Below are 124,919 nucleotides of genomic sequence, written 5' to 3'. Positions count from 1 at the left end.
AAAAGAACTTTTCTCCTTTCCAGTTTGTGACTCATGCACTCTGGGACTTTACTTTCTTAAACAGCAGATGATATGTATGCAGAGGACCAGTCAGCATAATTGGCTTACAGGACTGTGGAAAAGCACCACCCACTACAGACTGGGGAGGTACTTGGAGACATCTCCATGTGATTGTGGAGTGGCAAAATGGCCATGCTAGTTTCTTTTTTCAAAAGAAAGGAATAAGTTATCTATTCTGCAGGAATTGTGGAATATGGGCAAAATCTGCTTTAAAAGTAGCAGTTCGAACAATTGCATCCCCAGAAGGATTGGCTGGCAATTCAAAAGAGAAAATGGAAATGATCAAAACACAGATTGCCATGTAGAATGTAATTGATTTATAGACACATTTGATAGAAATACTTTCTCCCAAACTCCAAAAAAAGTACATTTTAGTCATTTTATGGCTATGGACAAATTAACAGGCATTCTGCCAACAGTTCTATACTTCTAAAGAAGCTATTTTTCTTCAGTTGGCACAGACACCTTACTCCCTATGACTTCTCAATTCCTTATCTTCCCCCACCCTTGGCAATGTGCCCAGTGATATTTCTCCACAAATATGTCACTCCTAGAAAGGGTAGATACATACATAGAGATTAGAAATCAACACAGGAGTCTATATGTTTACAGTTGCAGAATGGTTTTGTTGTAGATGTGCTATGGCTAGACTTCTACATCTCTATGTAGAATTATGTAGCCACAAAGAATTAACATTGCTGTGCCATTTGGAGGTATACAATGCGTAGTTTAATAATAATTGTAAAAAGAAATCCCTCTACTGCTGATGAATAGTTTAAAACCTCTCTAATCCATATGTAAAATTTTAGACAATTACACTTTATAATTTACACCTTGGTCTCTCACTCTGTGTATTGATCTGGACAAATCCAAACTTGTTTGGCCTAATTGCCTAGTCTATACCAGAAAACTACACTGAAATCCGGAAATGACCTTGAAATAATTTCAAGCCATTCTGTATAAAACAACACCCTTCTCTTTGTTTTAGGGATCCAGCCCAAGTTTAGCAGAAGGTATATTTTCCGAACGTTATGCTGGGGCTTCTACCATGAAACCAGAGGACCTAATCTAATTCAGACTCCTACTTCTTGCCATTGTTCTTCTATAGTATGTAGAAAAGTTCCTGCGTCATTAGCTGTAACCAACAACAACTTACATAAATGTTCATCACACAAGGACTGACATTTGCGTTAATTGCATATCTTGACTATGGCTAAATCTGATTTCTCCATGTTAAGGAATTTCTTGATTAAGTAAACTAGCTGTGTGTTGTTCTGATCTAGAGAAATATTAGCTAATCCTATTAAATTGTGAAAAATGATCAGGTTACTGGGGTAGTTTCTGGTGATATACCGATATTTATTTATTTATTTATTTTTGTGCCTTCAAGTAGTCTTGACTCCTAGCAACTATCTGGACAAGGCCATTTAAGTTTCTGGGCAAACTTTTTCAGAAGTGGCTTACGATTGCCTCCTTCCTTGGGTGGAGAGAGAGTGCCTGGTTCAAGGTCACTTCTCTGGCTTTGTGCCCAAGACGAGACTAGAACTTGTGGTCGCCTGGATTCTAGCCCAGGAATCTCAATCATTATACCAATCTAGTTCTCTTATATGAAGCCATATAATCTATGTTAGTCTTTCAAATGAAACATGCCCTAAACATGTATTATAGGAGCTAGCAGCTACAATGAGCTATCAGTTCAACATTTCTCTTACTGATATTCCTTGCATCAGCAGAAGGACGAGGGGAGCTTCCAACACATATGATCTCCATCTCAATTAAAATATGGCATAGGACAAGGTAAACAGACAAAACTGGTGAATTAAGCACTGGTGTGAGAAGAAAATCAATCCTAACTATGCAGAGACAGAAAATCTAAGCCCTTCCAGTTTTAGCTGAATTGCATTTCCCACTCTCTCTCATCATTGGGCATCCAGCTCTGAATTAATGAGTAAAGAGATGAGTAATTAATAAATAGCAGAGGGACTGTCATAGCTGTGATAGCTGAAAGGTCTTTCAATAATTTGGCCAGAGCAAAATGTTCACCATCTTGAAATATTAAAGTGTTTTACTTTATTACTGAGATTAAAGAACTTGACTATCGAAGATAAGTTTAAGTGGAAAAATAAGATGGGGTATTCACAGAGGTTTTGCCAAAGAAAGAAGGGGGAGGATTATTTATTCCCACATTTACCCATTCAGTTTTTGGCTATTGCAGTCAAGAAATATTTAAGCTCTCTGTGTCTGGACTCAGAGGCAAAGAATGAAGACTTTGCTATATGTGCAGGACAAAGTCCATCTCGGTAGCTCTTTAACTAGCGGTCTATTAATTAGACAATGAAATTAAGAATTAACTACTTGGCTATGTTCCAAAGAATATTTGCCGCTGTGTGATGGAGAAAGAGATCTTTTGCAGAGAAGAGGCACCAGCACTGCATCAAGTTAAGAATCCAAGAAAAGACTTCTCCAACCATTTTAGCTCTCCCATTCAGTTTGTGGAAATTTTCTTTGCCATCATTATCCATCCATTTCTCCATCCATCCATTTATAAATCATGCATTCAGCTGCAGCCAACAATTAAAATAATATTAGTTTATATCAGGATGGATAACATTGTAATCCGAACATTGCAAGTAACCGGTTTGGTTCCAGGATTGTTTTTCTGTTTGAAGTATTGCTGGGATCTTCTTTCTTATATAACCAGAAGATCAACTGGTTCTGTCATGTACTTTAGAATGTTTTACATTTGCAGAGCATTCTATGTAGTATTATCAATACCATTTCAGTCAGAATCTCCTAGGAAGTGAATCTTTTTATTCCTGTTCTTCACTAATTGGAGATAACAGCTACTGCTATAGCCATCACCAAGCTGATGTTGAGACTGCAGTGCCCATAATTTGCAACCCATACTGTCTGGGAATGCATCTTGTAGGTACTAGTTTGAAAAAGGCAGTGCATATTTTATTTTGTTTTTTCATAGAACAAATCATAGCTCAAGGGGACTGATTCTTGGTTTATATCAGGAAGTGGTGTAATAGAAATTGATGTGTCTTCAAACCTACACGGCTGTTGTTAAGTTTTTGAAAACTCTGATAAATCTAATCAGCAGAGATTAGATTTCATAATTGTGCCTACTAGCTCTTCCCCTTAGCAGTGTAAGTAAATGAAATGAGTTGTTTCAAGGTAATTAAGTTACTGTTGGCCTTGACAATCCATGAGCTTGATCACATAGTCCAGAATGAGCTACTTCACCTGAATCTTAGAGTGCTTTAGGTTTTCAGTAGGTAGAACCAGCACCTAATCTGAGTGGGGCCATTCAGACATTATGAAACGTGTGAATAGTATAAAGAAGAGAAACAAATGTTATTGCATCTGTACTGAAACTTAAAGCTGCTAAAATTATTATTTATTTACTTATTACACATACCCAATTAATTTTCAGCAATTCCCACTCAATAGCTACTTGCAGTTGAATAGTATTCTTCTAGAAGGACCACAGAAAAAAGCCTTTGGAAACAAGCTATTCTAGAAGAAAGTAATTATGACTAAGAAATCTCAAAATGAGGGGATCTGAAACATGTCCCTTTGGTCAGAACATATTAGATGATTTGATTCTACTTGGAGTAAAAGAACAACAAGGATCCAAGCCATACATACTGATACCTTGAATTGGATCTGGAACAGAAGTGGGTTTCAGCAGGTTCTGACCAGTTTTGGAGAACCGGCAGCGGAAATTTTTAGTAGTTCGGAGAACCGGTAGTAAAAATTCTGACTGTTCCAGCCCCCATCTATTCCCTGCCTCCCAAGTCCCAGCTGATTGGGAGGAAATGGGGATTTTGCAGTAACCTTCCCCTGGATTGGAGTAGGATTGGAGATTTTACAGTATCCTTCCCCTGCCACGCCCACCAAGCCATGCCACGCCTACAGAACCGGTAGTAAAAAAATTTGAAACCCACCACTGATCTGGAACCCTACTGGCAGCCATTGCAGCATCCCCAGGATTGGTGCTATTCTAGTAATTTAGTTTATCCTGGTCCATGCAGGACTCTGCATTTTGGTTGGGTCAGATACAGCTTCTGAATTACCTTTAAGGGCAGCTTTATGGAGAGTGAATACCCATTTTTGTGACATTAGCAGTGCTTCCATGCTAATATTATTTGCAGGATATTATTTTGTAAAAGTATAAAACTTAGGTTACAGAAATAATAACTGTCTTAACAGGAATTCTATTCCATCTTTGCTTATGAGATTTTGGAGTTGTGCAAAGGGATAGATTTTATTGAAATCCCAGTTGATTTTTCATGAGTTGACTTTGCAGTTTTGCAGTTATTAGTTTCAAGAAAGAGTGGCAAGGAATGCCAACAGAGATTTGATCTTCCGATCCTGCATTCTCAAAGACATTATACCTTTTTGTAAAGAGTATTTATTTATCTAAACAAAGTAAAAGTGTCTGCATTTTAGGACAATGTGTACAGCTGCGAATATCCATGCAAATGTGCAATTAAAATATAATAACATCCACAAATAATAATAACAAAATGCAACAAATGATTAACAAATTGTTTGGTTGAATAACAAAGTACAAAAAGCAATTAAACAAAATAAAAGCAACAGTTGTCCACTTGCCTGGGCAAATATTAGAATATTTAATCTGCAGCTGTAAAGACAGGAGGAAATTTCACATGTTTAAGGTGCCAGTTTAGGCCCATTAATCTTCATGTAGTTAATCAGTTGGTTTTTAAGTATTTATATGTCCATCCACCATCTCTGGGGAGTGTAAAGAAGTCATCAAATTCAAAGAAAGCAAAACATACTATTAAAAATCAGCTAAGATAAGAAAATAGCGATCAGATCAAGGTATCATAATGTATTTTACATCGTCTATCTGTCTGTCTGTCTGTCTGTCTGTCTGTCTGTCTCCCTTTTTTATGCTTTCTCTGAGTCTCTTCCCCATTTCTTGACATTTATTGTTTCAATGGCTGGCTCAACTTATTAGGAAAAAAGAATCCAGTGATGAGATGATTTCTAATTATCCTGCTTTGTAATGTGGAAGAGTTGAAGGGGGTATCTCCCGGGAAGCAGAAATAATCCAGTGCTTTAGAATTATGAAAACAATCAAACATGAACTATTTCATGTTTGCACATTCCTCTGTAGCATTGCTGGTTCCGACTGATCTGCTGCCACCAAACAAAGTATAACAAATATTCAAAACCAAGTATGACTCCAACTATACTAAGATTAAAATAATTAAAATATATATAATTATTGTAATAAGTACAGTACTAAATATAATATAATAAACAGTCGATATCTTTTGACCACATACTGGTTTCTTTTTCCTCCAATCTCTCAACAGGTATATACAGCATGCATTTCTATATATGACATTTTCACTTATTCTTGTTCACCAGTCCAAGACTTTTATCGTTTTTCTCTTGACTTACCTTAAGAAAACAAAAACCTAGGAAATTCAACATCTAACCTAAACATTTTCTGTTGTTTTTGTGGAGATCTTGCATTCCAATTATTAACCACACCTTCTATGGCACAGTCTCCCATTGTGTCTGATGGTGCCTTAGTGTGTATCGGATTGCAGATTCAGTAATGTTGAGATGCAGGGAAAATGTTTTAGGTGTTTCAGGAAGAAGAACTGTAGAAAAATGCTGAGGAACCAGATGGGTCAGAAAAAAATGAAACAAAAAGAGAGACTGTTGCTTATATCTTACATACAGTATGTGGACAGCTCTGTATAAATATGATTTCTCATGGGAGAATAAATTACATACTGGCATATGAGTGGTCCCACGTCCTTTTTGGGCAGTGGGAACATCTGGACTATTAAGAACATGTCAAGTGTGCTTGTCAGATGAAAACTAGTAATGGGATGATTTCCTTGTCACATACGACTGCTCTGATTGGTGTAAAATTCAGTTCATAAATATATAAAAGAAGAGAACGAGTTAGTGTAGTGGTTAAGTCGCCAGGCTAGAAACCAAGAGATGGTGAATTCCAATCTCAACTTAGACACAAGGCCAGCTGGGTGATTTTGGGCCAGTCCCTCTGCTCAACCCAAGGAGGCAATGCCAAATCACTTCACATAATCTTGCCATAAAAATGGAAGGACACATCCAGACACTTGCCCGGATTTGAAGAGAGACAGAGAGAGACTCCATGAATTGAGTTATGCAGCTTCTCCATGAATTTGTTGATCATCACACCATTGTGAGAAAGAAAGAAAGAAAAACTTCATTCTTTTCCAGGCTGATGGCTAATTTTACATCTCTCTGCTGCAACTCCTTAATCATTTTGGTTACTATATTCTTCCCTTTGTTCAGCATTTGAGATACCATGAGCAGAACTGCCTACTGAATTCAAAACATAGTTACACCATTTTATTCAATAAGGACATTATGATTCGCCTAATGTCAATAGGAAGATATCATATATGATATGAATAAATTAATCAGTGAGAAGAGAATGTGCTTTGTTTCCTGCCCAATTAAAGATAAGCATAGATTTGCGCTACAGGGATCAAAGTATAATTTGTGTTAACTTTAGCAATCAATCAGAACTGCATATACTAGCAATTATCGTTATTAATAAAGATATGAACTGCTCAGATTCAGATAGAGGAAAAGGGAGTTGCCAGAAGGGGGAAAGAAACTGCAGAGAGAAAGAGAGAGAATATTAAATTTTAACCATTCTTTCAATATAGACTTTAGAAAATCAACAAAGTAAGTCAGCAACCTTCACTATTTCTCTTGGTTTCATTGCAAATGGCTGCTCTAAAGTTTTTCCTTTTTTGTTTGGTATCAATCTTCAATCAAAAGACCTCTGTTTCTGCTTCCCAGAGGTACGTATTTATCTTTTAGTGAAAAAGATAGGAAATGTTTTCAGAAAATAAGGACGTAGGCCCAAATGGATGTAGAGATCAGATCTTTATACTGCCAAATGATTATGTGGAGAAGAGAAGACCCATAATGAGAAACTTGTAGCATAGATAAATTACATATCAATTTAATGCCAATATATGTCACAGTGAGACTAAACTAAAACCGGAGCACAACTGTCTATTAACAAGTCAATTTAGAGTAAAGTTTTTAAAAATTGCCACCTAAAATTAGGAAACGACTCTCTTCCTCCTGATTGAAACAGAATATATATTTTATAAAAACAATACTATATCCTTTTCTTTGATTTCTTCTGTCAAGTTGACTTACTTGAGAGAAGCATAACAATTAGGTTTCTGCTAACTTTTTAATGATTTAATGATCAATGATTTCTTAACATTTAGGTCCCAAATTTTCGATAAATCATTGGAAGGGGCTTTCCAGAAGAAAATAAACTTTAATAGGTTAATAATAAACTTTAGAACACAACAGTTATTAATAAGTTAATCAAAAACTTTATATAGCAATAGGATATATTCTCTTCAATAGATAAAATAGATAAACATAGCCATCAAACTGGAATCCTTAAATTCATTTTATATGTGGATTAACATGTGAATTTATTATATGCACTATTTTTCTTTGGATGTTAAATCTCATTTTTGCTCAAAACTGTTGCGAATGGATTCCATACAAGTGAATGCTTTACTCTCTCTAGTCCTTGTATTTTATATGTTTATTCAGGGATGCAGCCAGAGGTGAAATGCTCCCGGTTCAGACCGGATTGCCCGATCCAGTAGCGATGGAGGCGGGTGGTTTGGAGAACCAGTAGCAAAAATCCCTGCCCCCCCCCATGCCCAGCTGAGTCTCACAATCATCAGAGGCTGTTTTTTTTTACTTTTAAAAGCATTTTTTCTACAACCTCTTCAGCGGAAAAAATGCTTTTAAAAGTAAAAAAAAAAGCCTCTGATGATTGTCAAAGGCTTTTAAAAGAAAAAAAAACCCTTTTTTTCTTTTAAATGCCTCTGACGATCCAAGCTGAGTTGCCTGATCGGCAGAGGCTTTTTAAAAAAAGAAAAATAGGGTTTTTTTTCTTTTAAATGCCTCTGACGATCCAAGCTGAGTTTTTTAAAAAGCCTTTCGCCGAAGAGGTTGTAGAAAAAATGGTTTTAAAAGTTAAAACAAAAAAAAATTGGTCATGCCCATCCAGTCACATTACCCACCACCATCACGTCACGCCCACAGAACCGGTAGTAACAAATTTTACATTTCACCACTGGATGCAGCCTTAATCTTATCACTTAGGTGCTCTTCCTGCCTAAATCTGGCTGATCCATTACCCAAGAACAGACTGCATGGTTGTTCCCAGAGAGATCATGTGAATCAACTAATATTGAGAATGACATAATCACAGTTTTAGAATCAGCTCATTGTTTTGAAACTTTGATAATCATTTCATCACTGAAGGCTCCAGTTTCAGGGATGAATGGCAACCCATCAGCTGAGAAAGAGGTTGTTCCTCCCTTATGTTTCCACAGCACCATCACCTGCTGGATTTGATCATGTCAGGTTCCAACTTCCTCATGTGGTTGGTTTGGGGCAATGGGGAAATTCCCTTTGCCCAGAACAACATGACTGAAGCCAAAAATTCAAAACTTGCACAATGGCAGGTGTCTGGTGGAGTGGAAAGATTGGGAGGGAGGGAATTTCACTCTGCTGATAGATCTATGCATAGATGATTTAAATTTGAAAAACATGCAACAAACAGATTATATCCAAAAATGTAACAATATAATCACACCCTCAGAAGTCTTCAGTTCCATTTTCTGATGAAGCTATAATGAGAAGTGCACCAGATGATTTCTCACAGTTGGAATATGATCAGGAAGGGGTATTACTTAGCTCTGAGGTTCAGTGGCAATATTTGTTCCATCAGCAGAACAATTTCAGTTATAGAAGTTTCCATTATCTTTACAAAGTTATCCAACTGCCTCGAGTGAAATTCAAGCCCAATATCTCACTAACCTTATTGAGGACTTAGGTTTTGAGTCTACATGCATTAGCGTAATAAAACCAATAAAAATATTTTAAAATTAAAATTAACATAACACACTGAATCTCTACATTTTTATAGATGTTAAATTAACTATATACCTGTTATAGGCTTTGGGAAGCATGTCATCTCAACTCCAAGTAAAATAGGATGCAAATGATTAAATGTCTTTCAATCAATTTATCACTAAGTACTTTGCCCAATTTTAAGGTTTAAACAGTCTTGACCACCCTGGTGGTGATTTAAGTGAGGTCTAGGAAAAGGGGGATTTCCATTTGGTTCTTCTGATTTCTTGGTGGCCTTCAGTGCTTCTAACCATAATCAGGAGAGATTATTCTCATCCTTCTCATCTGAAGAACCAGACGTCCATGTGAACTTGCAGCAAAAGAGGAGAGAGAGGCCATGAACCACAGCTCACTCCAACCTCTGCTTTATACTTCATCTGAAGCCTAGAAGGACTCACCAAACAACCTCATCCATTGCTAGCCAAAACCTTGTCCCAGATCAACTGGTTTCACCACCCATCATACTTCTGTTGACAGAAAATTGCTTTCAGACAGGCAAGCAGAGATTTGTTATAACAAGCACAAAGCTAAATCAATACCCAGCATTTTGGTTTGTTGACCTGAAGCTCAAGCCTATTAGCTAGAGTTATCAAACAAGCTGATTTCCTTGGCAAGTCCTCTTGTGTTCTATTCAACAGAGAAGAAAATTACTCCCAGATAGCTAAGAGTCAAGCAGTGGTGGTCCATACAACATTCATACAACATAGCCACCAGGAGGAGAGACCATATAAATAATTGCTCTGTGAGTGAGATAGATGGTCTCTAAACTTGTATATTACCCAAAAAAAAATTAAAATAGAGGCGTTACTAGCTCTATGGTTCCAGTAAGCAGAATTGGGGATTAGGTGCTTCCAGGAAAGAAGGGCAGAGACCATCCTTTAACAAATATGGTTTCAGGAACCAAGTTTCATGTGGTTTCCGATTTCATAAAAGTCATGTTTTTTTAGCTCGTACTAACTCTTGATTTCACAATGAAGTGATTTATAAGTGATAGGGACTTTTCATTTTAATTAAAATGGATATAGGAAATAAAACAGATGTAATGACCTAATTGCAGTGTCACAATGATGGAAAAACAAAAACAAATGTGCAGTTCCCTCATTCACGTGTCCAAATTTTTCCAAAGCAAAATCAACGGGGAAACCAGATTCACTTAACCGTGTTACTATTTTATCAACTATGCTGATTCACTTAATAAATGTAGCAAGAAAGGTCGTAAAATGGGGCAAAACTCACTTAATAAATGCCTCACTTAACAACATAAATTTTGGGCTCAGTTGATGTCATAAGTCGTGGACTACTTGTATATCTAATCATAACTCTCTTCAAAGTCACATTTGGATAAGCCAACATGGATTAATGTGGCTTGTAGGGCAGTATATTTAGCTGCAACTTCAGGATTATGTGGTTCCTTCAGACATTTCATTTGATCATAGTGAGTTTCCAGTTTGGTAGGCTTCTACATCTATGTAGGGTTGCTGACATTAAGGCAAAGACATGCAGAAGCTCAAATCATCACATACACTATATATTATGAGAAATGCACAATATTTTTCCAGTTCCACCCAGACTCCATTCCAGCAGATCAGTTGGACTTCCCCAGTCAATGTGGGCTATTCCAAAACATGCTAGATGGGCCAAAGCTCCTGGAATGGCTCCTTGCAACATTATTTGGAGTCTATAGCACTAGCAATAGCATTTAGACTTATATACAACTTCACAATGTTTTACAGCCTTCTCTAAGTGGTGTACAGAGTCAGCCTATTGCCCCCAACAATCTGGGTTCTCATTTTACCAACCTCAGAAGGATGGAAGGCTGAGTCAACCTTGAGCCGGAGAGGATAGAACTCCTAGCTGTGGGCAGAATTAGCCTGCAATACTGAATTCTAACCACTGCGCCATCATGGCTCTTTTATATATTCATGGCTGCTCATGAACATGGCTGTTCAGAATGGGAAACTCATAATTTCGGTCCATGGTTCCTGCAGCTCAGATCTTTGCATTCTCATTCTTTCTCTTTCAGTGATCAGGTTTTGTGGGCTTTTCCAAAATCTGACAGAGAAGCAGACATTCTACGGAATCTGACCACTGCTTTTGAGGTAATAGCTTTTGGCAAATCTTGAATATAGTGCAGAAAAGCTGGGTTTTCACATTGCATTAAACTGTAATGGGTTGAATTTGCTTTTGGCTTAATGTGATGTGAAATGAGCCATGTTGGTTAATAAACAGTTTAGCACAAACTCAGCCAATTGTGATTGATTAATGATCAACAGCTTAAGGTGATATATATAAACCTAGTCAGAATATAGTACTCATTTACGACCATTTTTGGTAGTATTTTGAATGGAGTTTAAGAAAAAAAAATGGACACAGAAGGGAGAAAAGGTGAAACAAAGGAGCGAAAGTAGAATAACTGCAGGAAAAGAAAATTTATATATGTATATATTAATCCATTCCTCAATATATTTATAAAAATATATTGGCGGACAGATTAATCTAATAAAATGCATAGTAAATAAAGAGGATGTAGAAATTGCTTGGAACAAAATGAAGAGTTATACATCCACTGGACTAGGCAGCTACATGAAATCTGAATCATCACCACAAAGAAATGTGTGGATTTACACTAATGGTCTTTATGAGAAAGTATGCTTGATGGAATATTGATATGAAAGAGGGTGACGAAAAGCACATAGAAAAATAATTGCTGCAAAAAGGATTCAAAAATACATACGATGCATACTGAGGAAAAAGAGATTAACAGAATATTGTGAAGGATCGCAAGGAACTGACATTTTGTTTTGGAAATGGGCAAAGAAGACACACACCCCCCAAAAAGAAAGAAAAGAAAAGAAAATGCTAGAGATATATTGAAGAGTAGGATTGAAATGAATGCTACAACTGTTAATGTCCAAGAAAATAATATTATGAAATAATGCTGTGAGAAAGTTGAAAAGCAAGAAGGCTATAGATCTATAGAGAGAAGGTGGATGAATGTTAAAATAGGGAGCTGGTTTGCTTATGATTAAAAGGTGAAACTGGCTTTGCAACATGCTTTACCTGTGTCAGTTTTTCTCTAACAATCAGAGCAGTGAGTAGCCTCCTTTCTTCAGTAAGTTGACACTTGCAGAAATGCAGCTACTTAAATAGGTTTATGGAAGGTACCACCACGTCATACATGCTCAGAAGATAGAAGAACACAGGAATCAAACCCTATATATGTGTACCTCAGCCCTAAGAGTTAATCCTAGTCTTTTTTTTTCTCCAGTTGTTTTGAACCAATGAATTCTAAGCCATATGTTTCCCAGCCTCTAAGATTAGCATCTCTTCCATCTTTACACAATAGTTCTGGCCTATCCTTACTTGTCAGGTTGCCATCCTCAGCCCTTACCAAGAGTACATGTGAAGATTGCATCTCTGTCTGGCAACTGGAAGAATGTTTTTATTGTTCCCCTACACAAAGGTGAAGGTAGCAAGAGTACATGCAAAAACTGGGGGGGTGGGAGGTGGGGGGGCGAGTGTGGGAATTAATGAGTTAGGTGTGCCAGCAAAATTCAGGAAGAGCCCTGCAGTTTTGTGCCAGTGGATCACTGAAAAGTATTTGAATGTGAGAAAGATAGATTACATTTATTGATAGAAAAAAGTGTATAATAAAACGAACAAGCTAGAATTGTGGAAGATTTTGCAAAAGAGGGGAGTTGAAAGCTATTCCTAGACTGATGTAGAATTGAAGTAAAAACACAGATTAGGATTAGCAGGGAGTAAATAAAGATTTGTGATATCCCCTTAGTTAATGTATTTATAGGAATATGCATGTACAGAATACTTAACATGCTGGCAATGGGAACATAATTATTGCATCATGCAATTTATATTAGATAGATAGTATCATGCAATGAGAATTAATATGTAAATCGAAGTAGCAAAACCAAGGTAGATAGGACAGAAAATTACTAGTTTTCTACCTTACTAGTTTTGAGTTTAGTTCCCGAACAAGTAGAAAGGAAACCCCCAACTACTTCTCTCAAAATATTTTGCATAAAAAGAGCAGAAAGTAAAAGCTGCAAGATAAAACGGATTGCCACGAGAAAGTATAACAAGTAATTACCCCATTCTGTTTGTCGTTCTCTTTCATTTCAAAACAGATTGTGCTTTGGCAACCTGCTTCCCCTGAAAACATTGTAAGGAATAAGGAGGTACATTTTTACGTCAATGTTTCTGATGTAGATCATGTGAAAGCGGAGCTTAACCGATCTGCCATTTTATTCAGGTATGATATTTTCTGCCCTGTTCTCCATGCCTGCGAGTAGGATACTATCAAGCCATGTTTTTTTTTTTAAATCAAAGATGAGGAACCGTTTTGCTCTTTCTTTTCAGAGTTTCTCTGCAAGATGTTCAGAAAATTATTGACCTACAAACTGTCAATGACACTGTTACCCCCCGCAGTTCTATTTCATTCTATCAGCAATATCATTCTCTAAAAGTGGTAAGACTTGGTGTAACTGGTCCCTTTATTCCTAAAACTGTGGTAGGTTCTCAGGGAGTTACTAACCAAGGATTTCATAGTGAAATAGTCATAAGATTGTTTAGGTCAACTAACAAACATCTTCCCTGGATGCCATGAGCCAATAATTGCTCTATGCAATTGACCAAATTGAATTGGAAGACTTGCTATTTCTCAAGAGGTCATCTGATTGGCTGCAACTTGGACCTGCAACTTGGGAGTTTTCCTGAATTCATGGAAGGAGAGTATGATGATAAGGAGGAACCTTCACCCATATTTGGCTGGTTTACCAAGTGGGGTCCTACTGGAGCGCATACCTTCATCACCATTACCTTAGACCACTTTTTAAGAATTGGATTTGGTTTGAAGATTAGTGTGCTTGGAAACTGCAATTGGTGTAAATTGCAGTTAAGAGGAAAATGTGACCCCACCACCACCCAGCCTAAAATTATAATGGTATCTTCCTTGGAGGTTTTTGGGAAGACTGTTAAGGTTGAGGTTTTTTCCATAAGGCCTTTAAAGTAATTCATTATGGTTTGCTAGAGAAAGATCCAATTACTGTCATTTTGTCCCTTATTTTTATGCCAGAGAGACAAGTCCAAAGTTATGCTTCTTTTCATACACTATATAATTTAATTCTCTAAAAGTGGTAAGACTTGATGTAATTGGTCCCCGAGTTTTATGACCCATATCTTGTACCACTAATGTAATGCTTTTAATCAGCTCAAAACCCTTTTTGACAACAATAAAAAAATTCGGGTTTAAAATACGCAAAAGATGGCTTCCAGGCCTGACAATATCCATGATTTATCTTCTTCAAATCATTACATTAAGCCTGTAAAGTAAGCTAACTTGATATTGTTGTAACTATATTGCAGAAACAGAGTTAGGTCACACCAATTGCTTTTTCCTGCCTCTTCCATTATTCTTTTAATTGTTGGAACACACAAATTGCTTAAATGGCTGTTCTGACCTTCAGAAATATTTATTGTATCCCAACTTTGTGGAACCTGGTATAGTCTGTGCTCAATATACAATCACCCTGGAAAAAATTAGGAAAGACACGAATAGTAGTTGGGATCCTATTGATGTCATCTGGAATTAACTGATGGAATAATAGAAGGAAGTTGTTGCTTCAAAAATTTTAAATGCCCTATCTCTGGTGAAAGAGCCATTTTATCTTTTAGATATATACATGGATGGATGAAATAGTTGCAAGACATCCTGATGTCATCCAAAAGATACATATTGGATCTTCTTTTGATAAACGTCCGCTTTATGTTTTGAAGGTATGTTTGGCCAAACCTCACAATTTCTTCAGAGGGTGAAATGCTATCTGGAACAGGGAACTAGGCAAAGGTGGAACCGTGGCAGTTTGGGAACCCCTCTGGCAGGGGTGAAATCCAGCAGGTTCTGACAGGTTCTGGAGAACCAGTAGCAGAAATTTTGAGCAGTTCAGAGAACCAGCAAATACCACCTCTGGCTGGCCTCAGAGTGGGGTGGAAATGGAGATATTGCAATATCCTTCCCCCAGGAGTGAGATGGGAATGGAGATTTTGCAGTATCCTTCCCCTGTCATGCCCACCAAGCCACACCACGCCCACCAAGCCACACCCACAGAACCAATAGTAAAAAAAATTGGATTTCACCACTGCCCTCTGGACATGTCAAGTGGGTACGCCTAGTTACAACCAAAACGACTTGAGAAAATGGAGTTAAGAGAGCTGAAAACTGCCCTACTATTTTCTTTCCACTGGATTTTGATTTTATTTTCAGGAGAGAGACAATTTTAATTTTTTTTGCTTGTTGCACTGATATCAAAACTTTAAAGTGACATGTTATTTTGGAAATTATTTTATAAGTAATGTTGATTTAGGATAATCAGTGGGATCAAGTAGCCATATGTCTTCTTGAGAACCTATGCCATTAAATTCCTTTTTATTAGCTTTCGAGTAGAAGCAGAACTCCCAAAAATGCCATCTGGATTGATTGTGGAATCCATGCAAGAGAATGGGTTTCGCCAGCTTGTTGTCTCTGGTTTATAGGACATGTAAGTTGATGGTGTTTTTTTTTAAGTATTTACTAACTTGCACATACATTACATACCCACCAAAATATAAAAGGAAAAGGGTGGTGCTTTTCAGAATTTGATAAATAAACATGAGTTCTGGTTCCCAAGGAGCTTGGAGTCTTTTATTTATTTTAAAGAGAAGATAGAAGCAGAGCAGAGACAAAAATAAAGGGAGATTCTGTTAATGAAAGTAAAAACTTACAATAAAATAAATTATTTCATCTGGATGTGCTTGTTGTTTGGATGCGCTACCACGTAAGGCTGACATCAACCTTGCACACCTGAAAGTACACTTCTCCCGTCACCTTACAGCCCAAGAAACTAGGGAGGGTCTCTTCTGAGATAGTTGACATGTCCTCTTTCCTGCTGTGGGCTACATTTTCTCTTATCTGATCATCCCTCTGGCTGCAGCTCTTCCTCGTTTCCAAAGGTCATTCCCACATATCATTACAGAGGACAAAAAAGTCAGTAGGTCAACCGTGATTGTGTTCATGTAACACCCTGATCCATAAACTAGCCAACCATTTAAGCCTAGTGTGTGACAAGAGATCAGGTCATGCAATTTATGATACTATGCAAATTCAGGTAATGGGTTAATTCCACGCATTATGCTTTTGCATAAATTGGCTTAGAAGGATAAAGTAGGGAACAGATTAAAAGTATACAAAACCAGTTCAATGTCTATTGAATTGGTCTGTCCCTGGTAGAATTCCTCATTCTTCATGGGATCCTACAGGACATAGGATAAAGCATTAACCCAAGAAGTGAGAAGCAATGGTGATAACTAGTAAGCAATTAGAGCTACTCATCTTTAAACTGCAACACAGAGTGACTCTGAGGCACAGTGGGAAATTTTTTATGGCGATTACATAATTCAGAGCCTTATATTAAAAGGTTGCTTTTTTTAAAAGAAGGCATGCCTTCTCCTCCTTCAGGTGTGGTGTGCTCAGTGGTTAAGATGCTGGGCTTGTTGGCCGAAAAGCCAGCAGCCCAGCCACATAACAGAATGAGTTCCCGTCCTCGCCCCAGTTCCTGCCAACTTAGCAGTTCAAAAGAATGCAAATACAAATAGATAAATAGGTACCACTACAGTGGAAAGATAACAGTGCTCCGTAACGTCATGCTGGCCATATGACCATGGAAATGTCTTCAGAGAGCCCTGGCTCAATGGCCTTGAAACATAGATGAGCATCGCCTTCTATAGTTGACAACTAGCGGAGTAAAATCTGCAGGGACTCCTTCTCCTTCTTCAGTCTACTGCGCTCTGCTTGTGTTGCCTTTATCATCCATTGACTTAGTATGGTGGGAGTTGTAATACAACATAACTGACTAGCACTATGTTGCGAAGATGGGCACAAGAAATCTGTCCTCAGTTCTGAAAACAGGACAAAAAGTGATAGGAGTAGGGATAAGTTATCCTTCTATTTCTTCTCACCTATAAATTCTTTCCAGTCCTATGTATGCTGCCTTGAGCTCTTAGAGGAAAAGGGGAAAGAGAATTCCAACAAGTGCAGGAGAAATTTCTCTATAATTATTTAGTGGGATCAGACACATGCTGTTGGTGAAGCACAATTGTTTACCAGAGGTAGCAAAATGAGTACTAAAAATGAGTAGGTTGCAACCCTAGAATTATGCCTTAATAATTGACTGAATATAGCAAACTACTCAGCAGTTTCCATTAAATCTTATATTTGCATCCACTTCTAGGTTACACAATTTCTAAATAGGGATGTAATAATGGCAAGACTCCTACAGAACCTTGATTTCTATGTCATGCCAGTAATGAATGTGGATGGTTATGAGTATACATGGAGTACTGTAAGTATAAAATTTTTATAGATATATGAAATTTGGTCTGGAAAGTTTGAAAGTCCAAATAATCTACATTGAGATGACTTGTTACAATGTTGCATTACCTTATGCATCATAAAACAGTATTCAAATCAATAAGCTTTGTGCTGTAGGATTGCCTCTTTTTTTTAATGTTACTAGAGGAAGAATGAAAATTTCCTGCTAGATCACACAAAAAATAGTGTCTAATTTCAATTTTTACAGAATAATTCATTCTTTGACCCTATTTTCTGTGAATTAGATCTTGGTTCTAAATTAGATGCTGGTTCTAATTACCATGTTTCCCCAAAAATAAGACCCTGTCTTATATTTTTTTGAAACCCGAAATAAGTGCTTGGCCTTATTTTCGGGGAGGTCTTATTATTTTGGGGAACGTGGAGCAAGATGGGGCTCCTTTTGCCATCTTACCTGATTTCCAGCTCTGTGTTTAAATATTTTTGGGGAGGGCTTATTTTCAGGGGGAGGTTTATTTTAGCGCATGCATTCAAAAGCCAGATTGGGTTTATTATCAGGGGATGTTTTATTTTCAGGGAAACAGGGTAGATGCTCACTATATTTATTTATTAAATGTAATTACTTTGTAAGTACTATATACTTATTGAAGGAATACTTTTATAAATTTATTTTCCTGTGATAATCTTGTGCCAGATGCAGGAACAATTTATTTGGTGTAAGTTTCAAACTTAGCAATGAGTTTCACATTTAGATTTCTTTTTTTTTCTTTTTTTTAATTGGTTTTTATTGTGAAAATATAGAAATACAATTCTGCATTTTTCGGTTCCGTGGTGTTAAATTATTTACATATTATTTACATAGTATTGTATCTTTGCTTGTATATGGTTTGGGTATTATTACAGGTAATTATATACAGTTAATTAGATACAGTTATATACATATTGTTTACTTGTTATTTACGTAGATTACAACCTTAGTTCAGTAATGTACATGGTAATAGTTAACTCTTTATGATCATTATTAATTAACCTTAATACTTCTCAAATTTCACTTTTTGTTTCTTTTCTCTATCCACTCGTACCACAATTCCCACACATTATAATACTCCGTGTTCTCTCTTTCGTTAAGTTCTAATGTTAGCTTGTTCATTTCAGCGCACTCTAATATTTTCCTGATTACTTGTTCTTTGGGTGGTGGTTTTTTCTCCTTCCAATACTGAGCGTAGGTTATTCTTGCCGCTGTCGTTATATGTGTAATTAGGTACTTCTTCTTTTTTTCGTATTCTGTTTTCAGGATTCCCAGGAGAAAGATCTTTAGTTCAAAATCAATATTTTCTTTTATTATTTCCATAAGTCATTTCCAGATCATTTTCCAAAATTTTTTCACTTGGGGGCAGGTCCAGCAGCAATGATAGTAGGTGCCTTGGTGATGGCCACATTTCCAACAATTGGGACTCATGTTGGGATATATTTTAGCTATCCTGGCCGGGGCTAGGTACCACCTGTACAGCATCTTATATTGATTTTCCTTATAGGTCACTGCCCTGGTCATCTTAAGGTTGCTATTCCAGATTATGTCCCATTCATTTAAATTTATACTCTGTCCGATGTTTTTGGCCCATGCTATCATCTGTTCCTTAACCACCTCTTCCATCATATCGTATTCCAACAAGTAGTTGTATAATTTCACTAATATTTTGTTGTCTGTTCCCATCCATATCTTATCGAATCCGTTAGTACCTATCTCAATGCCAAACTCCTCCTTGTCCTTTTTATACCGGGACTTTATTTGTGCATACGGCCACCAATCAATGTGGATGCCCTGTTCTTCCAGTTCTTCATTTGTTTTAAGGTTTCCTCCCCCATCTAATATCTCTTTATATTTGACCATTTTCCCCAATTCCAATAAGTTAGGATATATCATGGCCTCCATTGTGGAGAGCCATCTCGGGACTTTTGTATATTGTTTCCGTCTTATTTCACCCCATGTCTGTATTAGTGTATCCCTTATTTTATGGCTATGAAAATATGTCCTTGCTCTTTTCCCCATGTCCCAGAGGAAGGCATGCCAGCCCCTCTGTAGATCATGCCCTTCCAAAATCAGGAGTCTTTTATTTTCCAGAGTTGCCCACTCCTTCAACCAGACCAAATTCGCTGCTTGTGGTACATTTCCCATACTGGGAGTCCGAACCCACCTCTATCCTTTTTGTCTTGCAAATTTCTTATCGCAATCCTAGGTTTTTTCCCGCCCCAAATAAATTTTCTTATGATAGAATTAAGTTCTGAGAAGAATTTTTTGTCCAATTTAATAGGGGCAGTTTGGAACAGGTATAGCAACTTTGGTAATACGCTCATTTTTATTGCTGCAATCCTGCCTAAAAATGATACCTGGAGCTTTCCCCACTTTTCTAGGTCCTGTTTAACATTTCTAATTAAGGGCACGTAATTGTCTTCCTTAAGGGCCGAACACCTTGCCGATATCCACACCCCCAGATATTTTACCTTCTTTGCTATTTGGAGCCCCATTGCTTCTTCAAGTGCTTTCTTTCGTTCCTCAGTCATATTTTTGGTTAGCAGTTTGGTTTTGGTTTTATTTAAGGCCGGCTACCTCTCCATATTTACCCAATTCTTCCAGTATTTTAACGCCTGTTTCTAATGGCTCCTCCATAATAAGGGCCACATCGTCAGCAAATGCCCGAGTCTTTTACGTCTCCTTTCTAATTGTCAATCCCTTGATTCCATTATTGTCTCTAATCCTTTTTAATAGAACTTCTAGGGCTAATATATACAAAAGTGGTGACAAGGGACACTCTTGTCTCACCCCCTTTCTAATTTGGAAAGTTTTTGTCAATTCTCCATTAAGTAAAATGTTGGCTCTTTGTTTTTCATATATTGTGGTTATTGTGTTTTCGAAATTTGGACCAAAATTCATCTTTTTAATCTGTTGTATCATAAAGTCCCAATTCAAATAGATGCCTTCTGGGCATCTAAAAAGACCAATGCTATTTCTTTATTCGGGTGTGCCTCATAATATTCCAGTATGTCTATTACTATCCTTGTATTGTTTCTTATCTGTCTCCCAGGAAGGAATCCATTTTGGTTGCTATGTATCAAATTATTCAAGATTATCTTTAACCTTCCTGCTATAACACTCATATAGATCTTATAATCCATATTGAGAAGTGAGATAGGTCTATAATTTTTTATCAATTTTTGATCTGCACCTTCTTTTTGGAGGAGTGTAATGTATGCCTCCCGCCATGATTCCGGTATTTTGGATTTTGTCAGGGCTTCATTGTAGATTTCTAGCAATTTTGGTAGAAGAATTTCCTCTAAATCTGGGTTTTTGTATAATTCTCCTGGGAATCCATCTGGGCCAGGTGATTTGTTCTTTTTAAGTTTCGATATCACCATCTTTAACGCCGTCATTGTAATTTCTTTGTTAAGCATTTCTCTCTCGTCCTCCCCTATTAATGGGAGTGTTTCTTCCGATAGGTATTTATCCACTTTTTCTTTTGGAATTCCTTCCTCTTCATATAGAGTAGCGTAGTACTCTTGAATAATCTCTAATTTGTCTTCTTGTTTATTCACAATATGTCCCTCTGAATCTTCCGGCTGATATATAATCCCTTTCTTTTTCTCTTTTTTTAATTTATAGGAGAGCCACCTGCCCGGTTTGTTTGCATTTTCAAAATAGTATTGTTTGGTCTGTTTTATCTTATACGCCAATTCCTCCTGATCTAGAATGTTTAATTTATGTCGTAGGATCATCCAATTTTCTTTAGCTGCCTCATTGCCTGGGTTTTGCTCCACTATCTTCTCCGCTTTTCCTAATTCGTCCAACAGTTCCTTCTGTAACTTTCTTTTTTCTTTGCTTTTGTGTGACCCATAAGATATTGTCAGGCCTCTCAGGTACGCCTTCATTGCATCCCATATTATTCCTTGGGCAGTTGGTTCCTTTTCATTCTCCTCAAAAAAGGATTTTAGTTCTCCCTTTACTTTCGCAATATTTTGCTTATCTCTCAGGAATTGTAAATTTAGTCTCCATCTCTTATTTCCTCTTTTATAAAGGTTTTTCCATCTAATTTCTAGCGGATTGTGGTCTGCCCAGACATTTGGTATGATTTCTGCTGACATAATTTCCATCCCTATGTTCCTGTTTACCCACATCATGTCAATTCTTGACCATGATTTTTCTGGGTTAGAATAGAACGTATATTGTTTTTTATTTGGGTGCAGTGTTCGCCAGATGTCTACTAAATTAAATTCCTCTGCTAGATCAAAGAAGGTTTTTGGTAGGTTTTTCCTTTTTCTTTTTTTGTCTGTCTTTTTTTTTTTTTTACACATTTAGTTTTCTTTCATTGGGGCTCAACAAAATTCTGCACCTTGTGAAAGCAGGGAAAATCTAGGAATTCATCCTGACCCACAGAATAGTACCATGAACAACAGGAGCCTTGCTTGACAGTGTACTGTACATCCATAGAGAAAAATAACACAAGATAATTCTACTTTTCAATATGTTGCTTGATACTCACTTGGATCCGCAAGATGGGTTTAGAAATATCTTGAGTATTTAGTTCAAGCTATCTTTGCTTTACACCAGATAACCTTGAGCTATACATTCTGGTTTGGTTCAGAAGCCTGGTAAACTCTAATGCAGCTAGTTCTTAGCTGAGCCATGGTGGCACAGTGGTTAGAGTGCAATATTGCAGGCTACTTCTGCTGCCTGCCGGCTGCCTGCAATTTAGCAGTTCAAATCTCACCAGGCTCAAGGTTGACTCAGCCTTCCATCCTTCCGAGGTGGGTAAAATGAGGACCCAGATTGTTGGGGGCAATAGGCTGACTCTGTAAACTGCTTAGAGAGGGCTCTAAAGCACTGTGAAGTGGTATATAAGTCTAAGTGCTATTGCTATTTCTATTAGCACATGGTGAGTCTTACCACATGGTTACAATTTTCTCTAAGTCTAAACCCTTATACCAATGTTTAACACAATGTGTGAATCTAGAATCTCGGTTTCACCTCACTCACAGATTGTTGCAGGGAGGAAAAAAGTGAAAAGTAGCTCTCATTAGGGAAAATTGATGGGGTACATGGAGAAGGAAATGTTGATCCCCAGTTCTCCTTGGCCTAATTACTGTAAAGTGAAATAGACATGTTCACCAAGGTTTAACTTTAACCAGAAAGATGCTTCTGCTCAACAAGCATGGATTTCTTAGAGTCATCTGTTTTTCAAGGTTGGGATTGCCAACAGCCCTTGGAGCATTGGTGGCCTTAGTTCTAGATTCCAGACTTCATGCTCTTTCAAGCGCTTCCTCTTTTGGTCTGCACTGTGTATTGCTTTGGCTACAATGCCCACCATCAAAACAAATAGTGTAGCATTTTAGACTCATTTAAGCATACATTTACTTGCATCCGTGGATCAACCTTAAAATGTACAATAATACATTTACTGCCTGCTCAGAAAACACTGTTGATAACAAGGGGTTCTTTGGGAAGCCTTGTTTTCGAAGGTGAAATGATGTGCTATGAGATTTCTTTTAGGTTACAAATTATGCATTGGTGACGTTAACATTAACATATTTACATAGATACGGATGTATATGTGTGTTATCTACAGAATCGAATGTGGAGAAAAAGCCGCTCAAAGCATGGCAACAACAAGTGCATTGGGACAGATATGAATCGCAATTTTGATGCAGGCTGGTGTGGTAAGATGATGTTTGTTTGGACATACACACAGTCACTATGAATATTTATTGCAGTAATAAAGTATAAACTGACTTACATATACTTGGGGAAAACAAGTTTCATACTCCACTTGATATATAAAATGCTCTCCAAACCTATCCTATGTTAAACACCACTGAATTCAATTTTATTTTTCAATACAAGGGCATAGAATTACTCAGATTCCCCAAGATTGTGTTGGACTACATATACCATCATCAGTCCATGCTGGTGAGGGTTAGGGGTACCATTTGACTGGAAAAGGCTGAACTAGATCTTAATAGCTTGGGAAAATGTACAAGAAAACAAAATGTGGGTCCATATATTCCATCAGAAAAGCATCCAGATTCATCCAGTAATGAAGGTTTTCTGATGCTTTCAGTTAGTTGCAACCTGGAGGAGGCAAACAGTACCCTGTTCTCATCCTCAAATGAAATTGTCTTTTTTCTTAAGTGAGGGGTCCTTGGTGCTCTCTGAGCTTGCTTGTTTTCTTGAAGACGTTTCATTACCCAAACAAGGTAACATCATCAGTGCTAGTAAGGAGTGTGGTTGGTGTCAATTTATATTCTAGTGATTTGCTTGTCTTTTTCTTAAGTGAAGCTAAGCAGCAAAATGTCACACATAAAACAACCATAGTATACAAAGAGAGGGCAACTACTTCCCTGTGTGGTTTTTTTTTTGGGGGGGGGAAATACTAAAGCTCTATTCGTGCCCTTCCATGTTTGTCCTCAACTTGTACTGTAATTTTTAAGGAGCCAGAAAGGAAATTGCTTAAATTCAGAGAATTTTTTTAAAATATGACTCAAATTAAGTTTTGCACATTTTGCCAGTAACCCCAACTCATGTGAATTAAAGGCCCACACGCCTCAACGTGAAAATGGTGAATGCTCTGATAATACAGGATTATCAGTAGCAGACTGAGACCTATTTGCAACCACCACCTATAAGGACTTCATTCAGTTTCAAGCTCTAGTATAAATAAATTTTAAAAATTGTTTTCCATTTGTTGCCACTGGGTCCTATAATTTTAAGCTAATTAAAGCTTTTATTTTTTTCCTAAATAAAGGAAAAGGTGCATCTAGAGACGACTGTGAAGAGACTTACTGTGGACCTTACCCCGAGTCTGAACCAGAAGTAAAAGCTGTGGCTGATTTTCTCAGAAAACGGAAGGATCGTATTAAAGCATACCTAACAATGCACTCTTACTCCCAGATGGTTCTGTTTCCATATTCATATACTAGAAATCAATCTAAAGATCATGATGAGCTGGTAAGAATCCCTCTCTTTAAGTCTGAGCTCAGGAGGGCTTTTGCGATCATTTTTTTGGACTTGGGTTTTTTCTTCCTTAAAGAGTACAAAGGACACTTTATTAAGAAAAAGTGGCTAGATGATGAGTGCCTGCCCATAATGTCAACAAGAAGTTGTAGCAGGCCATATTGTTGTGTTATAAAAGCAAATAGCGATGGCGGTTTGGTTTTCATGCTTCTTCCTCCACCACTTATTTCATTTGAATGCAGCAAGCCATTATTTACAAAACAATCAAACCATGATCTAAAAATACATCATGCTTTGTATAAAATACTTTGCTACATTCAGCTGAAATGGAAAATTGCCATAAACTACAATCAAAAGTTTCTAATTTCTTCCTGTGTGATCATTCTCTTAACAAGCAACTATCTATTCCCACATCCGAACTGAATCCATAACACAGCGACCTTATTTTTGGCTTTTATCTATTTACTGAGAAAACAGACTTTTGGATCAGTATCCATCTATCCGCTATATTTATCATTTTGAAGGATGCTTCAAGTCTGAGAGGAATATAGAATATTCAGAACAAGTGTATAAAAATACACAGATTCTTGTAAGAGATAATTCATAGAGCATTTGCACCTTTCGTATCTAAGTACAGGGGAATTACATTGAAGGTTATAACACAATAGCTGCTAGGCACAGAAGCAAGTTTATATGATGGATGGATGTCAATTGGGACCAAACAAGAATATGTGTGTTGAGTATTTCTCCTAAAATGAATGTTTGTAAGCCAGGCTTTCTCCAAACGCCAAACCAAGGAATCTATCCCACTAGAATGAATCAAGAACTGAAATCATGGTTTGTCACATGTTTAGGTATAGCAGAAATAGTACATTAAAACAGATATTTTAATACACTATATTAAAGTAGTATAATGCAGAAAGAAGTATGTTATTCATCATGAAGTATTGCTTTTTAATTACTACAATTAATGAAAAAAATCAGGAATTAAAATGCCAATTGCATTAGATTGAATGCCCACAAAAACAATTTTGGAGCCAGAGAGAGTATGTAAGTAAATAAATAAATCAATTTTTATTTTTGTAAAGAAAAGTGAATGATCAAATGGCCAACCCCTCAGACTGAGGATCGCTATAGTGAGCAATTAATTGCTCTCGGCAATAATGGTGTCTTTCAAGGATTCAGAACTTTGTTATTAGCGTCTACACATTGAGATTGTCTGACTTTACTAACAAAAGGATTTTGCTTGTCCTGTGCTCTTCAAGAGTTTTCACTGTGTAACTCAAAACTAAAAGACTGCTGCATTTAGAGCAGCGTTATCTCAAACATGAGGTATGGACTTCAGCTCCCAGAATTCCCTAGCCAACATTTTTGGGAGCTGAACTCATTTGTGGCAGTTGAAGCCCACATATCTTAAAAGTTTCCAAGTTTGAAATTGGAGTGCAATGTTTTCTCCATAGTTGCTGCCCTACAAGGACAATGTTCTTCTTTTGCTCTTCTCCTCCTGTAATCTCACAATCTGTTGCAGAGGCTCAATTTTGGGAAACCCAAAAGCTTGTCCATCAACAGCATCTGTTCTACTACTGGACAATGATAACAACATTCAAAATTAAATTTATTTCTAGTCACATTTTATGCTGTTTTTGCTAAATGAAAGTCAATGTTGCCTTGCACATTTTAGATTCCCCCCCTCCCCCCACAGAAAACAATGTCAGCCATAATATACTGGTAACAAAAGGGATTTCAGACTAGGAACCAAAGCAAACAGACACAATAGAACTTGTGAAAAGGACACAAAAGGGTAAAATTCGAAAGCATGCAATCACTGGAAATAGGGAGATTAATAAAAAGCCATGGGCACACAATAGCCTAGTTTTTACATCATGGTAAACCACAGATAGGATTTTAATCTCAAGCACACCAGGTCTGGGACTGACATCTCTTCTGCTTACTTGCAGCTTTAGCTTTTTTTTGTTTTCTGTAAAAATGTACATCTTTTAATTTTGTTACAATCTTGTGAAGAATTCAAAATCTCTGGGCCATCCTTGGGAAACTTAGTTTTAAAGACAGCGCATGGACATCCAGAACAAGATAAAAGTCTTTTTTTGGACAGCTCTCTTTTTGCGATCAGACTTAAAACATATGTTCTCCATGATGATTTAATTAACCAGTTGTCTTCTTTTCAGCAACTGGTGGCAAACCAAGTGACTGGTGCTATTAAAAACACATACCACAACCGCTATGTGGCAGGCTCTGGTGCACAGACAATCTGTAAGTACCGTGAGAACACGAAGTACCTCTGTTTATCAACAGGCCTTTGCTGAGCTTGGGTCCTTAATACTTCTGGTTTCCCTCATAGATTTAGCCCCAGGCGGTTCGGATGACTGGGCTTACGACCAAGGTATTAAGTATTCTTTCACTTTTGAGCTTCGGGACACAGGAAGATATGGATTCTTACTTCCTCAGCATCTCATTAAGCCGACCTGCTACGAAGCAATTACCGGAATCAAAACTATAGCTTCACATGTGATTGAAAATGTGTAAAACATGCATTACACAGAGTCCACTTAATTCACGTTGTTTTGCTATTTTAATTTCAAATAAGACTTATTTTCCATGTTATTTTCCTATGATTAATAGTGTGGGTAATGAGGCTGTTCAAACATGATTCTGAAGAATGGCTTTCCAACTCACATGAACACAGCATTGCTCAACTGCTGTTAAAAGCAGCTGCAATCTTTTCCCCCATATGAACCTGAAGAAAGGTGCTACTGCTTTAAAAGGTCAATTGGAACTTTTAAGATAGCTGCATGGGGGTGGGGAATTACTAAGCTGGAAGTCTAAAAAAATATTGTGGCTGCTTTAATGAGTAGCAAAGTAGTGCTGTCCTTATGCAAGGATCAAAACCTTTCTTTTAGATCATTTCAGAACTATGACAGCTCTATTAAAAATAATTGATTTCCATGTATTGTCTGTAAGTACATTCAAAGCAGTAGTGAAATCCATTTTTTTTTTTACTACCGGTTCTGTGGGCGTGGCTTGGTGGGCATGGCAGGGGAAGGATACTGCAAAATCTCCATTCCCACCCCACTCCAAAGGAAGGATACTGCAAAATCCCCATTCCCTCCCCACCCCTGGGGGAAGGATATTACAAAATCTCCATTCCCACCCCACTCTGGGGCTAGCCAGAGGTGGCATTTGCCGGTTCTCCAAACTGCTCAAAATTTCTGCTACTGTTTCTCCAGAACCTGCCAGAACCTGCTGGATTTCACCCCGATTCAAAGGCAAATGGACAGATTTTAGGCCTTTTTCTAGAAAGAACGAACTCAGCCTTGTGTTGTTAACAGTACACTATGTGAAAATGTCATAGAACTTGTCAGCAGAGGATCAAACATGCATGAAAATGAGTTGTAGTTGTACTGATCCCCAATTTAGGAGGAATATAAAATATTTTCCTTCATAATTTGGCAACTGTGTGGTGCTGAGGCTATCAATGCTTCAGCCAGCAACATTAAGCAATTTTAACAAGTACCAATAAACAAAACCATCTTAATAGCACAAATAGATCACACCTGTAACTGGATCTTTTGTCCATTACAGACAATGAGAATATTTACATCATTCTTCTTCTTTATAAGCCTCCTGTCTTGTTTAAGAACAGGCTAAATTACACCACCTATGTGCAAGAGATAATTATATTCTAACATTGCACATGGTAGAACAAATCTTAAGAAAGACCCAAGGGGGAAATTTCTTCCCCAAATTATCCAATGGCACAGAACACTGATAAACTGAAAGAAAAGGACCAATAATGGAGTGGGATATTTAGAGAAAGAAAACAAAGGAAGAGGCAGAAATAAAACAACTTCAAACGGGTCTGAAGCTCTGGTCACAGTCTGAAGACTATCTGTAGATGGTCTTGGGTGAAGCCAAACTAAAATGCAAACTGAAGAAACATCTCATCCAAAACTAAATTTGCCAATTGGTCTCTGTTTTTTTGGAATGTAGGTGCCTCTTACTGGCTGATCATAGAAAAAAAGCATCCTTGGTTGGAGAGACAATTCCAGTCAGCAAAACAAGCAGCTAAATAACAAAGTCAGTATGTTCAAACAAACAAAAAGAATATTTATATACAGCACTATTAGCATCTGCACTTTTAGATTATGACCTAATATATTTCAAGGACATTTAGTGAGAATGTCTAGATAAATGGAACCTTTTTCAAAAACATATTAACCACAAACTAAATTAAACATCAAGGATCAATTTCAGAAGTAGCCCCATCTGAGACCTGACCTGGAGGAAGAACTGGAAAAAATAATCCCACTTTTCCCTCTAGCATCTGAGGAATTCCACTGAGCATGAGTCTGGATTTATCTCATCTTCATAATTAAAAAAAATAATTGATTTCATGTAGATAACATGCATTCTGTTTTCATGATTCTTTTTGGATGGTAAAGATTATCAGCTTACTCATCTTACTGAGTAGTAATCTTACAAAGGAAAATGTTATGGAAAAGAGAAAAAAGAAATGGAAAAAAAATCAGAACTGTTTTCTTCTTAAAAATTTAATAGATGATAAAACAGCTATCCAAAAATGGACGTTTTTACACACTTAAACACAAGTGACTTTTTAAATAAAATCCATGGTTAAAACTCTGTTGTAAAACATGCAGCAAAAACAGACAAAGTGGTCTTCGTTTTTTGTACTAAATACTTTCCCTGTCATTCTGTCTCAGAAACCACACCCGTACTCTTTTGAGTATTTTCATTCTTGTGGCAACATCATACTTAAAGGAAATAAGACTGAAAACATCAATATTATCAAACAGTGAAACAAAACAACCGTAGGGCCAGGAGATTCTGGCTCAGGACAGGCACATTTCTGGAACATATGGTTGTGAAAGTTTAGTGTCCTCTGTCTTATCTGGTCCAGACCCTTGCTGTACAGTCTTGCGTTTAAACAATCGTAGGCTTAGCCGTAGCAACTCATTGTCCACCACTGGAGGATTTGTGTAGGTTTGTTTTGTTGTGCCCTGTTGGACAGGATATGACTTATATTAGCAATGACAGCATGATAAGTATTCTAATGTATGATTACTAGCATTTCAGCAGCAGCATATTTTATTCTGTAAAAATATATACACCATTGAGATAATTGGAGGCACAGCACCAAAAGTTCTAGATCAGCGGTCCCCAATCTTTACAGCTTGGTGGTCCGGCTTGGGGGGGGGGTAGGGAGAGGGGAATCGGGCTGCACAAGCAGCAGGCCGGCACACACGTGTGTTCAACTTGCACGAGTGGCAGGCTGGCACACACATACGTGCCCAGAGCTCAACTTGCGCAATTTGCCTGCATGTGTATGTACGCCGGCCCCACCACTTGTGCAAGATGATATAGGCACCCACAGCTCACATGGCCCAGTTATGAATAGGCCGCGGCCTGTGGGTTGGGGACCCCTGTTCTACATGAAAGATGTCCAAAACAATCATAAGCCTTCTGCAGACAGATAAGACGAGGAAGACGTCAAAGCAGGAAACTCCAAATTTTAAGAATCAGGTACCTTTTTTGTAAGATTAAATGTAAATCCATTTTTCAAAATAAATATTCTGCCCCAGAATTCTGGGAGAACACAGTCATGCTTTTGGGAGATGGACGGCCATATAAATATGACACATAAAAATGAATGAATGAATGAATGAATGAATGAATTTCATTTATTGGATTTATATACCGCCCTACTCCCGAAGGACTCAGGGCAGTGAACAGCCACAGAATAAAACACATAAATACAAAATTAAAAACAGAATAAAACCGAATTAAACAATTTGGCCGAGACAAATTTAAAACACCCAATAATTTTAAAAACAAATTAAAATTTACCTTTTAAAGGGGAAAGATTTAGATGTAGAATGAATTCATTTTGAAGATTACGCTTGCTAGAATATTAAAAAGCATTTCTGAATATCATGGATTTCACAGAAAGACTCTGAATATTATTTCAGTGGAACAATAGCTGCTCAACAAAGTGATAATCCCATTTTTAGAATTTTCATTAAATTCATGTTGCTTTCACAAAGAGGAGGAAAAAAGGCTTTAAAAATAAATGAGCAAAATATGTTGCAGCTATGTAACTGGATGACTACATGGACAATGATTTCCGCATCAAAGTTTACTATATGTTAAAATAGGTTTCAGGTACTCGCCTTTTCATTTTTCACAAGCTGCTTGCGGATTGCAGAATCCCTCCGAAAGCAAAGAGCTTTACAGCAAGGACCCAGGTTGCACAGCAGTCCGGCTCGCTCTTCTTTTCGCAGTAGGGCAGCCATATTCAAAGCCCCAAATTCATGCTCGAAAAGGCTCTCTGCATCTACAAAGAGGCAATATAACAATGAGATCTAAAGTCTTCTAAAATGGGGATTCAGATCTCCAATATCAACAAAGACACTGTCTTTAGAGAATAATGTGAAGTCCCTACTTCCCCTCCCAATATACAGTTCCCCGAGTCTAGCCCACCCCACTTCCCTTAGAACAGTGTTCACCAACTGGTGGTCCGTGGACTACTGATGGTCCATGAGAAAATTCTGGTGGTCCGCAGAAATTATTTGCATTTTTTATATTGCACTAAATACTATTTATCTTTTTTAAAAAATCATATTAGTCATCCGCGAGATTTAAAATTATGAATTTAGTGGTCCCTGAGGTCTGAACGGTTGGTGACCCCTGCCTTAGAACACCTCCCTTCTCTGTGGCAGGAAGAGGAACAGATTACATGATCTCCCTCTCTGGAGAAAGGGAGATTTTATGCACACAAAGACAGAGCAAAATTGTTTCAACAGAAAACTCAATAAAGTCTTTACAAACCTGCAGGCATTATCCTGGTGAGCATGTTGCTCTGATTTATAAACGGACCCTGCACAATTAGGAGTAGTCTTTTCAGAATGACACATGCTCAAAAACAAAAATAAATAAGGGCTTCCAGTTTGGTGTCGCGGGGATGCAGTCAGGGAAATGGCACCCTGACTGGCTAACCGCTACTGACAGGTCTGCGGACCTACCCTCTCCTGAAGGGAAAGGGGAAAAGAGAGGGATCCCTTGGGCGGCCGAGAGGAACGGGCAAGTTCCTCGGAGGCCGGAGGCAACCCTCTAAGCCAGCGGGGTACGGCAGCCATGGCGGCTGCCTCGAGACTGCGACAGATCTGACAAGCAAAGTGCAGGAGGAAGGAAGAAAGGACGAAATGCTTCGGAGCCGGGTGAATGACACCAGCCCAGGCGAGAACAACGCGTTAAAGAGGATATTAATAAATAAGACCCCCAGCCTTACTTAGCGGCTGAAGATCTGAGGGGCTTGAAGATTTTGGGGGAAAGAAGTTTTAAACCCTTTAAGAATCTTATTTCATCACTGATTGATTGGAGGGAATTGCTTATTAACAGAGCTGGATATTTGAACTTTCTTGTTAAAACTGAAATGAACTTGAAAAGAGAAAAGCAAAATTAAGGATTTGCCACCTTTAAAAGACAGACAAAGAGATCAAACGGATTGCTACATAAATGTTTCAAAATGGCGTTTGAAGCTGTGACTAAGTGAAAGTGTTTATTGCGGTAACTTGTTCTTCTCTGAAAAGAACCATTTGACTTGTTACATATTGTGGATTGCCTTGAAAAGAACTATGGCTTTTTGAACTTTGGAGATTCCTATTCTGTCGTTAGATGGCTACATAAAGAAAGAAGAAATACAATGTTTAATAAACTTTTAATTAACTAGCGCAGCAATAAAAGACTTGGCGCAGGACCAGAAGTGGAGAAGTTGATGTTTTACTGGAAACAGACTTTATAATAGAATTAAAAAGGATATGCAGAGTTTTAAGCATAGAAATACTGACTTTAAATTGAAACGCATATGGACAGATAAGGAAAAGAAGAAGCAAAATAGATAAATTGGATAGCAATGTTTGAATGTTTAATTATTTAAATGGTAGAATTATTTAGTAGAAGTTGGAGTTAATGGAGGAGAATATGCTGAGAAATCAGCCAAATAATGAAATGCTGGAAATCAGCCAAATAATAGGTTGAGTTAAGGAGGAGAATGCTGTTAATCAGCCAAAACAAAACATGCTGGAAATCAGCCAAAACAATGGAAAATGCTGGTAATCAGCCAAACAAAAGGGGAAGTTGAGGAGGATAATATGCTGAAAACTCAACCAAAATATGCTATGCTGGAAATCAGCCAAATAAATAGGTAGAGTAATGGAGAAGAATGAGGAGAATATATTGAAGAATAATTATTAATAAGGGGTGGGAAAAAATGTTGGGTGATAATTAAAATGAAATGGTAAATTTTGAGATCTCTGTGTAAAAGTTTAATATGATAGGATAGATTGGATTTAGAAAACGAGAAAAATAGAAAGAAATTTTGATTAATAAATTGAAATGAAAATTGAGTTGTATACATTTGGAAATTAAGATTTGTGGTGATAAAATTGTAAGGTAAATATACAGACTAATAGAAAAGATTGTTTTTGTGCTTAATGTTGATGTCAAAAGGAGCAAGGGATAAAAAATTTAGATAAAGCGGTATTGAATTTTGATTTATAATTGAATTTACAATTGAATATATAAAGGAGCTTTGCCTTAGTAGGAGATTAGTATGTATGATGAGATAATAGAAAAATTTATTAAGATGTTGGAATTTATGTTAAAAGTGTTTGTTTCTCATTTGTTAAATTACTGTACCCATTTGTGATCAGACCAAGACTTTGTTCTTGAAAAAAATTTCTTTTTTATGTTTATGTTGGAAAAAATAAAAAAAAAATTATATAAAAAAAACAAAAACAAAAATTAATATGAACTTTTAAGGTTTTCTAACTTCTCTTCATGATCTGCTAGGAATAAACTAATTACCTTTAGGTTTCTCCAAAGATCTCTGGCAAGTTTCTTTTATCTTTGTGAAGAGCTGAGGGCCAGCCAGTTGTTTGGAAATGCCAACTCTTAACATAACAGCAGCTGGAGTAAATTTTAAAAGAGCAGCTCCAGGCTCCCGGGGCTCTTTTGGCTGTTTTGGCATCAGACTAGACCAATCAACATCAATGACATCCACCGGATCTGCAAATGCATACAAAAAAAACCAAAAACAAAACTGAAGATAATTTTCATTTATTATTTCAGCCCTTTTCTTAAATAAACAGCAGAAAACCTGAGTGTACAATAACTAAAGCAAACAAGTAAAACCTAAGAGACAAAAAATTGTAGAATAAGACAAATGCAAATGTTTACTCTTAAATAACGTTATCTCTTAAAGATACCAAAGTACCTATTAGGCTGGCACAAAGATTGTTGCAACCATTTCCTGGCTGCAAGCAGGGAAGATCAGTTGTAAATCTCACTCTGAGGCAATCACTATCCCGCTCAAAGAAAAAACAAAACTGGATTTAATTGGCTTAAGACACTTGTTCCCTGTTTAGGATACGACTGTTTTTCTCTTCTTTCAAATCTGCTTCCTGGGAAAGATCCAGGGAAGAAAATAGACTCTGACCTGTTTCCAACTGTTGCAGTGGCAAAAGAAAAGTAACCTTATGGAAGAAATGAGAGGTGCTCCTTAATCCACAACAGACAGCCTTCTTCAATTAAGAAAAGACCGTCATTTTTTAAGGAGAACCCCCAGGGACTGAATCACCGAACCAGGCCTGTTCTGTCTCTGTTCATCTAAAAAGGCAAGATGCGCCGATTCATGTGTCATAGACTAATCCAAACAAAATTGATTGGGGAATCTGGACAACTTTGCACCACCTTTGGCCTGCCTCTTATGTACTTGGCTATGGCACTGATATTTCTTAAACCACATATTTCTTAAACCATAGTTTCCCACACTCCTCTTTCTATGACCAGCTGAATTGGAACACCTCTATTAACCTTTTCAAGCCAATATGATCTGTTTTCTTTGTGCATAGGTTGTGCAGGCTTCAGGTTCTGAAGTCAGAAACAGTAATTTGGGAAAAATAATTTGGCTTTCTAGTACACATACGACTGATGTAAAAGATTTTTGCTAAGCTTACCTGGCATCTTCTCCTCATCTTGCTGATCATCTCTTTTTTCAGCATCACCTGCCAAAATTTCATCCAATTCATCATCACTGATTGGCTCATATTCTCCAGCACCAGATTCCATTGACTGCATATCATCTATTTTTGTTTCATCATCTCCACCTGCAAAAAGACAGAAATGTTGCAACATGCACTTATTCTGTCAGTCTCCACAGATCCAACAGGAATGGCACGTTAAATGAGATGATGCAGAAGACCTAATTAGGTTTGCTTGTTGTTCGTGTCTGGAGCCAGATCAGAGAAACTGCACCCTGGGTTTAATCTTTTTTCATTCATTTCCTTTCTACGCAGTATATAATCCCATTAAAACTGCAATTATCTGGAGAAGGGTGGATGGGAGGTAGGTATGCGTATGACCTGTTTCTGTCTCCCCCCCCCCCCCCCCCCCGGTCTCTCTTCCACCATCATCAGAGTTTTCAGAAAGCAAAAAGATAATTTGTACTGGGAAAAGTTGTGAAAGTAAACTTCATTTGGAGTCTACCAGTAACTATGCTGCTCAAAAACTATATGAGGAAACCTGAAATTCAGAACGTTCAAATAAGAATATTTATTAAATGATGCCATTTACACGTTTGTTTAAAAGCAGAAAAACTGCCAGCGTTTCTATTTTCAGAATGACTTACCTTCCACATTTTCCACTTTCTCTGCTTCAATTCCATCTTCAAATCCTTGCAAAGAACTTAGGTCTTTATCTTGCCTTTCCTTCTCCTGGGAAGAAGAATCCAGAGAGGTGGCCTCAAAAGCCTGATGATCTTTACTTGCTTTTGTCTCAATGTGCTTGGATATTTCTGCTTGAGAGGAAGTGCTGACACCTCTTTCTCTTTCCAGATTTTCAGAGAGTGGGCGTTCTTTTTCACGGTCCAGATCTCTTCGTTTTTCTCGTTGTCTGTCTCGTTCCCGAATCCTGTCCCGGTCTCTGCTCCTCAACCAATCAGATTTAGCTGCATCTCGGTCCCAATCTCTCTGCCTCCCGTCTCGTCTCTCTCTTTCCCGTTCACGATCATGCTCATGTCGGTCTCTATCCTGCACTCTTTCTCTGCTGTCAAAGGACCCAGATCTGGAGTGACCTTGTCGATCAGATTCAGGAGAACTTCGCCTTGAACTGTGACTCCTTGAATCTTGTCGATCTAGAACCACAATCAATTACATCAGAACAGACTATCAGATTTTCATTTAGAAAAAAACTCAAAACTCAGAAGAAAGGTTTACACTATACCAAATTGCACAACCTCAGATTAATAGAGCATGGCTTACTGACCTGAAAACAAACTCTTTGCCTTTCCCTATTTTATTTATCTCTTCTAAAGGAAAATTTCTAACTTGCAGGAAATCTGCCAGGGACATGATACCACTGGTAGAAAGAGCTGAGGCCAACATTATCAATGCCTAGTTCTCTCTTCCTGTTTCACCTTCCTCATGCATCCATTCCACATTCATGTTTCCTCTCTCATCTGAGTCACACTCATCCCCAAAATAAAATTCGGAAAGAATTAAAAGTGATCCCAATATAGCTTTTCAAGAGCCCAATAACCCATACAAAGAGCCAAGGAAGCAAAGCATATTGGAAAAATTAACTTTTCCTTTCTTTTCCAACTCCCTCACTTAAAATAGATCCATTAGGATTACCGATTAGAGCAGCGGTCACCAACTGGTGGTCCATGAGAAAATTTTGGTGGTCCACAGAAAAATTATTTGCATTTTTCATACTACGCTAAATCAGGGGTCCTCAAACTACGGCCCCTGGGATAGATACATGCAATGAACGTTTGTGTTGCTGCAGAGAGCTCCCCCTTTGGGGTCTTTTTGTGTGGGTCAGAGGGGGACAGAAATTCTAACTTGGGGTCTGCTTCAGCCTCCTTGTGCGGGGCTTTGGGCAAAGGCTGGAGGGAAGTGCTGCTAGGGGCGAAGAGTCAGAGGACCTTCTTCCAATGGGACTGTATCATGGCCTGGAACTGGCTGACCATCTCAGCCCGCTGAGCCTCCAGGTGCCTGTACGTGGCCTTGCACTCCCGCAGGTCTTTCCTCTGCTTGGAAAACCTACGCTCATAGTCCTCAGTGAGATGCTTCTGCTGAGCCTCCTTCTCGGTCGGATCCAATTTGAACTGAGCTTTTTGCCAACTCTTTCTCGTGGTGGCTGCTTAGCTCCAACAAATGCTTCCTGTTGGGGCCTAAGGAGCCCAGGCAGGGAGTGGAGGAGTGGCTGGGAGGGGAGGGGTGAATAGAGGCTGGCAAGGTGCCCTCCGACATGAGTGACAGCGAGTTGACCATGCCCACCCAGTCACATGCCCACCTAGCTACGGCCACCCAGCCGGTCATTAGGCAGATCATATTAGTGGTCCGTGGGATTTAAAATTATGAATTTAGTGGTCCCTGAGGTCCAAAAGGTTGGTGACCCCTGGATTAGAGGGCTTTGTTTTTTGTTTTGCAAACTACTAGCAACACATGAACTTCTAAAAAATCTAATTTAGGATATGAAGAAGGAAAGGCAGGCTGAAGGTTGCCAAGCTCTGCTTGAATGACATTATCCCCGAACAAGTTATTACTAACCCCTTTATAAAGCAATTTTATAAGGTTAGCTATTGCACACTGGCAACAAATCCCTCCTCATAGGAACTCCTTGAGCCTCTGTCCTACCCCTATTCCAAACTCTGGGCCTCCGAAGGACTGAGTTTCAGGACAGCCCAGGGATGCAGCCCAGGAGCAAAGAAAGCCACACAACAGAAATTACCAGATGAGGTGCTACGGCTGGCAACCCCTCGTTTCAGCTGATCGATTCTGGACTTCCGCTCTCCTGCGATTTCAAGGCATCTCTGGTCTCTGTCGCTTGAACTGCTGTGTAAGATCTTCTTAACTGCAGCCTGGTCATCTCCGCTGCGATGTGCAGAATCATTAGAGGGTGATCGGAGTCTACTTGAAGTACGGCTCCTGTTGCTACAGAGGCTGCTGCTACGCTTCTGCTCTGCAGGGCGGAGGTGAGGGGTTTCTTCCACCCCATGAGAAACCTCCATGGTTTCGCCTCGTGTACGGTGGCTAGTTCTATGGGGCTCCTCAGAAGTCCTTTCTAGAACCGTTTCCCCACGCTCTGGAACGTCTTCATCTGACCAGTCACTAAACGTTGTGTCCTCCCTCTTGGGAGCAACTTCCACTACTGCAGTTTTCTCGGGTGGTGCTTCCACCACTTCTTCTTTTGTGGTTACAGGTGGTGTCCTGGGGCCTTTTTTCTTCTTCTGATGGGGGCCACTGTCTTCCTCAGAAGCCTCAGAATCTCCCTTGGATCTCTTGCGCTTCTTTTCAGCATTTTTCTTTTTCTGACCTTTCTTGGGAGAAAACACTGGAGTTTTCTCTACTGGCGGTTCACTGATATAGCGCTCTAACCCACCACCATCTTCTTCTTTCTTCTTCTTTGCTGTTTTTTTCTGTATTTTAGCTTTCTTCTTGTCTTCGTGCATGTGATCTACTGCCTCGTGCTCTTCAGAATCCCGTTTGCTTACATTATCTTGGATTCTGGTCCTTGTACTCTCATTTCCCTCTCGCTGCTCTCGCTGTTTGTCCCCAGAAGCTCCCCGTTCTTTGTAATCGCTTTCTTCATAATGTCTCAGGCTTTCCTTCCGCTCTGGCTTTCTGTCGCTCTCTTTCCAACGGCTCTGCTTCTCTTCTGAAAGGTGTGAAGGACTAAGTGAACGTGATTCTTGAGGACGTACAACCTGACTCAATAAACGCCGTTTTTCATCTATAAAAAAGAAAATGTGTCATGACACATCATTTTGGAACAAATCTTTATATCTAGGAATACTCTTTAATTTACAGCAAAGAAGAAAAAAATCCAGCTATACTTTTTGTTACGAGAAGAGGAAATTATTCTTAAGATTGAAAGCTTGACATGAAAGTTACTTATAGGAAAATTAGCACGTATACACATTCTTCTACTCCTAAAAATACATCCCTCCTTTCCAAAATCAAATGAATTTAAAAAATAATCGGTTTTAAAGTCAGGCCGTTAAACACTACTGATTCATAGATTTTCTAGAATACACTTTGGCCTTCTTAACAATGGCAGTATCAACAAATTACTCTATTCCACTTCATAATTAAAAGGGACATACAAAGAGTAAACAAAGAGTGACCTGGATATTTTTTTTTCCCACTGGATTTACAAAAGAGAGTTATTAAAGTTTTGAAACTGTTCTGAGAAAGGACAAAAAAGAAGTGAAACCAAGTTCTACAACATTATATGAATGAACTAAAGATTGTTGGAACTAAAAGGAAGGAAGTAGCCATCCCGGCATCCCTGCAAACATGTAATCGCAATTTGGCCACTCGGCAAGCAGCTCACAATTATGATGTGGTCATGTGATCTCCATTTACGAACTTCACTGCCAACTTCGAACAAGCAAAGTCAATGGGGAAGCGTGCAGGAGATTGTAAACGGTGATCATTTGACTTTGGGAACTGTGAACATGTAGAATTCACCTAATCATGGTAATGGCAATTGGGATTGCCATTGTAAATCAAAGCAGACACGTGACACTGTACCTTATAACTGTGTTGCTTAGTGATGGGAGTTCCTGGTCCCAATTACCACTGGTGAAGACTACCTATAAATACTTCTATATACAGGAGTTTAACTGTACAATTTAGCTTAACTTCCTCAGCTGTAGATGCACACTATCACATGATGTTCTAGGTACCAAAAATAATGGACCAACAAATTCATAAATAAATGGATGGTCAAAATCTTGCCAAATCTCAAGTGAGAACAAAAAAAGCATTAGAAAAGGCTGCAGTCTCACAAGTTTTGAAGGTTGGCGGACCCTATCTTAGAACAGAGCGGGTGTTGTGTTCATAGAAACTGTGTGGCCAACTCCTGCTAGTAAGTACATGCTTTCACTCACTCTGATCTTCTCCACTATTGTAAGCATCACTATCAGGTGAATGTTCACGGCGGCGTTTAGGAGATTTCCGAGGGCTGGGGCTACTTTCATTTCTGTGACGTTTTCTGCATTCCCCAAAAAGACAACGTTAGTCATTAAATTCTAGGTACGTACGTTCTAACAAATCTCATTCATCTTCTACCGTAAATACAAACACGACTGTTACACATCAACTTTTAAAATTTATATTGAATGTCAAGAATCCTTTCAAAAAAAAAAAAAACACATTTACAAGAAGACATATGAACTGTCAGTGTTTGTTTGGATAATGTTGGGTATAACTGTTCATTCCATTTACTCTCTCACGCGGCATAATTATTTATTTTCTTTTTTTAAAAAATAAACTCACTTTGATTTCCTCTCTTCACGACTATCTCTTGTGTTCCTTTCTTCACGGACATCTTCTCTCTTGTCTCTCCGTTCTTCTCTTCCTCTCTCTTTGTCATCCCACTCTCTCTGTCGTTCCCTTTCTTTGTCTCTTTCTCGGCCCCGCTCTCTTTCCCTTTCCCTTTCTCGTTCTCTTTCCCGTTCTCTTTCCCGCTCCCTTTCCCGTTCTCGATCCCGTTCTCTGTCATGATCTCTATCCCGGTCCCGTTCTCTGTCCTTCTCTCTTTCTCTCTCACGTTCTCGCTCACGGGCCCGATCACGTTCTGCTTCTCTCTCTCTTTCCCTCTCCCTTTCTCGCTCCCTAGGTCTTTCATCCCTCCTATCTTCATTCCTGTCTATTCTTCGTTCTTCCAGTCTTTCATCACGATCAATATCATCATTTCTTCCCTGGTGTCGTATGGGTGAGCTTTGCCTCTGATCTGTAATAAGAAACAAGTTTTAATTCCAATTTATAATCATCTAATTTATTTTCCCATATTTGGGCACACTAATGCTTTAATGTTAAATCACTGCAACAGTTGTGACATAATTAATTCTGAAGGTATTATTTAGATTGAGTATCCATAATGATAAAAATCTCTGGAGATGGAAGGTTGAAGGGGGAAATGACAACCTCCACTGTAGAGCAAAAAAGACCCCGAATTTAATATTTCTTTGGGAAATTTGCTCAGTAAACAGTACTGTGCTAAATGAGCTAGCTAATTACTAGTGCTTGTAATTAAAGTTCATGGAGTCAGTGTAACTTTCACAGCTACATTCATCTTTAATGTTATTCTAACATTATGCCCTTTTAGTAAGAATCCATTAATAAGTTAATGGTTAAAAAAAACACTCCTGAAGAGTATTTACCTCTTTCTCTATTGTCACGCTTATCCCTTTCTCCGTGTCGTCTTTCAAAAGAAGAATCTCTTGCATGTTCACGGCTTTCATAGCGATCCCTGTCAGGGTAACTGCTCCGTGATTCCCAGGTGTCATGGTAGCTACTACTAGAATTATGACTATCAACTTGAGAGCCTCTTGTTCCTCGATTGCCTATTGAAAATAAGGCACACAGAAAACATGAAAAAATCTGTTGCCAGAGATTAGCTACTACAGATAGATTAAACGAATTGTATTTCATAAAAGGATTTGTAAATTGTGCACCAGAACTGCCAATGTGCATTCAGGCAAGTTAAAATGTAATTCCTGATCTAGGATGATAATTTGTGTAATATATTTGCCATAAAAAAGTTAAATATAAGGAAGTTTTGCTTAAAAGCCCTGTCCTTTTCAATTAATATACATTTCAAACGACAGAACTCCATATGCAGAAATCTAAGCAATTTAAGAGCGGTGAACTTTCAACTCCTCAATTGAGCCCAGATCAACTCTGTGGTGAATTAAAAGGAATTCAGATTCAGAAAACTAATGCTGAGGGGGGAAATCAGACTCTAAACAAAATCCAGTACTTTGAAAAGGAAATCCTTGTTTGACCATAACAGAAAGGTTTAAAATCATTGTGCAAACAATCCTTCTGAAGCAAAAGCTAATCTTTAGACTAATTTTCAACAGTTTTGCTTTAGCAAAGGAGTCTGCATTCATACAATCTCCTAAACAGTCGTTTCAAAAACTAATTCATTTCATATCAGTGAATTAAAGGAAAGAATCTCCTCAATAGCAATGTAAGACTAAAATTAACTAATATTCTTTTAAGATAACTAGGGCAATGTTTTTTTCTTACTAAAAGGAGAAATCCAGATAATTATTGCCATCTGTTCTACATTATTTAATAATTTTTAAGAAATACGCTCAGGATCATTGTACTATTGATAATGGTGACTAAATTTGGTGAAGTCATAAAAAGAAATGAGCTGTAGTGTAATTAATTTCTACCCTCTTGATTAAACAGATGTTTATGTAAACGAATAGTGTAACATTCCTATTATTTCATGTATTATATACCCTTGTCTGTTAATTCAGGACCTCTCCCTCTGCTTCTTCCAGATGTTCTGGATTCATTTCTTGTTTCATTTCTTGAGTCCGTCCGACTTTCAGCACGAGAATTATCTTCCCTGCCATGGGCTCTTGTGTAGCTACGCGATTCCTCCAAATACTGCTCCTCTTTCTTATGTTCTCGACACTCTCTGTCTCTGTAATCATGTGAGTCACGTGTAGAACGTAAGTCCCTCTGATCCCGGCTTTCTTTATTGTCTCTACTGAAATCCCTGGCATCACGTGAATCCCGAGCGTCCCGAGATTCTCTTGGATCTCTGCGTTCTCTGTTATCTCTGGTTTCCCTTCGATCCCGTCCGTCCCGGGATTCTCGATCATCTCTGTGATCTCTGGGGGTACTTTGCTCTTGGTCATAGTCCCGTTCATCCCTGTTGTCTCTTTCTCTTCCCCTTTTTCCTCTTGTTTCTGGAAGTAAAATAAATACAAATGTAAATATACAATCAACTTAATAGTAAAGGTAGTCCTCGATTTACAACTGTTCATTTAGTGACCGTTCAAAGTTACAACGGCACTGAAAAAAGGGACTTATCATTTTTCACACTTAGGACTATTGCAGCATCCCCATGGTCATGTGATTTACATTCAGATGCTTCACAGCTGGTTCATATTTATGACAGTTGCAGTGTCCTGGAGTCATGTAATCATCTTCTGGCAAACTTCTGGCAAGCAAAGTCAATGGGGAAGCCAGATTCAGTTAACAACTGGGTTACTAATTTAACAACTGCTGTGATTCACTTAACAAATGTGGCAAGAAAAGCCATAAAATGGGGCAAAACTCACTTAACAAATTTCTCACTATTCTGGGCTCAATTATGGTCATTAAGTTGAGGACTACCTGTATTAAAAAGCAGGGGGGAAACATGGAAAAGAAAACATTTCAAAGGAATTTTTGTGGTGAGTAACACATATTTATGTTTGACGCTGATTAAGCATAATTCTTATTCTACCATTGCTAGTCTTAAGACCTTTCTAATTCCTAATCCAAAAAGTCCTACTTCCCCACTTTGAAAGTCTGCATAATATTTTGTTTAACATCCACATTCAGAGAAAAAATAGGGAAATGGTTCTGATAAATACTTTTGAAAGCAGATGCTCCATGAGTCTAGTAGCATCTTTTCAAGCTAACAAATTTTATTAAAAGGCACAAACAAACAAGAAGAGAGCACAAGAAGAGAAGGCCCTGATGTTGGGAAAGACTGAAGGCAAAAGGAGAAGGGGATGGCAGAGGATGAGATGGGTAGATGGTGTCATTGATGCAGTGGGCGTGAGTTTGGGCAGACTCTGGGAGACAGTAGAGGACAAGAGGGCCTGCAGGGCATGCTATGGTCCAAGGCAGGGGTCTGCAACCTTAAACACTCAAAGAGCCATTTGGGCCCATTTCCCACAGAAAAGAAAACACCAGGAGCCACAAAAACCCTCCCGTGCCTGGCTATTTCTTGAGCGGCCACAAAACTAGCATATGTAGTTGAATTAAACATTCTGTTTTCTTCTGAAACTTTTCTTTTCTTCGATTTATCCATGGCTGGCCTATCAGGGTTTGAAAAGCTCAATAAATCGCGTGTCGGTGGGTGTCGCACATTGGCGGTTGTGACACATATTTTGAGTGACAGGGAGCCGCAGCAGACGGGTGAAAGAACCACATGCAGCTCCAGAGCCACAGGTTGCTGATCCCTGGTCCAAGGGATTGTGAAGAGTTGGACAAGACTTAGCGACTGAGTCAAAGAATGGTTCCATTAAATAGGGACTATCTGTATTCATACAGTCTTTATGGTTATTCATACCATCTCTTCTTTCATGGCGACGATCATGTGACTGTGAAATCCGCTCGTGATCATGCCGGCTTCTCTCTCTAACTGGTGAACGATGCCTGGAAGATGCCTGCTTTTGCTGTGGGGAAGGCGATGCTCGGTGAGGATAAGGAGAAGACGACCGACCTACGGGTGGGGAAGTTGTCCTTTTGTAAGAGGGTGAAGGGGTTCTTTTGTGACGTGGTGACAGAGAACGTCTTTGAATAGAAGAACCCGACTGAGATGAAGAAGAATGATGCATCGACGATACAGGAGAATGATGCTGAGTTGGTGGTGAAGCAGACCTGCAAACACAGAACTGTTTACACATCTCCCTGCTACATACATTTTGAGCACTATTTACACAAACCTTTATAATGATCTCTTGCTAAAATTGCATTCAGATTGGTTCCAAAAGTAGAGCAGAAGTTCCACAGCCAAACTGATTCCTGCCTGTACACAATTTTCCTTGCTAGGCATTTGTTTTCATTAATACCTAAACAGTATGTTTGGCTTTGGGGGACTAAAAATATGCAGTATTCAAATCATTTTAAAATATCCACATACTGTATACCAAACAACAGAATGTTCTCTGGCAAATTCTGTTAGACTATAGGTCAATTGTCATCTTCTTACCTATAGCATTTCTCAAAGCTCATGATTCTCATGAGTCTGCATGCAGAACATCCTACAGCTTTACTTCTTCTATTACCAGTATGGGATGATTATTTCTAACCTGCCTTAGGCAACCGTGAAGGGCTTGCATCCCAACCATGAAAGAGGCCACCATCCAAAATAGGTAGGGGCATCCCTGGAAACCTGAAAAATTCTCTATAATAAACACCAAGGAAAATCCAATGTTCTATTTCTCCCACACATACACTCTGTCTCCCACACAGGAATTAGGCTTTAGAATAAAAATTGAGGAAGAATCCATTTTTAAAGAGGCTCATTGGAGCGGATAAGAGAATGGTTATCTCTTCTTCCCCAGCATTGATTTCCCTTCAAAAATATTCTCCCAAAAACAAGAATTTTAAATACCCCCTCTTTTTTTTTAATGTTAATGGAAGTTGTTGCAAAAACTCCCTACAATGGGAAAGATTCTTCAATGGGAGCTGGTGCATGCAGGTGAAGACTATCCCTTCCTTACCCAGCAATAACCCCCAAATATAAAAAAAAACTTTGAAATAGCTATTATCAATGATAATACAAGGCCATATTAAAACCTGAAGAGTAAAAAAAAAACAGTTGCTGAAATGAAACAAGCATGTTTCTTTAGGGGGGGGGTTAGGACAGTATCAAGTCTCAGAATATCAAATGGGGCGGGGGGGATGAGTATTAGTTTGGGGACTTTAGGACAGAGGTTACCCATGCTTGGGTAACCTCTGGTGTGCTATGATTAAATTGTGCTTGTTTTCAGTCCTTCCTGGTGTTCAAAATATGTTTTATTACATTTTACCTTTCAAGTGCAGAGAGTAAGCAATTACACTGCAAACTGCAAGCAGACCCTTCAACCACTTGGGACACACAATAAGAACAAGAGAATCAAAGCCAGCTGGGTGACCTTGGGCTAATCACTCTCATCCCAACCCATCTCACAGGGTTTTTGTTATGGGGAAAATAAGAGGAGAAAGGAATATTACAGTATCTATGTTTTCCACCTTGAGTTCTTTATAAAAAATAATAAAGGTGGGATAAAAATAATAAAATTTAGCTTTCACACTGCAACAAACTCTCATGAATAAATGAAGTCTAAACTACATGGACATAAAATAACAATACACAGACACAAAGATTTTTTTTTAAAATCCTACCTGCGAGGGGGTGAAAAAGAATGTTTATGGCTGCTGGATTTAGCTGGCGCCCAAGATGTCTGCTTTCTTCTTGTGGCAGGAGAATACTCTCGTGAAGAAGAATTGCTACCAGAATGGTCTTCTGGACTAGGTGAACGTCTCTGTCTGTGGGAACTTTCTGAGGGATCCCTGAGAAATAGTCATACAGCCAACATATACAACACTGCCATTAACAACAGGATGGATACTGTTATTTATAGCTTGAGGCAGCGTATCTCCATTTAAAGGAGAAACATACCCCTTCCTAGAAAATATACTATAAATGCCAGTTTGGCATAACTTTTTCTCCAAAGCACCAGAAGGCAGGGCAAGAAGTAATGCAAGGTTGTTAAAGAGAGATCCAACTTAGATATTTTTTTTCTGATAGTGAAAACAATTAATCACTAAAATAGTTTGCACATTGGAGTTGTTGATGCAACATCACTGGAGGTTTTCAAAAACAGATTGGACAACCATTGGACCAGAAAAATGTAAGGTTTCCTTCTGTGACAGGGGGTTGGATAGAAGACCTCTGAGGTCCCTTCCAGCCCTATGATTCTATGTTCTATGATTAAGGTGGTGGCCTAGAAACCAGGAGAAGGTAAATTCTAGCTCCACCTTAGGCATGAAAGCTGATGGATGAGAGTCACTCTCTCTCAACTCAACCCACCTTGTTGTTATGGGGAAAATAGGAGGAGGAAGGAATATTGGTATGTTTGTTGCACTAAGTTACTTATAAATAATAAAGGAGGAATAAAAAAATATTTAAAAAATTGTCAGGGATTTGAAGATGGAAATAACTGGTTGCTATCTATTTCCACAAATTAAAAAAATAAATGAATGACAAGCCACCCAAGGTTTGGTGCCAGTAAGACATTTGCATGTCAGGAGTCACACCAGGGGTGAAATGCTCCTGGTTCGGACCGGATCGCCTGATCCGGTAGCGATGGCAGCGGGTGGTTCCGAGAACCGGTAGCAAAAATCCCTGCGGCCCCCCCCCATGCCCAGCTGAGCCACAAGATCATCAGAGGCTGTTTTTTTTTTACTTTTAAAAGCATTTTTTCTACAACCTCTTCGGCCGAAAAAATGCTTTTAAAAGTAAAAAAAAAAAAAAAAAAGCCTCTGATGATCGTGCAGCTCAGCAGGGATCGTCAGAGGCTTTTCAAAGCATTTTTTTTCTGCAACCTCTTAAGGTTGTAGAAAAAATGCTTTTAAAAGTATAAAAAAAAAGTTGGCCACGCCCACCCAGTCACTTACTTCCCCCCCCACCAAGCCACACCCACAGAACCGGTAGTAACAAATTTTAGATTTCACCCCTGAGTCACACTCTACTCTCTCTAAGTGACATCCTTTAACACAATCATCCAAGGCATATTTCCATTAAGGAAATGATTTTCTTTCCCATTCATTTTCTCACACACAAAACTCACTTGTCTCACATTTGTTTTGGAAGATGGAGGGATTCCTTGAAACACATTTTGGGAATGCATGGGGAATGACAGAGAGAAAGAAGATCACAAAATTGGGTTGAGCGAGACCATGGCTGCTTTCTTGAATGTTATATTTTGCTCTAGCCTTTTAGGAGTAACCTGAAGATGTTCTGAACAAAATGATAATAATATCAAAAAACTAAACAAACTGTATTTACCTTTGCTTCTCTTTTTTTTTCTTTATTATGTCTCTCAAAATCACGTCCCCTTTCCTTTATCTCCTTTGGCTTTTCTTCTACCCTCTCTTTAGCTTTATATTTTTCCTTATGTTTTTTCCCTTGGGTGGAGTCTTCTTGTACTGGAGGTGGTGGGCTAGGCGTGCGAGGACCTTTCTTTTTATTGTGGTTATTTTTTGAATTTCTAAAAACCAATGCACAAGCCAGTATTTTAAAAATTTAATCAGCTTGTATTATAACAATATTACCTGAGTGCCGATGTGATATGTTCTGACATCTAAAATACAAAAGTGATCTAGCAGCTGAGCACACAAACATTGCATTAAATGTTCACCTGAGGTCTCCCATAGTCATTCAAATAAATAATTGCGGTTCTTGATGGGGTTGACATGGATAAATCTTCTGCGTGTGCCTCTACCTAAGAGCTGGTTGCATAGGCCTACCTGCTACACAAACTTCCATTTGGCAAAAGTGTACACACATAAAGAATGAAATCCAATCATTCAGGAGAAAAGAAATTTACTTTCCTGCCTACATCCTCAGAACTTGCTCCAGAGTTATTTGCCAGAGATCTGAAGGGAACTGCACTGAGGGAAAACGGAGGAGAAATCCTTGTCATATAAAAGGTCTTCACCTAAAAACCAGGTGTCAACTCTGAAGTGAAGCTGGCTGAAGCCATCTTTTGCTGCCTCATAGTTGCCACGAACTCTGAAGGGGGGAAGGGAGGGGAAAGTAGAAAGACTGGCTAACAGTCAAAACAAAAAGTTTTCTTGTGGGAACCAAGGTCATCCCAACAGATGAGCTTGTCATGTTGAAGGAGGAGAGGAGTGACCAAGCAGCCTGCCAGCTTTCATTGGACAATGTGACCGATGACATCTGGGGAGGAGAACATTTGCCCTTTTAATTAGGCTAAGAACTGCAGGAACTTTTAGAGTTGGTTTTCACTAGCTGTGCCAATATGATGTATCCAATAAACATGTTCTTTGAGGAATCTACCTGCCTCAGAGTTCTGCTTTTAGTGGATGTGTTACTCAGAACACTGATACCAGGTCTAGAATCAATGCCAGGCATTTAGCATTTTACAAGTTTCGTAGAAGTCTCCCTCACAAAAATCCTATTCTATATAAAACCATAGTTTGCCAATATTGCTGGTCACCTCCATGTTGGGAATACCCCCACGGGGCGATAGGACTGCTTGGTAAACAAAAGCACAAACCCACAACAACTATCAAGGTAAGAGATAACCATGTTGTTATAAAATATGCCAATCTACTTACCTCTGTTGCTCCAGGAGTGGGGAAGATACTGCTGAAACCTTCTTCTCCCTCTTAGTGGCAGTGGAGGAAGATTTAGGGCTTGTCCTTAATTTTGGAGATTTACTTGATTTTCTTGGTGAAGGTGAGGATGATAATTTTGATCTAACTGCCTCCGGAGAAATCTTAAAAAGAAACAATTAGTATTTTATAAAATCTAGTAATGACCTTGCCACAAATAAGAACCAAATATCAATGAAATTGATCCATACCAGAAAGCAATTCCTTTATCTAATATTTATTATACACATGCATGCATAGCCTCTAAGAACCACTGAAGGACAAAAATTTGGTAAGTTTTAAATTTCATTATTTATTTGGCAAAAAACCAAGATGATATATAGGCATTCATCAGACATTTTAAAATGTAATCTAAAATATCAATACATGACATCAGTTTTCCATGCTGATAAGAGTCATGTAACAGTTCAGATTCAGAACTACAATGAGGTATGTATATGTCTGTATAGTATCGATATGGTATTATCAATCATTCTCTTGCACACACACCTGTGTGCATATATCTGACTAACCTGTGTGCATATATCTGACTAACGGGGGCTGCCTTTGGGGTGCACCCGGAGGCTCCAACTGGTCCAAAATGCGGTCGCGCGAGTAGTTACGGGTGCGTCCCGCTACTCTCATATAACACCACTATTGCGCAAGCTGCACTGGTTGCCGGTGGTCCTCCGGATCCGCTTCAAGGTGCTGGTACTCACCTATAAAGCCCTTCATGGCATGGGCCCGGGGTATTTGCAGGATCACCTCCTACCGGCCTCCCACCGCCCAGTGCACTCACATAGGGCTGCCCTCCTCCGGGTCCCCTTGGCCAACAGTGTCGGCTGGCGGTCCCCAGGATGAGGGCGTTCTCTGTGGTCGCACCGACCCTCTGGAATGGGTTGCCCACCGGGCTCCGGACGGCCCCTGACCTCCACACCGACCTAAAGACATGGCTCTTTCAGCAACTTCCCTGATCTGCCGTGGATTTTAACTTGGAGATTTGGGGATTTTAATTGGTTTTTAATATTATTTAATTTTTATCTATTGTCAGGTTGTTTTATTGTTGTGAGCTGCCCCGCTCCTACGGGAGAAGGGTGGCATATAAATCTGACAAATAATAAATAAATAAATAAATAAATAAATAAATAAATAAATAAATAAATAAATGGAATTACTATCCTGAAGATTTGTTAATTTGTTCAATAATGTCTACTCGTTTAGTTATTTATGACTATCCAGTGATTCTTTTCAAGATACAAACCTCTTTTTTAATTACTATTTCTTCTCTTTTGTCCATGTTTTCTTCTTCTAGCTTCATTAACTCTCTCTGGATCTTCTGGCGCTTCATTTCCAAAGACAATTCATGGTCATAATCATAATTAACATCTCCGTTATCAGAATCTTAAGTTATGAAAAAGAAGGCAAGAAGGATGAAGGGAACAAAAACAGTTAGTAAACTCTTTCTTTATACAAATACACACTAAAAATAATAATAATAATAATTCAATATATACCACCATTATGATTTCCCATTTCATTTAAGAGTGATTCCAATTACGCAGTGAACATGATTTTTGAATGTTATTCAGCAGTGGCAGTAGTATAAGCAGATTCAAAAGAGAATATTGTTTACTCCATTTAATTCTTGAAACAATCTGCATTCTCATAGTCTAGCCATAAACTGTATTAAATGCAAATCTAAATTTTCTTCCCAAAGGGAGAAGAGATGAAAAATATTTATAACAGGAAGAGAGTGCCTTTGCTATTGCTTCTGTATTATCAAACTGGCTCTTTTAGCACTAAAGACACCGTTAGAGTATTAATCAGAATCAGTAACCTCTGCAATTAAATCCCTCATTGTTGTCCTCTTCTTCATATGTGAATACAGTCTCCTCCCAGATCCTTCTTTTGTCTTCTTTTCTGCTGTTTTTGCCTCCCGAGTTAGGTAGCAACAGAAGAGGGTTTCCTCTTCTAGAAATTTGCATACTAATGACATCTCAAGCAAGGCAGAACTTGTTTGAGATGTCTCAAACAAGGAGTGCATCCTCATGGCTTCAAAGATTGTTATTAAGTAATCTGTAAATCGACGGTACAATGCAAAGAGGTAATCCTCATTTACCGACCATTCGTTCAGCAAAGTTATGATGGTACTGAAAGAATAACTTTACAGTCCACTTAAAATCATTTACAACCATCACAACAGTCCCTCAGTCAGGTTATTGCAATTACAGTTAGTATGTGTTGTCCTGTGCCTGAACTGCATTCCCCCCACCCGCTTCCAAACACACACACTGCAGAGTAGATAGACTGTAGGGAAAGAGACTACAAACAAGCAAACTGTTGGCTCTTGTAAACACTGAAAGCAATGCATCCATGCCGGCAGTCTGGGACTGGGAGCCATGGGTGCACTATGCAGACAGCTTGCACTACTCACTTGAACTCTCTTTCTCTCCAATCTCTCTATTCTGTGGCATGGTGGGGAGTGATTTCTGTAGGCTACATAAATAGCTTATAGTATTATTTTGAAAATCAAAAGAGGCGTTGGACTTACCGTGAACGCCGTTTCTCTGGGGGCTGCGGAGTGGGACAGGAGTGGGATGATCCAGATGGTCTGACCAATCACTGAGTTGAATTGTTTTGGCCATGCCTCCTCATGCCTCCCTTGTCCCCAGTTTATTAGACAAAGAGGGAACTGTAAGACAAACTCAGGTAAGTGTTTAGGTCCTAGCATGGAGCGCGCAGGCTGGGAGGGGCTGACCCACTCTGCAGCCCCTGGAGAAATCGCGTTCATGGTAAGTCCAATGCCTCTTCTCTCAGAAGGCTGCAGAGTGGGTCAGGAGTCGGATATGCCCAAGCTCGTCCGCCCTACAGGTGGGAAGCCTGCGAGCCCTAAGTCTCTGAGGCCAGGTGAACCTGTTGAAGGACCCTCCTGCCGAAGGATGCCTCCGCGGAGGCGAAGACGTCCAGATGGTAATTCTTTATAAACGGCAAAGGAGTCGCCCAGGTGGCCGCCCTACAGATTTCATCGAGGGAGGCTTGCGTGGCCCAGGCAGCGGTGGTAGCTGCGCTGCACGTGGAATGCGCAGTAATATTTCTGGGCGCGGGAAGAGTCTGCGCCTCATAGGCACGGGCTATACATGCCCAAATCCAGCGGCCAATAGTGGCCGACGACACCTTGGAGCCTAGCGAGGTAGGCTGGAAGGAGATGAAGAGAGCCTCGGATCGTCTGGAAGGCGCCGTCCACGAGATATAGATCTTAAGAGCTCTGCGGACATCCAGGGTGTGCCACTTGCGTTCTAAGGGGTGATGAGGCTTAGGGCAGAAGTTAGGTAGAATCACCTCCTGCTCCCGGTGTTAGCGGGAATTCACTTTGGGGACAAACAATGGATCTAGCCTAAGAACGATCCTGTCGGGGTGAATGACACAGAGATCGGGCCTGATGGAGAGGGCCGCGAGCTCAGAAATGCGCCTGGCCGAAGTTACGGCCACCAGGAAGGCTACCTTGAAGGTGATGAATCTGAGGCTCGAAGATCGCAAGGGCTCAAACGGGGGCTCAGTAAGAGCTTTCAGTACACGTGGTAAATCCCAGGTTGGATACCGGTGGACTACTGGGGGATGAAGGTTGCGGACGCCCCGTAAAAACCTGCGTACTGATGGGTGGTGAGACAAAGGTGCCCCATCCCGTGGAGACAGCACCGTGGAGAGCGCGGCGACGTGGGGCTTGAGCGTGTTGAGCGCCAGACCCTTGCGGAGTCCTGCGTGCAGGAAGTCAAGGACCTGTGGGACAGAAGCTGAGACAGGGTTAATCTCGCGCGCTGAACACCAAGAGATAAATACCTGCCAGGTGATGTTGTAAAGCCTGATGGTGGAAGGCCTTCTGTCCGCCTGCATGACACGGATGACGTCCTCCGAATAGTGTTCCTGCCTCAGTAGGAGCCCCTCAAGGGCCAGGCAGCAAGATGTAACCATTGGGGATCTGGGTGGCACACGGCTCCTTGTGAGAGAGACACCTTGTCTGGGGGAATCCGCCAGGGGCGCGCTGTCGAGAGTGCGACCAGATCGGAGAACCATGGTCGTCGTGGCCAGTGGGAAGTGATGAGGATCACTTCCACCTCCTATGCTATGGTTTTGCGGATCACCTTGGATATAAGGGCCAGAGGTGGGAAGGCGTAGAGTAGACCTCTCAGCCAGGGGCAGCGGATGGCGTCCACATTCTCCGCACCAGGATTCGGGTAGTGGGTGAAAAACTTTGGGAGTTGCAAATTTGCTGGAGAGGCAAATAGGTCGACCTGCGGCTGGCCGAAGCGGCGACAAACATCCGAGAAGATGTCGGGGTGGAGGCACCATTCCGACGGGTCCATCGTTCGGCTGAGAAAATCCACCCGCAAGTTGTCTGATCCGGCAATGTGATCTGCTCGCAGCGAGGCGAAGTGGGCTTCCGCCCAACGGCCGAGTTGAAGGGCCTCCTGCATCAATGTTTTGGACCGTGTTCCTCCCTGGCAGTTTACATGGGCTTTCACCACGACGTTGTCGGTGAGAATTAATACGTGGTGGCCCAGCACTGCCTGATGGAATGATTGGAGGGCCAGACGTATCGCCTGAAGTTCCAGGAGGTTGATGCTGGAGTTTGCCTCCTCGGTGGACCAGCAGCCCTGAGCCACAAGAGCATCCAAGTGCGCCCCCCCAGCCGTAAAGGCTGGCGTCCGTCATGATTATCACCTTTTGGGTGTCCACGAAAGTGCATCCCTTGTCCAGTGCCGGTGACAGCCACCAGTGTAGGGACCAGCGTGCCGATGGCGATAGTCTGACTTTCCGTAGGGAAGTGGAGTTGCGCGTGCGCTGGTGGGATAGCAGAAACCATTGGAGTCTGCGCGCATGAAGCCAAGCCAAAGGGACTATGTTGATACAAGAGGCGAGCTTCCCCAGAAGCTTTGACAGGGTGAGGATAGTTACCGTTGGTTCCCGTAGGAGATGACGTACAAGTAGTCTGATATCGGTGTGTCTCTCCGAAGAGAGGAATACTTGGCCTAGTCGGGTGTCGATAATTGCTCCCAGATGCGTGAGGCGTGTCTGGGGAACTAGTTGGCTCTTGGGCAGGTTTATTAAGAACCCATGGTCCTGGAGGATCTGAAGGGTGAGCCGTAAGTCGGTGTGAGCCTGAGTGAGGGACGGGGCCTGGACTAGAATATCGCCAAGGTAGGCTTGAAGCCTTACTGGAACCAACCTCAGGTGGGCTATTAGGGCCGCAAGGATCTTGAAGCTGCGCGGGACCGATGCCAGCCCGAATGGCAAGGCACGGTATTGAAGGTGGTGCCCCACGTAGCTGAATCTGAGGCAGCACCGGTGGGCCGGCGCTATGGGTATGTGCAAGTAGGCCTCGGAGAGGTCTATGGACTCTAAAAAGTCTCTGGGCCGCATGCTCTCCAAGATAGATCTGAGTGTGCTCATCTTGAACTTCCTGTAAACCAGGTGGGAGTTGAGAGACTTTAGGTCCAGGATCGCTCTCCAGCCCCCAGAGCGCTTTGCTACCACGAAGAGGATCGAGTAGAACCCGTTTCCATTGGGCGGGAGGAACCTCCTCTACCGCATTGATATCCAATAGATGGCGAATTGCCAGTTCCATGAGGTTGCGTTTGTGGGGGGAGTTGGAAACAGGGCATGATACAAAGTGGTTTGGAGGGCTGGAGAGGAGCTCCAGAGGGAGGGCAAATTGTATGGTGTGAAGGACCCACTGGTCCATGGTGATGCGAGCCCACCTGTCCAGGAAGAGGCTCAGTCTGTCCCCGATGGGAGCGTTGTGGCGAGAGTCATTTCTGCCGGCGGCTCTGGTGGCCGCCAGTCCTGCGGGAGCCACGTTTTGGGGGCCCATAACTCCGAGGTCTGTCTCGAAAGGAACCCCTATCTTGGGGACGAAAGGAGCCCTGCGAATAGGGGCGCTGAGAGAATATCTGGAATTTTGTCTCCGGTAATAGGGGGTAGCTCAACGGTCCGCCCGTCTAGTGGCGGAAGGGAGGACCTTCTTCCTGTCCTTGTCCTCGACTAGCAGGGGTTCGAGGGAGTCGCCAAAGAAATTAGTCCCCGCCATTTGGTCTTAATGTCAGCTGGCCACTGTTGTAGCCATAAAAGGCGTCGTGATGTGACAGAAGATGCCTTCGCTCAGGATGCGTATTTGGCCGCGTTGAGTGTGGCATCCGAGGCGACCTGAGTCCTGGTGGACTCTAACGTCTTGGGGGGACAGGCAAGATTGAAATTGCTGTAGCCATAAAAGAGAGGAACGGGAGAAGAAGGAGGCTGCAGTAGCAGCCTGGATCGCCAGGCGGAGGCTTGGTGATTTTTCTTAAAGGACAGGTCAAACTTCCTGTCCTCAGGCTTAAGGCCCTCTGATGTATCCCCTGCGAGATAAGGGGAAGGGGACGAGAGAGCTGCCACTGGGCTGTCCACTGAGGGTACCTGTAAGACATTGGCGAGTGCTGGTTCCATATTATAGTTGCGGCGATTGGAGCCACTGGGGGTAGGCAGCGAAGCAGGGTTGACCCATTGCTTGCGAACCACGTCGAGAAACAACTTGGGTGCGGGGGACAAACAGCTGCTCCATCACAGGTTCCGAGAATATGCCCTGGCTGGCCGTAGATGGTGCACATGTTGCAGGATCTGGAACTGAGTTGATAAGGCCAGAGGTGACCTTGGCCTTATGCAGTAGGGACTTGAAAAGTCCCTGTGGAAACAGACCGGTGAAGGCTGGAACGTCCAGCGTGGCACTTTCGTCATCTGAAAGGTCAGTGTCTCTGCACGGTTCGTCCTCCGGACACATGTCTGCGCTACCTCTGGAACGTGATGGAGAGCGTTCAGGGGACCTCTCAGGAGTCCCGGTAAGGCTGGCTGAAGGTGATACACGAGAGCGCCGCGAGTGGAAACTTTCCGATGTAACAGAAGCCGAGCGCTGCGCCGTAAGACCAGCAGTGATGCCTTGGGAAATGGCTCTAGCAATTAGTTGTTGGACCGTGTCAGGAAGATGTTCCAGGTCCATAGAGTCGGAATGTTGAGGTGGAGGAGGTGGGGGCGGTGGAGGTGGGGCGGGATCTTGGGCCGCCCCTGGGCAGGCGAACGGGTCAGCATTGGCCTGGGTGGTAGAGGGCGGTGACTGGGGTCCTTGGTGGCATTCAGGTTCCTCTGGTGAGAGCGTCCCAGAGAGGTTGAGCTTGTCCTCTGCCTGTTCAGCCGGCTCAGCTGGGCTTCCTTGGGCATCGCGCTCCTTTTCCCCCTGTAAAATTTGGCGCTCCCCTTGTGATGGATGGGAGACCTTCTTGCTGGAGGTAGACTTGGATGAGGCCTTGCGGCCAGCCTCCCCTGAGTGTTCTGCCATTGCAAGTATGAGAGGGTGGCTTTCCAGCAACTTGGAGTGGGCCAACACCTGGGGCGCTTCCTAGGAGCGAAGGGGAGAGAGCAGACGGAATTGTCACTGAAGGGCAAGATGTCAAAATGGTCGCTCCACATTGGCAATTAACCGCGGTGTTCAAAATGGCCGCCGCTGATGAAAGGCCCTTCAAATGGCCGCCCTACGCGGTGACAGGCAACTGTGATGTTTAAAATGGCCACCGCAGATAAAAGCGCCTCCTAAAATGGCTGTCCCATGCGGTGGCTCTCAACTGCGGTAGATAAAATGGCCGCCGCTGCTGTGATAGCCTCCGGGAGCCGTTAGATCGGGCAAATGAGCTCTCCGTACCTGATCCGGAGAGCTGCTGGCGGCGGCGATGATCGCGGCCGAGGCTGAAGGGGCGATAGTGCGAAGGGCGCTAGTCAGCTGTGAGGCGGTGATCCAGAGGGCTGCTGGCGGCGGCGGTGACAATCGCGGCCTAGATTGAAGGGGCAATAGCGCAAGGAGCGCTAGTCAGCTGTGAGGCGGTAATTGCTGCGGCAGTGCGGCGGCGGCATTTTCAGCCTGACTGAAGTAGCCAGCTCGCACAGCGCAGAAATCGGAAAATACGAATAAATTGCTGCTGAGAAGAGTGAGTGAGGAGAGAGAAGACTCAGGCACGTCTGATCAGATACCACTGAGTCGAATAAACTGGGGACAAGGGAGGCATGAGGAGGTGTGGCCAAAACAATTTGACTCAGTGATTGGTCAGACCATCTGGATCATCCCATTCCTGACCCACTCCGCAGCCTTCTGGGAGAACAGAGCACTCTACAGGATAAAAAAAAGTAGAGATGGGAGAGGAAGAGAGTTTGTTTGCTCTTCTATGCATCAAAAGCAATGCAATCACATTGGCAACTGGGGATGAGAGTTGCAGACACACAATGCAAACAGCTTAGAGCAGGGGTGTCAAACTTACGTTGTCACGGCAGCATCATGTGACTTTTTTCCCCTTCACTAAACCGGGTGTGGGTGTGGCCAGTGCATGACACATCTGGCCCGCGGGCCGTGAATTTGACAGCCCTGGCTTAGAGTATTCTCTTGAACTCTCTTCCCCTCTTATTTCTCCACTGTACAGGGGTAGGGGAGAGATGAGAAAAATCAAGCGATTTCTGTAGGCAATCTATTTTTTGCTTGACCTTTATAAAGATTTAGAATGGCAAATCAAAATACATGTCCTTTTGTTTGCAAGATTTAATGGCATATTCTATTTACCGTCTCTATTTGTTTCCCAGTCAGGATTTTCTTCTTCACTTTCTGGAGTCCTTTCTTTAGTAATTTTAATATCTTCCTTTCCCCTGTGCCTCCCTCTTGTAGACTCTTTCTACAGAAGAAAACATTAAAAAGTTACTTAGCGTTTTTCAAAGCAGAACATGAAATCTATTTTAATGTTACTTTTAACTGTTGTGGTGTAAGTTCACAGCTGACTTCATAACTTTTAACTTTCAAAAACTGTATGGTGAAATATCGAAATTGATAAAATGTTGATATATTTAATAATATATATTAAGAAACCTACTCAGAGAAGATTATAACTCTAGATCAAATGCTAAACTGTGGTTTAGAATTCCAGACGTTAAGCAGAAGCAAACCCTTGGCTTTAAAGTCCTTGGATATCAATATGAAACTGAAGGCTAATACTGATTATGCTTTGGACAAAGCTCTTAGCTCATGGGTAATTTCAGAAAATTTCCTATACTCAGATGTCCAACTGTTAGTTGCTACTTCATTCCCTTCATGTAAGTTTAAAACCTGGACATTGCAGGTAATCCAAATTCCTTATAATGTGTGAAGTAGAAGTTGTAACAAACAAAGAAATCACAATTTGGAAGCCAGTTTTTAAGGTGGCTTTAGGACTGTTTTGTAATGTTTTGCTCCCATTGCACATTATAGGAAGCAGCAATTAAGGGAAATACAAGACAGCAGCAATGGGGCAGCCTAGACATGCAAAGGACCTCATTATCTCTTAAAATTAAATTCTGCAAAGTAGGCCTGTATTTTACTGATGGTACATTCTGTTCACAAATCAAAAATTGGAATTATGGGCCTGGTGGCTCAGCAGACTAAAAGCATTGTGATTAACACCAGCTGTCTGCAATTACTGTACATTCGAATCTCACCAGGCTCAAGGTTGACTCAGCCTTCCATCCTTTCTAAGGTAGGTAAAATGAGGACCCAGTTTGTGGGGGCAATAAGCTGACTTTGTATAAATATACAAAAGTATGAAGGCTATTGCTTAACGCATTGTAAGCCGCCCTGAGTCTCCAGAGAAGGGCGGCATATAAATCAAATTATATATATATATATATATACACATATGTCTATGTAAGTTTTCACGGGTATATATGTGTGTATAGTTAATATTAACTATATACACACACACACATATATATATATATATTTGAATGCTACATTTTGTAACCCATGAATTTCTATATAATTTAAAACAGAAGTTTAAGGAGAAGGATAAACCAAATGGGAAAGTATTCAAAACCCAAAAATTCATCATCGCATGTTCTTTTAAACTAAGAAATGCTTTAATATATTTCTAAAATAATTTTTGTTCTGATTGATTGATGTCAATATTTAGCGACCACATGGATAGATTTTCTCTAAGATGATCAATCCCCAACCTGGTTCTGCAAATCTTCCAATAGTAGCTTTTGATTTACGGGCTTCTAATATTTAAATGTATAAAATGTGCACAAAATATATATTTTAAAGCAACTATATAATGCTCTTTCCCAATGCTGTTACCTTCTGTTGATGGTTCTAACAAACTTCCCTAACATCTCTACAGTTGCATGAAAAGTAATCTCTGGTCAAATGATATATTTCACTGAATCTCTTTGCGAAAAGAAGCTAACATCTCAATATGGTAAGGAAGTTTAACTTTGTAAACAACGTAATTCAGAAAAACTAATGCATACATATATATGAAGTTATTTACAAATTCAATTATTAAAAAAGTGAGTATGGCAGGTGACAAGGTTTGGAAACCCTTCCAGTTGATACAGTAATACTTTTTTAAAAATGTACTTGTTAGTAAGGCTCTTAACTGATTCTTTAGACCTACAATTAGCCAGGTAAACACAATTCCACAGATGAATAAATACTGAACCTTCTATCCTCTCTGATTGTGATAATTCTTCTGTCTATTTTCAACAACTATGGGCATATTTAAGCAGCTGTCTGAGCATTTGAAAACAAAGACAATTCATCCTTATCAAGTATAGGAGGGCTGTAACAATATCTGAACATTTCTAGCTAGTAAGTTTAACAATGAGCAATATATTTAAGAAATGGAAATTACATGAAACTGTTGAGATTATGGCAAGATCTGTAAAAATTCGGCTGGAAAACTGGTCAAATCTTTAAAACAAAACTCACAGACCATTGCTACTGACATGTTGAAAAGCTAAAAACAAAACACTGGAATACTCATCTACAGGCCCATAGTGCAACACTGTTTATACAATGATGAGCAAGAGAAAATTATCAGAAAAAAGTACTCTGATCTCATCACAAAAATATTAAAGTAAGCCTTGATAAACCTAAAATGTTTTTGAAATTAAGTGCTTTGGACTGAAAAACCAAATATTTAACTGTTTGCCCACAACTAAAAGATATATTTGGAGCGGAAAAAAACAAAGCATTTGAAAAAAAAAACATTTAGCTATTATGCATAGAGGTGGCTCTATTATGATTTGAGGTTGTGCAGGAGCCAGTGCCACAATATATTGTCCACATAGAATGGCTCCAACTTTGTATCAACATAACCTAGAAGCTAATGCCTCACAGTTGGTAAAGAATTTGAAGCTGAAGATATTTCAGGAAGACAATCAAACATACCTTCCAACCCACCATGACATACAAGCCAATCAGAGTTGCCCATCCGCAAGATGGGTGGCATACATGCATAAATACTGCCTTGCTTAACAACAGAAAATTCTGGTCCCAATTGTGGTCTTAAATACAGCATAAGTGTTCAAGAAGATGATAAATTATAAGAAATTATAATTAAACAAGAAACTTTAGTTAATTTCTTACAGTGTGTAGATAATTCTTTCATTGAACACATTATGGAAACTACTATTCTGTTATATCTGAAAGGAATTTTTAAAAATCCTATTATTCAGTTTTAAGCAAAAATCCTATTATTCAATCTCTCAATCATTAACACACAATTAACAAGATATGAAATGTTTTATATTTTCATTTACTTTGTAAGTAAGGCGGTGTTATGACACCAATAATTACATTAACAAGTTAAACATATATTTAAATAATATAATACAAAGTGTATCTCCTCAAATACAGATTCTTAATGACAATTTCCCCAGATGAATGAACCAGTTTTCCTAGCCAAAATAATAAGACTTCCACATTTGATTTAATTTAGAACTTTCTAACAAATAATGCAATCTAACATTGGTGATTATTCCAACTTCCTACAATGATTTAAAAATATAAGATGTTATTTTATAATTTATTTATTTATTAAATTTATATGCTGCCCATGACTCCGCCACATGACGCTGAAAACTATAGAGGCATATATATATATGAAAAAAAAAATGAAACTCAGGCATAGACACTTGACCTGAGTAAAACATATTTCAAAAGACTTCGAAATTGAAGTGACCATAAATATGAGCCCCACATGGGCAAATTAAAACTATTCAGTCATTCAACAAGTTAGGTATTTACAGTGAGATTCTTTTCTTTGCATAACAACTCCTAACAACATATGTAGCCATAAAGCTTGCTCATTACGTAGGTCATATTGGTCGTAAAAGGGCCAATTTTATAACTTTTTTTTTGCAGTTGGTGTTAAGCAATTGTCATGGTCATTAAACAAAATCAATGGTTTATTATGGATACAAATTTGTAAAAAAAGGTGCAAGTAACTAGTTGTTTTTGGTAAAATTATTATTAAACTGACTGTAGGAAGCTGCATGCTGCCATAAATGCAGCCATGTGGCCAAGTGCCCAAAGTTTGGCCACACGACCATGGAGAAAGTCTGACCATCATTAACTCTGAATCTAGGTCATAGGTACTATGCTTTGGGTTGGTTGTAACTTTGACTGTTCGCTAAGGGACCAGTCATAAGTGAGGACTAATTGTATACAAAGAAAGGAGAGAGGGTTGGCTTGAAAAATACACATCTAAAGCTTATTTCAGCATCCAGAAATGCAAAAGAGATGATGTAACTTAGTTTGATAAGGAAATATCTGTAAAAAAACAATTAAGCTCAGAGAGCACCAAGGACTCTACACTTCCCCAATTTGGCAGTTTTCCAGATACTGAATAGGAAATTTGGGGATCTGTGCCCATATCACTATGGTTCACTTATTACATTTGAATAACTGGTGCTAAAAATCAACACTGGTAGGGTCGCATGAAAACCTGACAGCATTCTGAACAAAAGTTTGCAAATTCCTTCATGTCTTTGCACCCCACTGCTTCCTGAGAAACTGCTCTTGATAGTTTTTGTGAAAAGTGTACTACTTTTCACAAAAATTATCTAGAGCAGTTTCTCAGGAATACAGGATACAGGAACTATGCGGAATTGATGAAAATCACACCATCCATTAGATCAACAGTGATTCCCTCTATAAATCTAAGAAGCTCATTGAGACACAAACCTGGATCCAACCTATTATGCCCAGTTATATTTTACAGGACACACCTCTCTGCTTCTTATACTATTGTAGAAATCCTGGAGACATATGCATCCTACCCTAACAGGAGAAGGCTGTTCTTCTGTATTGTGTTTCTGGGATTCACTTTCAATGTCTTGCCGCTTATTCTTCATTCTTTCCCGAAGGTCCCCTGTAGGCCTTTCTGGTGACCTGTATAATGAAGACAGAAAATGCTTCTATAGAATTTATTATTTAAGAAAGATATCTTAGTTATAGGTTTTAAGTCCCGCAGTTCTGTAGTTCAGTTTCATTTCCCAGCCTTTCTAATTTCTTGTTTATTTAACACAGTTCCTGTCATGTTAATGCATAACAAATCACAACTGATCTTGCCCGAGGTAGAGGGAATTTATCTGATCATTTTAATAAAGCTAAACTACTGTTAACAATGGTAGAGAAAATGCAAACACACTGAAAAAAAATCATTGGGCATATTCTCAAAGACTGTAATTCATGTCCTCAAAGAAAAGAAAAAGTTACACAAATAGACATTTTATGATATCCCACAATAGCTATTTAACCATATCGGATAAAACTGTGGACTGAACAAACACATAAGAGTTATTAAACCTTAACGTGAACCTGTATTTCAATCCTTTAATCCTTTTAGTTGAATCATTTTCATTAATTTTCCATTCAGAAAATTTTCCAATAAATATTAAAGATTTTCCCTTCTAACCAATGACCAACACAAAATGCATAAACAAGGATATTATTAATTGGACCATGACAGACTTTACTAAGATTTAGAGCTGGAGCTAGTCAAAGACTAACCTAATTTAATCATTAAACTAATCAAACTAACAAAGCCAGTTGATTGATCATCTCCAACAGCATCCAATTCCTATCCAGGCTTCACTTCTTTTTTGGCTATTCTCAAAAATGGTTGGGGGCATGATAAATATAAATCAATGATTTAAATAAATCAAAAATAATCTGAACTGTTTACATTTATCATTAAAAAGTAATTCTGAATGTCTTTCTTATTTTGGTACAAATATCACCAAGGTAGTATGCTTGTTAAATTAAAGTCTATGGAAACAATCTGAACATTTTAAAATATTAAAAAATGTAAATTAAATTAATTTAAAAATAAAAAAATTGTTCTGACACCTTCTAGAAAGCTTATAGAATGAGAACTGATCTTAATTCTGAAGAAGAGTTTCCCACTGATGAAAATGGTACATAAAATTTTCTCATATGCCCTGAAGGTGAGGCTTCTGTGTCTGTTAACAAATTTTAACATCTGGAAAAAGTCAAAATAAAATAGGCTCAAATATTTAAATTGCTTAAAAGTTGAGATTAACTTCCTGAGTTAAACCCAGAAAAATATTAGCAACTGGTGCCACATTTTTAAATATTGCAGTGATAAGGTCACCGTAATGGCAATGATTAAACTACAGAGAATTTGAAAATTGCAGTGATCAAAACATGAAATAGCAGGAGGGATAAATATACTGAATGACGAATACATTCACATTCATATGTCACTGCATTAATACTATGTGCTGATTTATTTAAACATGGTATTTATTTTATTTTAGCCTGATAAAATTGGGTCTGTCTAGTTTGTCAACTCTTGCATCTTAAAAATCTCAGCTTTGAATTTCTATTTCTTTGACAAGTTATAGATGTGAAGAAGCTGACCAGATAGGACTCTTGTAACTCTGTGCCTATGTGGAGCTGCCTGGGAGAAGAAAGACACAGCAGTTAGTTAAGACAGCAACAACACAGCAAAGGATGGTGAGAGGCAAAACAATAGTGGAGTAGTGTTCTGAATGCCACTGTTATCTATTATAGGTAGCAAGCATGACACAGGTAGCAAGTATTACTCTCATTGCAGTAACTTTTCTTCATGTGACAATATATGTGCTCTATCTGGGGCTATCCTTAAGTATATCCAGAAGCTACAACTGGTATTTATTTGTTTGTTTGTTTGTTTGTTCAACTTGTATGCCGCCTTTCTCCGAAAACTCAAGGCGGCTTACAATGCATTTAAAAACCATATATAAAACATTAAAAGTTAAACCATTAAAAACAATTAAAATCCATTCACACCATTCATGGCCGGATCTCGCCAGATCGCAACAGCGAGATCAACGGCCCCAGGCCTGCCGGAAGAGCCAGGTCTTCACCGCTTTTCGGAAGGCCAATAGGGTGGGGATGGTCCGGATCTCAGGAGGTAACTGATTCCAGAGAGCTGGGCAGCCACAGAGAAGGCCCTCCCCCACGGGCCCGCCAGCCGGCATTGTTTAGCTGACGGGACCCTGAGGAGACCAACTCTGTGGGATCTTACCAATCGCTGGGAGCTATGCGGTAGAAGGCGGTCTCGAAGATACCCTGGCCCTGGTATACCCTGGTACAGAATGCAGGATAACCCCTTCGGTGGTACATGTGACACTGCTATTATATGAGCTGCACCAGCTGCCAGTTTGCTTCTGGATTCAATTCAAGGTGTGGGTTATCACCTTCAAAGCCCTTTATGGCATGGGCCCAGGCTATCTGGGGGACCACCTCACCTCGATGGAACCTGCCCCTCTTGTTCCAGCAGAAAGGGCTTTCTTCGGATTCCAGCGGCTAAAGTATTTTGGCTGGCGGGGTCCAGAAGAGTCTTTTCTGCTGGGGGGCCCCACCCTCTGGAATATTCTCCCGTTGAGATGAAGTTTGCCCCCTCACTTCTAATCTTCTACAAGAACATAAAAACTTAGCTCTGTTGCTTGGCCTGGGGCCCAGCAAGGGTCTGCTATGTTTGGGGCGGCTGACCAAGTAGAGAAGATCCCCACCGCCAAGCCACCCATCATCTCAATTCCCCCCCCCCAATTTTAATTGTTTTGGGTACTTTTTATTACACTGTAAATCATCCAGAGTCGCTGTATCAGTTAGATGGGTGGCATACAAATTTAATAAATAAATATATTCTATCACTGGTTCACATCTAACATTAGTTAGAGGGAATCTTGATCACATATGACTATTTCCTAATTTTTGCATTCACTACATATCAATTTTCTGCACAACAGACTACTCCATCTAAGAAAACAATGCAATTACAAGATTTCGGGGTTGCCAAAATCCTGGTAAGTTATCTACTAGGAGCTCTTTTCTGCCAGCACAAAGATCCTGGCATTTATTTCTAACAATCAAAGGAGCTGCCTTCAATTGCACACAATACTTTGCAAGAGAAAATATGTAAGCTCTCTAAAGAAGGTATGTAACAATTAGAATTAAGACACAGATTAGAAACAGATAGATTACAGATTTGTTACTAATTTCAACAAGAATGATTTTTTTCCATATATATGAAATTACAGAAATTACTATCTATAAGTAATACAGAGAAGTAGTTTTATGTTTAAGTACCTAATATTTACAAATAATCAGTTGCATTGAAGAAAACCTGGCTTGGGGGATGCCTACAGTAAATAATCATCTCAATAACCTCGAGCAATAAGTATCTTTCTTTTTCTACATCTTCAAATCAGAAGAAGACTGTCAAGTTCAAATCTGAGGGAAAACTTGATGTCACTTCATTCTACGTTAACTACTGAAAACTCAGTATATATCTTGTTTGAAACACATACACACATATATAGCTACGCAACAAAGACAGATGAAATTTAATCCATATCCCAAAATCACAAAGCATCTGCAACTCACATTCATTTTTTCCTATAATGCTTGAATAACTGAGCTTAACTAAACTGTAATAAAAATTAACATTCAAAAATATGGATGTTTTCCACAGGTAGAAAGAGAATGCAATGTACACCATATCTATTTTGCCTGAAAGAGATATTGGCAATCTAAAGACTTCAAATATTAAACAAATAACAGGCAGTCCCTGGGTTAGGAATATCTGCCTTAAGAACCACCACTACATACGAACAGCTATCTATAATTAAAAATGGTGGATAGTGTTATCCTTCCTCAAGCCAACAAACTGCTGAAACCACACAATGCTTTCAGACAGCTGTGCGTTTTTACGATACAGCCTGTTTTCAGCAGATCCTGAAAGCACTGCATGGCATTAGCAGTTTGTTGGCTTGGGGAAGGGAAACACTGTCCACCATTTTTCGTAATAGGCAGTTACAACTCACATACAACTTCCAGTTTAAGACAGAATTAGGAACAGAACTTGCGCTTTACTCAGGGACTGCCTATAGAAATACTTTCAAGGAATGTTCACTCTTATTTATCACTCAGTGGCACATCCTAGTTTGCTACCATCCTCATTTTGTTCTTGTATGATATTTAAAGTATTTGCTCCTAGTTTTAAAAATATACCAGAACTTTTTTTCCAACAACAAAAAGTATAGTTAGTTGCAGTTGTCTATTGTGAAGATTTAAGTCAATGGAAGCTAATGTGTAATTTACAAATTCTCCATATTGTTGTAGGAAAGACAGTATTCCCACCTTACTCTTCCATTAAAGGATGAATTATTAGGAAAATGCACATTTTTTTTGAATATGAGATATAAATGCTTATTATTTTGACATTCAGATTTAGCTCAACTTAAAACCCCGAGGTACAGTAAGACAAATATTAAAATGGATGAGGGCAAGGACTTAAATGAAGCAGAAAATCCAAGATGGTTAGAAGTTTAAAAATGAATGTAAACATTCACTATCTCCAGATGTTTAAAGAAGATATAACTTTAGAAAAATTAAATAATGGTGCTATTTAATGCTATTATTTAAGATAAAGATTCTCTTTATAATTTATGAAATTAAATTAATGTTGTTAAATATTAAAATGGATTCCCATGAATTTGCTAATTTTATCCTCTCAATAGTAAGTGAACAAGCAATTATCTTGTTAACAAGATAAGCAATTATCCTGTGGGAAAGAGCTGCTAAAGGGGAAAGTGAGATAATGTTGATAAGGACTGAAAATAACTGGAAACATTTGATATTGAAGTAGGAGAACTAGGCTATTCTAAACACAAAATACTTCTCAAAACAGATAGGACAGGTATTTTAAATTTAAAACATTTCCAATTTTTGCACACAGCTAGTCAAGACAACTCCCCTATCATCCTATTATTTTTCAGAATAATTATTTCCCCATAACAGCCAAAGGAACACAATTAGTTTGGTCAAGCTCATTGGGAAAGGAGGCAGAAAAGGGAAAAAGGTTTTAATATTCCTCTACAGGTTCATTACACTTTTCACAGCCTATCAAACAAGTATATTGGCAGTGTGTGCAGAGCACCATCTCTGCCTCTTTGAATGAAAATACCATATTTTTCGGAGTATAAGACGCACCTTTTTACCCCCCAAAAGGGGGTGAAAATTTAGGTGCGTCTTATACACCGAATGTAGCCCTGCCCACACACTGGCCTTCATCCTTTGGCCTGTGCCTCGCAGCAGTTACCTTCTTGCAAGCAAACAGCAAGAAAAAACAGCCCCTTTCAGCTTCAGCATAGATTAATTAGCACAAGTTGATTAGATCGGCCTCCCGACTCTCAGCTGATTTGCTCTCAGCTGTTTTGCGCAGGGCTCTCCTGCTTGTTGCAAAAAGTGCTGGAGCAGATTTTTTTTCCCCTAGCTATGCTGAAAAAACGAAACTGAAAGTAAAGAAGGCTCTTTGCTGCAAGGTGACAAAATGAGGCAGAGAGAGATTTCTTTTTCTTTTTCCTCACCAAAAAAGGTAGGTGCAAACAATGGGAAATTTAAGGCAAGAGGAGAGTTCAAAATTTTAAAACACAAAAGAAAAAAAAACTCTATTTAACTAGGGAATTGTAATAATTGAGATACTATTAATTGTATATTGTATTGAAAGCAGAAATGGTTAACTTGTGGTTTGGAGGAATATATGGGGGAAATTATTTGGTTTATTATTATTGGTAAATATAATTAATTGATTTGTAAGAAATTGGATTGCATGGAAATAATTGGAATATTCATGTTCATATTAATTAATATACAAAAACATAGTTATAACTAATTGATTTATATAAAAATGTTGAATTTGTATTAAACAATTGTAATATTAAATAATTAACCAATGTGAGGATGGATATAAAAATAGATGACAATGGGAAGGGGTCTAATATAGAATAGAAGTGAAAAATTGAATTTGATTAAGATTAGAGATGAGAATGAAGAGTAAAATTGGTTTTTTTAAAAAAATAGATGAGGAATAAATATGGCAAAAAGGAAATATAGAAATTGTAAATTTAATTGAAATGACTAAACACTGTTTAAATTTGTGAACCAGCCAAACACACTGTTCAAAGAAAATACATTGTATGTTTGTATGTGTGTTTGTTTAAAAAAAAAAAAAAAAACTTTTAAAAAAAACTACCAAAAAAGGTAGGTGCGTCTTATACTCCGGTGCTTCTTACACTCCGAAAAATACAGTAGATCTGCTTTTTACACCGCAGCATTGATAGAGTTTCAGGAACAGCCTTTTTCTCACTTTTCCTACCTGTCCTGTTTTATTGATATTCCCAAATGAATTGAGTCTCCATTCCCAATAGGAACAGCGTAACAGAAAAACATTACCTGGAGTTATCCCCACACACCGGGCTATCAAATGAGTTATATTTAAAACATAAATAAAAGGAAAGTGCATATCCTTAGGAAATTGAGATACAGATAAAAACAAAAGTTAAATATAGATTTTTACTTAAGATTTAAGTTAGTTACATAGAGCTTAATACGGCCCACACACAAACAATCTATAATAATCCAATTATATAATTTCATGAATACATTTATTTTATCTTGATACTAAAGAAAGCTTCTTATTTATTCTATTCATATCTGATCCAAATGTTATGTGCCCTTGGAATGGTTTACAGACAAAAAAACAACCAACTACATGTAACAGCCAAATCAATAAAAATGTTATAAATATTAAAAACCAGCAGTATTAATAGAAAAATATTAATAAGCAATTAAGGGCTGCTAAAACAGGTCTTAGCCAAGCATTCCTGAAAATAAAGAATCATTTTCCTATCTGAATGGAGTATTATTTTATAAGAAAGTATATATAGATATATGGTTGTGTATGCATAGTGTTTGTTTCTGTCAGTACACACACGTCTGTCTATATAATATATATTAATAATATAACAAGTAATATACAGGATTATTTAATTAACAGTATTAACATTTGATTTTCCCAAATATTTTGAGAGACATGATTTCCTTCTAGATTTGATTGGATTAAATTTTTTATCATCTCTCGCTATTAACTTTATGGACAGAAGATAAAATTGGAGTCTCAATAATTGGAGGGCTATAAGAGCCCCATCTTTAGTCTACTCTCTACATTCATTTTATATCCATAAATAACAGGGTTATACAACTTTTCCTATGCTCCCAATCTATATTGTAAACAAGAGAAAGAAAACAGGACAGAAATCATACTGGGAGGAGGCTGAAGCAGTTCACAAGTCTTCTCCCGAAGATTTAATGATTTAACATTTGATGGTTTAATGATTATTTAAAGAGCTCAAGAGAGTTACATGCCTGCAGAGGGGAAAAAAATCAGAAATCCATTGATTTCAAAGTCTTGCCTTTCTCCAATCTAGAAATTGTACTTCTTCATGAAATGCATTAATTACCATACGGCAAAAAATAATATGTGTACTCAGAAGAACTGTGGATCACGAGAACTATGGATATTACAATGGGATTTATTTTAAATCATTTCTTCTTCATAGTGTTGAATTATTTCATTTACTGAACTGCTTTACTTTAAAATCAATTCACCATGATCAGTCATCAATCTAGGCTTTATAGCATAAATTCCCAAATATCACTGGATTCTTATTTCTACAATATCTATTTATCTATTTTTCCTTATGCAATAAAAAGAGATTAGTACTGAATATTTTTATTAACTATTCCACAAGCAAGTATAAAATCATAACGTATCACTTGTGATTATACACATATTATATACATAATTAAAGGTTATACATGTTTTCTTTTTTGTTGCATGTTTGAACTTTTAAAAAGCACATTTTATGTCTTTTTCTTTGACAATGTGTGCATTTTTGTCTTTATGCTTTTAGTCATTATTTTAAAAAGCAACAAAACTATAAGTAAAAACATACACAAAATCAAGCTTATTTCTTGAATGAATTTAAGTATGCAATCTCAGTAATTTTTCAGAAAAGATTGTGCAATAAATTGTGTACAATTTAGATGACAGATTAATGTCTACTCACCAACTTCAATCTCACATTCCTATTCTAAACATCTTCTGCTTCCCCCACCTGTTTCTGTTCCCATCCTGTCCAACACTTAATTGCTGGGATTCCCTCCCGCTTTCCTTGATCTCCTTCTAAGATGTTTCTGGTTTCCCAACCACTGAGGAACTATTCTAATTTAACTAACTAGAGACTTAATTGAAGAGCCTAATTTCAAGAACAATCTTTACTTGTTTTTTTTTCCAACCTATGTACTTTGCTTTTGAGGGAAAAGTGGTTATTCTCTAAGGTGTTTTTATATGTTTTTGTAAAGATACTGTATGTTTATGTAAACCTGAGATTTATCTGAGTATGTCTCCCATCTTATTGATTAGAAGCCCTACCCTCTGCCATCCTATATTTGTGGCATGTAAGGCCCATATTTTCCACTAATACGGTTTGCTGGTAGCACCATCATGCTTTCTCTGAAACTAAAGAAAGAGTCATTATCACTTTCTTTGCAATAATGAAAAACATTGGTCCATTTGACATCAATAATTTGGTATAAATAGAGTAGCTTCTAATATAGTCATAAAATGGCCATATAATGATTGTTTGCTGCTTAATACATTTTGTATTCTAAACCAATCTAAACCATAATTTATAAAACATAAATTCACAATTGTAATTCCACTTTAATATGAAAATCAGAAATGAAATGTTTGCCATTCCACATAATAATTCAAGTTCCTTCCGTTTTTCCTGCATTTCCTTTCCTGCATTTCTCAGCAACGATTGGCAGTGCATTCCAGAAATAAGCCCCTTGAATGCAATGTGACTTATTTGCAGACAATTGTTTATAGGATTACAGTCTAGTTTTTATAAACTACTTTTTCATACCTCAAAATCTGTCTTGCAATCCCTGTTCCCATGAACAAACTTAGAAAATGCATGGAAAAGTATAGGAGACAGAAAAAAATACCGTATTTTCCAGAGTATAAAACGCACCAGAGTATAAGATGCACCTTAGCTTCTGGGGAGGAAATTAAGAAAAAAGCTGATTGGGGGTGAATCGGCCTCCCGGAATACTCCCAAAACAGCTGTTCCCAGAGATGAACTTTAGCAACAGGTTTGTTGGTTGTGAGCTCTGCACCTTGCTTTTTTTTTCAGCCTCTCAAACCTCCATTTCAGAAGCCTTTTTTTCAGCCTCTCAAACAGAGGTTTCAGAGGCTTTTTTTTCAGCCTCTGAAACCTGTTTCAGAGGCTGGGCAGGACTACATTCAGACTATAAGATGCACCCAGATTTTCACACTCTTTTGGGGGGTAAAAGGGTGTGTCTTATACTCAGAAAAATACGGTAGCTTCTGTTCCATCTCACCTGATGCAAATCTGTTAGGGAAAAGAATTAATTGGATTCCAGGCTACATACATACATTTTAGCTAAACAAAACACTACATGTTGTAAATACATGTAAGACTAAAGCTCTTCATGAGGTAATAATGAAAATAAACTTCTCATGTATATCATTTTTGTTTTATACTGACAACTAGAAAAATAATTTTGTCATAAAAGTGTGAAAGCATATTTACTGATCACACTGCCAGGTGTAAATTCTTATGAAGAGAGATTGAGAAGTTAGTGTTGTCTTAATCACTTACTAGAGAGAATTTGAGCAAAACAAAACTGCAATAATTTCATTTTCACTTCTGATTATCATTGGTAAATTTATTAAAGAGAAATTAAATAATAACAAAAATATTTTGAGTTTCAGAATCAACACTCAAAAAGTGAGGGAATTGCAATATTTCCAGAATAATTATATTCTTTATAAGGCATATCATTGCATTGTATTTTTTTTAAGATGACAAGAAAACAGCTTGAAAAAGCATTTGAATGTGAAGCTGAGTTCTTCATTTACCTTCGGTAACTGCTGCTAAAGCCTTTACCTCGTGGTGAAGGGCCATGTACGAATCTACATGTGTTCCCATAGAGGCAGTTGCCAGTCTTCAACCAGTTACGGCACTGTGTCTAAGAGACAGACATTACCGGGTGAATTTCAAACTAATATTGGAATACTGCTTGTGTGAAGACTCATAGAACAAATAATTCCACATATCATTCTAACCAAACAATAATTTAGTGCCAAATCTGACAGTGCTCATTACCAGATGTTGGATAACAGAAGTCATTTCAAGGTATATTGACATGAACTAAGATCTCTTCTCACCCACAACTAAAAGATAAAGACCATGAGCAAGACATGTATCACCAAAAATGTGAAGCAGCATTCAAATGTTGGAATTTGTCCTGTTTTTAGCTAAACATTTTAGTATAGCCTTTATTGTCATTGTACATCATATATACAATGAAACTGGTTGTAAATAATTCATCCATCCACATGCTTCATTCTGCAGAATATGGGTGGATTTGGACCTAGAGAATCAGAGTTGAAAATAGATAATATCCAAATGCAGCATTCTAATTGAATAATTGAATAATCAGCTGTCAGCAGGTTAAACATGGTGCACTGCATCAAAGAAAGTTATCCTGATGGCTTCAAATATTAAAAGCAACCCCGTTACATAAAGGCTCAACATCAGCAGAAACAAGCTAACAGAATCACTTCTTCAAGAGTGGATTATTTTTCAAAATCGAGTATGTTTTAGACTATGGACACAAACATTTATTCAATCAGGAACAAGTACTGAACAAAGATGTTCCTCTTCATCTTATCCCATTTGAAACAACGTAAGAGTTCATAATATATCAGTCTAAGATAAGAAAGTCTTTATAGGTTTATAGCATTCCCATTAAACCAATAAGGTGACTTACTGTATTAGAAAGAAAAGAGAAAAGCATTCGCTGCCATAATATCTAGTTTATGAGAGTGTCACATTAAGAATGAAAAATACTTTTTGACTCACCTCTGCAGAACTTCCAGTGCTGGGTCCAAGTCTTTCAAACACACTGGGTCTTCTTGATGTGCTATCAGATATGGTCTTGGTATTTTCCACTGTGACCTTCCTTCTAATTTTTGACATTTTGTACTACTTCAACCAAAAAAAAAAGCAACACTGTAAAATTCTCAGGTTGAACTATGAACTATGAACTCATAGGGGGAAAAATTAGTTAATGCTATTAATTGTCAGAACTTTCTGTAGAAATTAATCAAGTAGCAAATACAGAATTTTATTTGAAAGGAATTATTTTAATCAATTCATTAGTGAACATTCCAAGATGAGGAATCCATCTTTATACTATCTTTCAGCTACCTTATCCATCTCTGGCTATTATCTGAAATAATATATCCATGAGGTTCTAAAATCAAATGGGGGGGGGGAGAGTGTATTCCTCTAGAAGAAAGCTTTATTTGCAGTAGAAAATAGAAGTACTAGGGAAAAACCCCCAAAATATTCTTATAAATGGTATAGAGTGTTGGATTGTAATCAATCCAATAGTTACAAACTTGAAGATAGCTCACTCAGAGGAAGGCAGCCCATGCAAACTATCGTTTTCTTTCTCCTTTTTCTTGTCTAACTCATTGTACTGTCCCCAAAATTTCTCATGACAGATAAGGAGGATAGAACAACATTAGGCACATTGTACAAGATTTCAATGATATGTACTTTATGCAGGATGAAGAAACTGTTCCAAATCTAGGAAAATGTGGAATTTCTCCAAGTTCTCTTCTTCAGTTTTGAGCAATTCCACCATTATTGAATGTCCTTCACCCTGGGTTTTTTATGAGATGCAAATAAAAAAGAGGAGAGGGAAGATAGGTGCAAGCTGCTTTCCTCTTGAGGACCTCTATTATAATACATGCTCTTTAAAACGTCAATGAATTTTTCATTTATAATATAAATCAACCTCAGCTGGAAATCAAAGCTACTGTGCTACTGAAATAAACTAAGAAATTTCTTTTAAGTTAAGTTTTAAAATATGTGATCATGCTAGCAACATTTTAGAGGATAAATACAAAGAATCACGGCTAAATCCCACCCAGAGAATAAATGACAAATCCAGTAAAAAAGTGTTCAGGTATATCCTATAAGCACTATGTGAAAGCCACCTGAAAGCCTAATATGTTCTGAACCTTTCTTGTTTTAAGCTGTGTTTTTATTTTGTATTTTTATTAAAGGTGAGCAGCAACTCTTACTAAAGGAATTACCTTGATCACTAGTTAAAGTAATGCTTTAATTCTGTTGTCTGCTAAATGTTGGACTATACTAGGAACTTCTAGCAAAAATGGTACACAGCAATTAGGCATTTTAGGAACTGTTATTCAATATGCCTAAAGGCAGGAAAGTGAGAAGCACTGTGCTACAAAATTAAGAGATCTGAAAGATACCCAAAACTCTAAATTATTGTAAATTAAGATGCTTCCCACATTAGATAATCCCTAAAATTAACCAGTTTTTTTTTTAAAAAAAAAATTAGATTTGGCTTAGCATACTTTGCATATGATATATGATTTGAAAAATTAGAAAACCTGAAATTTTTGCAAACCATATGTCTCAATTTGAAGGTATTTCTAGCATCAGAATAAAATCAGCACAAATACACACCTTGAAGGGAAAGAATATTACATTATCAAAATAATCATTTGACTCAATTACTGTAATATATAACAAATGGAATCAGTATAAAATTTAGTTATAATGTAAACTAGATTTTCTATCTTAAAATTTGCAATACTGCAATAAACAGAGATTGAGGCTCAATTCAATACAACACTATAGAAAGAAGTGTTCTTCAAGTCTTCAATTCTAAAGCCCCTAAAGATTTTTGGGTAAAAAAGAGTACAGCAGGAAAGAGATGATATTATATCTACACAGGTCCTCACCATATATAATTTAATTCTATTACTTTCAAGTGTCTGTGTGGAGAAAGAAGAAAAAGACTACCCCCATTTCCATTCCTTAAATTTCAGTTATTACTCTTCAAAGGAGACAGGGAAAAAGAATTTCTTAAATTGGGATAAACAAGTGATAAAGAAAAATACTTATATTTTATATACTTATATTAATTATATCTCAACAAACTTAACAATATTAAAGCTTATATGAAAAGAATTAAGTGGGGAATAAACAATTTTGCTGCAAGAAATTTACATACGATCCTAGGAGTTAAGAATGTAATTTGGAGGTAAACTGAAGCATTTACCTTTATTTAGCAAACATGTGATTTCCCAAAGAAGTGGTAAGACGTTCTTCTCATGAAAGTTAAAATATGAACTACTGTATTGCTTCCTATTGATTAATGAATGGATGTGCATGATTCAGCTGCATTTCTCTCCAGGAGTTTTGGAGTATAGCTTGAAAAATGATTTGACATTCCCATGATAGCAAGTGATTGCAGGCAATCATGAGTTCATAGCAAACTGGACAATGGAAAAGTATTTAAGAGGGAGCAGCACTATTTCCTTGACAATTTTTCAAGAAATGCAACAAGATTATCAAACTTCAAAAATTATTAGTTTATGAATAAAAGAGTTGTCCTCAATGACATCAGAGTGAATTAACTGGCTACTTAATATGTCATTATTATCTTCAGATCGAATATTAAATGAAATAACACTGGTACAATAGAAAAGAGAGGCAACTAATTTAACACCTTATCTGGAAGTTTTAGATGAATTTCAGTGAACAATTCTATTCCTATTTCTTGCCTCCCACAATTATTTTCACCTTAATCAGCAAGACAATTCAGACCACAGACCAACACAAATTTTATCTATGTAAAACACCAAAGCTTGCTTGTGGTCAGCACTGCAAAGTCAGATATTCTTCTTCTCCCTTAAATTGTTAGTGATCTGCTTCATGTCTACTTTAAATTTAGTAAACAATATTGAAAATATATACCAATTTCATGAATTGCATATAAGTAAAAAAAAAAAAAACTTAACAAGCTAAAGTAATTGCAGTGAAATATTTGATTGAGGAAATGTAATAATAAATGGAACTATCAGTTTTACCTTACACTTAGCTCTATCAAGTTACCATTTTTCATAATAATGTTTGCTTCCTTAAATTTATATTTAAGCAAAAAAAAGCATAGACATAGAAATATGCATGTTTTTATTTTACTGAAGGTGTTATTTATACATCCAACAAGATGATATAACTTACACATCCCCATTATACATGTATCATTTACACAAATCCCAATACATGTTTAAAGATTAGTATTTATTTTTCTGTAAGAGCTAAAGTCCTTGGGACAGCGCAGAGATGGGGAATCAAAAAGCACAACATTTGGTCATGCTATTAGAACACCTTAATCTACACACATATCTTCTCATATCATGGCCAGTTACAAAGACAGCTACATGAACTCAAGAGAAAAAAAAACCAACTACTCTAAGGAACTCCTGTCAAATATAGCCCACATGCATCCCAAAATACAACTTGCATTATAAATGTGGGTCTCTGCAGCATTAAGAGTCATACAATTTCTCATGTAGACTTTTCTGCTTTGTTTGCCCAGTAGGTAAGTTTTTCTTAGAACCTTTCCAAACACAGCTATTGACTTGATCATCCTGAGTCATATATGAATAGAAATAGTTTGAGTAATTGCAACACTAAAAAATAATTTGTATTATTTCTTGTTTACTGATATTTTATTCTGATGATTGAATATATGTAACAAACTTGATCTTGGAAAGCATTCAATCATTTTATTTTAGTTAGAACATCTATTTCATCAAAAACATTGCCTAAGATTTTAAAATTGTTAAAGACCACTAGCGAAGAAAAAAAATCAAACATCTGTTTGTAAGATATTTTTCTGGGATTAAACATAAAAATGTAAAACTATGAGATATAATTTTTCTAATGTATTAACATATCCTCTTTGGCAACCTTAAAGATAGTCATATTAATTATTCAGGATTTACATCTCCCATTCTACTTTCAACAAAGTTCCTTATTTTTATTTGTAACTAGTACTTACAAACTTCAGAAAGCATGTTTTTAAGTTGAGGTGAGTAAGTAAAAATTAATTTCTCCAAATTCCAAAGGTAGCCATTAGCTAAATCTGGCACTAACTTCCTTTGTAATTAATCTAATTATTATTCCAGTTTTACATTGGTTCAAAATCAGATTTTTGTATTAATATTTACATAGAATAATCCATGCAAATAAAGTAACACTTATCTTGATTTAAAAATTGTTTGGATACATATGCTCCTAAGTATTTAAAGCTTTATCTAAAATATTTCCTAACATTTTTGATATCATGTGAATGCAGGTTTACTAAGATTTTTTTAAATTAACCATTAAGCCTGACAGCCTCATAAAACTTCACATTTCTTCTTGTGCTGTATTAGGGGGATTAAGAAACATACCATGTTCAAATACATTTAATAAACTTTCCTGAATATATTTGCATATTTATTTATTTATATATAAATAAATAAGGTAACTCCGGGCGGCTTACAAACACAACTAATTGTTTACTAGCAGGGTGGCTGCTAATGTTTCTATAATTAAAGTGAATACAAGGGATAATGGATACCCTGTTCAATACCTTTAAAAATATAATTTTGCTAAATCTAAATTACGGTGCCTTTTTAAATTAAACCGATCTATATTTTAAAAAAAAACTGGGTCTAAATTTGAATTTAATGTAAACAAAGAACATGAAAAAAGTTCAATTTACTGTACTTGCTAATTTGCTAGAATTACAATCCAATAAATTGATAACTAGTTCCTCAGAAACATCAAATTTTTTAAAAAATCATTGAATTCATCTGCTGTCTTAAACATGCAATTCCAAAAATAATGCATGCTATAACAGTTAAATGTAATTAAGTATATATTATGGATATAACCAGATACATATCAGCATCATTATCTAATTTTTAAGAATTCAGGTACTCAGTTTCTCTACTTTCCATCAACGTGATCACTGTCACTCTTATATTGTATGCTCGAAACTGAAAACTACAACTGCCCTAAAGCATGCATTTTCATACTACCAACAGTAAATGATATTAATTTTAAAACCACCTTTTCAACAGTTAAACTACATCATCAGGTCAACCCATATATTTAAAGTTAAACTTGACAATCTGCACTTCATTCATAGCAATGAAGCGGACAGGAACACAGACTAAATGCTTTTCATTGTAATATTCTGTAGGTAGTGAATGTCTGTTTAACATACATAGATATTCAGTAATAAAAGCTTTGTTATTATTCCAACTAAAATACTGGAACAAATAATTGAAATCTGACATTATTACAAAACACTTTTTATAATAATACAATAATTGTATCTAATTATTGCAATAAGTATAATACAAAACAAGTCCAAAACACTTTTTCCAAAACAAATCACAAACTTAAAAACAAAAATCAGTAGGCTAAAACATGGTTGACCTTGTAGAGAAAATGGCACAAAGTAGAAGCAAGCCTACACTTGCTTCTATAGTTGATAAATATGGTCAACTGGTTTAAGATGCAATCCATGCAGTTATTTGAAAGCAAGCCTCATACGCACAAGAATATATAACCCTACAATTTTTTGCAATTTGTGGAAATGTTCTTCCAAGGAGCCATAGTTAAGTCAGACCATAGTTAAGTCAGTATAAATGACTCTAATAAAAGTGAACATTTTTAGTTTTCTGCATAAACATTAAAACATGCCAGTTTCCACCCAGTCTTTCTAAAATAGGAAATCACAACTGTATAAGCAAGAAGACATGATGGCAGGTAGAAGTAAAAACAGTACAATGACACCATTTTCCAGAGCAATGAAACTGAGAAATATCTCCCACTGAAATCAGCTGCGCTCCATTCCAAATTCAATAAGCTGAAGTGCAAGCTTTTTAGTGATCCTATTTCTTTGTAAGAAATTTACACAAAGTGTTGTACATTAAATATATGCAAATGATTTTTTAAAACCTATCTTCTTCATAGATAATTCTCAGGTTGCCAACCTGACTAAGACGAACAATGGACTTGACCATTAACCTAACACAGCTCTCATATTTTAAAAACAATTACAGGTAGTCCTCAATTTATGACTACAATTGAGCCCAAAATATATGTTGTTAAGTGAAAAATTTGTTAAGCAAACTTGTCAAATTTTACGACTTTTCTTGCCACATTTGTTATGTGAATGACTGCAGTTGTTCAATTAGTAATGTGGTTGTTAAATGAATCCGGGCTCTCCACTGACTTTGCTTGTCAGAAGGTTATAAAATGACTCCTGAACACTGCAACTGTCATAAATATGAGTCAGTTGTCAATGTAAATCACATGACCCCTGGGATGCTGCAATGGTCACAAGTGTGAAAAATGGTCATAAGTCACTATTTTAGTGTCATTGTAACTTCAAATGGTCACTAAAAGAACTGCTGTAAATCAAGGACTACCTGCATACAGAAACATAGCGAAAAAAGCTGTAACTAAAAAAGCTGCCAGATCTGAAGTATTCTGGCCCAAATTTGTATTCCGCCTTTCACTGCAACCAGGAGATACAAAATCAGAACCAATCTCATCCAAAACATTTGACAATGCCTTTCCCAAACAGGCAACCATGAGATTTAGGACAGAGCACTTTGTAAAGGGTCAAAGGAAAGGGGAAGGAAGAAAAAAAAAGCAGCAGCAAAGCTGCACCTGTTCACAGATAATTCAGCCTTTAAGGGGCGAGGGTCACTGCAAAACTAAAAAGAGTCCTCCTCCCATCCTCACACTGGCCCCAGCAAGTCTCTCCAGCCCAGTTCCAGGCCTTTGTACTCCGCTTACCCAGATGTCCTAATAATCTGCAACTTTCAAACTTATCTGTACAATAATCATAGGGAACTCATTTCCATTCATAGTGAAGTGGAGGGTGATATAAGAGACATTTTATAGGAAACATAAGACGCTATGGAGTAGGACAGAGATCAGCAAAATGGGACTCCAGAGGTTGGAATGAAACGTTCATCATTGCTGCTTTGAAGGCTGCTTGGGAGTTAACATCCAACATCTGGACAAACATCCCTCCACCCATTTGTAAGGGAATAATATAAGCCACATGCTTTCTACCATTTTCGTCCATCGATGTATGTATCTCTACACACTAACGTCACACAGAATTAATCACGGAGGTTTTATTCTCTCTCTCTCTCTCTCCCCCACCCCCAGCCACGGGGAGCCTTCCTGAGGCGGGGAGTGGTGGAGCGAAGCGCCTTCCCGCCGCCGCGCTCTCCTCCTCCCGGGCGCCGTGACTCACCTGTTCCCTGCGCACCCGGCCTACTCCTCCCCGCCGCCGCTCCCGCCGTCGCTTCCGCCGCCGCCGCCGCCCTGGGCGGAGAGGGGGGGAGAGTGCGAGGGGGGAGTCCGTCCTCCCGGGCCTAAAAGTCGAGCCACACGGGGAGGAAAAAGAGGAGCGTGGCTCGCTCCGAGAGCGGAGACCACCCGACGGCGGCCGCCCGCTGCTCCTGTTCGCCGCGGAGGCCAACCGGAGGGGCGGGGGGAATAGAGGGGGGGGGGAGAAAGAGCCGGCCCAAATCGCTGCGATTGCGCCTGCGCGACCAACCCTCTTTTTTCCTCCCTTTTTTTCTACCACTTCCGGCCCAAAGTGAAGCGCCGGAAGCTGCTGCGCAGGCTTCTGACGTGGACTGTCAATCAATAAAGGAGAATATTTGTAGTTTAGGGTTAAAATGAGGGGTCCTTGGGAGGTCTCTGAGCTGGCTTGTTTTCTTGCAGACGTTACGTTACCCAAACTTCGTAACATCTTAGTTTGACGTTACCTAGTTTGCGGTAATGAAACCTCTGCAAGAAAACAAGCCAGCTCAGAGAGCGCCAAGGGCCCCTCAGTAAAACGTCAATGCCAAACGTAAAGGCATTTGAAAGTACGTCATGGCGGGTGCTTCTGGCCTAGCAGTTGGAATTTCATCTCCTCCGGGTTTTTCTTTAGTACTAAAAATCGCCCGGAGGACTTTCCCCATAAAGGTGACCCCAGACCTGACCGCCTTCGCGGCCATTGAAAGTCGTAGTCAGACCTGAATCTTTTGTCTACCTCGTGGAATATAAAAGGCCTTCATGCTTCTGCGTGCTTTAACCGCAGCAAGAGAAAAGGAGCGCTCCCTCCGAGCGGCGGAACCGACCCACAAATGATAGCATTCTTGTATTTTCCCTTCTTCTCCCTTCGGATGTGGAAGCAAAGGGCTCTCTTCACGACGCTTCTCTATGGGTGCCAAAAAAAGGGGGTGTGCCGCTCTAGCGCTCTCATCTCCCTGGTAAAAAAAACCCCTGCGGTGGTTTGACTTCTAGAAACTCCGGAGAGAGAAAAATGACGGCTCGGTTTCGGAAGAGACCGCGCGCTTGCGAGTTATAAAGACGGAGCGCGCGAGGCCGCCCTTTTCCCCCCCTCCCCCTCCCCCTCCCACTTGCAGCTCGCGCGGCTTTTCACAACCGGGCAACCGCTTCTTTTCCCACCAAAAGCACTGGGCCCTGGCGGGCGGGCGGGTGGGAGGGAGGGGGGGGGCAGCTGCCGAACACGCGAGGACTACGTTACCCAGGCTGCACTGTGCTCGCGTTCACGTGACCCTCCCGGCTGCTCGGTGGATCCTTCCTTCCCACCAGATGGGAAAATGGCAGGACTGAGCCCCGGGGATCGCTGGGCCGAAGGTAAGGCTCTGCGCCGATGACGCGGGCCACAGCCGGGGGAAAGGGCCGGATTGGGGGCTTAAATCTTATTAAGGGACATCGGTGCTCCGGTTACCCAGAGAGGAGACCCTTCTTATGAGACATCACTGACCAAATCACATATTGTGGCTCCAGCTTTTTAAATCAGAGAGATGGATACGGGGGCACTTTTCAAATGAGAAATGCAAGTTGGAAGAAAGGAAAGGGAGAGCGCTTTAGGAAGGCGATGCTTCTATTGACAGATAAAGGGTATAAAAAAAAATATTGAACTTGCAAAGTTTGTGAGTTTGCATAGAAAGGTATAAATGTCTTCCTTCTTCTTGCCTGCGTGATCTTTTCAATTTTTCTTAGTTCAGGGGTGTGTGTGTTTACCAGTGAAAGCCAAAATCATTCACACACGTGGATTGCGTCAGTTTGTGCTGCTGTTTAAAAATCAATCACCTTGGAAAAGCATTTTTTTTTCTTGCAGCAGATAAACATACCTGCGCTTTGATATGTCTCAGGTGACAGGAGGAGCAGAGGCCAGCAGGGTAATGCAGCTAGGTAAAAACAGGAAGAAGTGTTGCTTGAATGAGATTTGAGAGTGGAAGTTAGCTTTTAGTTCTGAGGAACCACGGATAGATTGTAGAATGCAAAAGAATGAGGGGAAAAAAAGTTTTGAACTCTGGGGGGGGGATTTTTAACCTATTGTGCAGTTTGGGCAAGGACATATACCCAAGGTATTGCAATTTATGCAACTACGTAGAACTTTAAGGAAAATCTTGCACATAATTGTAGACAGAACACTGGATGTACATGCAGGGCGGCTAGAAATACAGCATAAAAATAGGGTTGCATGAGTTTTTTAAATCTACATTACTAATGAAAATATTTGGTGGGCCGGCATCGCTGTTGGACCACATGTTAGAAATGAATTGAAATTTACTGTATAACTTGTCCTTCTGAACCATAGGAAGAACTTAGGTTTCCAACAGAATTCACACACCAAGAGATGTGTGTGAATTGCTTCCAAACCTTATGTGATGGTTTCTTAAGAACTGCTGAATTACCATCCTTGCTTATTATCATTTCAAAGTTTATATTTTTAATATTCTTCGTAATTAGCTTTCCTGAAAAAAATCATTGCAAAGTTTTAGAGCTTTAGATTTAAGCAAAGATGTGGAGAGATGGATGTATCATGATTTTAACGGACTTCCAGTTTTGTTGTGCATTTTTGTATGTATTTTATAAGTTAATGACTCAAGATAAAATAGGATAGATAGATATAGATATAGATATAGATATAGATATAGATATAGATATAGATATAGATAGCTGTGCATGGGTATTTTGAAGTATGTCATTTGTGATCCACTTTGGTAAATATACATACATAGGAAGGCTGTCATTGTTTCAGCATTAATTGATGAGCTGAGAAGAAATCCATGTCCATTGGAGGAAGTAAGAAACAATTTTGATTGCTGTGGCTGTAGTGACTGTATAAGAATGAAAAAGGAACATATGTGTGACAGTGGAAGAAGCCAGTCAACATTTGGAGAAGGCAGCATGACCTACACCAAGGAACAGTTACTTGGAGTTCAAAGGTAAATAGGAACTTGCCTAATTAGAATATATTCATACTTGTAAGGCTTGCAACCTGTTTAATTAATAAATTTATAAAACTAATCTCTATTTTCCCAAATCTGGTGCCCACCAAATAGGTTGAGCTGTGTGTCTTATTATTTAGGAATTGTTAAATTAAATAAATCTAGGAATTATGAAAATTGTGTAACAAGACATTTGGAGAGCTCCTGATTTGGGATGTTCTGTTCACACTGGGCATGTTATCTTGTATACACAGAATTTCAATTAAATAATTCATTACTGACTTCAGATAATGGCTTACCAAAGAAATGAAATCCTCTGTTTCATTTGGAATGGAGCCGTCCATATCTTATATATTGTACAGAAGCTATGCCAGTTTTGAATAACATGGGGATACTATAAAATGCTAAGAAGATCCCACCTATTTATTGTCAGAAGAATAGTAGTTGTCAAGTTCTGAGTGTGAGATTTCAATTGGCTCAATGACTACAGAAATATATCTTGCTTAATTATACCAAAAGTTGCTAGACAATCCAGGAAGCATAGGACAAGTGTTCTCGCTCAAACATCTATAGGATCAGAGGCTTTTGTCAGAATTATGAAAGCAGTGTTGTGACCCAAACTCAACCCCTTACATATGTGACAACAGATGTACAAAAGCACTGGAACTGGCATCACAATAGTGCAACACAGGTTTCATTATGTAAGTTTAACTTGGATTGCACTCGATGCCCAAGAGCAGCTGAAACTTTTTCTATCAGTGAAGCAAATCTGCAAAGTATAACAAAATTAGAAAAGCACCTTACTAGGTTGGAAGGTATGCTTTAGCATTAATAAGAATCTGTAATAGTATTTGGCAAAAAGTTAAAAAATTAAAGAATTGTGCTTGTTTTGTAGAATAAAGGAGAGTAAGAATTACTATGAAATTCTAGGCGTAGGAAGAGATGCGAAAGATGAAGAACTAAAGAAAGCTTACCGAAAACTTGCTCTTAAATTTCATCCTGACAAGAATTGTGCTCCAGGAGCAACAGATGCATTCAAAGGTAGGTGAAACAACTTGACAGGGACCACAACAAACTTTGAAGATCTTCCAGTGCTGTGTTGGCTAACAGGAAGATATTTTTAGAACATGTTCCTACATACAATTGTAGTATTGTAGAATTCTAAGTGAAACACTAAGAAAGATTCTAATGTTGTCACCTCTTAGGAAATAGTTGCTACTTGGATATTCCTTACATACAATTCTTTGTAAGCATTTGATGTCAGTGATTGATGTAACTTGTCAGGTTAGTCTGAATCCTAATCTAGATCATATGGTGATTTGAAATTCCATATTTCTGTTCCCATTGGGCATTAAAGGTGGCTGTGTGTTGGCAGGCAATACATAATTAAGAAAACAGTAAAGCAAGCACTATATTCAGATCTCATTCCAAAGAGAATGTGTATTAAGTACAATAATAGTTACTACCAGGAAGGATGTGAAATGAATACAAAATAATATTGGAATGACTTGCCTATAAAGGAGTTCATGTCATGCTAGGGTACAATCTTCATGAAAACTAGAGTGGTTCATATCTAAGACGCTTTCTCAAATTACATTTTTGCCCAGGACTCAGGTTTCTTTTATCTAATCATTGACTTGGTTATCTTTCTCCTGTTCTTCCACGTTATTTCTTCTACCATTACCGTTTCCCAATAGTCAAATAATAGAATACAAACATTAGACATTTCTGCTGTATGTGAAACAAAAAGATGTTTTGTCGGAGTTACTTCTATAATATGGTTATGTATTTCATCAGGGTTTCTTTTTTGATTGGTTTTCTTTATTTTTCTCTTCCACTCTACAGCAATAGGCACAGCTTTTGCAGTTTTGAGCAACCCTGAAAAGAGATTACAGTATGATCAGTTTGGAGAAAAGGAAGATACTTTTTATACCAATGTGCCCAACCACTATAACTATTACAGAGAATTTGAAGCAGATATAACGCCAGAAGAAATATTTAATATGTTTTTTGGAGGGAATTTCCCAACAGGTACGTTTTTTTTTTAAGCTGTGCTTTAAAGTGCAATGAAAGGTACTGTTCAGTCATCTGTATGAGATTCTGTCCCCTGCTTCATGGGGCCTTTAATTGCTGATGAAGCTCCAGATATGGTTTTGATGACTATCTGAAGTTTCCAAAGAACTTCAGAAACCAATTAGCTATATTTTCTTTAAAAGTGCTGCGTATATGGCTACTTAACAAGATACAATGCTATTTCAACTAGATCATGTCATTACACATAGTTCTGTCGGGTAGGAAACATAAAATAGCTTTTCTCAATTATTTAGGCTTATCCTGCTCTGAATACCACAGTAAATTTATTGGGTTTACACTTTGTTAAATTAAAATTTTCATTTTTTCCTAACTAATAGTAAAGAATTGTGGAATGCAGTCAATACATTTTTAGGCACATATTTATTTGTTTGTTTGTTTGTTCTTTCAATTTTTATGGCCGCCCATCTCAGTCAATGACTCTGGACAGCTTAAATATGTTTGAGAAGGGTGCTCTGCTTTATAGGAATGTTATTAAACTGATTTGTACTGCAGTTCTGAGAAATCTAATTTATGACAAAATCACTATGTAGGTGAGCCATAAGACGATATGAGGGTTACCAATTTAGTTTTATTGCTTTACTTCTTCAGTTTTGTCAGTATGCAGATGTAATATCACCAGAAACGGGAAAATCATGCAATTCTACAGTAGCATTGTATTCCTTTTTTTGCCTTAATAAGGCAAGTACTACATGTTTGATGAATGTTTGATCCCAAGTTCTACATGTAGAATTCTGCTCATTAGATATTCCCACTACTATAACATGCAGCCCTTTGAAAGTCTATGAAATGAAAACAGCATAGGAAGTGTCTTGTTTTTAATGGACTGAAAAAGCTCTTGCATTTATTTTTTAAAAAGGCAAGTTTGAAATGAGCTTTTTAAAAATAAAATGAAATAGTTTCTTATGCCACAAGCAATACAGGATAAAAATTGCACCTTTGTTCTATTGCTATTTCAACAGGAAATATACATATGTTTTCCAATTCTTCAATGGACCCCCCATGTTATCCACAGCGGAACAGACATGAGAGGACATGGGCCCAGGATGAACAGGAGGAAGAAATTAGACCACAGGTAATAGGGAAGGGAAGACATTATAATCATACATAAACAGTGCCGATTTATTGCCTATCCCTAAAAAAGGAAGCTTGGGATTATTATTTTTTTTGTAATTAGTAAATATTTGAACTATTTTAAAGTGAAGTGATATTTATGAATTAAGAAGGATCTTAATTGTAGCTTGCCTTTTAAAGAAAGATTTTGAAAGCATTTGCAGATTTATAGTTTTATATAAATGTGGCTACAAATTCCACTGAACGGCATGGTGTTTCCTTTGGTGAACGTTTTTTTCAATTGATTCAGAGACATAACATCAGTAAGTGGATGAAAGAGTTATCAAAGTTATACAGTTAATGCTGAGTATATCACTGATGAGAAATTAACCATAAAATACGAAGTATGTTGAATTATTTTTTCAATAGGAGAAGTAATTTAAATCTCTGAGCTGATTAACAAAATCTTTGCTGTTTTGTTATAGATGGGCCATATTTAGTTTCTAACTTCTCCTTTGTTATATTCTGACTAAATAACAAGCTGTCCTTTGCATAGCACATTGACCAACTCTGTCATGCAGTGACAATACACCTTCCGTTGAATTTGAATTTCTTAATGAATTAGTTAGACTAAACTCTAAATGGTTCTGTTTCCCAGATCTCCAGTTTTTATTCTTTCTTCTAAAGAAAATAGGAGCTAGAACAGGAATTACCATAATTGTAAACCTAGCACCAAATCCACTTCAAACTGCTACCAAACTTTCTGGAACACATTTAAAGAGTACAAGGCAGAAGGAGGAAATGATAATAACAGAATAACAACAATAGATAGATAGATAGACAGACCAGACCAGACCAGACCAGACCAGACCAGACCAGACAAATAATGAACCCTCATCCTTGCAGCGACATTGACAGACTCTACCTACCAAGGCAAATAGGTGGGCGTGGAATGTACATCAGATAGTTGAAGAAGAAAAAAGGGCTTTGGAAAAATATCTGAAGGACAATGAAGAAGATGCACTACTGGAGACACCAAACTGGCCTACAAGAAAGACCAATTGAAGAACAGAATGGAACCATGGGAAGACAAAGCACTACATGGCCAGTACATTTAAAAAAATAGCAGGGAATGCAGATAATAACAAGAGCTGGCAATGGCTAAGAGCAGGAAAGTTAAAGAAAGAGACTGAGGGATTAATTCTGGCTGCACAAGACCAAGCCTTAAGGACAAATGTATACAAAACCAGAATTGGAAATACAACAACAGACAGTAAGTGCCGCCTATGCAAAGAAGCTAAAGAAACAGTGGACCACCTGGTAAGCTGCTGCAAGAAGATTGCACAGACTGACTACAAGCAGCATCATGACAAAGTAGCAACAATGGTGCATTAGAAAATCTGCAAGAAATATCATTTGCCTGTAAGCAAGAACTGGTAGGACCATAAAATAGAAAAAAATCATAGAAGATGAAGAAGTTAAATTGCTCTGGGACTTCAGAATCCAGGCAGACAGGCACCTGCCACATAACTCCCCGGACTTAACAGTTGTCGATAAGAAAGACAAAAAAGTCTGGATAGTGGATGTGGCAGTGCCTGGAGACAGCAGAATAGAAGAGAAAGAACTGGAGAAGATAACAAAATACAAAGACCTACAAATAGAAATAGAACGACTACGGCAAAGGCAAGCAAGGGTAGTACCAATAGTAATAGGTGCTTTGGGTGCAGTCCCAAAACAACTGGAGCACTGTAGGCATTGACAAATTTGCCATCAGTCAATTGCAGAAGGCGGCTTTACTTGGAACTGCTTCTATCCTGCGACGATATCTGTAACATCAAACATCCAGATTTGCCTATCCCAGGTCCTTGTTAAGGACTCGATAGGTAGACAAAAATGCCAAACCCAGTATGAACATCTGGCTGACTGTGCGATTAATAAGAATAAGAACCTTGGATACTGTTCTAAACATCTGGAGCACCACTTGAATACCATTGGCACTGACAAAGTCAATTGCAAAAGGCAGCTTTACTTGGAACAATTTGACATTTAATATTCTTAAATAAGAATATTCCAAGGACCTTCCCTTGGACTCAACAGATGGACAAAAATGCCAAATTCTGTCTAAACATCTGGCTGACTGTACGACCAGCCACAATAAAATTTGTAAGCTGCGCAGCTCTTAATGACTGTGTGTAGATACTATTTTATTTTATCTATTTATCATTGTCAAAAATCTAAAAATCCAGATTGACCACCCCCCCCAGGTGCCATCAAATTAACTTGCATCCACAAACAAAACAAGCCTTCTAAAATGGAAAACCACGAGAGATTTTAGCATAAGATTAAATATTAATTTTTATGTTACATTTTTGCCGATGCTTTTGTTCTAAATTAAAACATAGCGCCCTATCTGGGATGATTCTGTTAACCATTGTAGTTTCCATTTTCGCCATATATTTCTTACATGCTTTACTAACTGTAGTTTTCATTTCCAGAATACCTACTCAGCATTTATCCAGTTACTGCCAGTCTTTATTATAATAGTTGTATCAATAGTAACTCAGCTGATGGCTACTAATCCACCCTACAGCCTCTTCTTTAAATCGTAAGTCTAGATCTGTTTCTTTGTGCTCTTGGGAGAATAGAGGCTACTTCTTGACACTAACTTTCCAACAGCAGGTTTAATCTTGGTGCTCAAAGAGGCCTCTACTTCATTATATATAAATGGCAGTTAATTTGAAAAGCTTTTTATCTTGGAAAATGCATACCCATAGCTATACATTCCAAGCTGAAAGTTTTTTTAAAAAGAGAACTTAATTTCCGTGCTGCAAATTATTTGAAGGATGGGACATTAAACCTATAAACTACTTTGACTTATTGCTTTATAGCAGTGATGGCTAACCTTTTTGCCATCGCGTGCCAGGAGAGGGGGGGGGCGGGGGAGGGTCACGCACGCACGTGCATGCGCGCGCACCCCCCCCTTTCCTGGCACATGATGGCCTGGTAGGCCCGTTTTTCTTTCTTACCTGGTTCCAGATCCTCTCTATTTATCTGGGAAGGGCGAAACAGCCTTTCTCACTCCCTCGGAGGCCTTCCAAAGGCTTGAAACAGCCCATTTCCCAACTCCCGGTGGGACAGGAAGTGACATTTTTTGCTGTCCCCAGCCTCCAGAGCCTCTCTAGGAGTCTCTGGAGGCTGGGGACAACAAAAAAAGTCACTTCCTGTCCCACCGGGAGTTGGGAAACGAGGCCTTTCAGGCCTCCGAGGGAGTGGGGAAGGCTGTTTTCGCCCTTCCCAGATAAATAGAGAGGATCTGAAGCCAGGTAAGAAAGAAAAATGGGCCTTGCCCACCCCTCACCCCAGGCCCTCCAGAGGCAGGAAACAGCCTGTTTCCCTACTTCTGGTGGGCCCAGAAGGCCCGGAAATCAGCTGGCGGGCGCGCGCATGCGCCCCAGAGCTGAGCTGGCGTGCCCACTAATATGGCTCCGCGTGCCACCTGTGGTACGCGTGCCATAGGTTCGCCATCACGGCTCTATAACAAGCAATATTGTTTTCATTAAAAACTTGAGCATTTTTTTTTTATTCTTTTATTATCTGAATACATTACATTAAGATCCACAATGCATTTTCAGATTAAATATTTTGATGCCAAAGGATGGATAGAAAAAGATTAAATTGTTTTCTGTGGTTTTGTACCAGGCAATTTGAAACAAAAACTAATCAGAAAAAAAAAGCCAGTCTTACTTTGTAAGTAGCCACTTGAAATAGAACGTTTTTTTAAAAAAAGAGTATCAAATATTACATGGCAGTTTAGGGATTTTGGGAGTTGTAATCTCAATATATCACAAAGAACCTTGGTTTGTGGAAGGTTGCTTCGTTGCATGTGAAATGTGGTTAGCTGCTATAGGCTACATTTAAAGCAAATAAAAACAGCACCAAACAGAGGCTGGAATTCAGACATTTACTATCTGTGATAGGAACATCTTTTCAATGATATAGCTCCAGGACACCTATAGAAATGCTTCCTTCTATATGGTCCTGCATTGTTCCTTCCCTGTACAGGCAGTCCTTGACTTATCACCGTAATTCATTTTGGAATTACAGTTGTAAATCATGCCAATTATTAAATGGACACCAGGTGACCGGGCCCAATTTTAGGATCTTTTTTACAGTGGTCATTAACTGAATGCAACAGTCAGTAAGCCAAACCATCATCTGTAATGCACTTTTTTTTTTTTGCCAGAAACTTGGAAGTAAATGCTGGTTTCTGGCCAAACAGTGTTGTAAAATTACAGTCAAGTGACTGCAGCATATGCTGCAAACAGGTGTAAGTGTGGGCCAGTTGCTGAGCACCCAAAATGCAATTATGTGACTGTGTGTGTGTGAGGTGGCTATCAGAATTTTGAATCCAGGTTGTAAGTAGTCTTAGGGAGGTCTTTTGGAACTTTGAACGGTCGTTAAGCAACTGGTCATAAGTCGAGGGCTACCTCTATCTTGTTTAGAACAGAGACAGAATTAATGGAGAAAAGTTTTAGAATCTTCTAAGCAATGTTGCAGAATCTGTTTCCCGGTATTTTTTGGTAGTAATTTTTACAATAATAGGATTTTAAAGTATTGTATGCCCTTCTGAATTGGGCACGAAGGATAAACAATTTTTAAAGGAAAGTTATTACAAATGAAATCGATAGCAAAGAGATTTATCATGCTAAATTACATCAGTACTCTTCCAAAGCATAGTGTTGCATCTTCTCATATTTTGTTTTCATGTTCCAGATTGTGCGCCTATGCCTTTCAGAAATGAGATATGAAGTAAAAAAAAATAATCTTATGATATTTAATTACTGGAAAACTGAAAAATCTGTAATTCTTGTGGGTAGTATTCTTTATGTGTAAACCATGATATATATGGAGGATTCTGAACCTTATAGGATTATATAAATGGATTACAACAAAGAAATATATTTTATTGTGGTAACAGAATGAAAGCTTCAATCTTCACTGAGGTATTGGAGCTGCAGGTCAACCATTTCTGCTTTGTATTCAAGTCGCATGATGTAAATACAGTACAGTAGTTTCTTCTGGTCAAAAAGAGATTTTGAGATGGAATTCACAGTTTGTTTTAGGGAGTTGATTTTTCTTTCTGGCTATTTGATGCTTGATGTAGTGGTCCTGATCAGTTTACAGGACACAGCTGTTTTAAATAAACCAGAAACGGGTGTTTTATAGCTGGAACTACTTGGAAGATGGGCCTGGTCATAATCAGCCACCCTTTGCCTAGGGCATGTCAGTGATTCCCCTTGTTCGCAGGAAATGTTAAACAGAAGTATTAATTGAGGGAAAAAGCTACTTCTGGTTTGCAATGAGGGCATTAATCTATTTCCTTCTTATTTCCTACCACAGGTCTCTAGGGCACACTGTTGTTAGAGAAACACAAAACCTGCAGGTGCCTTATTACGTGGATAAGCACTTTGAAAATAATTATCATGGAGAAGAACTTGAAGAACTTGAAAAACATATCGAGAAAGATTATATTGATCATGTCCAAACTAGTTGCAGGAAAGAAAAACAACAAAGTAAGTTTTGTTCTTTTCCCAAGCATCTGCATTGTTTTCAAATTTAGGTTAAAAACAAACAAACAAAGAAGCAGCTATAACCAGCTCAGCTGCCAAGAAGACTAAATGATATATAGCAAAAATACAGATATTTCATTCTGCTGTTGCCTACTGACAACATGAAATCCATGTATTTGATGTTAAGGATTTGTTTAAACGTAGTTGTTTATGGTTCTGATACCCCAGCTGTGTCAAAAGATTTCTCTAACCACTTTTTACAGCACTCATGGATGCTGTTCTGCCAGTTGTATCTAAGAATTATATTATATATATTTCTGGGTGTAAGTAGCTTTTCATTTTGACCAAAACAACGTAAGTCAGGCTTTGAAATGAATATAAAATGTGAAAAAAAATTTCCTGAAAGTGTGACTGAAATATACATTTCATCTTTCAGAATCAGAGTTATCTAACTTGGCCAAGCTATACCGAGATGAGCGATTGAAACAGAAAGCCGAATCCATAAAACTTGAGAACTGTGAAAAGCTCTCCAACCTCATAGGGATTCAAAGGAGTCGCCAATTGGCCGAGGCATGAGAGAACAACACTGTCTATTCTGTTGGCAGGAATTAGACTCTCTTTTATAATGAAGAGGAAAGGCGTAGAGAGAGAAAAGCATCCCATACAAACCACACACGGAATTATCATGTTCATGGAAACTGTATACAGTATGGACTGAGACATAGAGGAAGCACTTGCTGTAGTGTATACAGTACATTTCGTTTCAGAGTCCAGTAATTATTTCAGTGTTAGTGATTCTTCATTTACCTTCATTTTGTTATAGTCTTCATGTTGATACTTTGCCACTGTTTAAGTGCCAACTGGGTGCTTTGCAGGATCATAGCCATCATGCTTACTGAGCCTATGGTTTCTCAACTTTTACCTTGTAAGACATCATAGTTAGAAGAGAAAAAGATGGCATTAGTCTTTCATTTATGTATGTATAGATACATGCACAGGCAGTGCATACAGATACATGCACAGACATATATGCTGTACAAAACATGTGCAGTTCAGTTTCAAGAGAACTTTACAGACCAGCGTCTTAAGGATATATACCGTGTTATGTTGCAATACATAAAGCACTTGGAAAAGCTAAAGTGCTGCCTGAAGATTCATCATCTAAAAACAATATGAAAAAAATGGGGAGAGAAGACAAAGCAGGAACTGGAGCATTAACTCCTTATCTGGCCAATGGATGAGGATGGATTGGTATTCTGGTTGCCAGATGAGACTTGTACACAAAGAAAGAAAACAGCCTTAGGTCTCTAGAGCATGACATAAAAACATACTTTGGGAGAAGCCAAACCAGGTGGCTTCACGGATGTCAGAATGTGAGCTAGGTTCCCTTGGCCTAGAGGAAAGTTCTAGGCAGGCTAATGGGATTTATTTCCACCTAAGTAATACAACATTGTGACCTAAATTACATTTCTGTAAGCCTAAACTATGCTATCAGTACAACGTAGGCTGGTTCCTTCCGAGTGGGTTGAGATCTGAACACATCTAATTCAGTGGTGGGTTCTGCCCGGTTCCGCCGAGCCGGTAGCGGTGACGATATGATGTCACCGAATCGGTTCTGCCACTCCCCAATCCTGCGTTATTCTTACATTTTATTTGGCCCCACCCCCAATTTATTGCTGCCTCCTGAGTCCCAGCTGATGGGCTATAAGGAAAAAAACTGTTTAAACTCTTGCCGTGGGGCTTCAAAGGGCTGCCCTACAGCTGATCAGTGGTAAAAGGCAGTTTGGTGGTAGACTGGTGCCTCCAAAAACAAATGAGTAGGCCGGTGCCTGCAAAAATAAATGGGTAGACCAGTAGAGCTCTGCAAGCAGTTAAAAGCCTGGTAGACCAGTACCTCTGCTAAATCCTAAAGACTTGTCACATGACCATCAAGCCACGCCCACAGAGCCGGTAGTAAAAAAATTTAGAACCCATCCCTGATCTAATTCCTAAACTGAATGTATGTGGAGGTGCCATCTAAGGAATCTGTTATCATAGTACAGTGCTGGCATCCTGTATGCTGAATGTTTTGTTTGGAGGGGGCATGCTAAGATCCAAGGCACAAATGTTGGTAAATTCGTTTGCAAAGGTTCACTTACGACATAAGCAAAATGGTTGTAGCTAGAACTACTTTCAGATGAGGGTTCCAGCTGAAGCCTTGTTGTTCTCTGAATGAATATTGCCTGATTACAAAGCCTAGAGATAAAATCCATGCCTTTTTAGGGTCTGTTGGCAGGAAGCATTTGGCATAACTTTATTCTACAAATATTAATGGGTAACCTTATCCGTTGGGCTGTGATAGCATAGCAGCTGCAGTGTTTGCTTCTCGTTCCTCTTGTAAAACTTCTGAACACAGGGTCATAAATAATTCCCAACCAAAAGAAAATGTACAATACAGGTAATCCTCGACTTACAACCACAATTGAGCCCAAAATTTATGTTGCTAAGTGAGAAATTTGTTAAGTGAGTTTTGCTCCATTTTAAGTGCATCATTTAAGTGAATCACTGCAGTTGTTAAATTAGTAACACGGTTGTTAAGTGAATCTGGCTTCCCCATTAACTTTGCTTGTCAGAAGGTCGCAAAAGGGAATCACGTGATGCTGGGATGCTGCAATGGTCATAAATATGAGCCAGTTGCCAAGCATTCGAATCTTCATCATGTGAAACAATAAAATGTTAAAAAGTTATGACATTTGTGTATGTTATTTACCAAGCACATCTAAATTATATTAAAGTAACCAAAATATATCTATAATCCCCAAGGCATGTCACAACTTTTGAGCACCCCAACGTTTGGAAATTAAAAGTTGAAAAATTTGATATGCTCTAAATTGGGAATGCTGCAACCGTCTTAAATGTGAAAAATGGTCATACATCCCTTTTGTCAGTGTCGTCGTAACTTTGAACAGTCACTAAATGAACTGTTGTAAGTCGAGGACTACCTGTAATCGTCTGAAATATGATAGCTTTGAAAAAAATAGCATATCAGGTGATTGTGTGATTAAAGATTTTAATTGTTAGATTAAGTGATAAATGTGGCCTAATCCTATGCTACATTGTAACATGATCACTACATAACTTGAGTTTTATGAAATTACGTACTTTCATCAAAGGCAATTAATAGATATGCTTAAAGGGTTTTCTCTATCACTTTGAGATCCATTTTTTATCTTTAGTGTCCTTCTCACAATTCACTTGACCCCACACATCCCAATGTTGCATATCCTTGTTGAAAGGTGCAGGCTTATACATAGAAATATTCTTAAGACACCTTTCAGGGTTAAACAGTTTTCAAAGATGGTATCTGATAATAAAATTTGTTTTGAAAGACTTCATCAACCTTGTTTTACAAATGTTTATATTGCAAATGGCAGGAAAACCAACCACCTGAATTTTGATATCCAAAATTAACTCTGTATTTTGTCATATGCCCATTTGGCAATAGGTAAATCTATAGCAGATTTTTGCATAAACGTAAAGGCACGGTTCGGCCTTTGTGAAATAGTTTCTTTTTAAATGTTCTTCAGATGTGCATGAGTTCTGGAAAAAAATCTCATTTATTTTCACATCAAGCACCAATTGTTTTTTATTTATTTATTTATTTATTTATTTATTTATTTAAATGTTTAAGTTGTTGGTGATATTTATTTCTCTGAATGTACATATATATTGGCAAAATGGTGATTATATGATAGCATTGAATTATTACTGTATAGCTCACTTTTTTCAGAAAATATTTAGATGTGCAACATTCCAGAGGATTAATAAATAAGATGATTTCCTTATTTAGAGAAAAACACTTTGTCAGATCAATTTGTGAATTTGAAGTAAAGAGTTCTCCATTAATTTGACCACACTCTGGGATAATTTCAGTGCATCTGCTGTTGAAGATTTCACCCTTGGATTGAGAAACAAAAATCTTGTGTGTTTATGATGTATGTGTTTTATACACAATTCATTAAATGTAATGCTTTAAAAAGACACCTAGTGGCTGTATTGTATGAAAATTTAAAAAAAATGAAATAAAAGATATGGATATCAAAACTCCCAGTAAGATTTGTTGCACTTGGGAAGGGGGCTGGATTATTGCAATCAAATCCTTACAAATGCTGATTTGTGAGTGATAAAGCATCTCACAGACATGAAGTGAAATCCAGAAAAAAAGGATCAAAAACATTGGCTATCTCTAACAGGGCAAATCTGCGCCATTAAGCAGATACTATTAGAAGCCAAAATAAAGCGTTCATTCTGAATCCAAAAGATAATGCAGTTTGTCACAAACTAAGCAACTGCACTTTCTCAATAGCAGTTGATGGTTGTGTTTCAGTGCAATAGTTCTGGCACTGCATAATCAAACCACGTTTCCTCATGCAGATCCAGGTTGTGAAGAGCTCAAAGGTACGGCGTTACTTGATGTTGACAAAAAGAGTTTTGCAGAATGAAAAGGTAAAGTCAGAGGAAGAAAATACAGGTAGTCCTCAACTTGCAACAGTTTGTTTAATGACCGAAGTTACAATGGCACTGAAAAAAAGTGACTTAGGACTGTTTTTCACACGATCCCCATGGTCATGTGATCAAAATTCAGAGGCCTGGCAACTGACTTGTGTTTACGATGGTTGCACTTTCCTGGGGTCACGTGATCCTCTTTTGCAAACTTCAGACAAGCAAAGTCAATGGGGAAGCCAGATTCACTTAATAGCCGTGTTACTAATTTAACAACTGCAGTGATTCATTTAACAAATGAGGCAAGAAAGGTCGTAAAATGGGGCCAAACTCACTTAAATGTCACTGGATAACCAACATGTTGGACTCAATTGTGGTTGTTAAGACTACTTGTACCAGTCGAGGCAAAAAAATGAAATACAGGTAGTCCTCAAATTACGACAAGTGAGCCCAAAATTTATGTTGCTAAGTGAAACATTTGTTAAGTGAGTTTGTCTCATTTTACATCTTCCTACATTTGTTAATTGAATCACTGCAGTTGTTAAATTAGTAACACAGTTGTTAAGTGAATCTGGTGTCCCCATTTGACTTTGCTTGTCAGAAGGTCACAAAAGCTGATCACATGACCCCGGGACAGTGCAACCATTGTAAATGTGAATCAGTTGTCAAGCATCCGAATGTAAATCACGTGACCATGGGTAATGCTGCTATGGTCGTAAGTGTGAAAAATGGTCCCCAGTCACTTTTTTTCAGTGCAGTTGTAACTCTGAACGGTCACTAAGCAAACTGCTATAAGTTGAGGACTACCTGTAGAGGTTGCCCAGCAAGGAAAGAAACAACTTGACTTTGACCCAAAGATCCAGTGTCGTTGAGAGGAGAAGCGAAACGACTTCAAAGAAAAACCAGAAAGCCCAGTTGCCTCTTGGAAAAAAAAAGCACCTTTGGAGACAACCATGACGTGGATGACTCAGAATCTCCATAAACCCGACAGAGATCTTTGCAGTGCTTCTTGATGGCCTACAGGCTACAAATGGTAATGTGGGCAGCGTGAGAGAAAAGGCCAAAGATGTGCTTGGTAGCAGGTGGGCCAGGCAAGGGAAGTGACACCATTTGAGCATCTCAGGAGCCAGGAAGAAAATGAGCGGGAGGTCAATTTGTCTTTTTTTGCCTTCCAAATCCAGAGGTACTGGTAACATCAAGGCCACAGAGTGTTGTGCGAACCCAAGTCCTCGATTCATTAGGAAGACTTCGGCCTACAGAGCCGTCCTCCGGCCGCCAAGCAGACTACTCTCGACTAAATACAAATAGCAGGGGCAATTGCTGTGTGTTAGGTTTCCTAGCCTTCCCTTCCCCACTATCCTGTCAGAGCTGAAGAAGCTTCTTGGATGAGAAGCAAAACGTCTTCAAAAGGAAAAAAAAATCAGTAAGTCCAGTTGCCTCCTGAAAAAGTACTTTTGGGGCAACCATGACTTGGATGACTGAGAATCTCTACAGGCTTTTAGCTATACAATTTGGGATAAACACCCTTGGAATGGTGTGGGAGTAGGAATGGATCTCCAGAGAAAAACTGTAGAGGAGCACCACTCAGGTGACTCTGAGGACACAGATAAACCTCCAAGTGCTTCAAGGATCCTCTAAAAAGGATACAAATTGCCAGCTGTCTGCAAGGAATATAAATCAGGGGCAGTGGTGAGTTTCAAAAAATTTTACTACCTGTTCTGTGGGTGTGGCTTGGTGGGCATGGCAGAGGAAGGATACTGTAAAATCACCATTCCCTCCCCAATCCAGGGGAAAGTTACTGCAAAATCCCCATTTCCTTCCAATCAGCTGGGACTTGGGAGGCAAAGAATAGATGGGGGCGGGCCAGTCAGAATTTTTACTACCCGTTCTCCAAACTACTCAAAATGTCCGCTACCGGTTCTCCAGAACTGGTCAGAACCAGCTGAAACCCACCTCTGATCAGGGGTTAAATCCAGCAAGTTCTGACAGGTTCTGGAGAACCGGTAGCAGAAAATTTGAGTAGTTCGGAGAACCGGCAAATACCACCTCTGGCTGGCCCCAGAGTGGGGTGGGAATGGAGATTTTGCAATATCTTTCCCTCAGGAGTGGGGAGGGAATGGCGATTTTGCAGTATCCTTCCTCTGGAGTGGGGTGGGAATGGAGATTTTGCAGTATCCTTCCCCTGCCATGCCCACCAAGCCACGCCCACAGAACTGGTAGTAAAAAAATTTGGATTTCACCACTGATATACATCGTTCCATTCCCCACTATCCTGCCAGAGCTGAAGAAGCTTCTTGGATGAGAAGCGAAACGTCTTCAAAAGAAAAAAAAAACAAAGTCCAGTTGCCTCCTACAAAAGCTCCTTTGGGATTGCTTGCCTATGGTATGCTAAGCAAAGTACAGTACACCTTGCTCAAACTCGGCCCCTCCCTTTAGGATAGAGAAGAGTTCCATTGTCGAACGGAGAGGAGGAGCTTCGTGCCTTCAGCCAATAGCGGCTCCCTCGCGAGTGTATTTAAAACGAGGAGGAGTCGCGCCTCTCCCGGTTATTTTTATTTATTTAGTTAGTTAGACAGCGAGATCGGGCGCGGCGTCGCACGGGAGTTTAGCCGTAGGGACGGCTCTGAGACACTGAGCCGCCGGGGTCCGAGCTTGGATTGGCCGGAGGAGGAAGAAGCCGGCTTTCTATGGCGTCGTCAGCGGCAGTCCAACAGTTGAGAGATCTGATCGAGATCCAGGAGGCTTTACTGGATAAACTGAGACTAAAGGTTGGGCGGAGAGCTGGTCTTCTTGTTGGGCAGCTGCAGCTTCCCTCAATCGCTCGCCCTTCCAAATGCGTTGGATTGTCATCAAGCTGAATTCAGAGAAGTTTGGGGATTTTTAGTCCTGCGTGCTTGCAAATATTGCCCGAGCAGCAGCTGGAAATCGCTGCTTGGTCTGGCCAAGAAGCCCTGTAGCTTACCTGACACAGTAGTACTATAAACAAATCTTTGGGTTTGTTTGAGGACAGCATCATTTCAAACTGTCCCACTGTTTCAGTCAATTGGCTGCATTTGTTACTGGGCTCAATCGTAGTCGTAATTCGAGGACTACCTGTACATTAGTTTGTTTTAACCTTTTGTCATTTTAATCTGTTCTTATAATTGTTTTCATGTTCATATGTTTTATTATGCTGTAAGCCATCCAGAGTTGCCTCAAACTCTGAGCTATGCACCATATAAATTTAATAAATAACAATAATTATGAGGAATGCCAAAATGAACAAATGCCCAGACGTATCTCAAAACACTACAGTATATATTGTGGGCACAGGATCTTCCCTATTCAGATCTAACTTGCCCTTTTGTTTGGTGAGATCTGCATGATATTCCCTTGACCGTGTCCCCAGTCCTTGAATGGAATCTGCTTATGCTGCCCTTTGCTGAACTGTTTCAGGGTTAAAATAGCATTGTGGAAAATCTGCTAGAATTTTTTTCCCCCACTTCTTGCCTTGGAGGGCAATCAGATGTAACCGCAGTGATTTGAAACAAATAACTTAGAGGTTGACAATAGTAACAACAAATTTCATGCTGGTTTCCTTTTTTGCAAACTCAAAACTTCAGTAGGAAATAATGCTAATACTGGTTATTGGGGAAGAACTGGAAAATCCAATGGACAGGCAGTAGAACCAAGTCTTCCGATGCGGGTTTTAAATACGAGTCTTTCACTCTGCAACATTTTGTTAAGAGTCCAGTATATAATCAATTATAAGTCACGATAAATAGTAGAATAGTTGCATTCAGAGGCTGTCACCTGTCCTTCAATGTGTTGCCAAAGACGATTGATGACTGAATTCTGTCTCACATATAAGGGATGACATAGTGGGAAAAGGCCAGTGTATGATAGCCATTGCTAGAAACAGATCTCCGGAAGCTCTGATCATTTGAACATGTTTTGTCATTCTTACAATATATAGCAATAGCCTGTAGGACACATTTAGACTCTTAAGGATCTACCCCAGATATCTAAGCTGAGGTGGGTCACTCAAACAAATTCTTTTGTCCATGCCACTGTTGCTACAACTATGCTGAAGAGTGTGGTCAGAAAACTAATCCTCTCATCTGGTTGTCTGTGTTGTGCAAACAGCTGATGGGAGCGTAGATTAATTGTTCTTTTGCAGAACTCAAGAGACAACATGGTAGACCTGATGAAAATGGGGATTCTCAGGGCACTCTGTTTTTGCTTTCAGTTTTCTCCTATGAGCAACATAATGATTAAAAAAAAAGATGTACAAGGGAAATGAAGGGTTTTTTGACTATCTAAAAAAGTTCTCATCCCATTTGGGCCATTGCAAGATGTTTTGTGTTTGTGTGTATGCTAAATGAAAATAAACTTTAAAAAGGATGTGACCGCTTCCTTTGCACATACTATCAGAGTTAAAAGGCCATGAGGACAACTGAGTGAGAGAGACCTCCCAAGTCATGCACTTCCACGGACAGTTAACTCACTGGAGTAACAGATTCCTAGTCAGCCATGTTGTGTGAACATAGCTGTAGTAATATAAAATAGATAACAATTTTTGAAATAAACAGGTTGATTTTATATTTAGATGTGCTTAAGTATACTCAGCTCAACATCTAACTGCATATAGTTGAGATCTGATCTAATGATAATATTATTATATACAAATAATAATTTACAAAATGTACCTTTTTATAGATAAACATACAGAAAAAGAACTCTGTAAATAAGGTGGAATATGACGCTGTTGTGAAGAAACTAGAGGTGTGTAAGCTTCCAGTTAATAATCTGTGGTATTTCTTCTCTTGTGTAAAAAAATTCTCTGATATCTGAAAGTTGTATCCTAGATGTCAGGTAAACTTTACATGTATTGTTACTGTTTCCAATGGTAAGAATTACACTGTAAAATTATAATGGTTTCAGATTTACCTGAATACTTGAAAGTTGGTGAGAACAAACATGATATGTGGTGGCTAACATTTAGTCTATAACGCACAATCTTCAGATGTACTTTAATTTGCAGAAAGAAGAGAAAGAACATGCAGAGACAAAGAATACCTTAGCTATAACATCTGAACGCCTGCAGTTTGCCCTAGGAGAGATTGATATTTTGTCGAAACAACTTGAGTGGGAGAAACAAGCATTTGACAAGGCGTAAGCTTGTAACTTGGTGGGAGAAACCCTATGAATAGAAGTGGTTTTATAGTTTCTTTGGGATAAATTATTTCACTCTTCTTAAATTAGTCATCACATAATCTATTTTATAGAAGCCAACCCTTGCCCTTCTCTCACCTTCTAATTCTTCTGGCAATAGCTATGATCATCTAAATGCTGGGAAAAACAAAACCTAAAGATATACAAAGTTAGCGTCACTTCAGTCACTCGTTTCAATAAACTTAAGCATAGTTAATTGCATTAAATCATATACTTTTTTTTTTTTTAAATATTACCAGCAGATTTAAAATTTACAACAAAGTTCTGGAATGTGGAATGTTGTTGGCTAATATTGAGATTAGACTAGGAATCCCCAAACTCTTCAATTCACCAACCCTTTCATGATGTATCATATTGTTCATTGACCCCCCCCCACATATTTATTGTATGAAAATAATTTAATATCTTAAATAATAGTTCTGTGAATAATAATACTAATCACACAGTAATGAATAGTCCCTATTGACCGCTTTGAAAAAGGTTTTATTAAACCAAACCTGTTGACAATCTCTTTCCGGATATTGCCATTGGGCAATACCCACATTAGGAGCCACATATTAGAAGAATTAATTGATTACAACTATATGCAACAATATTCAAGGCTACAAAGAACTCCATGTGAATTTGAATCACTACAATATAATACTGCACATATAAAATACATATTGCATGTATAAAATAAATGGCAGAAGCTTAAAGGAAGTCGAGGACCAGGAGGACTGAGAGTGGCCTTGCTCACAATAACTCCCACCCTTGTAACTTTCACGTTGGACTATTGTAACATGCTCTACATGGGGTTGCTCCTGGAGACCATTTAGAAACTCCAACTGGTGCAGAATGCGACCATGCAGGTAGTAAATAGTGACAGATATATAGCATATGTAACACCACTGCTATGTGCACTGGTTATTGGTGTATTTCCAGATACAATTCAAGGTGCTGGTGGTTACCTTTAAAGGCCTACGTGGCTTGGGACTAGGGTACCTGAGGGATTGCCTTTTTTGCCTTTTTTCAAGAGCTGCTATCCATCCAACCAAGTCAAACAGGATAGGCATGCTGCAGATCCTGTCAGCCAAAGAATGTCCACTGGGTGGGGATCAGAAGATGAGCTTTTTCCTCACTGTCCCCAGCATTATGGAACATCCTCTCTTCAGAGATTAGTGTGGCCCCAACCCTGTTAGCCTTTTGTAAGGCCCAAAATCCTGGCTATGTTCCTAAGGCTTGGGTGCTGAATATATCAAAGGCCCCGTTTCCTGCTATATTACTAAATGCTCCAGTATCTTGCTCCTATATGTATTTAATTTGTATGTTTTAGTGTTTTATTGGTTGTACTATTTTATTTTTTTAAAATGTTTTTCATATTGTTAGGTAATATATTTTTTCAATTGTAAGTCAACCAGAGTCATTGACTGAGATGGACAGCCATAGAAATTGAACAAGCAAGCAAACAAATATTGGGTCAATTACATGATGACCCACTTAAAACAACCAGCATAACTTACAACCATAATTCCAGGCTCAATTACAGTTGTAAGTTTAGGCCTATCAGACAATTCGATAGTTTCAGATATGAATCTGGTAAATTCTAAGTGATATATATTACAATTCATGTTACCCAAAATAAACCAAAAATGCTTGGAGTCCCTATTTCCTCTATAATTAATAACTCTGTTACATCAAATATGTAAATAAAACTGATTCGTTGTTTCTTGTCTTGTAGACTCTCTCAAGTAAACAGTAAAGTGCTAAAACAATCACTTCAGAAAGACAAACTTATAAGCAAATGTACAGGTAAGTTCAACAAAAATTTGAAATGTTTGAAGGGCGCGTTGATTTTTTTTTTAATGAAACACTTTTAAATTCATGCTTTCAAATAATATCCATCTTGCAATAGGATCAGTCTCTTTAATTTTTTTTAAGTATACAACTCTTAAAATTTGCTATGTAAGGTTAGGATGCTAAGGGCATGTTGAGCATTAGGAGGGGAAACAGTTCCTGCTCATTGAAACTCATAAATGGACTGTGCTATACATTTTGAGACTTAGGAAGAGGAAAACTTAAATGACTCCCAACTTTCCATTGTAGAAATTGAAACCCATATTCAGAAGCAGGAAAATATTCTCAGCTGCAAAGAAAATGAAATCAAGGAATTGCATTACTTCATCAACAAACAAAAACAAATCTTAAAGTAAGTACCTCAAGATGAGATTTCTTTCTCTTACTATTACTCACTGTTAACTTCAGCAGGAGACAAAGTATTTAAAATACTTTAGCAAATTCAGTGAAATTTTATTTTATTTTATTTTATTATTTTATTTTATTTGTATGGCTGCCCATCTTAGACCATATCTAACTAGTGGGATGGGCAGATAGCCATAGAGATAGGCAGTTCCATTAATAATCTGGCTTTATTCCATAAACATAAAAGTTGAATTGCACCTGGAAAGAAACTGGAAGCCAGTGCAGTTCATCTTGCAACAATATAGCAAACTAAGAGATGTCCAGCATTGTGCATGCTGCCACATGCTACACCCGTTGTAACTTCTGGGTGGTCTTCAAGGACAGTCCCATATAGAACAGATTGTAGTAATCCAAACAGAAAGTGACTAAGGCCTGAATGGCTGTGAACAAAGCTTTCCAGTCCAGGAATAGGCATACTAATCATACTACTATTAATATTTGTTATATGTATATTGTTTTCAGAGGCTTTAGGCCTGTTTTGATATTACATGGTTTTAACAAGAATGCTCTTTCCCTTTGGTATTCCCATGAGGTAATATTTAATTCAAAATTGCCATATGAAGTTACCATACTTTAACAAAATGGCTAAATTAAACATAATTCTTCTGGTTTCCTTAGACGCTGCAGTTTATCACAATTAATAGAAAAGGGTGAGCCTCTTAGCAGTCATACCAAAGCAAGGGAAAATATAATGGATTAAGCCCAGGAGTTGAAGGATTACTGTACCTCCCTCCCTCCTCCCTCTCCCAATAATGTATTATTATTACAACTAAACCAGCTCCATTACTGCCTAAGCACCCATATGTTGTTTTCTCTGAAGTAGGAGTGATAATAAATCTTTTCAACTACATGTATATTGGGAAGGACTTTGTATGGGTACATTCATCCATTTATCTCTTTTACTTATTCAACATATCAAACTCATTCTGGATACATGATCTGACACCAGCATTATGTGGTAGGGGCTCTTACTATGTTGTTAATGGTTATGTAATATTGTTGTTGTTTCACAGGAAACAAGCATCTGAATTCAAAATACAGGTCCAACAAGAAAATTACATAGCAAATGTACTTGGAAAAAGGCTCAAGAAAAAAATTAAGTAACTACAGAAGCATTCCCTTGAATTACCAGCTTAAGACTGTTTTTCTTCTCTAAAGGATTTCTCAGGTTTTCTCACTGAAAAATTCACAAAATATCAAGTTTTCATTTCTCATTGTTTTTATTGGGCCAAAATTGGATATCCTTTATTTATGCATTTGTCTAAAATAGTGGGAATACAACACAGCTATTCTAAAATGCTATTGTTTGAATGTTTTGTTTAATTCCTATCAGGGAACATAATTAATGGTGGGAAGGACAATAAAACAAGACTATCTTATCCCAATTCATTATGTTGTGTGAAATATATGAGCAATTAAATTAGAAGTGTTGCACTAAGAAATGAGCTCCTGAATTTTTCATGGTCTCTAGAAAAGACTTGAACAGTTCTGCGGATTTGAAAAGTTTTGGAGATGAGGAAGAATCAGCCAGGCTACTATAAAGATCTAATAATGAGAAGGCAGACCTCTGATAGGAGCACCCTAACTATTTTAATATAGTACAGGGCTGTCAAACTTACAGCCTGTGTGCCAGATGCGTCACACGCTGGCCATGCATTTAGCAAAGGGGGAAAAAGTCCCGATACGTCATGTGACACCGCCATGACGACGTGAGTTTGATACTTCTGGTATAGTACTTCACAGATTATCACAAATACTTTCTAATTTTCTCTATCTTGGAAAAGAGGTTCTTGTGATTCAGGTAATCAGCTATGTCTGGATTACATCTCCTGGAGATATGTCTTATTTTGAAGACACCGTACATTGGAGAAGTAATATATTTTGGCTTACCACATTTACAAAACTATATAATGTACCAGTTATAGGTAGATAACAGGGAGACAATAGAAAGTGAAAACTGCTCCAGATAGAAATGGTCAATTTCAGTTTAGTCTCTGCTGGCTCTTTTCCCAGTAAATATCCACCACCTGGCCTTTATATATGATCCCCATGAATTGGTTCTCCCAGCTTACTCAGATCTTACATTCCTGATTTATATGAATGGCTGAGTTTTTGTGTGAGTTGAGAACAACTCTGCTTAACCTTTTGGATTCTGGTTCTTCAAAACCTCAGTTAATATATACTGTGTTTACCTTAAATTGTCGTGAGATTTACTTGTTTTTTTTTTATTAATTCCCAAGCCTTTAAATTTAGCTCCATTAGTGAACTGATCTGATCCGGAGTATCCAGTAGCATGATCTTGGCATGGCTGTAGTGGATTAGCACCTGCTGCTGTTCCTTTGCTACCTCTTTTTGAAAAAATAAATAAACAACATACTTTGCTATAGTTTCCACTAAGTGCAGCCTGTTGTGTCTCATTCCACATGTTGTAAACTGATATACACTGTGTTTATCTGCTGGTTGGTTTGAAGAGAAAGAAAAAAATTAATATCTCCTATTTTATGGATATTGAACATAAGAGGGATATTTTATATAAGGCTTGAAAAGCCATCTTTTAGCTCAAGCTGAAACCTTTCTGGTCCCCTCTTTAGGTACAAACAGATTGGATCTCTCCATTGTAATTTATTTATTTATTTATTTATTTATTTATTTATTTATTTATTTATTTATTTATTTATTTATTTATTTATTTATTTATTTATTTGTTCGATTTATATGCCACCCTTCTCCGGAGACTCAGGGCGGCTTACAATGCGTTAAGCAATAGCCTTCATACTTTTGTATATACCTGCTTAGTAGGGCTTTCGCCCCCCCCCCCCCCCACCAAAGCGGTGTTCTTTTTTATACAAAGTCAGCTTATTGCCCCCACAAACTGGGTCCTCATTTTACCTACCTCGAAAGGATGGAAGGCTGAGTCAACCTTGAGCCTGGTGAGATTTGAACTTGCAGTAATTGCAGGCAGCTGGTGTTACTTAACAGTGCTTAACAGAATTAGCCATTCAGTGTCAGGTAAACTTTAGTTAATTATCTTGGCTACATTTCAGTATTGAGGTGATGTTTGGGGAATTGGATCAATAAAGCCATATGACATTTAGATGCTGAAATATTTATAAGAACTCACATTGTGCGAGTAGTCCAAGTACTTTCAGTGGTAATATTAAACATCTTAATTTTGCATCTACTTATTAATAGAGGTTTTGTTGCTAGTACTGTTTGGAATAAACTTTCAACTTTGCCACTGAAAAACATCTTCGCTACTTGTATATAAAGAATGAATCAGTCACAGTGACAAAGCATGAGAAATTAAACAGAAGATAATATGGAAAGTAAGTAGGAATACTTGAAATTTCCTCAGTCCTGGTGAATAAAATTTAGTCTAAGGTCACCCAAAGGGATTTTTTAAACGCTATTTTATGAGCATTCAAAATAGCATTGATATTCTATGCACTGTTTCCATCATTTTAAAAAAGGAGAGGACTCTTAAAACTTGACTCTGTGTTTATATGGAATATCCATCTAGTTTTCAGTCAAAGAGAAATGGCTTGTCCCTGCCTTCCAGAATATATTTGTACTTTTCAGTCTGATTTATGGAACTGGGATTTCCAGTTTCCCTTCCAAATGCTATTCATCTTTAGCTTCTAAACCCTGTCAAGGTTAGTTAATTCCTATTACATGCTGAGGTAATTTGTTGTAGAACAAAGTCACCTCAAAATGTATTAAATCTATGATCAGAAAAGTGCATACAGTAATAAATAGAAATGCCACATTTTATGAAACATCTCTCTTTGACAGCATAATTGATATGGAGTAGCCAAAAGTGTTCAGAAATTCAGCCAGTCCATAAAGGTGCAGCCAGATTATCAATTTGTAAGCCATATCACTGGTGAGAGCAGCTGTGTTTTCATGCTGAACCATTTCTCTTTCATAGTGTCCCAGGATAAGCCAGAAGGTTTTCAGAATCACAGAACCAGGTTTTAAAAATGCATCTATGTTTGCCCCAGTGAGGATATTGTATTCTATTTCCCATTTAGAGAGAAAGAGCTTCACACTTTCAGCCTGGGAATCTAGGTAATCAAGAGATGGTCATTTTGGGAAAGGAATGTGTAGAAGACAGAGAGTGATGGTCAAAATATATATATTTGAATGTGCAAACATCTGAATAGAAGAGTAGGGTGGATGTCTCCTCTCTCAAAATGATGCCTGGAAAAGATTATTTGGATGAATGATTGATTTATGAAAGGGTACGATGACCTTGCTTTAAATATTCATTTCACCACATTCAATGACAGATCACAAGATCAGGTTCTCCATGGCCTACAGAGACCCCAAAAATGGCAGACTGAAGACATCTCTGTGAAAAGCAGAGCCAACAACTATGGTGAATGAAGAACTTGTGAATAGACTGGTTCTTCGAAATCTCTCTAGACAAGGAGAGGACTTGAGTTCGCACACAAGTGTGCTAGACAGTTGTTCCTCATAAGGAGATTATAAGGTAAATAACTGTTTTTGGTGTGTTTAGAACTTTGGGAGATAAGAGAATAGCCATCTTGTTCAAACTGCAGTCAGCACCTTTGAAAGGACACTAAGTTTGCATACTTCCTTTTCTATTCACTTTTGGAAATTGCTTGCCAACTGCTTTTCAGCTATTAGAAACTTTAGGATCAACAAGTTTGACAGCCTGGGTGTATTTCCTTGAATGCTTGGCTAGAGAAAGTTTTATGTACATCTTTATAGAACTTAAAAACAATTTTAAATAAACAACAAAAGGGAGATTAAAACTTTGATTTAGAAAGTTACAAATGGACTAAGAGTCCAGATAAATTTGAAAGATGATTTTGAAATTAATTATAAAAAATCCTTCCCAGAGCAAAATATTTCTGTTTGAATTTTTAAAAAGTCAGATTTTAAAAATTGGACACTAGAGGGAAATAAAGATTACAATTAAAAGAGAACACATGAACTTAACATTGCAGAATTAAGCAAAATATTCTAACACTGGATATATTGAAGGATATTTTTAAAAAAATGAATTCAGAAATTAATTCTAATAGTATGGAGAGACTGTGTCTAAAAGATGTTATGAAAGAGGAACAAGTTTTACCTGACAAAGTCAAGTTTGGTTGAAAGGGGTTTATAAATGACAGGCTGCAGGAATGATATGGAAAAAGATGCTACACCAGACATACAAAAGAAAGCTGATGTTTTAATAATTAAGAAATATACAAACAATAAAACAAGATGGTTGTACCATCTCATTGTGAGAAAGATTTCTGCTAATGCTGCCACAGATCAAGGCCGAGCCTAGCTAGGACATAAAACATCCTTTCTTATTATAAATTATCCTTTTTGCCATAAGTCAAATAGAGTACAATGAAGAGCTCCTGTTAAAACAGTGGTGTCAAACTCAAGGCCTGCGGGCTGAATGCGGCCTGCTGGGTGCTTAGATCTGATTTTCAGGTCCACCCTGGAAATAGCAAAGGACCAGCCCAGGGTGCCTCTGCCAGTGAAAATGGAGCTCCGTTTTCGCTGACAGGGTTGCAGGAGGACGTTGCGGCTGAAAACAGAACCTCAATGAGTGATGTGGAGCTGGCCACACCCACCCTGGTCACACACACCCCAAGGTCAAACACAACCCTGATGCAGCCCTCAATGAAATCGAGTTTGACACCCCTGTGTTAGAGAATTGGATATTTGCACTCTCAGAGCCTTTGCAGACAGACCAAAGGAACACAGCTTGGATAGCCTCTTCCTGCCTCACCCCATACCAGTTGAATCCAATCCTCCAAGTGACAACTGTCAGGTTGAACTTGCTCTCTCAGCTGTCACAGTAGGAACTCTTCCAAATGCTGTACATAGGTAAGTGGCAATTTGTTACTATTCCTGTTGTTTTGCCTGGCATGAAAACCGCATGGCATCCAGGGATATGAGAATTGTTAATAATGAGCTATGATTTCTCCAGTTCAAACGGTAATCAACTTAAATATCCACCATCGGGCTCTTGAGAAAATAACAAAGACACAGAAAAGGAATTGGGGCAAGTAACCATAGCAAGCTATGCCCATTTTTTCCTGTAACCAACTGTGCCAGAATTCTCCCTTGTTCCACTGACCTGATCTGAAATTATAAATTGTAATCTAATTAGATAGAGAAGATAATAGCGACAGAAAACTCCTCACTCCATATGGAGCGCAGTTCATCTCCAGTGTTGTTGGTACTCCTAAGTAGGTGATAAAACCTTTATGAGAGAAGGTCCTTGTGAAAAAAGGTGGCGCTTTGATGACCAGAGATGAGGTGGGCTTCCGCTCTCCTGGTCTTTCGGAAGTATCTGAAGCAGGGCCGAATTTAGATGAAAAGAGGCCCTAGGCTATTCCACTTATGAGGCCCTTTCACCTATAGTGAAAGTGTAATTTTAATTTTGCTAACAATTTGAATGCAGGCCCCTCTTGATCTTGAGGCCCTAGGCTGAAGCCTAGTTAGCCTATAGGAAAATCCGGCCCTGATCTGAAGACCGGGCTCTGCAGATTTGCTTGAGGCTTGAAGAAGACACACAAACTTGGGATTGATTAGGGCCTTGAACCTGCCTTCTGCCGCTTTAATATTAATTACAGGTGGTTCTTGACTTACAACAGTCCATTCAGTGACCATTCAAAGTTACAATGGCACTGAAAAATATAACATAACTGTTTTTTCACATTTATTACCTTTGCAGCATCCCTAGGGTCATGTGATCAAAATTCAGATGCTTGGCAACTGGTTCATATTTATGACAATTGCAATGTTCCAGGGACACATGATCCCCTTTTGTGACCTTCTGACAAGCAAAGTCAATGGGGAAGCCAGATTTACTTAACAACTGGATTACTAATTTAGCATCTGCAATGTTTCACTTAACAATGGTGGCACGAAAGGTCTAATATGGGGCAAAACTCACTTAACAAATGTCTCACGGTAACAACATAAATTTTGGGCTCAATTGGGGTCGTAAGCTGAGGACTACCTGTATAATATTCTATTTCTGTTTTAACTGCCACCTATTGGAATATAGTTTTTTTAAATATTAATGTTAATTGCAATATTCTATTTCTGTTTTAACTGCCTCCTGTTGGAATATAGTATTTATATGTTTTTTTGTGTTTTTTATTTTATTTTATTTTTTATTTATTTTATTCAATTTGTATACCGCCCTTCTCCTAGTGGACTCAGGGCGGTGCACAGCCAGAACTAAAACACATACCAATACAAAATTTAAAATTATTAAAAGAATTACATACTTTGGCCCAAATTTAAAACAATTCAAATTAAAACCTATTGACAAATTAAAAGCTAAAAAACTAAAAAAACTAAAAAAGTTTTTAATTGTGCGCCGCCCAGAGTTGCTCTGTGAGTGAGATGGGCAGCCTCTAAATGTACATGAAATAAATAAATAAAATGGCGTGTTCTGCCTGTGATCAGGGTGGATTTGATTTAAATCGAGTTGATTTAAATCACAATTTAAATCATGATTTAAATCACTAGTAAAAAGGCTTGATTTAAATCAACTCGATTTAAATCATAATTTTTAAAGAGCAACTGTCATCTCTGCTACTCTTTTGACCCACTGTTGACTCACCGATAGTCCCAGTGTTGCAGAATATACAGCCTCATGCTACATAACTAAGCTCCATTTCATGCTGAATAAACTAAATTATTTATGTATCTTAAATAGAAAACTATCTTATGATAGATTTTTACCCCAAAAGTTTTTTATTAAAATAAATTCGATAAAAATCAAAAAAAATCTGATTTAAATCAAAAAAATCTGATTTTTTTGATTTTTTTAAAAAAATCATTGATTTTTATCCACCCTGCTCATTACCAGATAATTGTTCAACTAGTACTGAAAAGAGCTCCATGATCAGATTATAGGCCTTGTTGTTGGATCAAGCCAACCTGTAATAATGAGGGCCGGAGGGGAGGGGAAAAAATGTTTATAAGCTTATTCAACAAAGTTGACAAAAGTAACAATAATATTCTAAGAGTGAAAAAGAACTTCCCTTCCTTCCCTTCACAAAGGAGCAACAACTACATTTTTATCCTCCCTCCAACTTTCTTGCCTTGACACACATATTTCTTCTGCAAGTGGGTGCTTATGGACGCTTGCTTGGTATTGCATACATTCTTCCTGGTATGCGCTATGGAGGGCAGGGCTCATCTTAGAAACTATTAACAAATACACCAAGAGACACATTAAAGGTTTTCTACTGGTTGGTCCTGCTGAGCAAAGGTGGCATCCCAGCAGCGTTTGAACGTTGGGGCTTTCCCCCAAAAGCTGCGATGACAACGGCACGTTTCTAAAATGGACTTACCGGTAATTAACCATAGCTAGGAACAGTGAATTAGGGGCTAGGGTGAATTAGCAAGCAGTTTTCCAATAAAAAACAAAACAAATGCATGATAGGCTGAAAGAATTTGCGGGGACATAAATTTCATGCCTCTTGAAGCAATCTGATCTTCTGGCAGCAGCTCTTCAAACTTTCAGACAGACATTTTTTCAGTCCTATCTGGAGACACCAGAAAGGGAGCGAGGTCTTCTCTATGCAAAGCATTTGGCCTGCTGTGAAACGGACCGGGGAGGGCAGGAGTGTTCTAGCAGCAAGTGGTCACAGTGTCAACTTTCTGTCCTGACCGGAGACCAGGAATAAGGGCTAAGCGGGAGGGGATGGCTTCCAAACTGCTTTAGTAACAAGCCAAAAGTCCCAATTTGGACATCTCACTTAAATACCCTCTGAAAAGAGCTTCTGCTGGCAGGAAAAACCAAGTGGGAGAGATGGAGAAGCAGAATACCAGTATATATGCATGTGCTTTGTTCTAACATGGCCCCAGGAAAAAATAAAATAAAGCAGTAAAAAGACAAGCTGGAATGTGAAATCCTTCCAAAGGCACTTGTAGGATACTGGTGGACCAAATGAAGAGAGAAGAGACCATTTCATTTCATGCCTACTCAATTTATGTGCTTGCCAGCTTTGGTGTTTTTTGTTTGTATCATGTAAGCAAGTGTGGACATTAGCTGACTTATTTGCCTAGTTTTGCATGCCTATTTATTTTTTGCATATACAGTATTTGCCTGTGAAGTACAGATTGGGCAATAGGTCAGTATTTTGCTCCTGTGAATGTTTTCCTAATGTCACTTCTTTGAAATGGGTTTGTGTGTGTGTGTGTGTGTGTTGTGTGTGCTATGCATGAGAGTCATGTGATGTTGACGGTTTCTGGGCCTCATCAAATTGTCTTTTGAAACGTGAATATTGGAGCAGAAAATTCTATTTAGAAAGAGGGGATCTGAATTCTGCAAGTAAGGCCTCGGCTTTTCTTGGTAAATTGATCTAGCTTTTTTGCCAAGTTATTTTTCCTTTAGTATTGCTGGTTTACCATTTTGTCTTGCGATTGATCACTTCCATAATTTTGTGAATTGGAAAACCAAATTTCCCATTACCCCAATAACTATTTTGTGATAATACTCATAATGTGCTCTTATAATTTCTCTTGCCCTCCAAAAGTTACTGATTTATTTGAAGTCATTCTACTTTATCTTGAAAATTAATCACCAAATAATAGCACTTAGGCTTATATACCGCTTCATAATGCTTTACAGCCCTCTCTAAGTGGTTTACAGAGTCAGCCTATTGCCCCCAACAATCTGGGTCCTAATTTTAACGACCTTGGAAAGATGGAAGGCTGAGTCAACCTTGAGCCGGTCAGGAATGAACTCCTGTTTGTGGGCAGAGTTAGCTTGCAATACTGCATTCTAACCACTGCAGCATCCAGGCTCCTATTATAATAATATAATTAAAATAATGCCACCTGATACCCAGATACACTCTAGGCCAGGGGTCTGCAACCTTAAACACTCAAAGAGCCATTTGGACCAGTTTCCCACAGAAAACAAAACACTGGGAGCCACAAAACCATTCCTGTGCCTGACTATTTCTTGAGCAGCCACAAAACTAGCATATGTAGTTGAATTAAATGTTCTGTTTTCTTCTGAAACTTTTCTTTTCTTCGATTTATACATGGTTGGTCTACCGAAAGTTGAAAAGCTCAATATATCACATGCCGGCAGGTGTTGCACATTGGCGGCTGTGGCGCATATTTTGAGTGACAGGGAGCTGCAGCAGAGGGGTGAAAGAGCCACATGCAGTTCCAGAGCAGCAAGTTGCTGACCCCTGCTCTAGGCAGTTTACAATTTTTAAATCAGTTACAAAGTATAACACAAAAACAGCCATAGTCCAACCATCTACTATCTGAGTTTAAGATTTAGTCCATCATTAGATTTTATATTTTTTTATCCCACCTTTATTATTAACTCAAGATAACAAACTTACCTAATATTCCTTCCATCTTCAATTTACCCCACAACAACAACCTTGTGAGGTGGGTTGGGCTGAGAAAGAAAAAAGAAGACTAGCTCAAAACCACCCAGCCTCCTTTCATGTCTAAGTTGGGACTAGAACTCATAGTCGCCTGGTTTCTAGACCTGCAGCTTAATCATTAAATCAAACTGGTTCATGTAGTGATTTCTTTTCTGCTTTTACTGCAAAGCAAAGGCCTGGTACTTCTATGGCTATAATAACCAACGCAAATCCAATTTCCTCGCCAACCTGTGCACTCATTTTTTTCTCCTCATGGTTCACAAATGGAAGCCCATTTGACCTAAAGCTCCCTTTCACCAGCACATAATCATGTAAATTAATAGAACAACCTAAAAGAGGCCTTTTTGTGTTTTACTTTTGATGTGTAACAGGAGAGAGAAGGTACACTTGTTGATTTCATGGAGCTCTCAGAAATAAGACTGAAGTCAACAATGGCAGTGTAGATTTGTTGGTGGATTCAAAACTGAGCAATTGGCTGATTTGAGGAGGAGGAGAAAGGGCTGTGGGAGGATGAAATAGTTTCTGCAAACTCATTGCCATGAAGAATCACCAGATGAAAAAGACAAAGTAGAGTGAATTATATACTGGGTTTCAGGTGTAATAGAATAACAGAGATGGAAGGGACCTTGGAGATCATCTAGCCCAACCCCCTGCTCAAACAGGAGGCCCTAGATCATTTCAGACAAGTGGCTGTCCAATCTCTTCTTAAAAACTTCCAGTGTTGGAGCACCCACAACTTCTGAAGGCAATTTGTTCCACTGGTTAACTGTTCTGTCAGGAAATTTTTCCTTAGTTCTAGGTTGCTTCTCTCCTTGGTTAATTTCCATTCATTGCTTCTTGTCCTGCCTTCAAGCGCTTTGGAGAATAGGTTGAACCCCTCTTCTTTATGACAACCTCTCAAATATTGGAACATTGCTATTATATCACCCCAGTCCTTCTTTTCACTAGACTAACCAGACTATTCATCTTCAGGATGAATTGCTAATACAGTGGATGATATACAACAGAATTCCTTGACTCAGTTACTCACACCCATAACCTTATTCATGGACATTTCAGTTATATAAGTACAGCGTTAGAAGGGTTTTGTTTTTTTTTAATTATCCCATGACAACATCCTTCCAGATACTTTCCCCCTTTGTTCTCACTACTATTTTATGCAACTGTATGTAGATAAAACGAACACAATTCAAAGGCTAACGTTTCTTTAATTAGATTGCAAGCCGAAGATTATGGTGGTAACTGTAAGTTTATGTTAACTCATTAATTCGGGAAGGCTTGGACTCCGACTGGGTAGGTACAGGCGGGTTGTCCGAGGTCTGTCTTGAGACGGTTATCTGGGATGAGTTTGACCCTGTGACTCCCGAGGACGTGGACAGGATGCTGGGGAGGTTGAACGCAACCACATGTTTATTGGACCCGTGTCCCTCCTGGTTGGTGCTGGCTACCCGGGAGGTTACACGAGGCTGGCTCCAGAGGATTATAAATGCTTCCTTGAGTGAGGGGTTCTTGCCTCCCGCCTTGAAAGAGGCGGTGGTGAGGCCCCTCCTCAAGAAGCCCTCTCTGGACCCAGCTGTTTTAGCAAACTATCGTCCAGTTTCCAACCTTCGCTTTCTGGCGAAGGTTGTTGAGAGTGTGGTTGCGCGACAGCTCCCGCAGTACCTGGAGGAAACCGTCTATCTAGATCCGTTCCAGTCCGGCTTCAGGCCCGGGTACAGCACGGAAACGGCATTGGTCGCGTTGGTTGATGATCTCTGGAGGGCTCGGGACAGAGGTTGCTCCTCTGTTCTGGTCCTATTAGACCTCTCAGCGGCTTTTGATACCATCGACCATGGTATCATGCTGCGCCGGTTGGAGGGGTTGGGAGTGGGAGGCACTGTTTTACGGTGGTTCTCCTCCTATCTCTCCGACCGGTCGCAGTCTGTGTTGGCTGGAGGGCAGAGGTCGACCTCAAGGCACTTGGTTTGTGGGGTGCCACAAGGGTCGGTCCTCTCGCCTCTCCTGTTCAACATTTATGTGAAGCCGCTGGGCGAGATCATCCGTGGTTTTGGGGTGCAGTGCCATCTGTACGCTGATGACACCCAGCTGTACATCTCCACCCCAGACCACCCCAACGATGCCCTTGAAGTGATGTCCCGGTGCCTGGAGGCGGTGCGGGTCTGGATGGGGAGGAACAGGCTCCGACTCAATCCCTCCAAGACTGAGTGGCTGTGGCTGCCGGCGTCCCGATATAGTCAGCTGGCGCCATCGCTGACTATTGGGGGCGAGACATTGGCCCCCACGGAGAGGGTGCGTAACTTGGGTGTCCTCCTGGACGCACGGCTGTCCTTAGAAGAGCATTTGACGGCCGTGGCCAGGGGGGCTTTCTATCAGGTTCGCCTGATACGCCAGTTGCGCCCCTTTCTGGATCGGGACTCCCTATGCACGGTCACTCATGCCCTCGTTACTTCCCGCCTTGACTACTGTAATGCTCTCTACATGGGGCTCCCCTTGAGGAGCACTCGGAGGCTCCAACTGGTGCAGAATGCGGCCGCGCGGGTACTTATGGGGGCGGCATGGCGCTCCCACGTGACACCTCTCCTGCGCGAGCTGCATTGGCTTCCAGTGGTCTTCCGAGTGCGCTTCAAGGTGTTGGTTCTCATCTTCAAAGCGCTCCATGGCTTAGGACCCAGTTATTTACGAGACCACCTTCTGCCTCCGATAACCTCCCACCGGCCAACACGCTCCCACAGAGAGGGTCTCCTCAGGGTGCCGTCTGTCAGGCAATGTCGGCTGGCGACCCCCCGGGGAAGAGCCTTCTCTGTGGGGGCACCCGCCCTCTGGAATGAGCTGCCCCCAGGGATACGACTAATCCCGGACCTCCGGACCTTCCGCCGGGCCCTGAAGACTTTTTTATTTCAGCAAGCCGGGCTGGGTTAAAAAAAAAAAAAAAAAAAAAATTAATTGGTGAATTTTATGGGTAACGGGGTTTTAAATTGGAGAAGCCTAAGATAATTTAATTTTGTTTTAATGTATTTTAATATTTGTATTGTGTGTTTTTAATTTTGGCTGTTCACCGCCCCGAGTCCTTCGGGAGAGGGGGCGGTATAAAAATTTAATAAATAAATAAATAAATAAAATAAATTATATTTATGGGCAAAAGGTGTTCAGCAAAGCATTCACTTTTCAGAGTGAGTTGCATTTTGAAACCAGCTATTACATATTCACATGTGATACTGCGCGCTCTCGCTCTCTCTCTCCCCCCCCCCCAAGCAATCAGAGGTAGCACTGATATTTTTGTTTGTATGCTGTTTTTATAGCACACTGTTTATATGTGTATGCATGTGTGTGTGTTTCTATTTTCTCGGCACGGTTTGCAAAGCCACATGACCTAACCAAGGATTTGGCCTTTTTTCTCATGAGGGGATTAAAGACAGGGGAGTGGAGATGGAACCTGAGCTTCAATTAGAAGATCAAGTTCTCAGGGTTGAGTGGGAATAGTCCCAGCTGCACCCAGGATGAAAAAACGATCCCGTCTTCTATTGTCTCATTATAGACTCATACGATCTCCACAGCACCAAAAATGTTCTCCTCTGTGTCAAGTAAGAGCCCACTTTCTTCTCAGCCTTTTGGAGTGAATGAAGAAGAGCTTAGCAACTACAACTGCAGAGTCCACTCAGCCCCGGAGAAAGAAGAGAGCCATGTTTCTAGCAATTGCACCTCCGACACTTCTAGCTCTTATCGTTCAGCACCGAGCTCAGAAGAGGCCGAGAGCTTTAAAGACTGTATTGAATACTTGGAAGAAGCTGGAGGGGATTGTATCATGCAATGCACTTACTGTGACGCGGAATACGAACAAGCAATGTTGATCCTCTCTGCAGATCAGACAAAACTTGCTCGCAAAAGCAGAATCTCCGCAGCTACTGCCAGACAACCCCACAGGACTTCGAATGATTTCAGCAACTCTTACCAAGGGAGAAGAAATAGTTCTTCTGCAACTTCTGGAGACATCCAAGTTCTTTTCCCCCCAAATAAGAGCAAGACTTTAGGAGGCTCGATGCCAGTCCAAGGGGCAAGAGTGCAGAGCCTGCAAACAGACCTCCCCAGTGCTATAAAAGATCAAAACTGGAGAGACAAACTCTGTTCCAGTGGTAAGGAAAGCCAACAGGTTCAGACGTCAATCAAAGCTAATAATAGCTCAGACCCAGTATGCAGTAGTGGAATGGGTCTAGTCACACCAAGGCTGCAGCCAGGAGACAGCAGCGGATCTAAATACTTGGATCATCCTGCACAATTCAGTGCTGATAAATCCAAAGAAATGTTGCCCAGTGCTCGCAAGCTGAAGAAGAGCAGCCTTGGCAGTCGACCTCATGGTCCTGTAAGTAGCAAATCGGCATGCCCCAGATATAATTTTGTTGAAAATTCAAGTGTTTTGAGTGATTCCGATGAGGCTGATAATGAAGTGGAAAAGCTCACCTCTGGGTCTTTCCGGAGCCTCTCGTGTCCCCAAGGCAGTTACCTAGATATGTATAGTTCTAGTAATGGGACGTCATCCAGCCTGTCCAATTCCTTGCCAGAAGACTGTAATGGACTGAACAGGTGGCCGGTGTGCAGTGATCAGAGGAAAACAATGGTGGTTGGCCACAGCAAAGGAAACTGGACTTTCCCACCACCAGGCAAAGACCCAGAAACAGAACTGCTCAGTGGAGTCCTGGGGAAGGAACACTTTGACTGCATTGATCTCAGACAAGAGAATGCAGATGGAAAAAAGTGCCTGTCTAAAAAGAGAATGGTGCCCAAACGCCAGATCCAGTTGAGACGGAAGGACAAGAAGGAGACGGGCTTTTGTGCTCCTGGCGAGCCTGCGTCCATGCAGTCATTCACACAGCCAAGGAAAGACCCGTCTGCAAAGGAGAGGAATATTAGTGATGAGTTTCGGATAAATTATAAGCAATTTCTAAAAGCGGCTTCTCTAGGCAGCGCATATAGCAAAACCAAGCTTGCTTCCAATCTAGTGAAAAATGTCTTAGCTAAAAAATTGCAATATGAGCAAAGGATTAAAATGGAACAAGCTTCCATCCAGGACAGTTCACCTTCCTCGGTCCCTTCCTCCATCAGTACTGACCTCCAGGGGGATAGCTTAGAAGGCAAGTCCAGTTCTTTGTCCAAATCCGATTGCAGTTTCTCAACCGAGGACGTGCAGAGCCATTCCACCACCAGCGAGCGGTCTGAGCCTCTTGCTATCAGTGAGGGAAGCAGAAATGCCTTAAGGCCAACGAAGGGAGTTGTGCTTAATAAGCAGCTAAGAGAGAATGTCTACAAACTGAAGAATACATTTAATGAGCTGAATGAGAGAATGAAGTACCAAGAGGATGCTCCATTGGACAGACTCCCTGTCTCGGCAGAAGATGGGGTGAACGTGCTAGAATCGAGCAACATCAGAAAACAGGCCTCTGGGGAAAGGCAGGAATATTGGAGAGCCCGAGCTGTGTTTGAGGCCATGCAGGACGACCCCAAAACCTTACCTCTGGTTCCCAAATTTGCAAAGTCACAAAAGCCATGGCCAAATCTGAAGCAGCGAGCTATCCAGCAAAAGAAGGCCCTGCATTCAAAAGAAGATACCTTTTCTTTTAAACCTTCAAGCCTGGCGGTACCCAAAGATACCTCTAGGAACACCTTTGTATCCAAAACTAAAGAAATGAAACTCATCCCACAGATGAAGAATAAGCACAGTGTTCCCAATGCCTTCAGGCACACGTCTTGGGACAGAGGTTTTGCCACCAAGAGGATGCCGACATTTCAGAGCATGAAACTCTCCTCAATCATTGTTCCAGCTTCTGGCAAATTCCACAACACTGGCAGATTCGATTGTCCTAAAGCATCTTTCACCGAGGGAACTGCTCACACGCCAGACAAAGGGAATGTAAGGACACATCAATCCAGAGACATTAGAAAAATAGTGAATGAGGCATACAACCTTGGCTTTAAATCCACAGAGGGTTCCCGTGCTGACCAGAGTTCTAGTGCAGAAAAAAGTGAAAATGACAACTTAACTGGGTTTCCAAAGGAATCCACTACCATCTCTCCTCTCTTCATACACTGCACCTCAATATGTAGGAAAGACTATGTACTGGCAGGACGTTACATGCAGGAGAAAAAGCAAGATCAACCAGAAGGCTTAGATATGTCAACACTTTCTCTCCAGGAGGCCAGTACAAAGATGTCCAGGGACCATTTTCCTCCCATGGTATCAAACAAGTGTTCAGCAATGGGTGAATCTGGGGTGCATATTACTACAATTCAGTCCAAGAAGTTAGCTGTCAAAAATAAAGAATTTCAGCACCCTGTTGAAAAGAAACCAGTACTTTGCGAGCGGAGTGAATTAAATGTCAGACCTGCTTCCACCACTACCAAGAAAGAATCTCAGCTTAATATTCAAGTGAACAGTTCTATCTTCAAGCAGCCACACACAACAGCAACTGATTATTTCCCCTGTGTGGGTTATTCTGCAGTAGATGATAGGACGAACAAAGAAACCTGGCCTCAGTTTAATCACAGAGAAAATAAAGCTGTTGCTTCATCTGAGATTATTGTAATTCCACCATCAGCATATGTCCAGGAAATCTCAATGAGAGAGAATAACTGTTCGACTAAAAGTCATATGATGGACTCTTGCAAAGTACAAGAAGCTGAACTGCCCTATCAGAAACATCGATCCTGCGAAACCCTCACAGTGGGTCCCAAAGACGGTAAAGGTTACTCTGTCCTTTCGAAAGAAGAAAATATATTTTCTGAATCTCTGCCATCCTGTGAAAACTATAGGTACCCACAAGCTACCCGAGCTCCAGTCATAAATACTCCAAAATTGCAGATGCACACTCCAGTAAATAATCAATATGTTGATAGAATATATGAAACAACAGCATTGGAAGACAGAAAACTGTTAGACGGCCACCACAGAATACATTCAGAAAGTATAATTTCAGATAATCCATTAACAGCAAGAGAGTATATGGAGGGAATCAAGCTTGTGTCAAATTCGATGTTTACCCCAAAAACCTCTGGTGAAAAGGTCCACGACTCTGGATGCGATTATTTTAATAACAGCCACCAGGCAACAAATGAACAGTATTTTTCTACTACCCAAGCTGACAACACAAATTACTTAACTATTCCTGTGAAAACACATCCATCTGAGCCAGACCCTAAGCAGTCGCCACCTTTGCACATGGATAACACTTCATTCACCTCCAATGTTTCTTTCCAGCCAGGAGTGGACTTATCTAGAAATAAAATGAACAGTGATTTTTTCCCATCAAAACAAATGGAGAGGAAAACTCCCTCTGATAATTTGTTAAACAGCACCCCATGCCTTGGGCAACTCCCCCTAAGACATGAAGAGTCCCCCAGTTTCCCAAGAAGAAATGAAAGAGTTTCACCTTTGGGTAAAAGTGCTCCAAGCCCAACAAGACATTTTGCTGCTCCTCTACAGGCACATCGAAAAATGCTGGTTGATCCCGAGAGTGGGAAATGCTATTATGTAGAATCCCCAAGGCAACCTCAGTTGAAGATGCTTTATGACCCAGAGACAGGACAATACATTGAAGTGTTAATACCACCAGCTCCTCTGCCAACACACAGTGGACTTTACCAACCTCCTTTTCCATCAATGGTCATGAATCCAGGAAGTTATGGGCAACCTTACATGACATATTCTGGATGTCCGGGTTTTCCCCCTCCACCTGCACCACCTGGCCCTCTGGATCTCCAAGACCAACTGCCCGTTCAAGAAAATGCAAACTTTAGTGATGGTTTTAACCATTTTGCAAAGCATGAAGCTCCTTCAGTTCCTGATGGCAACTATATGGAAAGTTTATATTATATTCCCACTGGAATGAATTCGAGTCCTAATCCTAGCCAAGTTTTATATTCTCCATCTACAAGTTCTGGTCCTTTGCCTAGGATGTGACATGCAATGAAACAAACAAGCACTTGTGCCAAAAACTGGGTTGTTGTTGTTTTTTCAGATCCTCCTCCTCCTCCTTCTTCTCCTTCTCATAAATGTCAAGCCAAACCTCTTTGCCTGAATCTTGGAAAAGGATATGGCAGGAAAGTTGGTTGCCTTTTGTTCAGTTTATTAATTTGTTGGGTTCTGAAGGATTTGAGAGGTAATGAGAAACCATGCCTCACTGAACACACTTCACTTCCTTGATAAATGTATTTTTATGCAAACATCTCTGTCAATAATACGCCACATTCTGGTGTTAACTGAACCCAATGGGAGTTTTGGGAGGCTTTTCCAGCGGAAGGACCAGGATCAGCCTACAAGGTTTTCATTTACAGTTCTCAGTTTGTAACCTGAGGTATGTCATAAAGTGCAGTATTCTAATGTTGATCCTGCTCCTGAGGAATTCAGTTGTTCACAACCTTTGACTCTTCTGTAGAAATGAAATGTTCATTCAGTCAAGTTTTATGAATATTATGGACAAATCACCAATAGTTATAGACGTCATTGTTTCTTACTGATATTCCACTTTTGCCATTAGAGTTCAGTCAATTAATAAAGCTTTGTTATGAGAACCGAAGACTACGTGGGTTGGACAACCTGAGAGAAGGCTTGGATCATCCTCTGAGCTTCATCTCTGCCAAAGCTCTGTACGAAAGGGACAGATCTTGTGACTTCAGCCTTGGTGAGTAGCACGATAGAAATGGTTTTTTTAAAAAGGGGGAGGGTATTTGTGAGGAGATGGCAAAAGGTTTCATGTGTGACATCACATGTGCAAGGAAATCATCACACAAATGACATTGTGTCATTTTTATGATGACATCACAATATATGAAACTTCTTCATGGCTAGTATTGAAGGTCTATGTTATGAATACTAGTGTACCAGAAGGAAGACTAATCCTTGCCAATAGACAGGAAAGAGTCATCGAAGAAGGCTTGGTAATGATGTGTGATTAACAGACCAAGTTAATATCTGGCTTCACACATCATGATTTGGTTTTGCCTTAACATAATTAAAAAGCAAGCTGTAGTTTACGAAACCAATGAACCTAAATGATGAGTTTGTACCTGAGAGAGATGCCCAGCGCAGGATAACCAAGCACAGAAGCAGGCAACATGCCTGCTCCTTTAATAATTATGTAGGACAGAGAATTTGGACAGGTGCAGTTGATATCTCCATTTCTACAGCATTATGAACGTGCAGGAGAATGACCATATTGCTATTTGATTACCAGATAATGTCAAACCTCTGGGAATAAGGAGGTAAAGGAGGGTTATTGCTTCTGGATTATAAACATCTAGATGTCAGCAAAGAAACATCTAAAACCCTCTTTGCTGCGATCTCATGATCATCCAGAGTTTTCAGACCAGATCTGATAGCTCTCCGATTAAAGGCCATCTAGTCTGCCTGTGGACTAGAGAAGACAAAATAGCTCTTCTTCCCTTGACAGCCTCTTTCAGTAGCCATACCAGTTGCTTTCAACAGAAAAAATACTGCTGCCAATAAAAAGTGGAAGTAAAGTCAATCTATTGTGGCTGCCCTCCCTTTACTTTGATCCATTCTATCAAGAGCTAGGATGCCAAACTAGAGTAAGAAGATCATGATAAGTACATTTACTGGCTCTGGAATAAAATCACTGTCTCCTTTTTTTGTTGCCCTTCGTCCCCAAGTTATTGTAATCCCCAGCCTTTTGGTATAATAACATAGAAGCCAGACTTCCATGAGGTTAGTTTTTCTCATCACAATGTCTGTAATAAGAGAAACTTTGGGAGACATTTCCGCAGTATGTGTCATTTCAAAGGGGCCTCACTCCTCTATTCCTGCTTTGGTCTTCCCTTCAGGTTTCCCAAGTCCTATTAGCTGTACCCTTCCATTTAATGCCTAATGTGAGCCACAAAACCTCCAGAATGGTACAATCTTTACTAGTTCAGCCTTTGCTGATGATTCTGCCTTTTCCCCTTCATAGAAATGAATAGCTAGCTACATACAAAGTTACATAATGGGCAGAAACATGTCAGTGATAAGGAAATAATATGCAATGTTTCTGAAATAGTAAAGCTTTTAAAGACAGCAAAATCATGCCAGAATCAAATAAAAGATTGAAGGTGAAGATGAGGGGAGGGAATCAACCACAACATTTACAAATATCACCTCTAGCTCCTTCTTTGATTTTGTACTCTTAAAATCTAATTTTCCCTGCAATTGTCTAGATAAGATCTAGAAAGTTGTTAAGCATATTTGATCCCTGCAATTTTGAAAATATAATTTCATTCAGTGTTGCTTTCCCTCTATAAAGTGTGGTGTAGCTGAAAAAGGTACACCTCTTTGGACCTCTTTTAAAAATGGGCTGATGCCCTCATTATAAGCATGATAATGGTTTAATCAAACATTCAGCATATTAGGCCATAAAACAGGTTTTACAAACCATAATGTAAGAACTCATACAGCATCTAAATTATCATGTTGTTGGTTTTTAATTTTGGTTTAGCATTATGTATGAACCTCACTGAAGCCATCTAAGTACTCTAAAATTTCTCTATTAATGTATGTAACAAAGATATAGCCTCTTATTTTTCTGTTAAACTGCTTTCCTCTTTTGCCTACTTGCAACTGTAAGATTTTTCCCAGCCCAGCCCTTAAGAGGCAGCTTTCTCCAACTCTTAAGGGAAGCTTCTAGACAGTGGTGGGATTCAATTTTTTTAACAACAGGTTCTGTGGGCGTGGCTTAGTTGGGGTGTGGCTTGGCAATCATGTGACTGTGTAGGCATGGCTAGCTGGTCATGTGACTGTGTAGGCGTGGCTAGCTGGTCATGTGACCGGGTGGGCATGGCTATGTGCATAGGGACTACTCAGAGGGCTGAAAAAAGTCATTTCTGACTGGTCCTCGCACTTTTGACCATCCTCACATTTATGCCTGTGCAGCATTCTTAA

At 39.0% G+C, this 124,919-nt stretch overlaps 5 protein-coding genes and 1 long non-coding RNA gene across 6 annotated transcripts; 4 read left to right on the top strand and 2 right to left on the bottom strand.

Moving 5' to 3' along the window:
* The first annotated feature begins 6,834 nt into the window (after nt 1-6,834).
* Nucleotides 6,835-27,413, top strand: CPB2 (carboxypeptidase B2). The gene is made up of 11 exons (XM_070933028.1): nt 6,835-6,911; nt 11,090-11,165; nt 13,212-13,336; nt 13,444-13,552; nt 14,758-14,859; nt 15,516-15,620; nt 17,349-17,459; nt 23,065-23,155; nt 24,241-24,443; nt 26,636-26,720; nt 26,809-27,413. The coding sequence occupies exons 1-11, from the start codon at nt 6,835-6,837 to the stop codon at nt 26,991-26,993; spliced, it is 1,269 nt and encodes a 422-aa protein (XP_070789129.1). The 3' UTR covers nt 26,994-27,413.
* A 1,586-nt stretch (nt 27,414-28,999) lies between these two features.
* Nucleotides 29,000-80,158, bottom strand: ZC3H13 (zinc finger CCCH-type containing 13). Its single transcript, XM_070933027.1, is given in 21 exon segments — nt 29,000-29,485; nt 30,656-30,819; nt 33,351-33,551; nt 34,502-34,651; nt 35,173-35,676; nt 37,278-38,279; nt 39,442-39,545; nt 39,830-40,286; nt 40,717-40,899; nt 41,809-42,264; nt 43,641-43,951; nt 45,461-45,628; nt 47,127-47,143; nt 47,145-47,328; nt 48,422-48,582; nt 49,719-49,858; nt 57,087-57,195; nt 61,565-61,727; nt 71,638-71,747; nt 72,644-72,766; nt 79,941-80,158. Coding segments are annotated over 20 exon segments (4,869 nt in total). The 5' UTR covers nt 72,761-72,766; nt 79,941-80,158; the 3' UTR covers nt 29,000-29,317.
* A 1,040-nt stretch (nt 80,159-81,198) lies between these two features.
* Nucleotides 81,199-95,279, top strand: DNAJC18 (DnaJ heat shock protein family (Hsp40) member C18). The gene is made up of 8 exons (XM_070933025.1): nt 81,199-81,340; nt 82,755-82,941; nt 83,840-83,985; nt 84,790-84,975; nt 85,998-86,110; nt 88,584-88,693; nt 91,489-91,661; nt 92,095-95,279. The coding sequence occupies exons 1-8, from the start codon at nt 81,304-81,306 to the stop codon at nt 92,232-92,234; spliced, it is 1,092 nt and encodes a 363-aa protein (XP_070789126.1). The 5' UTR covers nt 81,199-81,303; the 3' UTR covers nt 92,235-95,279.
* On the bottom strand, nt 84,419-118,074 carry LOC139308987 (uncharacterized). Its single transcript, XR_011599777.1, has 3 exons — nt 117,951-118,074; nt 92,466-92,580; nt 84,419-84,822 (listed from the first exon to the last, which is right to left on the bottom strand). It is a non-coding gene; the product is annotated as an uncharacterized lncRNA (long non-coding RNA).
* On the top strand, nt 98,798-104,699 carry SPATA24 (spermatogenesis associated 24). Its single transcript, XM_070933026.1, has 6 exons — nt 98,798-98,908; nt 100,839-100,904; nt 101,164-101,294; nt 103,075-103,145; nt 103,440-103,542; nt 104,609-104,699. The coding sequence occupies exons 1-6, from the start codon at nt 98,828-98,830 to the stop codon at nt 104,697-104,699; spliced, it is 543 nt and encodes a 180-aa protein (XP_070789127.1). The 5' UTR covers nt 98,798-98,827.
* A 54-nt stretch (nt 118,075-118,128) lies between the features above and the next one.
* LOC139308853 (uncharacterized) lies at nt 118,129-121,959 on the top strand. Its single transcript, XM_070932778.1, has 4 exons — nt 118,129-118,590; nt 118,657-120,093; nt 120,589-120,729; nt 121,943-121,959. Exons 1-4 carry the CDS (start codon nt 118,203-118,205, stop codon nt 121,957-121,959), a joined length of 1,983 nt encoding a protein of 660 aa, XP_070788879.1. The 5' UTR covers nt 118,129-118,202.
* Nucleotides 121,960-124,919: the final 2,960 nt, after the last annotated feature.

The sequence above is a fragment of the Pituophis catenifer genome, unplaced genomic scaffold (assembly GCF_029215685.1).
Source record: "Pituophis catenifer annectens isolate HBS135680 unplaced genomic scaffold, rPitCat1.0.hap2 SCAF_1, whole genome shotgun sequence".
Taxonomy (NCBI): Eukaryota; Metazoa; Chordata; class Lepidosauria; order Squamata; family Colubridae; genus Pituophis; species Pituophis catenifer.
This window is presented reverse-complemented; position numbering and strand designations above follow the sequence as displayed.

Coding starts and splice junctions, on each gene's coding strand:
- CPB2 (XM_070933028.1), top strand. CDS start 6,835: ATGGCTGCTCTAAAGTTTTTCCTTTTTTGTTTGGTATCAATCTTCAAT. Junction 15,621..17,348: donor GTCTCTGGTTTATAGGACAT/GTAAGTTGATGG, acceptor ATCCACTTCTAG/GTTACACAATTTCTAAATAG. Junction 26,721..26,808: donor CTCTGGTGCACAGACAATCT/GTAAGTACCGTG, acceptor TTTCCCTCATAG/ATTTAGCCCCAGGCGGTTCG.
- DNAJC18 (XM_070933025.1), top strand. CDS start 81,304: ATGGCAGGACTGAGCCCCGGGGATCGCTGGGCCGAAG. Junction 82,942..83,839: donor CAGTTACTTGGAGTTCAAAG/GTAAATAGGAAC, acceptor CTTGTTTTGTAG/AATAAAGGAGAGTAAGAATT. Junction 88,694..91,488: donor TACAGCCTCTTCTTTAAATC/GTAAGTCTAGAT, acceptor TTCCTACCACAG/GTCTCTAGGGCACACTGTTG.
- SPATA24 (XM_070933026.1), top strand. CDS start 98,828: ATGGCGTCGTCAGCGGCAGTCCAACAGTTGAGAGATCTGATCGAGATC. Junction 98,909..100,838: donor TGGATAAACTGAGACTAAAG/GTTGGGCGGAGA, acceptor ACCTTTTTATAG/ATAAACATACAGAAAAAGAA. Junction 103,146..103,439: donor ACTTATAAGCAAATGTACAG/GTAAGTTCAACA, acceptor TTTCCATTGTAG/AAATTGAAACCCATATTCAG.
- LOC139308853 (XM_070932778.1), top strand. CDS start 118,203: ATGGGTCTAGTCACACCAAGGCTGCAGCCAGGAGACAGCAGCGGATCT. Junction 118,591..118,656: donor ACTGAACAGGTGGCCGGTGT/GCAGTGATCAGA, acceptor TCCCACCACCAG/GCAAAGACCCAGAAACAGAA. Junction 120,094..120,588: donor CATACACTGCACCTCAATAT/GTAGGAAAGACT, acceptor TTCCACCATCAG/CATATGTCCAGGAAATCTCA.